This window comes from Zootoca vivipara, chromosome 3, assembly GCF_963506605.1.
Source record: "Zootoca vivipara chromosome 3, rZooViv1.1, whole genome shotgun sequence".
Taxonomy (NCBI): Eukaryota; Metazoa; Chordata; class Lepidosauria; order Squamata; family Lacertidae; genus Zootoca; species Zootoca vivipara.
This window is the reverse complement of record NC_083278.1, coordinates 120,348,368-120,482,817: the sequence shown is the minus strand read 5'-3', so window position 1 is coordinate 120,482,817 and position 134,450 is coordinate 120,348,368. Positions and strand designations below refer to the sequence as shown.

Here is a 134,450-nt window from a genome sequence, read left to right as displayed (position 1 = left end):
CTCCTCGCTCAAACCCAAGTAAAACGCAGCTTGCATGGGAGGCGAATCCAAAACCCACCCCAGTCTGTGCACCAGCATGGTGAATTTCGCCCAATATGCGCGAACTGTCATATTTCCTTGGCGTAAATTATGCAGTTCCTCCTTAGTCTGGTCCAAATGACTATCGGACGAATACATCGTCCTCAAACCTTCTAGAAATTGTTGGACATTTTTCATGCAAGGATTCTTGGTTGCGATTAATGGTCTTAGCCACTCCCTGGCTGCTCCGGTGAGATGTTCCACAATAAACGCTACTCTGTGCTCATCATCGGGGAACTCATTCTGGTGCAGCTCAAGAGCATACACGATCTCAGTCTCAAAGCCCTGAAACTCCTTCGGGTCTCCATTGAACTTGCTTACAAGGGTCCCTGCTCTCCTTCCTGGCAGCACTTGGACTTGGGGAGCCCCTCCCGCCTTGTTTTTCTCTGCATCCAGCTTGTTTTGGAGGTCTACCGCCACCGCCCTTAAATGCTGCTCTTTTTCCTGGAGCTCTCTCACCTGTTCCGCAAGTTGTAGCCGGTCGTCCTGGACCTTCTTAGTCTCCTCTTTAGCTGCCTTCAATTCTCCCTGCGCCTGCAGCGACAGCTGTTGCAGTTCTAGCTGGGCTTGCTCAGCGATCTGCCGCCACTTCTCCGCCTCGGACACGCTCATCCCGGCAACTCCGAAGTAGCCCAAAAAGGATTAGGAGGTTGCTGTCACAGTGGCCTGAGTGGACTACTTCAGAGTAACGACGCTACGCAGCTCTGCATTTTATTCTTTTATTGGTGCTGCGTATTTACAGTGCTCAAGTCATTGCTATTTACACGGAGCGATGTTGTCAGTCGGTTTCAGAACCTCCTAATGGCTTTTGGCGCGTCTTTCTCCAACACAAAAGCTTTGGCAGACCCATCCTCTTGCCCCTCCTCTTCCTGCGTAATTCTGGAGTTGGAGGGATGGGTCTTCCCCCCTTGCTTGCCCCTTCCTGTCCCACCTGGGACCCTGGCTCCTCTACCTTGCCTGAGCCTCGGACACGACTTCCTGCTTCCCCACTGGAATCGGAACTCTCCCTGCTTTCCCCTTTGCTCGGGGACGGGCTTGAACTCAGGAGGGGAGGGACTTCGCGATATCCCCTGTCCCTCACAGCCAGCATCTGGGCAGCTCAGGCTGTGGGAACATCTCCCGTTAGTCCTTGCTCCTGGAGTTTGGAGTCTGAATGTGTGTCCCCCCTCCAATCCCTGAAACTGACTTGCTCTGCTCTATTCTACTATGGGTTTAATTTCTGCATTTAAAAATTATGGGTCTTTGTTTTTAGTGATAATTTGACTGTTACCTTTTTTTTGTAAAGTGCTTTGAGCTTTGTCTTACAAACAAGCTGTATATAAATTTTACAAAATAAATAAATAAAGAAGAAGAAGAAGAAGAAGAAGAAGAAGAAGAAGAAGAAGAAGAAGAAGAAGAAGAAGGATTTATTATTTATTACCCGCCCATCTGGCTGGGTTTCCCCAGCTACTCTCAGCGGCTTCCAACAGAAAAATAAAATACAATAATATATTAAACATTTAAAGCCTCCCTAAACACGGCTGCCTTCAGATGTCTTCTAAAAGTCTGGTAGTTGTTTTTCTCTTTGACATCTGATGGGAGGGCGTTCCACAGGGCGGGTGCCACTACCGAGAAGGCCCTCTGCCTGGTTCCCTGTAACTTGGCTTCCCACGACGAGGGAACTGCCAGAAGGCCCTCGGCGCTGGATCTCAGTGTCCGGGCTGAACGATGGGGGTGGAGATGCTCCTTCAGGTATACAGGACCAAGGCCATTTAGGGCTTTAAAGGTCAGCACCAACACTTTGAACTGTGCTCAGAAACGTACTGGGAGCCAATGTAGATCTTTTAAGACCGGTGTTATGTGGTCTCGGGGGCCGCTCCCAGTCATAGAATCATAGAGTTGGAAGAGACCACAAGGGCCATCCAGTCCAACCCCCTGCCAAGCCGGAAACACCATCAAAGCATTCTTGACATATGCCTGTCAAGGCTCTGCTTAAAGAGACAGTCACCAGTCTAGCTGCCGCATTCTGGATTAGTTGTAGTTTCTGGGTCACCTTCAAAGGTAGCCCCACGTAGAGCGCACTGCAGTAGTCCAAGCGAGAGATAACTAAGAGCATGCACCACTCTGGCGAGACAGTCTGCAGGCAGGTAGGGTCTCAGCCTGCATACCAGATGGAGCTGATAGACAGCTGCCCTGGACACAAAAGTTGGGGACCCTGGGTGCTCCCTCCGGTGCTTTCCTCTCATGCAGACCTGCAGAGCAGAAGCTGCTTCACTGAACCCTCCGTCTCAACGGCCAAGAACAATGCAAGCACTATGCAAGCAATCCCACAAGGGACACCCCCTGGGATGCGGGGGAGAAGGAGGGCTGGCAGGATCCCCTTGAATTCCAGGGCGAAATGGTTCACCTCTGAGCAAGAGCTGCTGGCAGGATGGGGGGTAGTGCGGGGGGAGCTGCTCCTGGGGTTTTTCCAGGAGTAACTGGCTGGCAGATGTGGGAGACAGGAAGCAGGATGAGGTGGACTTCCCTTGGCCTGATGGAGCAGGTTTCTTATGACATTGTTACGCCCATGGCTTGAGAGGGAGTTGCAGGGTTGGAAGGATCCCCAGGGATTGCCTAGGAAAAGGATAAGGTCCCACCCCGCCCCACCCCGTCTGCTCACATGCTGGCAGTTGGTCATGTGCTTCTTCAGCCCTTCCACCGTCTTCCTCACGACAGCCCTGCAGGTGGGGCAAGTGACGCGGCCTCTGCTCAGGATCTCCAGCTGCCACTGCTCTTCCAGGCTGCCTGGCGGAGCAGAAGAAGGGTCTGACTCAGCATCTTCAGGTTCCTGGCTGGCCCTGAGTGGGGCAGCCCTCTCACCTGGCCTGTGGGCTTCCCACTGGGGCATCTTGGCCTGGCCCACCTGCTGCAGGGCTCGTCTTTCTATGCTTAGGGACACAGTCACGCTTACTGGCTTTCTGCACCCCACCCTCCCAATTATGCACCCCTACAACCCCTTCTGCCTGCTTCTTCAGCTATGCTCCACTCCTGGCTGCACACAGGGAGGGCAGATAAGAGGCCCCGCCCCTTTGCCAAAGGTCCTGGGGTCTAGAGGACGAAGGCTCTGGTTTCTTGGCTTCTGTCCTCACCAAGCAGCTGCGATGTCGGGGTCCTGTTTTACCTGCTGCATATACCGGTGCGTCTCTTTTCCTATGGTCACACTTGGGCTTGAGATGAGGCTGTCGCCCCATCTGCTGCCATTTCCCTGGGACAAGGAAAAACAGCAGTGAAGGTTTGCCTCTGCAGCCAGGACCATCAACCCTTCACCACAACCCTGAACCTTGGAGAGATGGAGGTCAAGGGAAGTGACCGCCCCAACATGGGCTCAACCTCCAACACAGGAAGAGGAATAGTTCATGAGGGGCTCCCATTACTTGGGAGCAGCGAAGCTCAAAGTGTAGAGCTCCAAGGGACAGGGATGGGCAGCCCCCTCACATCAGAAGGAACTGAGCTGAGTAGGTGGGCAGGGAGCCTCCAGCCCTGCTCCTTGCAGGAGAGCCAGGAGCATGCAGGGACCCAGAGAAAGGAACCCAAGTAGAATCCACTCACCAGATTTCTGCTTCTTTTGGGGGAGATCCTTGTCATCGCCTACATCTTTGTTTTCCTGCTTGTGCTTTGCCTTGGAAAGGGAATCCCCAGCTAAGAGGAGGAGAGAGACTGAGACAAGTGGTTTGGGGGGGGGCGTGTAAAGTATATTATAGTGGTACCTCGGTCTACGAACTTAATTCGTTCCGGAAGTCCATTCTTAAGCCGAAAGCGCTCTTAAACCAAGGTGCGCTTTCCCTACTGAGGCCTCCTGTCACCGGTGCCCTTCCACTATTTGGCTTCCGGGGCAAAGTTCGGTTTTACGGAGTTCGTTGCCCGAACAGTTTCTTAACAGGACTGTTTATAGACTGAGGTACCACTGTATTATTATTTCATTCTATAATGTATGGCAGGCACATACAACAGGTCAATCGCGATCTACTGGTCGATCGTATACTGTGAGCAGATTGCAGTCTCTTGCAAGTTGGATGTCCCTGTTATATATAACGTATAGACTTCAAGAAGACATCTGAAGGCAGACCTGTTAAGGGAAGTTTTTATGTTTGATACTTTATCGTGTTTTTAATATTCTGTTGGGAGCTGCCCAGAGTGGCTGGGGAAACCCAGCCAGATAGGTGAAGTACTGTATAAATGTTACTGTTATTGTGATTGTTATTGTTTGGGCTGGGTGTTCATCAGTATGCGGATGACACCCAACTCTATCTCTCTTTTAAATCAGAACCAGTGAAGGCAGTGAATGTCCTGTGTAAGTGCCTGGAGGCGGTTGGAGGATGGATGGCGGCTAACAGATTGAGGTTGAATCCTGACAAGCAAGACAGAAGTACTATTCTTGGGGGACAGGGGGCGGGTAGGTGTTGGGGACTTCCCGGTCCTGAATGGGGTAACTGTGCCCCTGAAAAACCAGGTGCACAGCCTGGGAGTCATTTTGGACTCACAGCTGTTCATGGAGGCACAGGTTAATTCTGTATCCAGGGCAGCTGTCTACCAGCTCCATCTGGTACACAGACTGGTACGCTCCCTGCCCGCAGACTGTCTCGCCAGAGTGGTACATGCTCTGGTTATCTCCTGCTTGGATTACTGCAATGCACTCTACGTGCATTTTCTTTTCCCCTCCTCTGAACGCAGTTCAGCAGCAGGATCGGCGGCAGCAGGATCCTGCATTCAGAGGAGGGGAAAAGAAAAAAGGAGTGTGCTTCTGAGCAGGCAGGGCACCTTAAAAGACCACCACATTAGTGCTGCTTGGCAGAGCGGGCGCTAAGAAGCTTGCCCTCTTGTGCGCTGTTCCCTGGGAGCAAGTCCCATTGAACTCAGCAGCTTCCTGCCCCGCGCGCTTCCTCCCTTCCCTCCCTGGTTATTTTTGGTGCAGAAGCAGGATCAGCAGCAGTGGGGGAGTCTCCAGAGGCAGGCGGAGGAGGAGAAGCACAGCCCAGCGGAGCGCGAATTCGGCGCTCCCGCCCGCCGCGCCCTCCAGCTTCCCGTCGCGCTCTCTGGTTCCCCGCCATGCTTGGCCTTGCCGGAGGGCGCGGCGGAGAGCTGGAGGGAGGGCGCAGCGCGGTGGGCCGGAACGCCGAACTCGCGCTCCGCCGGGCTGTGCTCCGCCTCTGTCCACCAGCCCCGTCAGCAGTGCCTCTCTCATGCACCGGCCCTGCTTCTAGGGGGCAGCTGCCCCCTCCTGCCCCGCGCTGGGTACGTCCATGCGCCCAGTCGTTTTATACGCCAGAAAATATGTATACCTCCCACCCAGCAAAGGCTCTGGGCTTTTCCGGAAGAGGAAGGTGCCAAGCTCAAGAGCCGGGCTGTGAGAGAGGAAGAATCGCAAGGCCCCACGCAGCCCCTCCTCACCTTCCCTCGCCTCCTCCTCCTCCCGGGCAGGGGTCTTGCCGGCGGTGAGCTTCGCCTCCTTCATCTCCAGCCAGTGAGCGGGGCTGGGAAGGGATCCGTCCTGGGTGGGCTCCGGCGGTGATGAGAAGGAAGACGAGCGGCTGCCCGACTCCTCCGATCTCGGCTCTGGAGGAGCGACTCGGCCCTACGGGGAGAGAGAGGCAGCGGCGGGGCAGGGCGGGCTCCTTCTTCGCCCGGGACGAGTCCGCGGCGCCTCCCGCCCCCCCCCCCCCGAGACCGACCTCTGCGAGGCTTCTGGCGCCGCCCGGCACAGGAAGGGTTAAGGACGCTTCAGTGGACTAGATGACCCCCGGGGCGCCCTCCCCTCCCCACCCGACGGCCTCCGTCATTCCGCCCCCTCCCCTCCGGGAGTTCCAGCGGGAGAGAAACTGCTGCTCCCGCCCCGCCCCCCGCCTCGCGTTGCCAAGGTGACGGAGGAGGAGGCGGGGACCGGGCGCCACGCCCTCGCCCTCCCCTCGTGACGTCATTACCGCCGGTCGGGAGGACGGCGCGAACTTCCGGCGAAGGCCAGACTCGCGCACGGGTTTTGCGCTCTATGACCGCGTAGCGGGGCGGCCGCTCTGCCTCTCTAGGGCACCTCTATGGTCGAAAAGAACGCAGAGAGACGAAAAGGGGAGGGGAGCAAGCGCAGCCCACTTGAAACTCGAGGTCCCTCTGTCCCGCCCTGAGGCCTAGAGCGGCCCTCTGGCACCGCCCCTGACAGGAAAAGCACGCCCTTGGCCGGAAGCGGAAGCGGGCTGGCGACCGCGAGGCGACATGGCGGCGGCGGCGGCGGCGGCGGCGAGCTCGACCGAGGGGCCCCTGCCGGTGTGCGTGCTAGTGCTGGGCATGGCCGGCTCGGGCAAGACGGCGCTAGTGCAGGTGAGCGGGGCTACGGGGAGCGAGGGAGGGAGGGCGGGCGGGGCCGGGCTCCCCTCGGGCTTGACGGCGCTTCTCTTCCCGCAGCGGCTGACGGCGCACCTGCACAGCCGGGGCTGCCCTCCCTACGTCATCAACCTGGACCCCGCCGTGCGCGAGCTGCCCTTCCCGGCCAACATCGGTGAGTGGCGGGGCTGGGGCTGGGGCGGAGCGGGCCTGGCCTCTGCCTGGTCGGGGGGCGTCATTTCTCTCCCTCTCCTTTTCCCCACAGACATCCGAGACACCGTGAAGTACAAGGAGGTCATGAAGCAGTATCCTTACCTGGGAACGGAGGGACAGGGCCTCAGGAGGCCATGGGGGCTTGGCAGGGTCTCCTGGCCCCTAGCTGGGGGTGGGCAGGGCCAGCTGTGTGGGGCAAGAGGCGTTGGGCACCAAAAGGCAGCCCTGGCAGCAGAGAGCATCTGAGGAGAGCCTGCTCAGGCCAGAGTCTGAAAACACGGTTGGGTCCAGGACTGGGCCAGCTGCTTCATGATGGACGTGCCTCCTGGTGCTGCTGCTCCACTTCCTAGCCAGGAGGACCCCTGGCCCTCCTGTCCCAAGGACCAGACTTTGCTTTCTTTGGATGGAGCAGGGGTCAGCAAACTTTTTCAGCAGGGGGCCGGTCCACTGACCCTCAGACCTTGTGGTGGGACGGACTATATTGGGGGGAAAATGATGCAAGAACACCACCAGCCCCAGTGGCTGTTTACCTGTGTCTTGCAATAGCAGGGGCTGGGGGCAGCGGCGGAGGGACGATGACTGGTATGTGAAAGGGCTCCAGAGAGGAGCTGCTTAAAATGGCGGTTGTTTGAGCGCTGCTGCTGCTACCACCAGTAAAGCCCAGCCCCCTTCCTCCTCTAGGCAGGGTGGGGAGAAGCCAGGAGAAGGGAGGGAGGAAGCGCTGCCACCGCCGTGTGAGGGAGAGGGAAGAACGCACGTGCTGGTGATCCACACGGCGATTCCTGGACCGTCCACGGACCGGATTCAGAAGGCAATTGGGCCTGATCCAGCCTGCGGGCCTTAGTTTGCCAACCCATGGGCTAGAGCAGCGGTCAGCAAACCTTTTTCAGCAGGGGGCCGGTCCACTGTCCCTCAGACCTTGTGGGGGGCCAGACTATATTTTGAAGGGGGGGGAAATGAATAAATTTTTATGCCCCACAAATAACCCAGAGATGCATTTTAAATGAAAGGACACATTCTACTCATGTAAAAACACATTAATTCCCGGACCGTCCGTGGGCCGGATTGAGAAGGTGATTGGGTCGCATCCAGGCCTTAGGTTGCCTACCCCTGGGCTAGAGGGTGATTGCACACTGCGATGGGTGGAGAAAACCAATATTGAAAGGATGTGGTAAGTCTGGGCATGGTGTTTGTGCAGCTGGTGAAATTGCCAGTGTGTCTTTGGAGCTGTCGCTGCTGACGCTGGCGATCTCTACAGATGTGGTTTTATGTGACACCTTTGCTTTAAATGGTCTGAGTGTCTGGGGTAGAGGAAGGGGAAGGGAATACGCTGATACAGGTGACTTTCAGATTTCTACCAACCTTTCCTGAATGCGCACCAGGTATGGGCTGGGCCCCAACGGCGGTATTGTGACTTCTCTGAACCTTTTTGCGACAAGATTTGACCAGGTACATAATTCTTGGTGAATTTCACTGAATGGTACTGCATTTAGCTTGAGTTTTTACTTGCCAAATATCCTCTTGGATAATTTTCCAGCAGTGATGAGCATTTAACATTCTGGGCTACATCAGAGCGCCACATATTATTATCAACACTAAAGCTCAGAGCAAATTTGTATCTGAACTAATTGTAAGATGTATTTTAATTAATTGATTGCCTGTTCTTATGTTCTTTGTATACTGTGTTAGTTTTATGATGTTAGCCGCCCTGAGCCCGGTTCCAGCCAGGGTGGGCGGGGTACAAATAAAAATTATTATTATTATTATTATTATTATTTATATCCCAGTTAACGATTTAGTCACATAATGGTAATTCTGTACTGTAATTCTGATGCTGATTATCTCATGGTTTTTTGTGTATCATGAACATAACTGCAAACTTTAATTCTCTGTTTCTACCTAAAATCATCTTTCTCTTTCTGACTAGGTGATGAAGTTCATTGAGAAACGACAGGCAGCATCTCAGTGAGTGAATGGGAAGCCTGGTGTCACGTGGGGTGGGGGGTGATGGAAGTTCCTCTTGACGGGAGTTGCGTATGCAGCCTCACCTTCAGCAGAACAAAGGGGTGAACTGCGTCACGTTATTGTGCATGTATTCAAGAGGGTCATTCCACTTTTCTGGCTTAGTGTGAGGCATTCAAGGCAAACCATAATTAATCTTGGAAGTGAAAATAATTACAAAACAATTAAAGAATAAAATCTGGAGTTTAAAAGAGAAGAGACTTGCAGAAGATTTTGTGAGAGTTCTCCTCCTCCATTCCTATTAAGACCCCAATTTTGTGCTGATCTCACTCTGATCTTTAATCTCCACTCAGGAGCTGATGAGTGGAGATTAAATTCTGCTGCCTGGGCTGTGGAATTCTGTTCCCTGATGAGAGCAGGATTGTGCAACCAGTGCACGATTAAACCCTGTCTTCCAGGTGTTAGCTGATTAGTGGGTGAGCTTGTTTAGGAGAAAGTGATTTGGTTTTTATAAATCATTTTTATTAAATTTTTTACTTTAACAATCCAATCATATCACATTAATTATTCCAGATTACACAAATACATATCGAGTAATCTAAATATTTTGCCAAATTTATAAAAAAATGCTTCTCATGCTTCAGACTCTGAAGGTTCTAGTCCAGCGATGGGCAACCTTTGGAGCTTGGTGTGTCAAAATTCGCCAAAAAACCGAGCATAACTTGGGTGGTGTGTCACTTCGAGAAAAACCCCATAATTTCACGATATTTATAGTTTAAATAACAAAAATGTATAATCGTAATATATAACTGTTTTTAATAAACCAAAAACTAATTATTTAACCAAACCAAAAAACCCTTATTTATCACAAAGTGCCCAGGGTTGTTGAGCTTTTTGGGGGGAGCTGCTGACCAAAGTTTTGGAGGTTTTTTGGGGGGTGCCCCAAAGCTGCTGCGCTATTTGGGGGGGGGGAAGAGAACAGAAATAAATGACAATACCTTTGCTGGAACTAACACGCAGCACTGGCATAATCTGCCAAAGCGCCAGAAAAAACAGCACAGAAAGGGTTAAAAACCAATCTCTGGCTACCAGCAGCAGCAACAACAACAAAAAGGATCTGGAGAACAAATGGGGGGGAAACAATGGGCCGATGGGGCGCGTGCCAGCAATGAGGGCTCTGCGTGTCACAGGTTCGCCACCACTGTTCTAGTCACTCATAAATTACTGCCTTTCTAATCATTATAATCGAAATCATTTCTAATCATTATAGTCCAATATAGTCCAAATATTTTCCAATAATTCTATTATTATCCTTCAATCTTCTCACAGCTTCTGAGATATTCCCACAAGCGAGATTAACCAAACAATACCTATTTCTGTGTGGATTTTATATCTATGCTTCCCCCTCAGTTCCATTGCAATCTCCTTCCGCGTTGGAATTTCTGCGGAGTCCAACCAAGAGTCTTATCATGCTGGCAGCCACCATCTTCAGACAATCCAGTAGTAGATCCTGTTCGAGCGTCTGCTCATTAATTTCTCCAAGCCGGTTGCAGATTACAGTCTTTTCAGGAGAGGGTCAGTCAAGTCCAAACTCAAAACACATATCTAATGACATATTTGTGGCTCCCTCGCCCTATGTCTGTTTGTCTGCAACCCAGTTTTAACTTCAAGATGGTGGAGTCCCAGTTATAACTGCGTCACAACCCCTAAATCTTCTTAAAACCATCCAGGAATTTTAACAAGCTCCAGCTACTGATGAGATCTGCATTGGGGAGCCTTTGATCTTCCAAGCTTATCAAAAAAGAGTAAATAAATCCTTAATTGTATATATTTCCTTTTCCACACAGTTTATATTTTAAATACCATATTATATATATCAACGAATTCCGCTTTCCGTTTCTCGCTTGTTCTAGATGTTATAAACGGTTCTTCCAAGGGAGTTTTGTTAAGTTAAATCTTAAGGCATAAATTTTTTTTAAAAAGTCTCGCTCCCCTTTTTGTTCCATCCAACATACCACTCTGTCTCTGATGTGATGTTTCCTCACATTGTCTTATCCTAAATGGCTGGGTTTTTTGGCAGAGTCTTCCCCCTCTTCGTCTGAACCATGCCCGTGATTTAAATCCAATTTTTCATCTCAAATCATGGAACTTGACGCCCTGGCGGGGACAGCGTCCGAGAGATCCAGGCCACCTCAGTGGCTTTCCATCCAGTGCCCCCCCTGCCCCTCCTTCCTTCCGATTTGGGACCGAGTTAAATAGGCATCTGCAGATGAGACTGCCTCTCCCCATCTCCGGGGAGATTTCAGGAGGCTGCTTACTCCCATACAGCCTCTAATTACCCCTTGATGTTGGAACGATGGTATCTTCCGTCGCGCCTCAAGCAGAAGTGTTTGGAGAAAGTGGCATGTGAGTGAGAGAGAAAAAATTCTTCCCTTGCAGGTACGTCCTGATTGACACTCCTGGGCAGATTGAGGTGTTCACCTGGTCTGCTTCCGGCACCATCATCACAGAAGCTCTGGTGAGGACCTTCTGCTCACCTGGCCTCCTTTGCAGGAGGTGCCTGGGGGACGGTTGCTCTGTTGGGCTAATTCTCCCCCCTTTGATGTACCCATTTAGGCTTCCTCCTTCCCATCCGTGGTGGTTTATGTGATGGACACGTCACGCAGCACCAGCCCTGTCACGTTCATGTCGAACATGCTTTACGCCTGCAGGTAAGAGGAGGATTCTCTCCGTAATGTTATTTATTTATTATGCACTTAATAATGGCTTGCCCATTATTGGAGGGCATCTCTCTTATTGTTCTTTGTTTGGGGGGGGGGGTTGCTCTCTCAGTAGCTGCTGAGAAGACTCAGAGACAACTCCCTCATTCCAGGGAGGTGGTCTTGTTAGCCCCTCTTCTGGTGGCTTCTTCACTTCTTCTTTTCCTTGAACCTTGAGCAAGAAGCCGCTTCTGCTGCTCTTAGGCGTTCTCTAGGAAAGCACACAGACTGCCTGCTCTTTCAGGCATGAGTTTCTAAGTGAAATGTCTTTGTGGCAACCCCAGATCTAAAGTGGCAATCTCTGCATCCCTGATCATGCTGTTGTTGTCTTCTCAGTATCCTGTACAAGACGAAGCTTCCTTTTATTGTGGCCATGAACAAGGTGAGTGGAATGCCCTGATCCAGTCTGACTTGAACCAAGAAGACCGTCTGGATGATGCTTTCCCGAAACAAGTTACATATGCTTCAGGGAAGCAGGAACTGGTAGTTTTGGGGAACTTCAGGGACACCCTGGGATCTTTTGGGAGACGTACTCCACTGAGCATGGATTCCCCCACCCAATTCCTGGCCTGCCTTGTGGACAACTTGTGTTTTCAAAAGGTGGAGGAAGAGAGGAGATTGACTGACCTTGGCATTAGCCCAGCCTCTAGGGAAAAATAGTTCAGTGGCTTTAAAGCAGTGGGAACTTGGGGCAGGAACGACGGCAGACAGTGGTCATGCATGGTGTGCTGGAATTCAGGCTGCTATGGAAAGCTTAAGCGGGGTGTAGCTAAATAGATTTCTTGCATTTAAGGAACTTGATTTTAATATGCTTGGAGAAATGCTAGTCAGGTGGATTCCATGGCCCAATATGCTGACAGGGAAAGGAGCTGAGTTGGGTGGAAGCCTTATGAAAGGCAGAGTCACAAACAATTCCAGTGCGAGAGAGAGAAGATCAGAGCATAGGTAGACAGTGGGATGTAGGAAGTGAACAGCTAGTCACGCAGGTGTTATTTGCATTGGTTTGGCTTCTTCAGCCGTGGCCTACATGACACAATGGTAGGAGATGGGCATTGTGTGCTGTTGTGGCCACTCCTGTCCTAAAGTGAGGGTTGGACAGAAAGAGGGAGGGCTTGGTGTTGTGTGCAGATCATGCAAAGAGCTGCACAGAAGTACTTGAGTCTGAGAGCAGAAACTGTTTTGAAAGTGTTTGGGTGAGGGCGGCAGAAGAAGAGGATGAAGAAAGGGATGTTCAGCCAGCAGGAAGATGGCTTCTTGGAGCAGAGCCTGCCACTTCCAGAGAGGAAGGAAGGCAGCCTGACCCCCATGAAGAATGGCAGATTGCCAGGATGGGGGGAGGCGAGCAGGCAGGCATGGAAGGCTCTCCAGGTGCCTTGAAGGGCTGATGAAACTTGGCTGTTCCATTGCGTCTTTCGAGGGTGGAGCTTGCACTCTGGGTGTGACCACAGCCTTCCCTTGTTTCGCTGGTCCTTGTCTCATAATGGGGGGAGGAGGAGAAGGAGCCGCTGCCTCTTGGCCTGGCCTGGCCTGCCATGTCTGAAGAGAAGCAGCCGTCATGGTGTGGAGCCTGTGGTCCCTGCCCCAGAGGGGGCATTGGGGAGCAGCTGACCACCGGTGCCCCCTGCCCCCCTCCCTCACTCTCTGCCTTCCTGACGCAGACGGACATCATTGACCACAGCTTTGCTGTGGAGTGGATGCAAGACTTTGAAGCCTTCCAGGAAGCCCTCAGCCAGGAGACCACCTATGTCAGCAACTTGACTCGCTCCCTCAGCCTGGTGCTGGATGAGTTCTACCACTCACTCAAGGTGGGCACGGCTCCCCCCCCCCCCGTGTGGATGATGAATGGGACCTCTTTGCAGGCACACTCCTGAAATTGCATGAAGTTGGCATTTGTGTCCCACCTTCACTCTGTCCAACTTTCAGGGAAGCGGCTCCAAGGAGGGAGGGAGGGGCACCTTCCTCTGCAACCCGCCCTCCCCAAACCCTGAGTAGCCCAGGTATCCTGTGCTGTTGCATCTGGACAGGCTATTGTTGATGCTTGCAGGACTTGGTCCAGGGAGGCCAGGTCCGATCCCCCCCCCCAGATGGCCTTGGATGTGTCCCTCCCCCTGTGCCACCTCCTCTTCTGGAAAAGGAGCTTGTGCCAGTCACTCCTGTCCCTGGTTAGGCAATGTGCTGGTGCTGATGCTCCACTGGAGCAGAGGAAGGTATTTGCAAGCCCCTCTCCTGTGCTCAGTTCCCACCCTCCACACAAACCCTGCTTGAAACGAAGGACTTTCCCTTGCAGGTGGTTGGTGTGTCTGCCGTCCAGGGGACAGGGCTGGATGAATTTTTTGAACTCCTCTCCAAAGCTGTTGATGAATATGAGAGGTGAGAGAGTCCGCTTGTGTAAGGGGTCACCTAGTCCAGTGTCCAGTTCTCACGGAGGCCAACCAGATGCCTGAAAGCAGAGCCAGAGGCCAACAGGAGCCCTCTGTACACCTGCTTTTCTCAGCAACTGGCATCTAGAGGCATCCTCCCTCTGCTTGCGGAAGGAGAAGATGGCCATCCTCCGTGCCTTGTCCTAATCCTCTTCTAAAGCCATTCAAATTGGGGGCCATCACTGCTCCAGAGTTGAACTGCATGCTGTGTCAGGAAGTCCTTCCTTTTGTATGTCCTGAGTCTTCCGACTTGCAGCTTCATTGGATGCCCCCAAGTTGTAGCATTGCAAGAGAGGGATGAAAGCCTTTCTCTCCCCCCCTTCTCTGTCAGGCCACCTCCCAGTGAGGCTTCTGCCATCCTGCTGGGCTGCATCCCTGAACAATGGGCCAGATGAGTTTGCATGAACTCCCAGGCTTCCTGCAATTCCACTTGGGGATCCCTCTAGATATAGCATAGGGTGACCAGAACAGGGGGCCTTGGAGGGGGCAAGCCCCCCCTCTGCTGCTCTATGGAAAGACATGAAGCCCAGCGGGAAGTCTCTTCCCCTGCCCATTCCAGCCCTGTCTTTGAGTCAGTGACTGGAGGTCTGGGCTGTGGTCCTTGCTGGAAGGGGCCCTCCTCCTAGTCTCCACAATGGTTGCCTGGGAGTGAGGATGGGGTGCCCAAGAATAAACAGCTGAAGCCCATTTCTCTTCTCCCTCCAGAGAATACCGCCCAGAGTATGAGCGCCTAAGGAAGAAAATGGTGAGTCTGTCTGCAGATGCACTTGGCGTGTTGCTCTGCCCTCTGTTGGTGCTTCCCCTGCCCCCAGTCAGTCACATGTGAAAAGGCTCCCCCCCACATCATCATTATCTTTTTATTATGTGTACCCCACCTATCTGACTGGGTTGCCCCAGGCTCTCTGGGCGGCTCCCATCAAAATATTAAAAACACAACAAAACCTCAAACGTTAAAATCTTCCCAATACAGGGCTGCCTTTAGACGTCTTCTAAAGTTGTGTAGTTCTTCATCTCCTGGACATCGGATGGGAGGGCATTCCACAGGGTGGGCGCCACTACTGAGAAGGACCTCAGTGTCCAGGCTGGACAATGTGGGTGGAGACGCTCCTTCCACTTGTGTAAGTCCTCCTTTGGCCTCAAGGCGGGCACTTCCATCTTACCAGCTGATGGAGGAGGTCAGGGAGTATCTCCTGCCAGCATGTTGGGGGCTCCCCATTGCCTTCCCTTCTGCTCCCCTTGCCAGAAGAACTCAAAGCAGGCGATGGGGCTCAGGGTTTAGTGTGCTGCAGTTGCATGACCCAGCCCGCTGCCTTCTGTCCATGTGTGCACATAGGTGTACATCTTTCTAGATACTGGAGTCCTGAGTGCTTTCTCCTTCCACTCTCTCTCGGCTCTGAAGGACACGCTCATGATCCCTGTGGCTGCTATTGTCTCTGTTTATAGGCAGCTTCCGACCTGAAGAACTCGGAGCTGCTGTTGGCCCTGCAGGGCTCTGGCTTCTCACCAGCTTTGCTGCTGGTGGCAGCAGCAGTTTCTTTAGGAGCTGCACAGGTGCGCTCTAGGCACCCCCAGGGCATGCTGGGAGGCGGCAGGCAGGGACCCACCTGTGCTGGAGGACCAGCAGGAATTGCTTCCTTCCCTTCCCTTCCCTTTCCTTGCTTGCAGGAGCAGGTGGAGAGCCAGCAGCAGCAGGAGCAGCTGCAGCGTCTGCAGAGAGACCTGGGCCCCCTTGCGATGGAGAGCAGTGCGGCAGCCTCAGGTGAGTCAAGGCCAAGGGGGTGGGGTTGCGGAGGCCTTGCGGGGAGGGCTGGCCTTGAAGGCTAGAGAGGCTGCTTGAGGGCCACAACTGGTGGACACACTGGCTCTTGCCTTCAAGCAGGGAGGAGGCTCCAGAAGCTGCTGGCAGTGCCAACCTTTCCCCCATCCCTTGAGCCATTGCTCTGGGGAGGCAGAGAGGGTGCTGTGTGAGGGTGCTGGGTACCCTGGCTGACTGCTTTCCTCAGCTGATCAGCTGGGGAGCCTCATGCTGTAGCTGTTGGACGAGGCGGCTGCTGTCTCCTCCTGCCTGGATTCCCAGCCAGCCTCTCCCTGTTTATGCCTGTGGCTTCTGCCTGCCATGGCTGCGCAGCCCCTCTTGAGCACAAAGGATGGGAGTCTTCCTGGCACAGCTTTGCCCATTGCCTTGTGGTGGGGGCAGGAGCAATAGAGGTGGGCCCCTGGCAGGCGGGCACAGTCTGGGGCCAGGACAGGCTTGGCAGCTACTTGGCTTTTGTCTCCAGGCTCCATAGCAGAATCCGCAGCGGGTCCCTCGGCACTGATTCTGACCCGAGGAACTTTGGAGGGGGAAGAGGAGTCGGAGGAAGGCCAAGAGAGTGACACTGATGACATTGACCATGAAGGTAAGGCGGCCTCTGGAGATTGGGAGGGGTCAGTGGTTTGGGGGGAGGGGAAGGCAAACCAAGAGACCAGTGGGAGAAGGGGCATCCTCCAGAATGCCTGCATCCCCTTTCGGGGTGGCTGGTTTGTTGGTGCAGCATGAGTCCTTACCTTGATCTCAGAGGGACTTTGTGTAGCAAGCTCTCTTTAAGTCCGCTGTGGTTGGCCAGGGCTGTTCCCTACAGGATGGTCTTCCCCCTTGGTGGTGTTTTGGGACCCACTTCACCCACTTTTTGTCTCCTGCCCTAGTGACGGAGGAGCGCTGCGAAGAACCCGCCTTCCGGAACTTCTTGCAGGAGGCGAAGCAGCGCTACTCGGCCAGAAGCAACCACTAGGAGAGGCGAGAGGAGAAACCAAGGAGGGCCTGGAGCTGGAGGAAGTTGGGCCCCTGTGCAAGAGACTGGCCATCCCCGGCTCCTTGGTGCCCACACAGGAGGATTCTTGGGCCGCCCTTCTGTGCTGCCTTCTGTGCTGGTGGAGCTGAGCAGGGCTGGCTGCAGACTTCTGCCCATTAACACAGAGTCCTTGGAATTGATGGACCCCATTTTGTTTGGGGGTGAGGCTCCAGCAGAGACCGCCTTGGCCAGGGGAGGCAGGTTCAACCCATTGTGGAAGAGCATGCGTTGAAGCGACCCCTGCGAATTTCACTGTAATATTGTATGTGTTCAGTTTGTAAGTTATCATGAGATAATGTATATTTTGTTATGAATTGCTGCTTCTGCCTCTTCCTGCGAGGAGTATGCCAATGGAGAGGCAGGCGGGGCCTTTCAGAATGGCATGGGAACCTTGGGTGGGGGCCCATTTCCCTGATCATCTTGAGAGGGTTGGAGAAGATGTGGCTGGAAGGCAAGAAGGGGAGGGGGCTCCCTGAGGATCTGCCTGGGTTGGGACTGGTCCTCCTTTCACCTGTTCTAATAAGGGAGCTGGAGTTGGGGGTGAAGCAGCAAGTGCTTCTGGCTGGCAGAAGCCCAATAAGAGGAAAAGCAAGGGCTCCCAAGGAACCTCCGAAGCGAGGATGGGCAAGAAAGTGGTGCCCATGGTTTAGCCTACAGTGATTGGGGGGGGGCAAATTTCCTACCTTTACATCTGTGCTGGTGGAGTCTGACTGGGAAAGAGGTAACAGATTCCCCCCTTATGTGGCAGCTGTGAGAAGGCCGATCCCCCCTCCCAGGGATGATGATGATAATAATAATAATAATAATAATAATAATAATAATAATAATAATAATAATAATAATTAATAAGACCCAGGTGGCACTGTGGTTAAACCACTGAGCCTAGGGCTTGCTGATCAGAAGGTTGGCGGTTTGAATCCCTGTGACGGGGTGAGCTCCCGTTGCTTGGTCCCAGCTCCTGCCAACCTAGCAGTTCAAAAGCACGTCAAAGTGCAAGTAGATAAATAGGAACCGCTACAGCGGGAAGGTAAACGGCGTTTCCATGTGCTACTCTGGTTTGCCAGAAGTGGCTTTGTCATGCTGGCCACATGACCTGGAAGCTATACGCCGGCTCCCTCGGCCAATAATGCGAGATGAGCGTGCAACCCCAGAGTCGGTCATGACTGGACCTAATGGTCAGGGGTCCCTTTACCTTTAATAATAATAATAATAATAATATAAATTAATTGTACCCCGCCCATCTGGCTGAGTCTCCCCAGCCACTCTGGGCAGCTCCCAATCGAGTATTAAAACAATAGAGGATTAAATATTAAAAACTTCCCTAAACATGGCTGCCTTCAGATTTCTTTTAAAAATAAGATAACTGCTTATTTCCTTGACATCTGATGGAAGGGCGTTCCATAGGGCGGGTGCCACTACTGAGAAGGCCCTCTGTCTGGTTCCCTGTAACCTCACTTTTCGCAGTGAGGGAACCGCTAGAAGGCCCTTGGCACTGGATCTCAGTGTTTAGGGCTTTAAAGGTAAACACCAACACTTTGAACTGTGCTCGGAAACTTACTGGGAGCCAATGTAGATCTCCCAGGACAGGTGTTATGTGGTTCCGGCAACCACTCCCAGTCACCAGTCTAGCTGCCGCATTCTGGATTAATTGCAGTTTCCGGGTCACCTTCAAAGCGGGAGATAACCAGAGCATGCACCACTCTGGCGAGACAGTCTGCGGGCAGGGAGGGTCTCAGCCTGTGTACGAGATGGAGCTGGTAGACAGCTGCCCTGGACACAGAATTAACCTGCGCCTCCATGAACAGCTGTGAGTCCAAAATGACTCCCAGGCTGCACACCTGGTCCTTCAGGGGCACAGTTACCCCATCCAGGACCAGGGAGTCCTCTGAGCATCTTCCAGACAGCTCCCTTGTCCTCAAGGGAAGAAACTTGTTCCCAGAGAGCAAGGAGGATGTTGCACTCAGCGCAGACCCAGCTTTGATCCTGGCTACGCCCCTGGAGTACGACATGCTGCTGCTGTCTGGTCCTGCTTGGGCGCTTCTTCCCTTTCGGAGCGCCTAGTCAGCCGCTGTGAGGAGACTGGAATAGTTGGGCCTGATCTAGACAATGCTTAAGCTGTAATGACACAGTGGGCAATGGTTACAGGTAGGTAGCCGTGTTGGTCTGGATCAAAGTAAAATAAAAAAATTCCTTCAGTAGCACCTTAAAGACCAACTAAGTTTTTATTTTGGTATGAGTGTGCATGCACACGAAAGCTCATACCAAAATAAAAACTTAGTTGGTCTTTAAGGTGCTACTGAAGGAATTTTTTTATTTTACAGTGGGCAATGGACGCTGTGATAAGAACAGGGTGCCCGTACATAAGTGCTCCCTGGGAATGCAGGGATCGAAGGGCAGGAGGGATCCCAGCTGTTGTTGTTTAGTCGTTTAGTCGTGTCCGACTCTTCGTGACCCCATGGACCATAGCACGCCAGGCACTCCTGTCTTGCACTGCCTCCCGTAGTTTGGTCAAACTCATGTTCGTAGCTTCGAGAACACTGTCCAACCATCTTGTCCTCTGTCGTCCCCTTCTCCTAGTGCCCTCAATCTTTCCCAACATCAGGGTCTTTTCCAAGGATTCTTCTCTTCTCATGAGGTGGCCAAAGTATTGGAGCCTCAGCTTCACGATCTGTCCTTCCAGGGAGCACTCAGGGCTGATTTCCTTAAGAATTGATAGGTTTGATCTTCTAGCAGTCCATGGGACTCTCAAGAGTCTCCTCCAGCACCATAATTCAAAAGCATCAATTCTTCGGCGATCAGCCTTCTTGATGGTCCAGCTCTCACTTCCATACATCACTACTGGGAAAACCATAGCTTTAACTATACGGACCTTTGTCGGCAAGGTGATGTCTCTGCTTTTTAAGATGCTGTCTAGGTTTGTCATTGCTTTTCTCCCAAGAAGCATGCGTCTTTTAATTTCGTGACTGCTGTCACCATCTGCAGTGATCAAGGAGCCCAAGAAAGTAAAATCTCTCACTGCCTCCATTTCTTCCCCTTCTATTTGCCAGGAGGTGATGGGACCAGTGGCCATGATCTTGGTTTTTTTGATGTTCAGCTTCAGACCATATTTTGCGCTCTCCTCTTTCACCCTCATTAAAAGGTTCTTTAATTCCTCCTCACTTTCTGCCATCAAGGTTGTGTCATCTGCATATCTGAGGTTGTTGATATTTCTTCCGGCAATCTTAATTCCGGCTTGGGATTCATCTAGTCCAGCCTTTCGCATGATGAATTCTGCATATAAGTTAAATAAGCAGGGAGACAATATACAACCTTGTCGTACTCCTTTCCCAATTTTGAACCAATCAGTTGCAAAACCGGCGCCCCGCCCGGCGGTTCTTCTCTCTGCGCTCCTCCCAGCGGTCATTCCTCCTCTGGTCGCTGCTATGGATGCACGACACGACTGTCTGCAGGCACTGAGGTTGCCTGCAAGCAAGGATTCCCACATGGCAGGGTTGATGTGGGCAGGCCTCACACGACACGCTCGCACGCAGACATCTTTGCAATGCAGAGCAGGTCTGCCGCCAAGCCTGGCGCTTGAAGGCAGCTCCCCATAGAGCCCGTTCCCGGCCGGGGATCCTGCCATCTTCCCTTCGGTGAACACTAGCAAGCCGGTGCAGGCGGCGCTGAGACAGGAGTGCGAGGGTGCTGGGAATGCGGCTTCTCTTTTCCCCTTTGGAAACCAGACAGTGAAGCCAAAGTCCGCCGCCTCAAGGGCAAGAGAGGCCGACCCGGCTTAGAAAGAAGGCATCGGCGGGCTCCCGGGGGGCGGCCGGGGGGGGGCAAGCACGTGGCCTCCGCTGGGGATGCATTGCCCCGCCCACCGCTGCAGCCGGTGCCCGGAGCCAGCGCAGCGATGCGGCGGCGGAGAAGGTGAGCGGCGGGGTTCCCTTCCCCTGGGGCAGCCCACGTACGCGCCCCGGGTGGGGGTGGGGAGGGAGGGGGAGGGAGGCGCCCACCGCCCACTGCCCAGCATCGCGGGCGGCGCAGCCTGATTGTTGTTCCTGCCGCGCGTCTCTAGCCGGGAGGTCCCTAAGCTGGAGACCGGCGGCACCAGGAGCGCAGCAGCGCGCAGAGAACAGGGCGACCCTGCCTGGCCTTCGGGGGCTTTTCCCTCCCGCCTGTTCGCTTTCCTCCGGAGCTTTGGGCAGAGGAAGGGGTTGCCGGGACTCAAAGCCGGCAGCGGGGCCGCGTGCGTGGGGCTGCCCACTTTCTTACCCTTCTCTCCCGAAGCGGCTGCTGCTGCTGCAGAATTTCCCTTTGCAGAAGCCGCGCCGAGTGACGGCCGAGGCCTTAGCGGGCTCGAGGCTTTGTCCTTTTTATAGATGGGAAATAGAAAGTTCAAACCTCGCCCCCGGAAAAGGACTTCAGAGATTAGGACACCCCCCCCTCCCCAATATTTGGAGTAGAAGCAAGCGAGGAAGGTCTGGTCGATGCCCCTCAGAAAGGAGCTGGAAAGCGATCCAGGACCTCCCCTGCGAGGACAGTCAGATTACAACGCTTAGGGCTCTTAGGGTTGGGGGGGGGGGGAATGGGATTTAAAATGCGGGGAGAAGTTCATGAAATGATGGAGGGTGTGGAGAGAGAGGGAGAGGGCAGGGCATCTCTTGGTCACCCAGAGAAATGTATTAGCCATACATTCAGGCCAAATAAAACCAAATGTTCCTTTGCACAGTGTGTACTTGTGGAACGCATTGCCACAAAATCATCGTAATGGCAATTCTGGTTACTTTTAAAAACAGTTTGACATGCCTGGAGGCTGAAGAGGGCAGTTACATTGGACCTGCATTCTAGAGGCAGAAAACTGTTTGCTGGGGGGAGGGGGGGGTGCCAGTCTGCCTTGAGCTGCTCCAACCAGGCTGCACTTCTGCCCTGACAAGCACTTTGCTACTGCAGCCACGTAGCTGACCCTGTGGCCAAAGGACTGAGCCATGGCACCCCCAGGTGTCTCACCTTGCTGTGCCCATCTCTCCACAGGCCCATGGACCCCTGGGGCTGCCTGCGCCCCCCCTGGCGATGGGGACAGGGCTGTGCCTGGCTGAGCTTTGCTCTGCTGTGCCTGGCCACGCTCTCCTTGCTCTGCCTGCAGTCTGGGCTCATGCTGCGCTTGGCCCACCATGGGGCAGGAGGACCCCCGACCTCTGCAGCTGCTGCTATCTCCCGGAGGCTCCAGCCACCCTCCGGAAGCAACCAGACTCTTCAGCGGCTCCTGGGTGCTGGGTCTGCCAACCTTGCCTCTGCCCAGCAGGCTCCATTGTGGCACTTCTTCCTCTCTGGCCTGTGGAGATTCTGGCATCGCCTTGCAGAGGGGCTGGGCAGGTCCTGGAGGGGCTCCCGGACGACTGTCCAGTTGCAGCCGCTGCCCTGGGCTGCCTGGCAGAAGAAGCTCTCTTCAGGGGTGCTGGGCCCCCGCCTTCAGCAAGTCTTCCAGAACTACCAAGCCATGAATAAGTACCGGGTGCCCCCAGGGGCCACGCAGCACCGAGGGAACCCCCATGCCGCTGGGACAGAGCTCTTGTGCCAGCTCCAGAGCCGTGTGACAGTGACCACGCTCCTGGGGGACGAGGGGCCCTTTGCAGACCCAGAGTGGAGGGGGCTGCTGCCCAGAAGGAGCCTGAGGCAGGAGCTGGGCCCTCTGGGGAAGTGTGCTGTGGTCAGCTCTGCTGGCTCCATGTTGGGCTCCGGACTGGGCAAGGAGATTGGTGAGTGCTGGTTGGAGGGAGGGAGCAGGCGGGTGGCTCTGGCACAGCCTCCAGGGGGGTGAGGGGATGCCATGCTCTTCAGGAGAGGGCGCCATGCATCCTGGGCCTGGCACTTGGGAGCATTAAGCAATCTGCCTCTCCCATTCATGGGAGTCACCAGCTATAGTTGGGTTTCAGAGCAAAATAAGAGCCTGCAGGATCAGGCCGGTGGCCCATTTAGGCCTGCATCCTGTTCACAGTGGCCAACCAGGTGCCTGTTATGGGAAGTTCACAAACGGGATCCTCAGTCTCTCCTCCTGAATCCTGCTGGGATTCAGAGCATGGCTGCCTCTGGCTGTGGAGGCAAAGCAGAGCCCTTGTGGCTACTAGCCGTTGATACAGGGTGTTCTCTTCCTATCCCATCTAGTATACCTGGCTCTCTCGTCTCAATTTCAAGTAGTTTAGCAGCAGAGTGACAGCAGCAGCAGGAGGTTCTCGGCTCCCCTTGGGCCTGTTCTCTCCAACACCCCTGTAGGAGAGCCCTGGTTGTGCCTTTTGTGTAAAATTCCATCTGAATTCTCACAGGAGCTCATTTCAACTCCTAACAATACTTTACAGTTACATAATGATATGTAATAATACTGAAATAATGGGTAATTATCTGGCCTTCATGGGAGTCTGCTTGAAGTGGGCCATCTTGTTCCCCTGATGATGCAGCTGCCCTGGGACACGGCTTGAGCAGCCCCCCCCCCGGCATGGCTGGCTGCCCCCCTCCCCAGGAAGGGAGCTGCAGGTCTAAGAAGGGGCCTGGTTGGGTAGGGGTTTGCCTGCTCTCCCTCCCTCTGGCCCTCATTTTCCCCCTCCTCTTCCTCCTCCTCTTAGACTCCCATGATGCTGTTCTTCGTTTCAACGGAGCCCTAACTACTGGCTATGAGCAGGACGTGGGCATCAAAACTACCATCCGCCTCGTGAATTCCCAGGTGGGCAATGAAAGGGGGTGGGCTGGGAGAGGACAGCAGGGTGTGGATATGGGTTTGGGCCCGATAAGGGGAAGAGCCAAGGGGGCAGCCTAGTGGGGCTGTAGTGTGTGGGGTTATAAGCTTTGGACTGCTCTGTAGCCACAATCCCCGCTCTCCAGCTCTAGGGTAGGCTGAAGCCCACTGGCGTAAAGAGGCTTGAGGCGCCTTCAAAACTAGCAAATGTTATTAATTATGAGGGGAACTTTTGTGAACTCAGGCCCATGTCTTCAGGTTAGGGTTGTGCCAGCTCCAGAGCCATGTGGCAGTGACCACGCTCCTGGGGGACGAGGGGCCCTTTGCAGACCCAGAGTGGAGGGGGCCCTAACCCTGCTAGGCTTCAGTGATCCCATGGCAGGCATTTGTGGGCTCTGGGCAAGAAACCCACATGTCTAACAAAGCTGCGCACAAGGGCCATCAACCCTGGAGACTCTCCCTCCCCTCCCCTCCCCTCCCCTCCTCTGCTTGCATCTGAGCAACATTCTGGGATCCTGGAGTCAGGCCAGTTCTGACCCCCTGCCACCCTCGCCACCCTCTACCCCATAGCTGATGGCTTCTCCTGAGCAGCACTTTCTGGATGACCCACTCTATGCACAGGGAGCCTTGGTTGCGTGGGATCCAGCCCCTTACCCAGGGGACCTGCAGGAGGTGAGACCCTCTCTCTGTCTTGTGCTTGGGGCAGGACAAGATCCGTGGGTGCCAGGGGAAGGCAGGGGTATCCTCTTTGAATTACACTCCCAAGACTTGATGGACTACAGCAAATGCCAGGATTAGAACTCGGGCAAGGGGCTTTGGCTGCTGGCTTTGGGCTCTCTGGCGCCTCCTGCTGGCTGTCAGGGAAACTCCCTGCAACTTCCCTCTGGCTTGAAGGATGAAGGCCACAGCTAGGAGGAAATCAAGAGCCACATTTGGCTCCTTGAGAAAGAGAGCCTTGCACCAAACGGGGTGGGGTGGGGTGGGGTGGGGTGGGGTGGGGTGAAGCTCTGCTCTGCTCTGCTCTGCACTCCCCTTTCTCCTCTCCCAGCAGTGGTTCGAGGCCCCCGACTATCCCATCTTCAGACCCTTCCGCGCAGTGCGCTCCCAGAGGCCCCAGCAGCTCCTCCACCTGCTGCACCCACGGGTGCAGTGGCAGCTCTGGGGGCTGGTGCAGGAAGGGGCACCTGAGGCAGTACAGCGGAACCCACCCTTCTCAGGGCTGCTTGGTAAGGAAGGCACTCCCCTCTCCCATGTCTCCCAAGGGTGCTCCCCTTTCAGTGGCTAAGAGGCACCCTTCCTCTTCCTCCCTTTTTACTCAGAGCTCCTCTGTGCCCTACTTTCCTTCCTCTCACTGGTTGGGGGTGGGGGCGGCTGATGTTACTCCAGAGCAGGCACCCCCAAACTGCAGCCCTCCAGACGTTTTGGCCTACAACTCCCATGATCCCTAGCTAACAGGACCAGTGGTTGGGGAAGATGGGAATTGTAGTCCAAAACATCTGAAGGGCCGAAGTTTGGGGATGCCTGCTCCAGAGCATGAAGAGTGAGGCACTTTGCACATGCTCAGGGGGACTCATCAAGCACCAACTTTCCAGCCCAGGTGAAAGAGGCTTCCTCCTGGCCCCTTCCTCTGCCGCCCTGCAGGTCCTTCTTTGCAGCGGCCCCACCTCCGTCTCTCCCTCTTCCAGGGACAGTGCTGATGCTATCGCTCTGTGACCTGGTCCATGTCTATGAGTTCCTGCCCTCACAGCGCCAGTCTCCACGGTGCCACTACTACCAGGACTTTGTGGATGAAGCCTGCACACTGGGCGCCTACCATCCACTGCTCTTTGAGAAGGACCTCGTTCGCCGCATGAACCAAGGCTCACCGGATGACTTGGCCCAGCTGGGGCGGGTGACGCTGCCTGGCTTCCGGGCCCTGAATTGCACCCTAGAGTAGCAGCAGCCTGGCCAGGGGAGGCGTGCAGTGAGGGGCCTGGAACACCCCTGCAGCCCCTGGGGGTGAGATGGAGACAGGAGGAGAGATGGGGTCTGAAGGGTGCAGCCAGACCAAGCCGTGGTCAGGTGGGAGTGGCAGGGCTCCCTTTGCGCTCCCCACGGGCATCTCATGGGCCACCAAAGTGGGTGGAGGGCAAAAGGTCCCCCTTGCAGGGCATAGACAGAGGCAGATCTTCCTTGAAAAACATGAAGCTGAAGCTGAATCCTAGAGGGTTTCACGTTGCTTTAAAAAATGGGGTCCAGTCAACCCCCTTTAAGTCACATGACTCAAACGGATTAATTCTGGGTGGTCTTTCTTTCAACTTTCTTTCAACAATCCCAAAGCTGAAGAGTCAGGGGCTGCCAAGGCTCTTGGCATTCTGCTGTAGAACACTTACTGTAAATTCTTTCTCCATCTTGTCTCCAGAACATGATATACCGGTAGCTAGGAAACATATATGAATATGTTGCTTGAAAAACCAGAAAAAAATAATCCTAATCTTAGAATTGGAAGGGACCATGAGGGTCATCTAGTCCAACCCCCTGCAAGACTGGAATAAAGAGTATTTTATAAAATGTGCTTCATGTAATATGTATTCTCATAGGTGTCTATGATGGAATATTATATTGACTGTGGTCTTTTCTTGGTTTTATTTCATCGTTCAATGATGCTTCACGCCCATAGACATAGAATCATAGACTCTTAGAACTGGAAGAGACCACAAGGGCCATCCAGTCCAACCCCCTGCCAAGCAGGAAACACCATCAAAACATTCTTGACATATGGCTGTCAAGCCTCTGTTTAAAGACCTCCAAAGTAGGAGACTCCACCACACTCCTTGGCAGCAAATTCCACTGTTGAACAGCTCTTACTGTCAGGAAGTTCTTCCTAATGTTTAGGTGGAATCTTCTTTCTTGTAGTTTGAATCCATTGCTCCGTGTCCGCTTCTCTGGAGCAGCAGAAAACAACCTTTCTCCCTCCTCTATATGACAACCTTTTATATATTTGAACATATCACCCCTTAACCTTCTCTTCTCCAGGCTAAACATACCCTGCTCCCTAAGCCATTCCTCATAAGGCATCGTTTCCAGGCTTTTGACCATTTTGGTTGCCCTCCTCTGGATAGAATAATAAATTCATAGAATTGGAAGGAACCTGAGGGTCATCTAGTTCAACCCCCTCCAAGGAAGGAATCTTTCGCCCAACGTGGGGCTCAATAATTATAAGACATCAGACATTTTTATTCACCCCAGTGACTTGGACAAGTGAGAAAATCCAGGGCAGCCATTTTAATTCACATCTGAGGGGTTTTTTGTTTTTGTTTTAAACCTTTAAAAAATTAACAACTGTGGTGATCTGTTATGGAATGACCCTCTTGAAGGTGGTCACAGGGGTGACCCAGAACTCATTGCTGAATGTGAAGCCCCGCCCCAATAACAGTTCAAGCTTCAGGGTCCCATAATTGTAGGACTGTCATTGTCCTGCAGAATGGTTGCAGGTATGCAACAGACAAGCTTGGTAGCAGCTTCTGGAAGCGAGATTTTTGCAAGGCATCCAGCCCCAAGCCTAAGACCAAAAAAACCAAACTGCCCCCCAGGAGGAAAAAGACACCAAATTCACATGGAGCACAAATGAGCAGGAAGCCACCTCACATTACCCCTCTGTCCATCCCCTTCTGACTGTTCCCCTAGAAGCTGAAATCCTTCTTCATATAGACTTCTGTGCCGTTTCGTGGCACTTTTTGGCTGTTCCATGACTACTAGCCACAATGCTGCATTCTGCTTCCATGGCTGCAGGTGGGATTCCTCTGAATACCAGAGCACTGAATACCTCACAAGCAGGACCTGATTGCAACAGCAACTCTCCACACTTGCAATCGGCAGCAACCTCTGAGACCGCAGTTATTGTGGAGCCATCGTGGCTAGTAGCCCCTGGTCGCCTCGTCCTTTGCAAAGCCACAAAAGTTGGTGGCCATCACAACATCTTATGCTGTGTGAAGAAATGCCTCCATTTGTCCACCCCAAATCTTCCAGCATTCAGCTTCACTCAATTACTATGCACTCTAGTATTGTGAACCAGGAAGGAAAACTTGTCTCTGTTGAAGTAGTTGGGTATGTTTAGCCTGGGAAAGAGGAGACTGAGAGGAGATAGGGTAAAAAAAAGGTAAAGATAAAGGACCCCTGGACACTCATGTCTGCTTTCAGGCCGAGGGAGCCAGCATTTGTCCACAGACAGCTTTCTGGGTCATGTGGCCAGCAGGACTAAACCGCTTATGGTCCAATGGGACACTGTGATAGAAGCCAGAGCACACGGAAATGCCATTTACCTTCCCGCCGCCGTGGTACCTATCTACTCAGGCTGGTATGCTTTCCAACTGCTAGGTTGGCAGGAGCTGGGACAGAGCAACGGGATCTCACCCCATGGTGCAGATTCTAACTGCTGACTTTACGATCGGCAAGCCCAAGAGGCTCAGTGGTTTAGACCACTGCACCACCTGCGTCCCGTGGATACCGGTAGCCATCTTCAAATATCTCAAGGTCTGTCACATGGAACATAGAGCAAGCTTGTTTTCTCCTGCTCTGGAGGACAGGACTCGAACCCCCTGCTTGGCAGGGGGTTGGACTGGATGGCCCTTGTGGTCTCTTCCAATTCTATGATTCTATGGCTTCAAGTTATAAGAAAGGAGATTTCAGGACTTCCGGTTGATTGCGGAGCCGCCATCAGTCGAAGGTCTGTTCGGTGGAGCGGACCTTGGTGCGTCAGGGACGGGGGAAACCGCTCCAGCACAGCGGACTCCCTCAAGAACCCCAAATTGAGCTTTTGGGGGGCATGGTCGTCTGGCGGGCACAAAAAGTGGGCTCCTCCCTCCCCAGCAAGGTTCTGTTTTGAGCCCCCCCAGAGCGAGGGAGTCGGAGCCCCAGCACATCGGATAAAGACGCTTACCCTGATAGCGCGAAGCTGCAAGACTGAGCAGAATCAGCGATCAATTCTTCCAAAGTAATCTATAAATTCGAGGACTACACTGTGAGTAATCTATATTGGCTTTAAAAAATGAATTAATTGGCTACGGGTGGAGATTTAAATACGGAAGTCGATCTCCCCCATTGAGAGAAGTGAGAAGCAGTTACCTTTCCCGAAGCCGGAAATATTCTTAGGAAGTTTTAAATTTCCAAAGATTGGACTTAAAATTCTCCCCTTGAGGCAGGGTAAAGGACCGAATTTAAGTAAAATCCCTGTAAAGACTTGTTTTGGACTGGGAAAAGTCCCCTTGTACGCTGGAGTCGGTACCCTGGAGGGAACAGCAAGCCACCATTATGCTGTCACAAAAGAAAGGAATGTGTTTACCTCTTTGAGGTTGTAAACTGTCAGCAGTGAAGAGAACACAAATTACAGGATAGTGAACAATAATTCTGCTAAATGTTTTCTCCACAAATGGATATAAGAGTATTAAGGTATGAAGAAGAATAGAGAATGTTAATTTGCAACCAGTTTGGATATAACTTTTGTTTTTGAAGTTTAAAGATTTGCACTGCACTATTTCCTGTCTTGTAACCTTGGCTGTGCTCATGAAATTTGAGACTTACAAGATGCCAGTAGACAAAATAACACCTGACTTTTCTGATTTCCAAGAGGAACTTTTAAAATTGTTATGGGAAATTAGAAGTGAGGTACAACAGAATACAATACAGATTGAAAGGATAAACCAGAAGTGTGTGGAATCAAAAAAAGAAAGGACATTTCAGAGAGTCCAGAGAAAGAAAAGAAAGTTGAACATTTACCCGTGATTGACTATGCTAATGATCTTAAAGAAGAAATGGAAGAGAAAGATCAAACTGTCGGGGGGGGGGGAATCATAGAGATTCAGCATGGAACATTGTTCTCTCAGTGAGGGGGGGGGACAAGACCCATGTCTGGGTCAAAAGGCTTTTGAAAAAGAAAGGGGAAAAGATCAAGTTGATGTAAAACAGCATCGAAAACCAGTATGGAACTTTGCTCTCCCAGTGAGAGAGGGAGAACAGGATCCATACTTGGGCCAGAATTTAAGGGGAATAAAAATTGTCAAAGGGTTGAAAAATGGTAATTTGTGTGCTTGGCATCGTGGAGTATTTAGAGAATTAGGCGGGCAGCAGGGGGAAAAGAAGGAAGTGTGGCTGTTAAGCTGTGATAAAGTGGGAGTGGGGTGAGAAGGAAAAATGGATATTATTTTTTGTTTGGTAAAGATGGACCGAAACTGGATTGCTCTATGGAACTTGCTGAACCACCTGGGAGACTCTGAGTCCAGGGGAGGGGGGTTAGAATTAGATGGCAAAGAGAAAAACAACTTCCAGACTTTTAGAAGACATCTGAAGGCAGCCCTGTTTAGGGAGGCTTTTAATGTTTAATAAATTATTGTATTTTAATATTTCTGTTGGAAGCCGCCCAGAGTGGCTGGGGAAACTCAGCCAGATGGGCGGGGTATAAATAAAATTATTATTATTATTATTATTATTATTATTATTATTATTATCAGGATAGAACATGTAATGTTTGAATTTATGGATATTTTGGGAATTAATTTTAGGCTAAGGGGTGAATTAGAAGATAGATGGTTGGGAAATTAATTATAGGTTAGGAATATTTGATGAAATGTTGAGGGATAATGAAGAGGAAAATGTTAATGAAACAGAGGAAGATGAAAACATATAAGTTTGGGGAAATGATTTAAGATACAATATGAAAATTGTTAAAGATGGATTAAAAATGGACCCAGTGAGGGGGGAACCGAGGAAGTCTATATAACAATGTTAAGTAAGTTAGATAATTGCTATTCTTTTTGCTTTTTGTCTTTTCTTTTTGCTTTTTTTGTATTTTGTATTTTTTCATTCTCATAAAATGAATAAATATTATTTGAAAAAGAAAGGAGATTTCAACTAAACCCCAGGAGGAAGACAGTGGGAGCCCTTTGGCAGCACTTCCTTGGAGTCTCTGCTTCCTTGGAGGCTTTTCAGTAGATGTTGGATGGCCATCTGTCAAGGATGCTCTAGTTGAGCTTCCTGCATTGTAGAGGATTGGACTAGATGACCCTTGGGGGGCCCTTCCAACTCTACAATTCTATAATTCTCTGACATTCTTGCCTGTGCTTCAGCTATTGATATTCCCCGCCCCTGAAGATTAGTGGCCACTGGCAGCATGTCAACTCCTTACAACCCTGGACATATATATTGGCTGCCTACCAAGGTTTCATCCCATCAGGACAGACAACCCAGGGTGTTTATGGGATGGGGCTAAACAGATATGCTTAAAGACAATAAAAAGGGGCATGTTCATGCTACTATTTAGTCAAGTTTCTAGGGTGTTTACCTGATAGCCTGTCTGCAAAGAGAGCCCACTTGACTATTTGGGCAGGAGGGAGGCATAGATCTGGCCCCAAGTCACTCCCTGACCAGTTTCTGGCAAGTAGATGTAAGCATTCCAGCCTGGGAGCATCATTTCAGCTGGCAAGAGAGTTGACTGTCCTCCCCACAGAGAAACCCTAAACCGCCATTCATATTCCCAGTTACTGGCTTTGGGACTTCTGTGAGGACACCCTTTCCTCTTTCACAGCAACTGTTGAATTTAATATTGAAACAATCCCTCAGCATTTAAAGGTAACATCCTGTCCCTGGTTCCTGCTCAAATTGTGTCAGCCATATGCGTTTTGAACGACAAGCCTCCTGTTGCCCCCACTGCTTGCATGTGGGAATCTGGCTTGACCCCAGAGCTGGTCTTATAGCTGCCACAGGCCCTCCAAGAGGCCACTCATGGCTCCCTTTGTGGTTCACACGAGTTCTTGAGTTCTCTGCGCTCTCTGCTCCCTTCCTGCCCACCTCCGGCACCCAGGCACAGCTAACGGAAAATGTTCTGAAAGCGCCACCTTGCTCCTTGCAAAGCACCGATATGACTTCCCAAGGATGTGGTTTCTGCCCAGCGGGGGGTGGGGGTGCTTCCTTCAACCTTGACATTTTGAGAAGCAGGAAGCCAGAGAAGATCTGCTGAAGATGCGCAAGCAGGTGGTGGCTCTTGCTCCCGTGAAGCCGCTTCTCCCCTCTGCAACTGGCTCCTCTAAGATGTGAAGTAAGTTTTGTGGGAAATGGGGTGGGGGGATGAAGAGCCCCTTCTCCTGTCTAGCAGGGAGGCTGCTGGTGTGAAGCCTCCTAGCCACCCCCTGTCCAGGCTCAGCAGGCAGAGGCAGGAGCCCGGCTGCCTCTCAGCTCCCTCGCCCTTCCTTCCCATGGGAGAAGAGGCAGGCGCTGGCCGACCGGCCAGCCCAAGGCAGGATCTGAGAGGATGGGGGTGATGGGGCAGCCACAGAAGCACAGTTCCCCCAGGCAGAAGAGAAGCTGGACAATGGCTGCTTCCACCAGACGGCCTCCAGGAAACCCGAGGCTGCCCTGTCCCTCTCCTCCAGACAAAGGTCAGTGGTTCTCGTGGCTGACCCTCCTTGTGTACATGCAGGGCCATCCATCCCGTCCTTTTACTAGAAACAATGCAGAATTTACAAATGGTTAGAAGGACGTCACTGACTTATTTTAATAAAATATGCACGCCAGTCGATTGTAGGGGGGGAACTCAAAGCGGTTTACAAAAAAGGTAAAACAATTAAAAATCACTAAAAAAAAACTACAAACATAATATATAAAGTTTATCATAGAATCATAAAGTTTAATCATAAAGTTTAAAAACACAATAAAATAAACTAAAACAAATTAAAACTCCTGCAAACTTTCTAAACATCTGGGTAGCCTTAGGGAGCTCCAAAGTGTCGGTGCTGCTACACTAAGCAGGTTCTTACCAACACAGTGCAGGTAATGTGGCACGTGAAAAAGTGCCATTTCCACCAACAGAATATGCATGAAAAGGCAATCTTGTAGGTAAACTGGTCCCCAGTTGTTTAAAGTCATTATCTACCAAGAGAGAGGCTGGGAAGAGGAGTGTTTCAGCCCGACAAAGAGACACAATTTCTAGGTACCCTCAGGGACTGTGTCCTAGAACAGCTGGAGCCAAGCCGAGGCGGTGGCACCCAGGAGCTGGTGTGAGATATTAAGTGTCGTTGATCCTGTTTGGGCTGGGTGTTCATCACTATGTGGATGAAACCCAGCTCTACCTCTCTTTTAAATCAGAACCAGTAAAGGCAGTGAATGTCCTGTGTGAGTGTCTGAAGTGAGGTTACAGGGAACCAGGCAGAGGGCCTTTGTTATAAGGGGCAGGGTAAGAGGAATTTGCCCCCATGCATTACGAGACTACCAATGTACAGAGAGGGGACAGTTTAGCCAGAGAGAAGCCATTTTCTTGACTTCATGGTTCAAAAGTCAAGAGAAGCCTATTCTGCCGTATCAAGGTAAATTAATCCCCTGCTGACCCAGACAGTTCCTCCAGACCTCTTGGAAAACACACGCACCCTTTTACATAACCCATTGCTAAATCCTGTCTCACACCCACATGGAAACTTGCATAATCGCACCTCCAGCCAGATAACCAAAAACGATAACGATCACCCATTCTCGGAACTTCCACCCTCCCAAATCCCCGCCTGAGGTGCCCTCCCTTGTACTTTTCATGACCCAGATTCAGCTGAACCATGGACCTTTTTAAGATATATATATTTATCCCTAATAAACTATTCCGTTGTTCCTTTAGTAATGTTATGGTGTCCTCTATCATGTTACCCGATGCATCTCCCTATTCTCTACTCTGTATGAAACTGTATCTATTTACGAAACCGCAATAATATAACCTTGCACTGATACCTTGAACCTTTCTATCAAATTGTACCTGTTTAAAAAATCCTGCCATCCTGAAGAATTAATTGTTTGACTCTACTATTTGCAAAGGTTTCCACTTATGCACCCTTCTAAGCTTTTAGTTCGTTGTCCTTGATAAAATGTTATAAGCTGTCAAACATCGCTCTGAACTGTGAACGTTTTACCGCTGTTAGAATTGTATCCTCTCTGTGTATTATTAGTTACTGTATAATATCTTCTTCTTCTTTAACTTTAAGTGTAGTCTTTTCTCTCTATTGCAAACGTTGAATATTTGTATAAACTTTGTTGCAAGTTAATAGGCACCTCTGTGGCACAACATATTTTACGGACTGTTTCCACTTCTTCTTGATACCACACTGCCACCTAGCCAGTCTAAAAGAGCACGACTCAAATACACACTTTCAGTGAGAACAACAATTTTATTTGATAAACAGGTGTTATCAACAATCTTCCCACATCCGCAGAGTCTTCCTGTCAAACAATAAGGAGACATGCATAATCATTACCTGGACTATCACCATGATATCTTACATCAAGAATTCCATCAACCCCTTTGTCCTCTCGCGATTACCCCCTCCCAGAACCCATTTCCCCACCTTTTATGCAATTCTGTACTATTGGAAATGAAACCTATAAATTTGTGAAGCTTCCTTTGTTCGGGGTCCCTTCACTTCAACTTGCTTGTGTGGACGGATCGCTATTGCAATAGCTTTATTATTTAATTAATAAAGTACCTTGCTTCGTACGTCCTGGTTTGGCCTCTGTTATTTGGTAGGCAGGAGACGCTCAAACTTCGTCTGCCTGCCAGGATACCTGGACTCTTCCTGGGTCAAGGATCCACTTAATTCTAGGACCGTGTAGCTCTGCAAATTTTTACAACAGTTTGGCGACCACTTCGGGGACCCAGTTTTGCCTTGAGCTCCGGGTTCACTGAGGAAGGGGAGCCCAGCGCGCCCTTGCCTCTTTTGCAGGGGGGTAAACCAACCTCAGGACCCGAGGCGCTTGGTAGTAATTGAGAGTCCAAGCGGGACCCCCAGGACGAAGCAACGTTTAAAGGGACAAGGCTGTTTTTTCTTCAGGAACCAGTGGGAAGCTGGAGACAACGGGATTCGACTGAAAGGATCGGTCGTGAGTATTAAAAGGGGACACGCGGTGGGCTGATTACTGCAGCAACTAAAATTCTAAAACTTCACTCTTCACTGTTCTCTCCTTTTCTGTTTCTTATCTTGGGCTCTAGTTGCAGCTAAGCTGTAAAGGCATAAGGGATAAAGAAGAATTAGAGCCTTTGGGATCCGTCCTTTCGTTAAACGAAATACCCAGAAGGACGGACCCAGCTCGCTCCTGCCAATCTGCGCAGGAGTTCTGAGCAATCTACCCAACCTTTTTTCCGTATTCCTCTGCTCTTAATCTTCGGGTGAAGCCGCCCCTAGACACCCCCGATCCCCACCGGGAAGTGACGGGGTTGTTCTAGATCGCAAGGTCACCCGTTCTTTTCAAAAAACCTTCCTTCCAAGGCTAACCACCCGGCATTGCGTGGGCAAGCGTCCAGGGCAGGTAGTCTTTCTATTAGATTGTAAGAGGCAGGAAAGTTGCTGCAGGACCCTAGGCAATTGATGACCAGAAGGGGGTCCTTAGGTATCTAGCTGCACCAGGCCGCCTAGTAGTTAGTGCACGCGAACGGCAGGCAGGAACACCACAAGGACGTGGGGGTGAGTCATAGACTCGGGAAGTTAAGAGTGTCCAGGAACAGGGTCGGGGACCCAGAACTGCAGTATAAAGAGCCAGAATAAACATGGGTGCGCATAATTCAAAGGAATTCCTGTCCCAGACTCCCAGCCGTGGCAAAGCTCAATGGAAGCTTCGCCAAAGTGGGGACTCTGAGGATGAAAGCCCATTACAATTCATATTCGAACATTGGCATGAATTACCTGGGGTGGAAAAACTTGACAAAAATCGGCTAAAAAGACTCTGTCAGAAAGACTGGATCCGCGTCACTGCGGACCATCCAGAGGGGGAAAAATGGATCCCGAGAGGTTCCCTTAATGCCCAGCGAATCTCTGCACTAAGAATAACACTGGAAGACCAATACCCCTTGCAAATTCGATATCTCAACTTATTTGAAAAGGCAAAAATCCTTCTTAAAGGGACTGAAGGTCCAACAGCCCCACAAATGCCAGTAATAACGGAAAGGAGTTCAAGACCCCCACCGTACCAGGAAACAATTATAGAAGAGCCGGTAGACCAGCTCTGCAGCCCTGCCGAAGCCCCGGCACCATCTCCTTCTAACGCAAACAGACAACGGGAGGCTGAGGTCCAAGACTCCCGGAGTGCAGTGGAGGGCGGATCTGTAACTCCTGCCATGCCTAGTCTAAGTCCAGCACCTCAGGGCAACCTCGAAGCCCGAATTCCTGCTGAAGTACCCCCCCAGCTAAGTCCTGTTGCTAGCAGAACTCGTAGTCGTGACCCAGAAACCAATTTAGTGGAGCAACTAGTGACAGTTTTATCGGAATTAAAGGGATCGTCCACAAAGGAAAGAGACCCCATAGAAAAGGAACCAGAGGCTACCGAGAAAACCCAGGGACAATATCCCTTAAGGTCAGTCCCAGTTTCAGATGGGACGAACTTCGTCTATTCCCATGTTCCCTTTTTAACCTCAGACCTACTGAATTGGGCTCAGCAGATGTCGACCTTAAAAGACAATCCTGACATGTGCTATCGTAAAATTGCCATTATTTTTTCTACTCATAATCCCTCCTGGGCAGACGTACACATGCTCCTGAATGGTCTTTTTAATGAGCCCGAACGGGAGGAGATTTTAGAGAAAGCAACAGAAGCCCTAAAATTACCTGATGTCCAACTCAATAAACCTGCAGGGATCGAGCCTCTAACTGCAGCCCAACTTAGAACCGAACCAGAATGGGACTATAACACCACGCCTGGGATTTGGTATCTGAAGGCGTTTCGAAAAGCCATCTTACATGGGATAAGGCTCGCGGGAAAAAAATCTACAAATTGGACTAAGATCAGGGAGGTAACCCAAGAACCTGATGAAACTCCCACCGCCTTCTATACCAGGCTAATAACCGCCTTTCGAACATGGGGGGGGATCGATCCTGATACCCCAGACAACCAAGTAGTGGTGAAAAGCTTCTTTAAAGACCAAGCTTGTCCAGACATCAGAAAATTCCTCTCCCTCCAAGTAGCCTATGAAGGGAAACCCATGAGTGAGATCCTCGGGCTTGCAAAAACCATTTATGATGGAAGGGATGAGAAAAAGAAAAAGGAGGCAAGGAAGGAAAAGGAGGACGATGCTAGAGTCCTCGCCTTGGCTTTGAGTGCAGCCAGTACCGCATATAACCCCCAACCTAGTTACCCCTTCAGAAATTCAAAGGCTCCCACACAACCTAGAGGGATGAACGCACATGCAAATCGACAAGCCTCTCCTTACCAAAGGGCTAACAATGTCCAGCATCGAGAGACCACCTCTCAATGCTTTTTCTGCAATCAAATAGGGCATTTCAAGCGAAATTGTCCATTATTCTTAAATACCGTGGCACCAAAACCAGCTCTAGGGATGGGATCCAATGCAGCACAAAACCCTAACCCGATAGCGCCAAACCCTTTCCAGAATCAGCGCCCATTCCAACTACCGCTGGAATTTAACCAGGAGCAAATGCAACCCACTCTTAATTCAGAGACTAACCAATGACAATTAAACGGGGATCCTTCAAACCTTGCCCTGGTATGCCCGACAATTGCCTTATCAGCCCATGACCCCATATGCACAATCACCATAGATGGCCATGAGTATCAGTGTTTACTAGATACAGGGGCAACTTTCTCAACTTTAAACGACAGTCATCTGAGGTCCAGTCAGCAAAAACAACGTATAATGGGCATTGATGGGATCCCCAGGACATGCGCTCTTTCAGAGCCAGCGAAAGTAACGATAGGGCCCCTGACTGCTGAGCACTCATTTCTACTGACCCCGAGCCCTGTCAACCTACTAGGGCGAGACCTACTATGTAAATTACAGGCAACTATAACTTGCAGCACTGAGGGTATCTACCTCCACATGCCAGAAGAGGCGGCAGTCTCCTTTCAAGGCATTTTAAAGGAAGAAAACCTGACTGATTTAGAAATACCAACCCCTCTGATTGACAAGGTACCAGTTCACCTATGGGGAAATACTAATACCTCTGTGGGACTCTTAAAATCGGCAGATCCCGTTGTTATTAAATACCGCACCGATGTCCCATACCCCTCCATCAAACAGTACCCCTTGCCGCAGGAGGCAATAGAAGGATTGAGACCAATGATACAGGATTTTATGGATCAAGGCATCCTTGTTCCCTGCGTCAGCCCATGCAATAGTCCACTCCTGCCGGTACGCAAGCCATCACCCCCGGGTGCCCCAGTTAAATACAGGCTTGTCCAAGACCTCAGAATTATCAACAACTTTGTGATACCCCGCCACGCCATCACCGCCAACCCTAATACAATTTTGACCGGAATCCCACCAGATAGTACATATTTCAGTGTCATTGATTTATGCTCCGCCTTCTTTTCCATAAGAGTGCATGAGAAAAGCCAATTTCTGTTCGCCTTTACGTGGGAAAAAGGACAGCTGACTTGGACTAGACTCCCACAGGGATATGTAGAGAGCCCAACAATTTTTGCTTGTGCATTGCATAGGGACCTACAAGACCTCTCCTTTCCTGCTGGCTCCTCCCTTTTAATATATGTAGATGACTTGATAATTTGCTCCACCTCCGCAACTAATTGCCACATGGACACCGTCCATCTACTAACCGCCCTTGCCGACAAGGGCCACAAGGTCTCACCAAAAAAACTACAATATTGCCAAACTGAAGTAAAATACTTGGGCCACATAATTGGCCACGGAACAAGAGCTTTGACAACTGAAAGAGTAGATGCTATAGCTAAGGTTCCCCTGCCAAAGACCAAGAAACAGCTCCGCGGGTTTCTAGGAATGAGCGGATTTTGCAGGTCATGGATCCCAGGGTATGGAGAATTAACCAAACCCCTTGTAAAGATGACTAATAAGGACGAACCAGAACCCCTTGAATGGTCCAAAGAAAGCCTACAAAATTTTGAAACTATCAAAAGGGAACTGAGGTCCGCTCCAGCCTTAGGATTGCCAGACTACCGTCTCCCCTTTTCGCTGTTCGTGCATGAACAGAAAGGGGTAGCCTCCGGAGTTCTGACACAAACCTTCAGAGGCCAGGAACGTCCTGTCGCCTACTACAGTATTCAATTAGACCCGGTAGCTAAGGGGACTGTAGGTTGCCTCAGGGCGATTGCTGCCGCTGCGGAATTAATGGACAGAGCCCTAGAAATCGTTCAAAATCAAGAACTAATCCTAAATGTACCACATGCTGTAGCCACCTTGTTAAACTTACGAAACTGTCAACATTTTAGTAACGAACGACTAAATCAGTACGAAGCTGCCCTGCTCACACCATCCAACGTGCGCATTAAAAGAGTCAATACCCTAAATCCAGCCACCCTACTGCCTCTGCCCGACGACGGGACCCCCCATCACGATTGCACCTTAGCAGTCCGCTTGGCCGAAAGGCCACGGGAAGATTTAGACCACCTTCCCTTGGAAAACCCAGATATCTCAATCTTTACAGATGGAAGTTCCAAGGTCGTGGCTGGAACAAGACAAACTGGGTACGCTGTGGTAACACACGACACCATCCTAGAAGCTGCACCTATAAACCCGCGCTACAGTGCGCAGGCAGCTGAGCTTATTGCCCTTATCAGAGCTTGCGAATTGAGTGAAGGCAAGCGCGTAAATATCTATACTGATTCCAAATATTGTTTCGGACTGGTACACGCTACGGGTACCCTCTGGAAACAGAGGGGATTCCTAACAGCTGCAGGAACACAAATCTCTCACGCACCGCTAGTGAAAAGACTAATGGACTCCATACATTTCCCGAAGGCCATCTCAGTAATACACTGCAAAGCACACACAAATGGCACGGACTTTGTCTCCTTAGGGAATAGTATTGCGGACGCCGCTGCCCAGAAGGCAGCGGCCATGAGAGGGGAAATGTATGAAAATGAATTTCAAGCCATCTTAGTTCCAGCCGATGTAGACTTCAATCGAATGTATCGCACCGCTAGTGTAGAAGAAATAAGCTCATGGCAACAACTGGGGGCACACCAAAGGGACAATGCGTGGGTTTTGCCGGACGGACGTCTAGCAATGCCTAAAGCCTGGGTACCCCGCCACCTCCGGGTTTTACACAATTTCACACACTGGGGAGCAAACCGCCTAGCAGACAGCATCCTTAGGCATTGGTATGCCCCAGGTGCACACCAATTTGCGAAGGCAGTATCCAAAAATTGCACCATCTGCGCCGGATTCAACCCAAAACAAGAACCACGCAAACCACCAGGGTCTAGACCTTGGGCATATATACCCTTTGAAAGCCTACAACTAGATTTTGCAGAACTCCCGAACTGTATGGGGTTTAAACAATTACTTGTCATAACAGACCGACTTTCAGGTTGGCCAGAAGCTTTTCCATGCAAACGAGCAAATGCTCAAACCGTTGCCAAAATCCTCATGCAGGAAATAATTCCCAGATACGGAGTTCCACGTCGATTAGACTCTGACCGTGGGACACATTTCGCTGCAGAGGTAGTTCAGTCTGTCACCAAGGCATTTGGAATTAAATGGGAACTCCACACCCCGTACCATCCGGCCTCTTCAGGTCAGACGGAGCGGATGAATGGACTTATAAAAACCCAATTGGGAAAAATCTGTAAGGCTACCGGGCTAAAATGGATAAATGCTCTTCCGTTAGTCCTACATAATATTCGTAGCCAGCCGAGAGGACTCTTGAAACTATCTCCCTATGAACTCCTGTTCGCCAGACCCTCCCCGACTCATACCACCCAACTCCCCGTCTCTGAGCTAGAGACTGGGGAAAACGAACTGACTGTATATGTTACACAATTACAACGACAACTAAAGAAACTACACCATTATGCAGCGACCTGTCAGAATGTTCCCCTTGATGTCGATGCTCACTCCTTCACGCCTGGACAGTGGATTTGGGTTAAAACTTACAGGCGAGCCACCTTACAACCCCAGTGGGAAGGACCCTACCAGATTCTCCTGACGACCCCAACTGCAATCAAGGTCTCTGAACGTTCTGCCTGGATTCATCACACCTTCTGTAAGTCCGCACCAAACCCCAACGACCTGGGTGACGTTGCAAGGACCTCCCCATCTTCCATCAACTCCACCGAAGACACCGTCCCACTCGACAATCCCGCGCCAGCCATCGAATCCCCCCAAGACCCTCCCGAGGAACCCACCTCGATCCCAATAACAGCCAAGGAAGGTGACCAAGGAGACCTGGAGAAGTGGATGTCAAAGATCCTTGTAGTACCTGAACCAGACGACCCAGATCATCCACCCATACGAATGCAGTTCCGGAAACAGAAATGCCACGACACCGGGAGCGGGACCTGAAACCCCAGTTTTTGTTTTACCTTCCCTTTCTCATACCACCTTCCCAAAACCCAACCCAGTTTTCCCACCCTCCTCCCTTATCTTTCTCAAACCCAAAAACCACCACCCCCTTCCTTCCCTAACTGTATCGTGTCTGTCGAGTTCTTTCTTTATTTTTATACAGATTTTCGCCTCTGCCAACCCGTGAGATGGACCGGACCCTGCTCCTGGGATACTGTCTCGCCTTCATCACCTACGTCGCAGCCCAGCAGCTCAATTGTGGAGAAAATCCTTCTGAGTTCTTCTTCCTGGATCATCGGACCGTCGACTCCTCTGACCCTACTTCCTTGAACAACCTTGGAGACTTCAAATTCTGCCTTCCCGGAACTAAGAGGTGGCTACCACATGCCTTTCGACCCCAACTGCGAGGCACCCAAACCTGGGAATTACTTATAAGGTCTGCCTCCTTCTCTATATTGGGACGTGCTTTCTTTACCCTTGACCATTCCTGGAACCGGTTAACTTGCCACAATGGAACTTCTCATCAGACCCAATGGGGCACCACTATTAAGACTTTTGACCCCGCAGAACAAGGACAAGGACTTTGGGGGGAATACACGGACTCTATGCATTATGACTTTTGGACTTATGGATTCATGTGTACCAATCCATCCACTGCTACGACCATTCAAGGTATCTGCGTTCGAAAATTTTGTTGTATATGGGACATAGGGACGGCATCAACCTGGGAAGGAAATAGGTATGTCGAGGGATGGTTACACTCAGTTGGAGGTGGGGCTAGTACGGAATGGGACCATGTAGGACCCCAGAGATGCGGGGGAGTCTCAACTGACCTACACTTACTCCACCGACAGGACCCTTTACAGCCCCTCGGCACTGCCCCTAGAAACGTCAACCTTACAGGACTTCCCTTGCCCCCGCGCATTTCCGATATCTCTGCATGGCAAAGTAATACGTACGTCCAGCTCCTTCAGCGGGCCGCCCATGCCACGAATTTAACTGACTGCTGGATCTGCACCCATATCCCATCCCACATAGAGCAGGGAGTGCCTTTCGTTGCAAACCCCCTCACCCTCCAACAGTATAAGAGTACCTACCTCCTGAACCGGAACCTTACTTTCTTAAAGCCCACTTCACAGTATATATACCTGAGTGGTGAGTCCCAAGGACCCATTTGTAGAGAATTTACAGGAACTGGAAGCCATGTGGGTTCTAGCAAATGCCCCGTTACGATCTTAATAAACCCCGGAGAGGACCTCACCTTAGTCAGGAATCACACGCATTCCCGTTCTTACCCTGATCTCAAGTCTGCCCTGACAGCCGTCTTGTTCCCGTTCATTCAAGAATCACCCATTGACGGTCTCATAGAAGCCTTTAGCACCGGACGAATTGGGAAACCCCTCAGCGGGCTATTCTGGCTCTGTTCCTCCCGAGGTTATACGTGGGTCAGTATTCACATGAGAGGATCCTGCTTCCTCGGCCACATACACCCAGGGTTCCGGGTAACCCAGGACTTACCTACCGGCCGCTTGAGAAACAGGAGGTCCCCGACTACCCCGTTAAAACCTAAGGCAAAGGCAGAGACCTGGCTCCGCGCAGTGTTCCCAGCCTATGGGGCTTTCTCGAACCATATGGACATCTTAAAACTAACGGATATTTTGTTGCGGTTCATCAATGAATCTGAGGCCGCCACGCTAGCAGTGTTAACAGAACTCACTCAGGTCCGATCCCTCTCTATTCAGAACCGCTTGGCTCTTGATCTCCTCCTGTCAGCGCAGGGCGGGACCTGTAAGCTCATCGGGGCGGAGTGCTGTATGTATGTATCCGATCAGACCCTGAATATAACAGCACACCTCCGAGCCATCGATTCCCTAACAAAAGATCTCCACGAGGTGCAGAATGAAGGGGTCTCAGACTGGGATATCTGGTCGTGGCTTCCCAATGCCTCCTGGCTCAGGGAAATCGTGAAAGGCACCCTTTTTCTAGCTCTATCTTTGATCCTCCTCCTTACCTCCCTTTGCTGTTGCCTCCAATGTTTCCCGGCTATGTTAACTCCCCGCAGACAAAAGCCCTCCCCAACCTCCTTTCAAGCTCCGTTATGTCCTTCCCCTGAGTTCCCCGAGATAGTACCGATGTTCCACCTTGGGAGTGGGGAGTACATTACCCCGGTGTGCGGAAATAATTTTTAATTACTTAAAAATTAATCCGCAGAGAGGGGAAATGTTATAAGGGGCAGGGTAAGAGGAATTTGCCCCCATGCATTACGAGACTACCAATGTACAGAGAGGGGACAGTTTAGCCAGAGAGAAGCCATTTTCTTGACTTCATGGTTCAAAAGTCAAGAGAAGCCTATTCTGCCGTATCAAGGTAAATTAATCCCCTGCTGACCCAGACAGTTCCTCCAGACCTCTTGGAAAACACACGCACCCTTTTACATAACCCATTGCTAAATCCTGTCTCACACCCACATGGAAACTTGCATAATCGCACCTCCAGCCAGATAACCAAAAACGATAACGATCACCCATTCTCGGAACTTCCACCCTCCCAAATCCCCGCCTGAGGTGCCCTCCCTTGTACTTTTCATGACCCAGATTCAGCTGAACCATGGACCTTTTTAAGATATATATATTTATCCCTAATAAACTATTCCGTTGTTCCTTTAGTAATGTTATGGTGTCCTCTATCATGTTACCCGATGCATCTCCCTATTCTCTACTCTGTATGAAACTGTATCTATTTACGAAACCGCAATAATATAACCTTGCACTGATACCTTGAACCTTTCTATCAAATTGTACCTGTTTAAAAAATCCTGCCATCCTGAAGAATTAATTGTTTGACTCTACTATTTGCAAAGGTTTCCACTTATGCACCCTTCTAAGCTTTTAGTTCGTTGTCCTTGATAAAATGTTATAAGCTGTCAAACATCGCTCTGAACTGTGAACGTTTTACCGCTGTTAGAATTGTATCCTCTCTGTGTATTATTAGTTACTGTATAATATCTTCTTCTTCTTTAACTTTAAGTGTAGTCTTTTCTCTCTATTGCAAACGTTGAATATTTGTATAAACTTTGTTGCAAGTTAATAGGCACCTCTGTGGCACAACATATTTTACGGACTGTTTCCACTTCTTCTTGATACCACACTGCCACCTAGCCAGTCTAAAAGAGCACGACTCAAATACACACTTTCAGTGAGAACAACAATTTTATTTGATAAACAGGTGTTATCAACAATCTTCCCACATCCGCAGAGTCTTCCTGTCAAACAATAAGGAGACATGCATAATCATTACCTGGACTATCACCATGATATCTTACATCAAGAATTCCATCAACCCCTTTGTCCTCTCGCGATTACCCCCTCCCAGAACCCATTTCCCCACCTTTTATGCAATTCTGTACTATTGGAAATGAAACCTATAAATTTGTGAAGCTTCCTTTGTTCGGGGTCCCTTCACTTCAACTTGCTTGTGTGGACGGATCGCTATTGCAATAGCTTTATTATTTAATTAATAAAGTACCTTGCTTCGTACGTCCTGGTTTGGCCTCTGTTATTTGGTAGGCAGGAGACGCTCAAACTTCGTCTGCCTGCCAGGATACCTGGACTCTTCCTGGGTCAAGGATCCACTTAATTCTAGGACCGTGTAGCTCTGCAAATTTTTACAACACCTTCTTGCCCTGTGGAACAGCCTCCCATCAGATGTCAAGGAAATAAACAACTATCTGACTTTTAGAAGACATCTGAAGGCAAAAAGGAAGCTGAGGAGAAAAATCCAGAGGGCCAAGGTCCTCAAAGTTCTCAGAAATAAAAAGAGGAGGAGGAGAAGCTTAGGAGTTGTAAAACTGCAGTGTTAGAAGTTCAGCAGATCAGGGAAGATATCATAAGGGCCAGAGGATGCCTTTGTGGTTAGCAAGCAGAATCAGATAAGCTGTGAGAGGCAAGACGACTTTCTTAAGAAAACCAAAATGCCACCCACATTAAGGGAACCAAAAGAAACATGAAACTTGGGACAAAGAAATGCAAATGGGCAAAAAGGGATCCTTAAAAATAAAAAAATAAAAAAAATCCTGAGGCTCACATCGCTAAAACCATAAAGGCCAACAGCAACAAATTCTTGAAATGTGTTAGTAGCAGGAGATGGTCCTGGGTGGACACGGCCCTGTTGCCTGAACTAACTTTCACAAAAGGGGTTTTTTGTTTTCATTTTCATCCTTCCCTCATGTCACCTCTTGGCCTCCTCTTCTCCGGGCTCAATATCCCCAACTTCCACAACTGTCTCTCATCAGGCTTGGTTTCCATACCCTTTGCCACCTTGGTTACCCTTTTCTGCACACCCTCCAGCTTGTCAATCTCCTCCTCCAACTGGGGTGCCCAGAACTGGAAACAGGACTCCAGGTGGGGCCTGACCAAGGCAGAATAGAGCAGGACTATTTCTTCCCTTTGTTTAGCCTGAAGAAGAGAAAGCTGAGGGATGATATGAGAGACATCTTCAAATACGGTATTTTAAGAGCTTTTACATGGAAGACAGAGCAAACTTGCTTTCTCCTGCTCCAGAGGAACTAATGGATTCAAATGACTAGCAAGGAGATTCTGGCTAAACATTAGGAATAACTCTGTCAGTAAGAGCCGTTCGACAGTGGAACAGACTCCCTTGGAAGATGAAGGACTCTCCTTCGTTGGAGGCTTAGGTAGAGGTTGGGTGGGCACCTGCCAGGGATTCTTCAGCTGAGATTCCTGTATTGCAGGGCCCCTTCCAACTCTGCAATTCTATGGTTCTAAATAAACAGCCAATAAAAAACCTAACCCCATAAATGGTGGCCTCAGTGGGTCACAACTTAGCAAAACACACAACTCTTTGTCTCCTTTCTCCAGGGAGAGTGTGCTGGAAGGCTGATGCTGGTCGCAGCTGTGGCCTGCAGGATTCCCTCAGCACTCGAGAGTGAGCCACAGCCCCACCAGAGACTGGCGGCAATGAGCCCAAATTGCACCAACTGCTCCCGTCCGGCCGACCAGGCCTTTGCTGGCATGTACGCGCTTATCTTTGTGGTCGGCCTCCCTTTGAACATTGCGGCGCTGTGCATCTTTGTCTTGGGCCGGGCCGGGCGCTCCAACACCATCACCTACATGAAGAACCTGGCAGCCTGCGACCTGCTGCTTCTGGCCTCTCTGCCGCTGAGGGTGTGCTTCTACGGCTGGCGGCCTCAGCTGCCTCCGCTGCTGTGCGAAGTCGTGGGCATGCTGCTCCTGGTCAACATGTACGGCAGCATCTTCCTGCTGACCTGCCTCAGCTGGGACCGCTGCCTGGCTGTCTGCTTCCCGCTCAGTCCAAGGGCCCAAGCCGTGCGCCGGCAGGCCAAGTACATCTGCGCAGGGGTGTGGGCCTTGAGCATCGCGGGGACCATCCCCACCTACATCACACAGAGGAAGAAGGGGCAGCGCATGCTCTGCTTTGATGAACGCCCCCTCTACATCACGGCCCGCGGGGTCCCCAGCACCATGGCGCTCGCCTTTGCCCTGCCGCTGACCATCATGGTGACCTGCTCCTGCCAGCTCCTGCGTGCTGTGCACCGGAGCGGGGCCGTTCAGATGGAGCTGGTCAATGGCACAAAGATCCGTCAGATGGTGGTGACCAACGTGGGCATCTTCCTGGGCTGCTTCTTGCCCTACCACGTGGCAGTTCTTCTGTACCAGGCACCACAGCTGCAGGGGGAGTGCTTGGACACAGCCTACCAGTGCGCCCTGCTCCTGGCCTGCGCAAACGCCGCCCTGGACCCCCTGGCCTATTACTTTGCCACAGAGACCTTCCAGCACCTGGTGCCTTTGGATTACCTGCTCAGAGGCCGGGGCTCCCACAGCAACAATGCCTGGGGCACGGGGAACTTTGCCCAGCCCTTGAGGTCCCAGGGTCTCTTTGGGCTGCCCTCGGGTGTGGAGACGCTGCCCTTGGAAGGGGCAGAGGCCACCAGGGCAGAGGGAAACTGCAGCACAAGCATTTGTGAGGTGGTGGCTTGACTGGCACAGTTGTGGGTGTCTGGTCCTGCCCTGCTGCTCAAGGAAGGTAGTGCCAGAAGCATTGAGGCGGCTCATGCCAGGAGGAAAGGCTCCCCCAGGGGGATTGGGAAGGGTACAGAATCCTTGAACTGTAGAGCTGGAAGGGCCCCAGGAGACATCTAGTCCAGCCCCCTGCAATGCAGGTAGCATTGCACATTACCAGTAGCGGAGCTGGCCCCTTGGGGCAAATGGGATGATGCCCTGATGCCATGGACTGGTCAGAGGCAAAGGAATAGTGGGAGGAACCAGCTGGTGAAGCCCCAGGGGAAGAAGCCTCAGAGCCTGGGGGCTGGGGGTGGGACAATGAGGGGTCAGAGGGAGAAGACTGGGAGGAGGAGGAGGAGGAGGAGGAGGAGGAGGAGGAGGAGGAGGAGGAGGAGGTGTCAGAGGCTGGAGAGGTAACAGGGCTTAGGGAGCAGAGGAAGTCTGTGTCAGAGAAGAGTCCAAAATCAGAGGCAGAAGCTGATGCAGGAGAGGAGGAAGCCAGGGCAGTCTCGAGCAGGTCTGCTGCCCTGGCACTGAGGGGCGGAGATCGCTCCGGTGCCCCTGCCCTCACAGGGTGCAGCATGGTTTCTGCGCGGCTTTGCTGCGTGGCGCCCGGCCTACTGGCCCGGCGCCCTGGCTCACTGTGCCACCGGGGGTCTACCTAGAGCCGGCCCTGGAGGAAGCCAAGAGGCAGAGATGAGTCCGGCTGGTGAAGAGGCCTCTCCTGCTGCAACAAGTGGGGATGGGCGATATCTGGTTTTCAACATCGCAATAAATCACCAGCTAAACATTTTGATGCATCAATGTATCACAATGCCTGAAATAAGGATGGAGCTATGTAGAGGCATTGGCTGGCTTCACGGGTTTCCCCACTTTGTGATTTATCCATAACGCGCGCGCGCGCACACACACACACACACACACCATGATTTGTGATATACTGTAATGCCAGGTCAAAAATCATGAAACTGATATCACAATATGGATTTCATCCAGGTTTTAGACGATATCTCAATCTATTGCCCAACCCTAGCAACAAGCTTCTTCCGCTGCCTGGTCTCCCAGAACCAGAAGAGGCATGAAAAGGGCAGAGGAGAAGTTAGCTTCATGTAGGAGCAGCCTCCGATTGCTTGGGGAAAACCCTGGAGAGGAGAGGACTTGGGCAGCTGTTGGAGGGTGGGGACACCTTCACTCTCCACAACTGCTTCACGGGGGCAAGACTTGCCAGAGAAGAGTTGCTGTGCTCCTTAGCCCTGACACACCTGTGCGGATCCTGATTTTTCAAATAAAGAGTTAACCACTTGCTCAGTGTGATTTGCCGCTGGTTCTCTCCTGTCACACACCAACCTCTGTCTGCCTTCCCAGCAACCAGGCCAGAGTGTGGTGCTGCCTCTCAGCTTCCTCCCCCTCTGTCTGTGCTGTAGATCTCAGCTGGGAGGCGGGGGGGGGGCAGGAGGAGTTGGCTCTGCCTGCCATTGGCTCTGGCTCCACTAGCGGAGGAAGGGGGTGCGGTGGGTGTGGACCGCCCCAAGTGTAATCCCTGACCGGGGGGGGGGGTGACATCGCCATGCTGACCGCCTGGGATGTCCCTGGGTGCACAGCTAGCTCCGCCTCTGTCTGGCGCCACCTCCTGTTGGCCTCCTCCAGAGGGGTGAGAGCAGTCTTGACCCCACACCCTGGAAATCCTGACACGCCTTGTCCCTCCCCAACACAAAGAGCAGCCCATCTCTGCCCTAAACTACTTTGGGATTAACACAGAAATAAACTCAGTTGCAGGCACAGCACATGGCCGTCTTTTTATTCTTCTGGTTCTTCAGAATTAGCATGGCAAACAGCTTGTGATTCACCTGCCTAAGGCATTGGCAGGCAGCGCTCCGCATTCACCCCTCAGAAAGGAGAAGGCAAGTGGGCAGCAACGGCCCCCTCCCTCGCAGGGATGCCACCACCCTCCTTGGCAAGCCCTCTCCCCAAAACAGAGGCTGCACACCCACCCATTGGTCGAGCGGCATTTCACTTCGTTTCCCCAAACACCCCACTTTGGGGCTGGGTCTCCCGGCAGAACTGACCGGCAGCATAGTCATGGTCACATAATGCTCTGGCTAATCTATGGAACTCCCTGCCACAAGATGGTGGTGCTGATGGCCCCTGGCTGGTCGGCTGTCAAAGGAGAGGCCCTCCTTCTGCATCCTCGGCCTCTCCTTGCCTGACTTCCCAGGCATCTGGGCCCAACAGCTGGTAGTTCCTTCCGCGGTACGTGCTCACATTCTGGGCCCGGCTGGTGCGTGTTGCTTCATAGATCTCTCGCACCACCGGGGGGAGTGGGGAAAACCCTGCGAGGCGGGCCAGCTCCTCCGCATAGCTCCACTGCTGGGCCCGGAGGCGCAGGAAGTGCCGCGCCAGACCCCCCTCGCGCAGGTGCCGCTCCAGCTGCGCTTGGGCATCGGCCTCCATCTCGGCGGCAGAGGGCAGAGGGCAGCCCCCCTCCAGCACCGCGAGGGCAAAGAGCGCCTGGCAGTGGAAATGCGGAAAGGGGCAGATCTGCTGGCAGACGCCAACCAGGAACAGCGACGGGTGCTGGGGGGCCACCAGGTGCCGGTACAGGGGCCCCACCCCATACTCCGTCTCCCGCAAGCCCAGCTGTGCCAAGTCCAGGAAAGGGAAGCGGTAGCGGTAGCCGGTGCAGAGGATCAAGGCGTCGGCTGGCAGCACAGAGCCGTCCCTCAGCACCACCGTCTCTGCCGACACCCGGGCCAGAGGAGGGACCTGCAGCACATCCCAGGGCAGCCCACAGACCAGAGGGCCCTGGTGGCTCAGCACCACCCGCGCAGCCAGAGGGGCCAGTTGCAGTGCCAGGTCGACTCCGGAGGGGCCGGCACCCACCAGCACCACCCTCTGCCCAGCAAAGGGCTCCGGGCGCCGGTAGGAGTGGCTGTGCAGGAGGCGGCCTGGAGAGGAGATCAAAAGGGAGGTTGTTGGAAGGGACATTGCTCCCCCTGCCCACAGGCAGCCTTCTCTTGCCCACGGGGCAGCCCACAGCTCCTCTCCTGGCCAGGGTCTCCCCACCTGCTCCCCCACCCCAAATTAGTATATTCCACCGTTTATGGACAGATCCCAGGGTAAAGGGACCCCTGACCATTAGGTCCAGTCGCGGATGACTCTGGGGCTGTGGCACTCATCTCGCGTTATTGGCGTTATACAGCTTCCAGGTCACGTGGCCAGCATGACAAAGCCGCTTCTGGTGAACCAGAGCAGCGCACGGAAATGCCTTGCACTTTGACATGCTTTCGAACTGTTAGGTTGGCAGGAGCAGGGACTGAACAACGGGAGCTTACCCCGTCGCAGGGATTCGAACTGCCGACCTTCTGATCGGCAAGCCCTAGGCTCTGGGGTGCAACATTAAGAATATATTTTACAAAGCATGATAAAAAGAAGAGAATAGAAAGGCTACTAATAGACAGCACAACAATCAGATAACAAGAAGAAGAAGAAGAAGAAGAAGAAGAAGAAGAAGAAGAAGAAGAAGAAGAAGAAGAAGAAGAAGAAGAAGAAGCCCTTTCTCTCTGTTCGTTCCTCTCCCCCCCACCGCCAACAGAAAGCACAGATCCCGGGGTTGCCGGCTCTGTTGGGCGGGGGGAGGGAGAAGCCGAAGACCGATCAGATCTTCTGCTTCTCCCTCCCCCCCACCCGACAGAGCCAGCAACCCTGCAGCAGGGGCTTTTCGCCGTTTGCCCAGGCCCGTCCTAGCCATAGAGGCTAGTGGCGCGGAGAACCACGGCGCCGGGCGCTGGAGGGCGCTGGAAGGGTGCCAAGTGAGCTCAGGGTTCCGGCGATCTGGCCAGGACTGCGCTCCTTCTCCGAGGACTGCCCTGCGTTTGCCTTCCCCCCAGGGGGAAGCAAACAGCGAAAACCCCCGCCACGCCATACTTCGGCTCCGGGACTGGCTTGGCGGTGGCTCGCCTGCTTGCCGTAGCCGAGGAAGTACTGTCCCATGCCGGCGGTGCGTGGCAAGGCGGCGGGGGGGAGGAACGCTTCTCTCCCCCGCCGCCTCGCAGCGCACCTCCAGCATGAGACAGGGCTTCGGAGCGGCGGTTGTCTCTGCCTCCAATCCCTGTGTCCCTGGGGCATATGTGCAGTAACCCAGGGACACACGGAATCTGGACGCAGAGACACAGGGACTTTATTATATAGGGTAATATGAAGAAGAAGAAGAAGAAGAAGAAGAAGAAGAAGAAGAAGAAGAAGAAGAAGAAGAAGAAGAAGAAGAAGAAGAAGAAGAAGAAGAAGAAGAAGAAGAAGTGTACCCATAGGAGGCACTGGGACCTGAGGGGAACACCAGCAGGAAGCCCTTTAGTTATGCTTTAGCATATGGGGAGTGTGGCCCCCAGAACTGGTTGGAGGGGCACATTTGTTTCTCTACTTATTCTGGGCTGCCCATCTGGCCAGACTGGGTGACCAGCAACTCTTGAGAGAGCACCAAATTGCATAAAAGCGGAGACAGAAGCAATGATGGAGGAGGCTCCTGAAGGTGGGGGGTGTCATCCCAACAAATGTGACCACCAGCAGGAGACTCTGGACAGACAAAAGGAACGGCTTATCCACACAAGGCAAACATACAGAACTGGCAGCAACAAGACCCGCCCTCGGCTTTCAAGAGGACCTGCCCACCACTGGCTCTTAGTCGCGTCAGCTGCACAGAACCTTCAGCTTCCGCAGCAGTCTACCTGTGAAGGTTAGCTACTGGGAGGAAAGGGGGGAGAGCTGGCCTTCAGGCCCTGCTTGGCCCTGGCTGGCCACTGTGGGAAACGGGATGGGGGGGTTACATCGGAAGAGCCCCCTTCCCTGGCTGCTGCCTTGGGGCTCCTCCTTTGTCCTTACCTTGAAAGCTGTCCAGGCCAGGAATGGGAGGGATGAATGGGTTGGCATAATGGCTGCAAAAACAGGATTGTCAAGACACATGACCAGCCAGGTCCCGCCCCCCTGCCCCCACCTCTGCCCTGATTGGTTCCCAGAGACTAAGAGAACATGATTGCCTCTCCCTGATGAAATTGGGAAGGGGGAGATCCTGAAAATGGTCCCTGGCCCTCTCCCCAGCCCAGCCAGTTCAAGTCACCTTGGGCACTTGACATCAGCCAATGAGATTCCTGCATTGCAGGGGGTTGGACTAGATGACCCTTGGGATCCCTTCCAACTTTACGATTCTCTGATTCTATGACTGCACCCCCCCCCCCCGCTCAGTGTTGAGAATCCAGAGCAAAGGAATCCCAAGATCTCCAGCGAGGGCCCCCCCATCTCAGTAACTGGTTGTCCTAGGACTCTTACCACCACACCCCTCTAGCCCTATTGTGTGATCATGTCCCCTCCTTGGTCTTTTCCTTTCCAGGCAAAGCACACCCAACCCCCTTTCACCTCCCCTCCTCGGACCCTCTTTCTTGCCCCCTTCTGACCCCACCCCAGCTTGTCTACACCCATAAAGGGCAGAGATTGTAGGAGGCCTGACTGATGCAGGACCCAGGGGAAGACCATTCCATGAAGCCTCCTGGTGCCGCTAACTCATACTTTGCTTGCAATGATTTCCACGGCTCCTGCTGCCAAGTCACGCTTCCCCCACCCCCCACCCTGGGCACTGGGCGAAAGTGATTTTGACTTTCCTTGCTCAACTCACCCAGTGCAGACCATGACGGCATCAAAGTGCTTTGTGACTTTCTGGGTTGTCTCTGGCCCCTGGTGTGTGGCTGTGACCTCCCAGCCCCCTGGCTGGCCCTCGCTGCTGGGCACAGGCCGGATGTGGCTCACCTCACTCTGGAACTGCAGGAGGGAGAAGAAGGCCCTCAGGGGAGATTTGGGACCTGGTCGGGCAGGGAGGGGGCCAGTGGAGACCCAGCAGTGGGCAGGGAAAGGCCTCTGCGGGGCAGAGGAGCCCCTTGCTGGGACCCAGAGAAGCCACAGCTCTGGAATGAGCTTAGAGAGGTCTGACACAAGATGGTGGGGCACAACCAGCCCGAGAGTCCCTGCCCCAGATCTATGGGGACTGCCTATTCCCAGCTCTTGTGCTTGGGTCCTGTTCTGGCGTGGTGAGAGCAGGATGCTGGAGGAGATGGGCCATTGGCCTGATCCTGCAGGCTCTTCTTAGGTTCTTAGTGGCCAGAGAAATGCCGAATGCTCAGGGGTACTCTTGATGTTGGACCAAAAAAGATCCTGAGTCCCTTGCTGCTGTGGCCTCCCCCTCCCTCTGACTTGCATCATCCAGACATCATAGGTCTGCCACAGAAAAGGTGGGGGGGGGTCTCAGGCAGAACCTGAGGTCCAGGCCTGCCGCTGTCACTCAAATAGTCTTCCACATGTACTTCATCACAGTACAAAGGAAAGCATCCCACTAGGGGACAGGTAGGCATTGGGACTCAGATGCTTCTCAGTCTGACACGCTTGGGCAGGGGTTCCCAAACTAAGGCCTGGGGGCCAGATGTGGCCCAATCACCTTCTCAATCCAGCCCGCGGACAGCCCAGGAATCAGCATGTTTTTACATGAGTAGAATGTGTCCTTTTATTTAAAATGCATCTCTGGGTTATTTGGGGGGCATAGGAATTGGTTCATTTTTCCCCCTTCAAAATATAGTCCGGGTCCCCACAAGGTCTGAGGGACAGTGGACCGGCCCCCTGCTGAAAAAGTTTGCTGACCCCTGCTCTTGGGGGTCATGACTCCTTGGGAAAGTCCTGCGGAGGGACTGTACATCCCAGGGATTATGGGGGGCTCTCTCACCCCTCCCCTTATACCTCACTTCCCTGGGTCCTATAGGCCACTGGAACTGAGAAGATGGATACAAGAAGTGATTCCTTATGAATTTCTAAAGTTTTCCCAGCAAGCCAGTCCAGAGATTCATTTTTCAGTGAATTGCAACATTTGGTTCTGACCCTTTCCCTGTTTTCCTTGGTTGGAGATCTGGGGCTCAGAGGAGAGTCACAGGCTCCTCCTGAGCTTACCTTGCAGATGCCTTTGCAGATACAGTGGTACCTCAGTTTTCAAATGTAATGCATTCCAAAAGACCATTCAAGTTCTGAAACGTTCGAAAACCGAAACCTCCAAACGGAAAACTCAAAATGGAAGGCGTATGGTGAGCTCAACTTCCAAGGCGTGGTCAAAAACCAAAGCATCTACTTCCAGGTTTACGGCATTAAAAACCACAATGTTTGTCAATGGAGATGTTTGAAAACCAAGGTACCACTGTATGTTGCTCTTCCTTTTCTAAGCATTAGGGGCTGCTGTCAGGGATCTGGAGTTTATGATTAGACAGGCTTTTTTGTGAATGGAGCTTTGAACCTAAATGATTGAGGTTTTGTTAATGTGCAGCCAAGACACCCTGTCCTTGCCTCCTGGTGAGGCAAGGTTCATGGTGGAGAGGTCTCTCACCCCCCACCCTCTACCTGAGTCTCACCTGGATGTGATCCTGGACCCCAAAGTGCTCCGCGTAGCTTTCCAGGTAGGCCAGCACATCCGAGTGGTGGAGGAAGGAAGGCAGCGCCGGGTCAAAGGGGAAGTCAGGAAAGGCCATCACCTCCTTGGGCAGGTTAGTCCTAGGAGGGGAAATAGGCCGCAGCCACTGCATGAACTCCCTTGTCCCCCAGGGACCCAAGACACACACACACAGGGGCAAAAGAGGGGGCCACATCCCCGGGTGGTTACCTGAGGTCCCGGTACATGCTGGAGTGAGTGGGCCGCCCCTCAGCCTCTTCCTCAGAGTAAACCCAGGTGCCTCCCAGGCAGCCAGAGGCTTCGAACACCACAGGAGGAGCAAACGTCTTGGGCGAGGCAAGGATGTGGCGGGCGACGCACAGACCAGCAGCCCCTGCCCCAACCACGGCCACCTGCAGCTTCTGCGACGCCATCTTGCTGGAGGAGGAGAGGGAGAGAAGGGGAGGCGAAGCAGCACTTGGTTTGGCCCCACAGCAAGAAGGGGAGGGGTGCCTCCTCTCCATTCACAAGCGTTCCCAGGGACAGATCCCCAAGAGAAGGCTGGGCGCACCTTCACGCCATCAGGCAAAACCAGATTCAACTGTAGCGTTTGAGGTTTGGTGGAGTATTTCGTAGAGACCAACCGCTATGAGAAAAGGGCGAGTGCTTTGCGTCCTGCACACTGCCATGTCCAGTGCAGGTCAACTTCTACCGGTATGAGGACTAGAAGCTTGGCTGCATTTGACTACACTTGTAGTTTAATGGTGAATTTTGGATATAATGGAGATGTAAAAGATTTGGATTATTATAAAAGATGTTAATCATCAGACCCAAAAAGGGGAGGAGGGAAGCCCAGGAGATTCTATGGAATCTTGTCTTTATGTTGTATGGTATGTTGGATATGTGATTGTAAAACTGTAATTTGAAAAACCAAATAATAATTTTATTCTTTATACCCCACCCATCTGGCTGGGTTTCCCCAGACACTCTGAGTGGCCTACAGTACATATAAAACATAGTAAACCTCAAACATTAAAAACATCCCGATAGAGGGCTGCCTTCAGATGTCATCTAATAGTCAGATAGCTGCTCATTTCCTTGTCTTTGGATGGGAGGCTGTGAGTTGAGATTACTTCGTTGCCTGGCTTGGACTAGATGACCCTTGGGATCTCTTCCAACTCAACTGTGGAGTTGGCAGGCAGCTGGAGAAGCGTGAGAGGAAAGCCAAGCAAGCGGGTCAGCACCTCTTTCGTCTCCACTGGCACAGAATACTTCGTCAGAAGGACGTGGTCAAAGCCAAACGGAGAAAAAGAAAGGGGAACGCAATGACCTCTGCCAAGGAAACGCTGCCACTGCCTGGACTGGGCTCTCTCCAAGCTGCTTGGGAATGATCAACAGAATGGATCGATTCCAGGGACCGGGCAGAGATCTGCTTGAAAAGCCCAAGGGTCAAAAGTCCCCAGAAGCCGGATCTGGATGGCTGGGGGCTGGCAGGGGCCAAACTCTGGCAGCTCCTTCCAGCCAATCCCTGCCTCTGCGCCCAGCAGCCTTGCCAAAGAGCAGGCAGGGAGGAGGGTGCCATGCTGGGCCTGCCAGGGCAAGAGCGGCCTGTGCTGGAGCTCCCGCCCTCCAACTGTGCCCCCTCGCATGGGGGTGACCAAAGGGTAAAAAGGGGGCTGTGTGCTGCCCCCCCTTCCTGACACCGTCTGAGCTGCGCTGTGATACCTGAAGCCAGAAAAACACCATTAGGTGCCTGGCGGAAATGCCAGACTCATGGAATGGTACTAGAGTTGGACGGGACCCCCCAGGGTAGCCCAGCCACACCTTGCCATGCAGGCCTGGGGCTGCTGAATAATCTCTGGTCTTTTAAATGTGTGTATGTGGGGGGGATTTATTATGTTTATTACTATATTACACTATGTTGTGTTTGTATAGAATCTTAGAGTTGGAAGGGACCCCCAAGGGTCATTTAAGCCAACCCCCTGCAAACTGACCTGTGATCTTCCGACATTGAATAAAGAATCGCAAGCAGCTGAAGGCGCTGCTCGGGGCTGCCCTGCTCAAGAGACCGCGCCCGACGCCGACGCCCAACTCGCCCGCCTCTGCCCGGAGCAGGTCTGCCTCGGTCCCCTACCTTCTCGGCGGGGCGGAGGGTGCCCGAAGCCCCTCGGAGGGCGGGAGGGCGGCCGGGCAGGCAGGCAGGCAGGCAGGCGGCGGTGCTGCTGGCGGGAGCGGCAAGGAGGCCGGCGGGGTCGGTCGGTCGCTCGCTCGCTCGCTCGCTCTCTGCCGTCGGAAGGGGGCGAAGGCGGCGCAGAGGCACCTTGGGTCAAGCCCAGGGAGGCAGAATTCTTTTTTCCAGGCCCCTGTTTCGTATTCCTTCTGCCCCCCCCCCGTCTTGCCTCTCCGTTCCTTGTTGTTGTTGTTGTTTAGTTGTTAGTCGTGTCCGACTCTTCGTGACCCCCTGGACCAGAGCACGCCAGGCACTCCTGTCTCCGTTCCTTGACTGTGTCCAAAGGGGCACCCCCGCCCGGCCCGGGAGCCCGCCCCGTCCCCGGCTTCCTTGCCCTTGCGCCCCCTCGGACCCTGCGCAGCTCCGCTCTAGCGAGGCCCCACCCGGAAGGAAGCGCCCTGCTCACTTGACAGCCAGCGGCTTTTTACTTCTAGTTTTAAGTATCCTCGACGTTCCAACAGACAGCGATTTCGGGAGAGACTCGCGGACTTCCGCCTGCGCTCACGCAGCTGGGCTGTGGGGGCGGGGCTTCTTGGGGGCCTTTGACGCCTCCCTCCCCACAGGCCACGCCCACGGGGACAGGGCTATAAATAAGAGGGCGGGGCTCCCTTTTCCTCCAGAGCGAAGTGCTCGGTCGCCGCAGGGCCGGTGCTAGGGCTTTTTGCGCCCTAGGCGAGATCACCTTCTGAAGTTGTGCCCCCCCCCCGGGCCATGAGGTGGGCAAAGTATTGGAGCCTCAGCTTTATCTACAGGGACCTGACACAAATAGAATTTATATAAAAGTAGTGGCTGGTGATTTGCACTTTTTGAAACAAGCAAAACTAACATAATCATCTGTACTGTACAATTTAGTCTGGTTGTGAGGGAAACCTCTGAAAACATGCAATTACTGGCTCTGTTTTGTGTGCATGCATCCCCCCCCCCCCCCCGCATTCTCCATTTTCTCTCTCAATGGAAGTCTAATCTCCATTTTCTCTCTTGGCTAAGCAGTGGTGGCCAAACCTTGCCTACAAAGGTCCGTATAGTTAAAGCTATGGTTTTCCCAGTAGTGATGTATGGAAGTGAGAGCTGGACCATAAAGAAGGCTGATCGCCGAAGAATTGATGCTTTTGAATTATGGTGCTGGAGGAGACTCTTGAGAGTCCCATGGACTGCTAGAAGATCAAACCTATCCATTCTTAAGGAAATCAGCCCTGAGTGCTCCCTGGAAGGACAGATCGTGAAGCTGAGGCTCCAATACTTTGGCCACCTCATGAGAAGAGAAGACTCCCTGGAAAAGACCTTGATGTTGGGAAAGATTGAGGGCACTAGGAGAAGGGGACGACAGAGGACAAGATGGTTGGACAGTGTTCTCGAAGCTACGAACATGAGTTTGACCAAACTACGGGAGGCAGTGGAAGACAGGAGTGCCTGGCGTGCTCTGGTCCATGGGGTCACGAAGAGTCGGACACAACTAAACGACTAAACAACAACAACAAGCAGTGGTGGCCAAACCTTGTCCTCCAGCTGTTTTGGGACTACAATTCCTATCATCCCTGACCACTGGTCCTGTTAGCTAGGGATGATGGGAGTTGTAGTCCCAAACCACTGGGCTAAGGGAATCAGATTGGTCTTCCATTTTCCAGGCCTTTTATAAATCTATTCAGTGCTTTGTAGTTTTATTTGTTGCAGGCTATTCATGTGAAAGAGCCTTTTCAAAACTAGGACATGTAAAAAAACAAACTAAGAAGTTCAATGTCCCAGCAGCCTCCCAACTCACTCTTGATTTTGTACATTGAACAAGAATTGGCTTCCTCAGTTAATTACAATGATGTGCTTGAGGAATTTAAGTCTATAACACCTGGTGAGTGAAGTCTCATATTTCAGAGCAGGAGGATTTAGAAACCATAATGAGTTTTGGTCAATTTGGGTTAGCTCATTATCTGGTTAAAAATAAAAATCATGAAAATTTAATGCATCTTTGCATACTCTTGGTTACCACTGCAGCAAAAAAGAAAAAGAAAAAGATAGTAATTTGTGTCTCACTTAAGATTGTATTTTTAAAGTAAAGTTTGGTTGTTAATTTAAAAGAAATAGTGAAGATTTTGTTTCATTAGTTTGATGAATAAAAATGATGTCCTTTTATGATTATGTACTCAATAAATGGGGTTTTTTTTGGGGGGGGGAATTCCCTGGCTGCGCACTTTAATGAAATGTGTGGTGTACACCTATGCAAAATTGTTTTGCTGGGATTCTCGACAGGAAGTGCTGTGTCATTAATCGAAATGATTTAGCCTGCCTAAAATGAAAATACGTGTTAATATCATGACAGACTTATGCTGAACAGTTTACTTTTCATCAATAAAAGTTTAAACTCACCTACACGGAGTTCAGAGCCCCACCGAGGGGGGAGGAGGAGGAGGAGGAGGAGGAGCGGACCCAGTGACACTCCCGCCCCGCGGCTGCCTGCTTGGAGCCCAGCCAGGTGCGCGGCGGCAGCCATGGCGGGAGAAGGGCCAGCGGCGGGAGCCGAGCACCTGCCTTGACGGCCCCTGGGCGCCCCGTGAGCTGCGGCAAGCTTTTGGGAGGCCAAGCCTGGCTCGCCTTCGCCCCCACCTGCTGACCCCCAGCTTCTCCCTCCCTCTGGGGCACGCGGGTGCTGCTGGGGCGGAGCGTGTCCCTGCGTTGGGAGGGCCGAGATGGGCGGGGGCATGTCCAAGAGGCTGAAGGTGCAGCTGGGTGGCGAGGCAGAGGCCTTCGTCCCTTCCTCCGGGCCCGTGGAGGGTGAGTGGTTGGGCAGAGGCGCCCCAGGCCTGGTGGCTCCCCCCCCCCCCATGCACGCACTCGCGCTCTCTCTCAGCAGCCCCCTTGGTCGCGAGGTTTCGCCTTCCTTCCAGGCTGCACATCCCTGAAGCCCCGCAGGAGGACTCGGCGCTTGCCAAGGGGAATTGGCCGCGGACTTCCGTCCTGGGGCGCTCCAAGGCTCCTGCTCACCTCACTCACAGAGGCGGGGGCGGCGGAATAGTGCCCCCTCCATTTCAGCGACCTAGGCGACGGCCTAGTCCGCTTATATTGACGCACCGGCCCTGGGTCGCCGGGCTGTTGTTTGGCCAGAGGTTGCTCTTAAAAAGGCGCGCGGTTGCATTTCTGTAACTGAGCTGTAATGTTGTTCGATCTTTTTTAAATTAATTGTTACATTATTTTTAGGCGAGAGCAACGAGGGAGAAGTTTCCTTACTTGCACAGCAGCCAGACTCTCCTCTTAGTCACTTGGAAACTCTTCTGAATTTGAAGGGGGGGTGAGAATCTCCTATACCATCATCCAAAGGCCCTGGGGAGATTTATCCACAGACATTAGCAAATTCAGCTGCTTGAAAGAAACTGGCTGATATAAAATAGGAGAATTCTGTTGTTTAGAAGAAAATAAAAGGGCATGCGGCACGGGCAGCAAGTTGTGGGAGTTGGTAGTGAACCCTTGCATGGGAATTGTTAGACAAATGAGGGGGAAACAGGCACGAGGGTGCAACTTTGTTTTATTAGAGCGGCGTCAACAGCGCATTGAGGGGCATCTCCTCTGGGCTCACGCTCCAAAGAGGCCACCCCAGACAATAGATAGTCTGCCGCTTTTATTCTCTTTTGCTTCATGTCGCTCCTTTCCCACGCTGCCCCCCCCCTTGCCCTGCATCGCCACTGAGCTGGCCTTCAAACCTGCTTCTGACCAGCCTCACAGATCACTGTTTCAGCATTCTTCCTTCTGACTAATACGTATTGGCCTCCGTGGCCCCCTCTACCCTCCAGTCCTACAATAAAGTCTAGTATAATTTTATTGATTACCGGTGCAAAGTTCTAGCCCTCGCACACAACATCCCGCCTACTACAGACCACGAATTACAATATTTGGAACATCAGTATACTCTGGGGTGGGCAGCTAAAACTTTAAAAATACATTCAGCTGCAATCACATTTTTCAGTAAATCTATATTCTCTTTGGACCCTTGTGTGGACTTCATCGTCCACAGGGCAATTGATGGTTGGGGCAGGCTCCAGCCCACAAAAGTCGAAGGGCGTAGGCCGATAACTTATGACATCCTCTGCTTAGTTCGCAAAAAATTGAGGTCTATTTGTTGGTCTAGATATGAAGCACGATTGCTCTCTGCAGCCTATGCCATCTCCTTCTTTGCTGCCCTCAGGGTCAGGGAGATAGTGGTGGAAAAACATTCAAACAATGGCTACCGTGGCCTTCTTTTAAACGACATTCAGCTATCCAGCGCCGAACTGTTAGTGCATATTCGGAGTTCAAAAAACGGATCAGTGTGGCAAGGGTGCCTGGTTAGAATTAGCAGCTTCCAAGCACCAAGGTCCCTGTCCTGTAAAGGACACTAGGCATTATTTGTGTCTGAGACCTGCTGGCTCTGGCCCACTATTCAGTCATGAGGACGGTTCTCGGCTGATGAGGCACCAATTCACGCGTGTCCTACATATGGCAATTGACACAATGGGGTTTCCAGCAAAAGAATATGTCGCCCATTCTTTCAGGATAGGGGCTGCAACCTCTGCAGTGCATTTAGGCCTCCCTACAGACAGGATCAAGGAATTGGGCCGTTGGAAGTTGAACGCCTATAAGGGGTACATACGTAAGGATCTATAGCTTGCAACCACTTACCTCTCTTTCTCCTCCCTTCGTTCCGCAGCTTCACCTTCAGTTCAAATCTGGATTTGTGGGCACAGCATCGTGCACTGGGCGTGAGTGCGGGCTTGCGATCGTAGCATTGGCAACAACCTAGGCTTGCCAGCTGATGTGTGTGTTGTTTCCTGGATTTCAAGGCGTGGTATGCGTTGGGAAGAGCTGATGCCTGCTGTGATGGCTCAAGCTGCTGCTTGCGGTCCCCCCCCCCCCCCCGATATCATCATTATCCAGCTGGGGGGAAATGATCTTGCGTACAGGAAGAGCGTGGACTTGTTGCTTAATATAAAGAAGGACTTTGATGGGCTTGCTGCCTTGTTCCCTGGTCCAACCTTGTTTTGGTCCACGCTGCTCAAGAGGAGAGTGTGGCGCGACAGCCATAACCCGCAGGCCTTGGAGAAATCCAGGAAACTATTGAATCGCGTGTTGGCACGCAAACTGCGTAACATGGGGAGCCATGTTGTGGAGCACCCTGAAATTCGGTTCAGTGAGGCGGCTCTCTTCAGTGAGGCCCGGTGTCTCCCATCCTGTGCCACAGGGTTCCACAAAGTTCTGTATTGGGCCCAGTCTTATGCAACATCTTTATCAATGACTTGGATGATGGGCTTGAGGGCATCCTGAGCAAGTTTGCAGATGACACCAAATTGGGAGGGGTGGCTAATACCCCAGAGGACAGGATCACACTTCAAAATGACCTGAACAGATCAGACAACTGGGCCAAAGCAAACAAGATGAATTTTAACAGGGAGAAATGTAAAGTACTACACTTGGGCAAAAAAAAATGAAAGGCACAAATACAGGATGGGTGACACCTGGCTTGAGAGCAGTACATGTGAAAAGGATCTAGGAGTCTTGGTAGACCGCAAACTTGACATGAGTCAACAGTGTGATGCAGCAGCTAAAAAAGCCAATGCAATTCTGGGCTGCATCAATAGGAGTATAGCATCTAGATCAAGGGAAGTAATAGTACCACTGTATTCCGCTCTGGTCAGACCTCACCTGGAGTACTGTGTCCAGTTCTGGGCACCACAGTTCAAGAAGGATACTGACAAGCTGGAACATGTCCAGAGGAGGGCAACCAAAATGGTCAAAGGCCTAGAAACAACAAAGGTTGTTTTCTACTGCTCCAGAGAAGCGGACACGGAGCAATGGATTCAAACTACAAGAAAGAAGATTTCACCTAAACATTAGGAAGAACTTCCTGACAGTAAGAGCTGTTCGGCAGTGCAATTTGCTGCCAAGGAGTGTGGTAGAGTCTCCTCCTTTGGAGGTCTTTAAGTGGAGGCTTGATGGCCATATGTCAGGAATGCTTTGATGGCGTTTCCTGCTTGGCAGGGGGTTGGACTGGACGGCCCTCGTGGTCTCTTCCAACTCTATGATTCTATGAGAACAGTCCTATAAGAAGACAAGCTGTGCTGCTTTGGCCTTGGGGAGCAATACCTTCTGGAAACAAATAGAAAGCAAACTTAATATGCTGTGCAAAAAATGTTATTTTTAAAAAAGTATATGTGTGTATATAATTTTGTTATTAATATCACGTTGTATGAGATCCTGAGCATTCTGGAATAGGAAAGATTGCAGATTTGACTTTGTAAATACAGTTAAATGTAGTGCAAGTTCTAAGCCTGCTCTGCATGCTGTGGTCGTCCCTGTGCCCCTTCTGTTCACCTCCCTGGCAAAAGTTGTTTTTGCAGAGCAGTACAGAAGGCTGGCTGTATGGATTCTGGTACCATGTCAGCTATAGTATTAGTAGCTGCTAGGACAATTTATTAAATAAAGAGAAGTTTTTTCACATTAAATTCTGATTTGTCCTGTAACAAGTTTCTGTTTCCTTCTATGCTGCATTCAAAGAAACCGTGCTTGTGTATTTCTTTGTGGTTTTAATTTAATGGATCCCCAAGAGCTTATTTATTGTCTCCACCTCCTTCCTGACACAGGTGAGAGATGGTAATGAGTCCCTCTGAGAAGTGGCTTTTTGTCTTAGCCACAAAATTATTGTTGTCCACTTCTTTTAAAAGTATAGAGAAACCCATGTTTGATTTAATGCTTCTCTTGGGGCTGAATCTCATGACACATTTTTTTAAAAACTGAGCTGAGAGTCATTTCACATCTGCCTGCACACACAGGGAGGGGAAAACATAATGTCTGAATGGATGAGATGGAGATCTTGTTTGTGCCCACACAAAGTCTGAAGTTCCAAATTGATTTCATGGACCACATAAATATATTACTGTACTCTTTATTTCTTGCGTCTTTTAAAAATCCATGTTTTTTTATGAGGGTAGTGGCAGAAGAAATCCAGACAGCTGGGAGGCCTGCAGCTCAAGCAAACAAAACTGTAGAATGGGGCCCCGTCCTGTCCCTCCTCTGGCTCCCCCTAGTGACAAGTCCAAAGGGAAATGCAGAACGATGCAGATTCAGGGTGCTGGGGGTTGTGATTGACCCCCAAAGGAACTGCACTTACCAGAGTGGGCTACCAGGATGCTTTGGGAAAGTCCTGGGAACTGTAGTTTGTTCAGGGCGCCAGGAGTTGTTTGGAGGCTGCTAGTTCCCTTTCCTGAATCATTTGGCAGAAATCATGGGTACTATAGTTTATTTAAGACACCAAGGGCTGTTTCCCCCACCGAGCTACAGTTCCCAGAGTTATATAGGAAGAGGAATGGGATTTTGGACCTGTTTTGGGAACCGTAGTTCTGCAAAGGGTATCACAACCCTCAACGCCCTGAGCAAGCAATAGTCCCCAGGGTGCTGGGAAGTGTAGCTTGCTCAGGGTGTACAGGAGACCCTCTCACAAGTACCACTCCTAGAGTCCCCTTGGGAAAGGCTGCAGGGAATAGTCTCGGCCCCTATAGAAAACTACAGTTCCCAGGGTGCCTTAAGTTCCCAGGGTGCCAAATTACAGCTCCCATAATCCTTTGGGGACGCCCAAACTACGGAAGTTGTAGTTTTTTGCGAGCTCGAAAGACCAGCTCACCGCCCTGGCTCTCTCCGAGCGGGCCCAGGAGTGGCTCCTGTGTTGGACCTGGCAAATATACCCCCCTCCAAACACACGTCTTGCCTCACGTAGCCACGTTTCTCTTATGCAAATCGCAAGGAGGGGTCTGATCCCGCTCTTATTGGGACTGAATGACATAATAGAATCACAAAAGGGCAGAGCGGGATGGGGCTCCAAGGGTCATCGAGTCCAACCCCCTGCAAACCTCCTTGCCCCACCGATGATCCCGGAGGGCTTTCCCCACGTGCAACTTCGGTTCTGCTTTGCGCGGAGGGCGGCCCTTCCTTACTCTGCGCCTCCCCCAAATAAACCCATAGGGTGCCAGGTCGGAACCCCGCCAAAGAGCCCCCCCACGACCCTGACCGGGGCGTGACGTCGGCGGGGGCTCCTTGTTGCCCGAATTCCCGGGCTCCGGCCAGTGGCCACTCAGGTCCGGAGCAGCTGGTGCCCTCGCGGGGAGGCGAGGCGGAGGCGGCGCCAACTGGGCGGCGCGACCGTCTCCACGACGGAGCGCGGCTGGTGCTGCAGGGACCGCGTTACCTCTCCAGCTGATGCTGCGGCCGCCGCCGCCGCCGCCCGAACACTCTCCGCAGCGGAACCGGGCCTCGGCCGCTGGGCAGGGCTCCTCCGCTGGGCTCTGCGGACGCCTCGGCCCGCCTGGATGGAGCCGCAAGGCGGCGGAAGAGCAGGAGGCTCCGCAGCCGGGAGCGCGGCACTGGCACTGACCCGTCCGGCGGGAGCCGCTGCGGCGGAGACTGCGGAGGGGCCCGCGCTGGCCGCCCCGTGAGCGCCCGGAGCCTCGCCGTCGCCTCGCCGGGCTCCATGAGCAAGGGCTGCGCCCGGCCGCGGCCATGGCTCCGCTCCCCGCGTACCTCGGCCCGGCGGCCATGCTGGTGCTGGTCAGCTGCGACCTGTGCCTCGTGCGCGCAAGTAAGTGCCGGGGCTCCGTGCGGGGCGGGAGGCGGGAGAGAAAAGGCCCCCGGGGGTCAGGATCGGCGCCTGAGACCAGCGCGCTCTCCACACGCGCGCATCCGCTTCGACCCCCAGCGCAGGCCCGGCAGGTCGTCTCTCGGGGCGCTGGCCTTGGTGCTGAACCCGGGCTGCCCCGCACCCCGACGAAGGCCGTCGGAGGGCGAGGGAGGGGGTGGGAAAGGCGGGGGTCTCTTTGGCCCCAGCTCTGCCCTGCCCTGCTCGGCTGCGTCAGTGGCCGCCCATATCCCGCGGAAGCAGCCGGATCGGGGCAGCAGCGCCGCGGCCAAGGCAGGCTCGGGCCCCTATCGAAGCACCTTGTTCCTGGCAGCCGCGAGAGGAACCCCGGCCAATTTCATTAGAGTAAAAGCCTGGCTCCAGGGAAGGCCGCGGCTGCCAGCTGGCCTCGCTTGGGTGAGAAGGAGCCTCTGCCCACCTCTCCGGCCTCCGCCTCCTCTCCGGCAGTGGCAAAGGTCTCCTGGCAGGGGGCACCTCCTGGCACCCTGCGGCCACTCCGCTGCCCTTGGCCCAGGAGGAGAAGGTGACTCTGGCCCATTCTGACGCCTGACGTCCCCAAACCACCCCACGCACGGTCACGATCCCCTCAATTTGGCCTGCTTTGCCCGGAATCCGGCCAAAAACCGGCGCGGCTGCTTTACTTCCAGCTGCCCAAGACAAGAGGCCCGACTCTCCCTCGCTTGGAAGAGGACACCTTTTGACCTCTTTCCACCCACCCGGGCCTTACACGCCGGCTTCCACCCCCCAGACTTCCCTACTTGGTGGGGTCCGTCTTTTTAATACATAATAGCTGACTTTGAGCCGAGGCCCCTAGGACTTTTAAGTGCAGCTTGCAAGGAAAGTAGGTGGTGTCAGCAGCTGCTATTCCCCGGGGAGTCTGAAACCAGGCAGGTACGCGAGGGGGGACCTATTGCCAGTCAAGCCCGCAGAGTTCCAAGAAATACATTTATTCGTTTAACGGTCAGATAGAGGGACATCCTGCTTCTTGCCTGGTGCCCTCAAAACAGCAGAAGTTTCTCAAATGAACGGCTTAAAATACAACTGCAGGAGCAGAAGGAGATCCTTGGAGGGTTCATTGCCTCCCCTCACTCTCCACCCCTGGGTCTCCTCTGGCGAGGTAGCTGGAGGTAGGGAGTGGCCCTGGGGCCGAGGTCAGGAAAGGGCTGCCCAGCCAGAGCAGGAGGCAACCTGCTGCCTCTCCCCCCCCCAAAGAAAGGGGGCCTCTGTGGCTGAAGGGGGGCACAGCCAGGGGACCAAGCGGAGTTCAGGGCGCGCCAATTTGCCAGGAATCTGAGGAAACGGAAGGGCGCAACTGTGACAGCCGAGCGCCACTAGCGGGGAGGTCAGCTGGAAGAGAAAGCGAACTGCGGAGTCCAAATGTGAAAAGCTCTCGGAGGAGGAGAAGCCTCGGAAGGAGCAGGTGTTTCTGCGGGATGGAGGGTCTTTCCTTGTGTCAAGGCTCCCTACAGCTCTCTCTCCCCCCCAGCCACTCTCCCTGTTTCCCCTTGGAGAGTACTATACTGTACAACCTTTCGCCCTTCCGAGTAAAAGATGAATAAGGAGGCACAGTGAACGTGGAGCTATAAATAAGAAAATAAAATATGCTGGAACAATATTTTTCAGACAATTCTTAATTGATCTTCGGAACTCACTGACCCGGTATTATAAACTCCTGAAAGGAATGTTCCTGTGTCCACCAGCAGGTCGTTCCACCACCATTGTCCAGTTTTTATTCTTCAGCTCGCAGTCAGAATCTCGGGCCTAGGGAGCCCCTTCCATCATGATGTTCAGTCCATTTTTCAACACAAATAAAGCGTCCTGGGCTCATAACCTTTAATCGGCTCTGCCTGGGTCTCGTTTCTATCTGTACTCACCACTTTTAGAGGGAAAATGGCTTTAGTTTTCAGATTAAGTTCTTTTTGTTTGTTTTGTTTTGTTTTAAACTAAAGCTCAAAGCAGCTTGCACGAAAGCACTGCATTGCAAGATGATAACTCTTAGCCCTAAAATTACACCTTCAGTATAACAGCATCAAGGACGCTGCCGCTGCCTTCCAGGCCCTGCTCCCCTCAGTCTCTAGGGGTGCTAAATCCCCTGGAAAGGCCGCTGCTCCCTGGACAGAGTCCTCCCCGCAGCAGCACCAACTTGTGCCAGCCACCAGGAGGGAGGAGAAACCCGGAGGCGGAGATGGAAGGGACCCCTGGGGTCATCCAGTCCAGCCCAGCCACCCGTGACCCTTCCATCCCTGCTTGCCTCACAGATCGACCACCGCCGCCCGTCAACGTCACCGTCACCCAGCTCAAGGCCAACTCCGCGATGGTCTCGTGGGATGTCCCGGAAGGGGACGTCGTCATCGGCTACGCCATCTTGCAACAGGTGAGGCTGGAGGAGGAGGAGGAGGCAGGTGAGGCGGGGGGCGCACCACTCCTCTGTCCCGCAGCCCCACTGCCCCCTTGCTTCTCATTTTCCCACTGGGGCGGGATCCCCCCTCTCCCCAACCCCTTTTTCAGCCAAGGGGGGCTATGTTCTCCTCCCTCCCTCTCTCTGCCCTCACCCGCTCTGACGGCCTCCCCCCCCCCCCCTTCCCGGCAGCGGCAGGACGGGCAGATGCAGCGCTTCATCCGGGAGGTGAACACGACGACGCGGGCGTGCGTGCTCTGGGACCTGGCCGAAGATGCCGACTATGTCATCCAGGTGCAAAGCATCGGCCTGCACGGCGAGAGCCAAGCCAGCAAGAGGGTCCACTTCCGCACCCTGAAGCAGAGTGACCGCCTGCCGTCCAACAGCTCCAGTCAGGGTAGGCGAGGCGCCCCGGGGGGCCTTTCCCCTCTCCCACCCCACCACCGCCCCTTGGAGCCTCTCTGACCGGCTGGGCGCCCCTGTCCCCCTCCAGCGCCGTCTGTCTCCCCCCAGTCAGTCCCGGGTCTCCTCCGGGGGCCAGGAAGCTCCGTCGTGCCTCCGTCCTTGGGCAGGTGGGGCCCCCTCAGTGACCTGTGGGCAGCCCAGACGCAGGGGCCGGCGGGACCCTGCCCAGCCGGCGGGACCCTGCCCAGCCGGCGGCTGCTCTCCCCTCCTTTCTCTTGCCTCGCCCGACGGGGCGTCCCTCCCTCCCGAAGCACAACCCTCTCTCTCTCTCTCTCTCGGCAGGAGACATCACCATGGAGGGGCTGGACAAGGAGCGGCAGCTGCAGACGGGCGAGATCGTCATCATCGTGGCTGTGCTGTTCATGTGGGCAGGTGAGGCGGGTGGGAAGCTCCCTTGGGCCTCGTCCAGCACGCTCTCATTATGTTCCTTCCGGGTGTGTGAGTATCCCACTAGCCCTGGCTCGGAGTTTGTCTCTTGGTGCACAGCCAAAGTTCCTTCTTCTTTCCTGCATGTTTTGGCTACCGTTTTTTGCACGGAAGGGCCACGCCTGACAGCCTTGCGCAGCCAAATGAAGCATCCCGTTGAACGCGGCTCCGTCAGAAGAGCCCAGCCCCAGCAGCTGGATCAGGCCCAAGCGAGCGGGAGCACCTCAAAGCGGCTACCCAGTTTGCAAGCAGGACCTGAGCAAAGCGCAGCCTTTCCTCCTCGCCGCTTGTATGTGCAGTGCAGAGGGGCCGGATGCTTATGGTGGGGGCGCACCCACAGTTCCCGATGGGCAGTTGCCACCTGGGTTAGGGTTTTGACGAGCATTGTGCAGAAGCAACAGCTCTGAGAGGATAAAATAGCTGTGAATCTGAAGAGTCCCCGGATCAAGGAGATGCGCGGGAGATTGGGTAGAAATGCTTATTTCGGGGCGCAGGGCCGAATGAACGCGTCGCGAGCTCCTTTTTCTGACTGAGCTGTGTTGAACTTTTGCGCAAATAAAAGATTGGGAACCAACCAGCCACTAACTCCAGCATGTCAAAATGGGGGGGGGGGGAGAGAGACCCTTGCACGATGGAGGCCCCCTCGTCAGCCTTCCTTCCTCCTTGCTTCCGCAGCGGTGATCGCCCTCTTCTGCAAGCAATACGACATCATCAAGGACAACGACTCCAACAACAACAAGGAGAAGAGCAAGCCTGCCTCGGAGCACAGCACGCCCGAGCGGCCCACCGGGGGTCTCCTCCGCAGCAAGGTGGGGGGGTTAGGGTTTCGGAAGGGGAGCAGCGGGAGCTTGGCTCAGCCCACCATTGCCGGGGAGGAGGGCTAGGGCGCGGAGCTCGACGGCGGGCAGCCCAGTCCGAGACAGCGGGACTGGGAGCTGCTGCCCAGTCCTCGGGGCTCTCGGCGGCTGGAGCGGGTATGTGCCGCCGCGCCGCCACCGCCTCCTTCTCCTCGGAATGCTGGTTGCGCGGCTGAAGCAAAAGCGCGGGGCAAGCGCCGGGGAAGCCGCCTTTGGCCGATCACGAAGAGCGCTCTTCGTCGGGGGGGGGGAAGGGCGCCGGAACCGGACCCACCCAGGGCGGGTTGCCATCTTGCAAGGGAAAATGGCATGTGGGGACTTTGGACACGCATTTTTCGAAGGAGCGAAGGTGCCGGGCGGCTCTCTAGGGCAATGGGGGCGACGTAGTTGAGGTGCGGGGGGGGCACAGCCTGGCCAAGAGGGAGTGGGAGGGGTCTGAGCCCCCAACAGCTCTGGGGGTCGTGCTCGCTCCCACGACCCTCTCTCTCCCTTTTCCAGAAGATGAAATCGCCCTCTGTCAACATCATCGAGGTGTAGCTGAAACTCTCGGGACCTCAGTGGCCTCGGCGCTGCCACCTCCGCCGCGGCCTCCTGCTTCCCTGCATGCAAAGAGTTCCTGCTTCTTCTCGCCCCAGGAGGAGAAGACCTGCATGGAGCCCGCCGGGGCCAAAGTGCATGCGGAACACCGGCCTCACCCTCTCGCCCAACCCTCCTCTCTGGGGCCACCGCCAACTGAGAGCGCAGCAGTAGCGGCACCCACCGGGCAGGCCAGCGCCACCCACCGCTACCATCAGAAGAGCCTCGTGGCGGAGCTGAAGGCGCGACCTCGCCCAGCCCCAGGCCCTCCCCGCAGCTTCACCATGGAAACTCTGGACTGGGCCCTGAGCGGGGCCACCACCCAGAAGACCATGCTGGGCAGACTTTGTCGCCCCCATGCCTTCCCACCTGCCCCCTCCCACCTAAGTTATAGGGTTCCTGCCAGCTGCCCTTGGCTTCCTCTTGGGGAGGTACCAGCTGTGTGCCAACTGCCTTTGCCCTCCACCTCCAGGCAAAGCCCACCTCCACCTTCTTCCTTCTCAGCAAAATCAGGAGGGTTCCCTTCCCACCCGGCAGCTGGAGAACTGCCACGCACCATCTCTCTCTGGCCACATCCAGGAGGAGCACCCAGCACCGCCTTCCAGGAATCCAGCTCTTCCGGCCTGAAGGCTCAGCTCAGAGCGTTGTGTTGGGAGAGGCGGGTGGCCTTTCAGTCCAGGCAAAGAGAGAAGAGCTTGCAGCCCCATCTGCCTATTTCCCTTCAGCTGTGGGGCTGAGAGCAACTCAGGGCCCTTTGCCTGGAGGTCAAGCCACCCCACCCCACCCTTCCCTCAGGACAGGCAGCTCTCCGCCTCCCCAGCTGGGCAGCAAAAGGCCCCCTTCTGCCTCCCTGCTGCTCCACTCCCCCCCCCACTAGAGAACCTACTTTAACAAGTGAAGACCCTCGCAGGCTCCCCCCCCCCTTGCACAGCAAAGAGCGATGGTGGGGGACTGTGGAATCCCCTGCTTGCCCAGCTTGCCGCCCCACAGAAGGGCATCTCCCCAGGCCCACTTGGCTTGCTTCTCCCCCCCCCCCCTTAAGAAGGGCCTGCCTGGTACAGCTCACCCAGAGAGCTCTGGAAGTGGCTTCAAGGTGGTGCCAGAATGGCAAGCCCCAGGCAGGTGAGCCAGGAATCCCAGTCCAGGAAGGAGACGGAAGGTGCTATGCCCCCCCCCACTGTGTGCCAGTTGGGCTCACCCAGAGCTAGCCAGCTGTGCCACTTGCTGCCCCCTTTCCCCCATGGGCTGAGGCCTCTGCCAGGAAAGACACCCAAGTACAACAACAGTAGAAATGGTTTATTTCCCTTTAGAAAAGGACATTAAAAACTAGTCTTTTTGCTACAAAGCTGTGATTTGGCAGTGATGAGCAGCTGGTGGGGAGGGGAGGGGAGGGGAGGGGAGGGGACTGCCTTCCCACCCAAGCTGGGCGGCAGGGCAGGGTGGGGGGCAGCAGAGGGAAGGATTTATCTACACTCGGGAATCTGAATGCTGCCCCACCCCCAATGTTCAGGCCTCAAGAGCACCATGAGGAGGCCTGGTGCACCCACCCGCAAGACTCAGGCTGCCCCACCCAGCAGAAGAGGGCCTGGGGCTGAGGATCCCCGCTGAGTGCCCCACAGGGTGCTGTTGGGGTTCCCCAGGCCAGCAGGGTGAGGGGTCCAAGGCAGGCTAGACCAGGTTCCCGGGGTGGGGGGCAGCTGGTCCTTGATGGGTGACAGACAAGGGGCAGCTGAGGCTGTGCTGGAGATGAGCAGCGAAGACACGGTGAGTGGCAGAGAAAGAAGCGGAGAAGAAGCAGCCTCAGAAAAATGTCCCCGGAGGAAGGCAGCTGCTGGGGGGGCTGCAGCCCCAGGCCGCCACTGACTGGAAGCGGGCAACTGGGGAGCCCCCAAATGCAAGCCCCCCCACACCTGAAACACACAAGGGCATCAAGAGGAAGGAAAGAGACAGCGAGAGAGAGAGAGAGAAACCTACAAATGGAAGAGTCCGTGTGAAAATGCAAGGGACCCCCTCCAGCTCCCCTGGAAGAAGGGAAATGAAAAGCCTTCAAAGGGATTCCCCCACCCCTTCATCCCAAGCAAAGGTCGAGGGCAGGGCCATGCTGGGGGGGGGGTCAGTGGTTACCTGTGGTGGGGCGGCCCCTCTCCTCTACGCGGCTTGGGGCAGAGAAAAGACAAAGATCAGAGCAGCAGCAGCAGCAGCCCTTCAATGTGTCCCCCCAGAAACAGAAAACCCACACCTCTGACTGCCTTGCCCCCCCAGCAAACAGGGGACCTTGACGCAGCCATCAGGCCCCTACCCAGAGAAGGCTTCGTTGAGATCTTCTTCTTCCTCCTCCTCCTCGTCCTCCTCCTCTTCCTCCTAGGGCCAGAGAAAGCCAGATGGCTGCCAGGCCCCTCGAGAGAGAGCAGGCAGCCCCACTGACGTACAAAGGTTGGGGTTGGTGAGGGCGGGAGTCTCTTGGCCATGAGAGCCAAGGGGGCCTGGCAGTGGGGCAGCAGGCCACTCTCAATACCCTACCTCAAAGTTGGTCTTGAAGGGGGGGCTGCCAAGGGGTGACCTGCCAGGCGGGCGGGTGCTTTCCACAGAGGGGCACAGCGGACTCAGAGAGGGCTTCTTCTCCCCCTGCCCTTCCCTGGAGCCTGGTGGAGAAAAAACGGGCAGAGGCTGAAACACCCAAGACCCCCTGCGCCCCCCTCCCTTTCCCACCTGCTGGAGCCTCAGAGGCAAGAGGCATTCACATCCTCGACATGAAGACCCCCTCCTGTGCCCCTCACCACCCCACAACCTCGGAAAAAGAAGGGTGCCCCCGGGGTGGGTGGCAACAGAGCCACCAAGGAAGCCAGGCGGGAGCAGGTGACGGGTCTGGCATAGGGATGGCAAGGGGCACGGCCACCATCCATACCTGCCTGCGCAGCCTCCCAGAGATCCAGGGCCACCTGGAAGGCCTGAGCCACCGTCAAAGTCACAGCCTGGGCCTGCATGGGAGACACGAGGCAAGAGAAGGCAACCAGGGCAGCTGGCGAGGCAGCGCCCGGCAAAGGGCCCTGGGAGGGAGGTGGGGGAGCAGAGGGGCCAAGGCACTGAGGTCAACCAGCGAGCAACCCCCACCCCAAAAGAGCAGCGCAGGACCCAGCCCTCCCCAGGGGGTGAACGCAGGCAGCGCTTACGATCTTCTTCTTGGGCGACAGAAAGGCATGGCACTCAAGGGCACCGCTCTGGGAGTTCTGCGCCACGTAGGCAAAGACTTTGTTCTGCAGCTTGTCTGTGGTGCAATAGGAAATCCTGAAAGAGGGTGGGAGAGGAGGCAGCGCTCGGCATCCCCACACATCAAGCGCCCCGGCAGGTCAAGAGCAGAAGGGTCTCGGGACGGGGCAGCAGCTGCGTTGGGACAGAGGGGGCTTTGCCCAGATGTACCAGGGGAGGTGCCCATGGGAGATGGGCATGTTACTGGGCATGCAGGACTAAGGCGGAGACGCAGCACAATGAGAGCATTTTGCCCCAGTAGTGGATTACAGAAACAGGGAGAGCAGAAAATGTCCCTGTCCTGCAGGCAGCAGAAGCTGGAACTGGGGAGCAGCCCCTCCACACACACACACACCGCCCCAGGGAGCAGGGAGGGAGCAGGATGGGGCTCCCCAGCAAACCACGTCCCCCAGTACAGCAGGAGACGCCTGTGGGCTGCCCCTCCCTTGGTTTCCCCCAGTGCCCAACTGGGTGCATGTCTGCTTGCTTTTTATGCAAGGGGAAATGGCTGCTCACAGCCCAGCCAGCCGGCCCAGTGGGCAAGTCCTCAGCCAGGCAGCTGTGCTGAAAGGGGCTCAGGCAGGCAGCTCCCTGGTCTCCAACAGCCCTACCTTGCAGGAGTGTCCTCACTCACCCACCTGTAGATGGAGATGGTCTCAATGGTCTCCTTGGTCTCAGCGTCTTGCAGAGAGAGGCCTCGTGGGGAGACAGTCAAGATCACCTTCCGAAATTTCTTGGGCCCCACCCGAGCCTGAGGAGTGAAGGGAGAGATTGGGAAAGAGGCCTCCTGGATAATCACAGAAGACCCCCTAGCCCAGCCCTCAGTTCCTAACAGGCTTCCAAGAAGCCCACCCCTCCTCTGCACCCATTTTTGGCACCCAGAGAATTCCCACTGGGAGGCATCTCCATCTTCTTCTCCACAGATTTGTCCAATCCCCTTTCCAAGACAGTTCTAGGCTGATGCTCATCATCACACCTGGAGGCAGCATGTCATGATAAAACCCTTTTCTCCATATCAGGAAGCCCCAGATGCAGTAAGGTTTCTTCCAATCCCTGCATCATTTGGGCTGCCCTTTATTCTGGCTCTACAGTAGCTTATTTTCTTAGGCTGGGAAATCTCCACCAAGATCCGCAGCCAGTGGCTCCTGAAACCAGCCACCGCGGCATCAGCAGTGAGTCTGTCTGAGGGGAAGAAGACCTTCAGTGAGACCCTCAGCAAGCAGCCAACTTTCACAGTTTTCTCAATGGCAACATCCTATCAGCCAATCACCCATTCCCACCACCCTTCTGAGTAATACCCCTCCCCAAGCTTTGACTAGACATAAGGGTCTGGTGACTTCTGTTTCAGTGGATCTGAAGAAGTGTGCATGCACACGAAAGCTCATACGAATGACAAACTTAGTTGATCTCTAAGGTGCTACTGGAAGGAATTTTTTATCCCCCCCCCCCCAGCTTTTTCTGAGCTACTTCCAAACATATTAGCTGCAATGTTCTGTATGTAGGTCTGCCCTTAAAAGGAGCTTGATGGGTTGACAGTTTTGTCTGGCACCAAACGATCCAAGCACGTGACTCCTCCAATCTTGTCCCAGATTCCCTGGTTACTGTTGATCATGTCCGAGGCTCAATTGAAAGCAGAAGTAGAAAACCCCAGAAAGCGGATGCCCCAAAGGGAAACCCAAGAGCAAGATTTCCAGCAACTGGACAGCCCTCTCCTCCCCTCAACCCAGAGTCTCCCAAACTTGGGTCTCCAGCTGTCTTTAGGCTACAGCTCCCATCCTCCCTAGCTAGCTGGGTCAGTGGTCTGGGATGGTGGGAGTTGTAGTCCAAAAGGGAAACCCCGGTTGGTGGCTATCCCCGCCTCCTGCGGAAGGGAGTCCCGCGGTTTGCGTCTCCCTTTCGCCTCCTACCGTGGCGAGGATCCGGTGGATGGCGGCGCTGGCCATGTCCTCCCCCTTGGGCTTCTCCACCAGCGTCATGCCCAGGTACTTGAGGCCGAAGCCCATCCCCTCCAGCAGCGGCTCTCGCATGTCGGACCACGACTCCGGCAGCTCTGCAGAGAGGGGGGGAGGGAGGGAGGCGCGGAAGCCCCGTCAGACCACCGGGGAGGAGGAGCAGGGCGGAGACAGCCCCGAGAGACCCCTCCGCGGCCGGCCGGGGGTTTCGGAGGTGCCGCGAGGCAGCCTCCTCCTCCGGAGCAGCGCCGGACCCCCCGACCCCTCCGAGTCCCACGTGGGGCTCCCGTGGCGGGGGGAGGGGCGCCGCCGTCTCCTGGCAACGGCCGCCCCGGGAGGGAGGGAGGGAGGGACTCACGGTGACGGCGGAGGCGGGCGACGCCCAGGCGGTGTCGGGCGAGGCTGGGGCTCCGCAGCACGGCACGGCCCGCCGCCCGCAGCGCCTCCATCGGGAAGGGACGGGACGGGACGGACGGACAGAGGGAGGGAGGGAGGGAGAGGCTCCGAGATGCCGCCGCCTGCCTCCTCTTCCTCCTCGGCTGGGCGAGGGCGCATGCGCGGCCAGCAGCCCTCTTTTCCCTCCCCCGCCTGGCCACCCACAGAGATAGGAACGTGCAGAGAGATCGAGGAAGTGAGAGTTGCCGGGAGGACTCGGAGGAGAACTCCGCCCGGCACAAACAGCTCCTCCTACACGAACCCGGAAATCCCTATCCAGATGGTGACGGGCGCCACTCTGCACTTTAGTTGATCTTTGTGCCTTGGCGCGCCCTTCCTCCTTTCTCGCCGCGCGGCGCTGGCGACGTCATCAGTGGCGGCCTCCTTCCCGGGGCGGTTGCTGGGGCAACGGGCGGAGACGCCGCGCGGCCTGCGGGGACGGGAGGGCGATGCAGCTGCGCCACGTCCGGACTCTGCTCACCCCGCAGGTGGGAGCCGCCCGCCCCGGTCCCACCAGCAGCGACCCTCGCGGGGACCCCTGGGCCTCAGCCTCCGGGGGCGACCTAGAGAGAAGGCCGGGCCAAGCGGGGAAGCGGGTCCCGTGGCGGGGGGGGGGGCGGGGGAGGATCGGGGGGGCGCAGAGTCCCGGATCCGCCGTGCGGGGCCCTTTTGGTGGCGGCGCCTGCCGTGGCTGGTCCGGCGTCGTTGAGCCTCGACATCTTTCTCCCCTTCCTCCTCCTCCCAGGATGGGGCCGCCAAGGTCACGTGCATGGCGTGGGCCCCCAACAACGCCAAGTTCGCCGTCTGCACCGTGGACCGCGTGGTCCTCCTCTACGACGAGCACGGCGAGCGACGGGACAAGTTCTCCACCAAGCCCACCGACCCCAAGGTAGCCCAGCCAGCGCCGCTCCCCGCGACTCAGGCTCCGGGGCCCTGCTCAGTCCCAAGGGGAGCTGCCATCGGAGCCTGGCCCCTGGGGGACATGGCTCTGACAGCTGAGCCTTTTTCTCAGCCCCGGTCGTTGTTGGGGGGGGTGACCCCCAGAGCCTCTGGAGAACAGGTTCCACCTCAAGCCCATTGAGGAAAGAGACACACAGAGCAGGTGACTTGTCCTAAGCCAAGGTGGCCCCCCCCCCAAATGTGGCTGAACTGCATCGTCCCCCACCACTGGTTGTGCCACCTGAGGCTGGTGGCAGTGTGGAGTCCAGCAACACTTGGAGGGCAAGGGCTGCTCCCCACCCCTGACCTCAAGAAGGGGCTGCTGCAGAGCCTGTGGGTTCAGTCTTGAGGCCCAGGGGGTGGAGGAAGAGACAAGCAGCCCTGGTTGCCAGCTCTGGGCTCCTTTGGGAGGTAGGACAGAAATGGCATTTTTTAGAAAATGCTTCTAGTGGAAGTAATTCAGCTGATAAGCAACACCAGGAGAAAAGTGTTTAATGGCACTGGAGCTATTGGGTCTTCCTGTATCTGGAGCCGGCCAAAAGACAAAACTCTCATTGGGCAACACAAAACTGGGGGACGAAGGTGTTGATGCCTCCCAGCCGTCAGGTCAAGAGCTGCTCCTGAACTCAGCTTGCCACACGTGGGTGCTCTCAGCTGCCCGGACCCTCTGCTGGAGGGGGCAGAATGAACCTCCCAAACCCTCCCAATCCCAGGGATACTTCAGTGACAGATGAGGGCAGTAGCAAGCAAACTTGCAAAGCAACTTAAACCAAATACGCACGACTACTCACTGTTGCAACGATGGCAAATGAGTCTGTGGAATCTCAGAATGGGTCCTCACTCCCGCCTTTATCCCTGTGTCCTCTGTCCCTGTGGTGTAGTGTGGTGTAGTGGTTGACTTGTAATCTGGTGAACCAGGTTCGCGTCTCTGCTCCTCCACATGCAGCTGCTGGGTGGCCTTGGGCTAGTCACACTTCTCTGAAGTCTCTCATCCCCACTCACCTCACAGAGTGTTTGTTGTGGGGGAGGAAGGGAAAGGAGAATGTTAGCCGCTTTGAGACTCCTTTGGGTAGTGATAAAGCGGGATATCAAATCCAAACTCTTCCTCTTCCCCTAGTATGGCAGGAAGAGCTATGTGGTGAAAGGCATGGCATTCTCCCCAGATTCCACAAAGATTGCAATTGGGCAGACGGACAACATAATTTTCGTCTACAAGATTGGGGAGGAATGGTAAGAGTCGTTGCATGGAGTGAGGAGACCCATCTGGGGTGGCCCCTTTCCCCACTGCTTTCCATTCCTTTTCCATCCCAAGAGGATGGAAGAATCCAGCATTCTGCTCTCACAGTGGCCTTTTATGTTGGGTCCTTCCTGCCACAAGGACAGCTGCCTGCACTCATAGCCCAGGTGGCTATTGGGGATGAAGGCTTGCTTTTCTCTCTGGAGCCTGACTTGCTATGGGGCAGAGTTGAGGGGCTCAGTGCTCTTTACTGCTAGATGCTCTGCATTATCTGATCCAGTGGGATGCCTTAGCAGCCCTGTGACATGTTTCCTGGAACCACAGTGTTCCTTGAGGATGACTCTCTCTCTCTGTTTGCTCTTCTTCAGGGGAGACAAGAAGGTGATCTGCAACAAATTCATTCAGACGGTAAGACCCAGCAGCCAGCCTCCATGTGCCTGCGGAGACCCTCAAGGCTGCTGTTGGGGCCCCCTCACCTCCAGGTTTATATTTCTGGGCAGTTGGGAGCTATCAAACTCCAGGAGATGTGCTCAGTGGCTGCAGGGTGGTTCCCGGTTACCGAAAACATGAGCCTTTCACCCAAGAACTCACCAACAGGGTTGCAGATAAAGCTCAGTCCAGACAGGCCAAGCACAGAGAACCAGTCTTGGTCCCAACATGATCCAGAGACAAAGGCTCGTCTCTCTTCTCTCCTGTCCTCCCTTTTTCTGCTGAGCAGGACCCCCACTCTCTTGTGGTGCTGGAGGGGAGGGGGCAGCATCAAAAGGGCTCTGTGAGAGAAGCCTCCTCTTCCAGACTCCTCCTCTTCGCGGCTCCTCCTCCTTGAGCAGCCCATCAGAGGTGGAGCTGGGCCTCCTCCCTGCCTGCTTTCCTCCTCCTGACCCCCTTCTTTGCCCTGTTCCCCACCAGAGCGCTGTGACATGCTTGCTGTGGCCGGAGGAAAACACCATTGTCTTTGGGCTTGTTGAAGGCAAGGTAGGAGTGACCTGGCCAGCGGTCTTCCACCTCTTAGCTCTTGGAGTCAGAAAGAGCCTGCCTGGAGCCTCCTGCAGAGGAGTCCCTCCATCTGGCCCTGACGCCTCCTGGGGCCCCGTCTTCTCCCTAGCTTGTTGCCCTGGAGGGAGTGTGGGGTTTCTGGAGGTGCCTCTCTTCTCCCTTTGCTCCCTTGCGCATCAAAGGCTGCCGGGCTGACCAGACTTGTCTCTCTGGAAGGTTCGCCTGGCCAACACCAAGACCAACAAATCATCCACCATCTATGGGACAGACTCCTACGTCGTCTCCTTGGCCTCCAAGTGAGTGTGGGAGGGTGAGGAAGCCCCAAGGGGGAGCCCTGAGCCCCCCCCCCCGCTGGAGCTCCCTGATGACCTCCTTTTGTCTTCCTTCTGCTACTGCCGCACAGCATCTCAGGGAAGGGAATCCTCTCTGGACATGCAGACGGAACCATCGTGCGCTACTTCTTTGACGATGAAGGTTCTGGGGAGTCACAGGTGCAGGCAGGCTTTCTTCTCCCCGGAGCCCCTTTCCTCAGCCAGACCAGGCCTGCACGGAGACCAGGGCAGGGGGGATCATAGAATTATAGAGAGAGAGGGACCCCAAGGGTCATCTAGGCCACCCTCCTGTAATGCACAATATGCACCCAATCTCTGCTTAAGAACCTCCAGTTAAGGAGACTGGTCACAGTGGCTGCCTCTGAGGCATGGAAGGGCCCCAGGGAGCACCTTCGGTTTGGGGAGGTGTTGGTGAGAGGGGAGAATTCTTCCCAAGCAGCCATTCTGCCAAGGTGGGTGGAGGGGCTGCTTTCGACAGGGAGCAGTGGCTCTCACACTCATTTCAAAGCCCTTGTGTGCTCTTTGCTTGCACCAAGCCCTCAGATAGCCCTTTAAATGAAGCGGGGGGAGATCAGTCCCAGCAAGGCTGCCCCCGCCACCCTCCAGCAATGCCTACTATAACATGGAAGTCTTTCCTGCCTTCCTGGTTTCCCACCTGCAGCTAGTGGTCCAGTGCAGGCCTCCCCTGGCATTCAGAGAAGCACAACGTCAGGTGTTGCACCCCCACCCCCTTGCTGTGCTATGTGGGGAGAGCAGAGAGTTTGCCGCTGCCCGGGGTTCTCACCAGGAGGAGCAGATCAGGGTGGGAAGGGGTTCCTGCTTTCTCTCTCTCCGGCTTTTCATTGCTCACTCTTTCTTGCTCCTGGTGCCTGGACAGGGCAAGCTGGTGATCCACCCCTGCCCCCCCTACGCCATGGCCTGGGCCTCCAACAGCATTGTGGCCGCTGGCTGCGACAAGAAGATGGTGGCTTACGGGAAGGAGGGCCACGTCATCCAGACCTTTGACTACAGCCGGGACTCTTCGGAGAAGGAGTTCACGGTGGCGGCCGCCAGCCCGGGGGGCCAGTCTGTGGTCATCGGCAGCTTTGACAGGTGCGGCTCAGCCAGAGCAGAGGGCCGGGGCGGGGAATGGGCACTGCGCTGTTCCCTCTCGGACCCTCACTGCCTGCCCCCTTGATTTCCCCAGGCTGAGGGTGCTGAACTGGAGCCCCCGCCGGAGTGCCTGGGAGGAAGCCAAGCCCAAGGAGATCCCTCACCTCTACACCATCACTGCCTTGGCCTGGAAGCGGGATGGCTCACGGCTCTGCGCGGTGGGTGGGTGGGTGGGGCAGGGCGCCTTCTCTGCCGTATCATGCCTGCAGGGCATCTTGGGTTGGCGGGCAGGGAGGGTCTGGGGTTGTGGGCTGAAAAGGCTTTTGTTTCTGCAGGGCACCCTCTGTGGCGGAGTGGAGCAGTTTGACTGCTGCCTGCGCAGGAGCATTTACAAAAACAAGTTTGAAATGACTTACGTGGGGCCTAGCCAGGTATGTGTTGCGGTCAGAGGGTAGGGACCTCTGGCTGCAGTGGTGGGCTCTGGCCATGGACTGTGGGGTGGAAGAAGAGGGAGGGGGCTGCTGGAGGGAGGGCAGGTTGCCCAGAGGAAGGCCTGTCCTGCTCTTTTTACTCCTTGCTGCTCTTACTCAGGATAGGTAAGAAATAGAAAGAAGATTCCACCTAAACATTAGGAAGAACTTCCTGACAGTAAGAGCTGTTCGGCAGTGGAATTTGCTGCCAAGGAGTGTGGTGGAGTTTCCTTCTTTGCAGGTCTTTAAGCAGAGGCTTGACAGGCATATGTCAAGAATGCTTTGATGGTGTTTCCTGCTTGGCAAGGGGGTTGGACTGGATGGCCCTTGTGGTCTCTTCCAACTCTATGATTCTAGGTGTAAGACAATGTTCTCTAAGCAAAGGTCAGTTTTGCTGCAGACCAAGATGCCCGCAGGGTCCTTGATTTGCCAAGGGGCTGAAAGAGGGATGAGCAAACTGCAGAGGCTACACTGTTTGGAAAGATTGTATCACTTAGTGAGGTCTGAGCCAATTTTCGGGAAAAGAAAAGCTGTATCCGTCCAAAACTGTTCGTGAGCCAAATATTCCGGCCAAGAAGGTTGACTCAAAGGAAATGAGTAAGAGCCATTTCACAAGCTGAGGGAGGAGCAAGATCAAAGCAAGAACTCCAAGAAAGGACCAGCTGGGCTCCAAATCTCTGAATGATGGCAACCCAGCTTTGTTCAAAAGCCACCACTTCCTGAGGAAGTCTCAGGTTGAAGCATTGAGTGCAGTTTTCCCCCTGATCCTCCTTTGTCATCCCAGATTTTCTGCATTCTTATTTATCTTTTTCTCTGACCAAATTTCAGTTGGTTCAGGCTTCACTATTTTCTTTCTAAAACATTTCTTTCTTTGCTTTTTGCCTCGACTAATATGGTGTTTGGATTTTTCTGGATCCTGTGGCACACATCTAAGACCCCAGGAGCCTTTTTTCTGGGATTTGACTCTAGATTGGTAGCTAGCTATGTTCTTCTCTTAAACGCAAAGGCAGCTAATTCAACTAATTAGGGCAGGTGGGATCATGGAGTCAGCTTATTAATGAGAGGGCTGGCAGAGTTTAGCTGGGCCGTTGTAGGATTCATTTTAATCTTGTATGGTGTGAACCTGGCATGTAATAGCTACTTAATCATTTCTTAGATTCTCCCCTCAAGATGCATTTATGTATTTATGGGCACTCAGTTTTCCTCTTTGATATATTGAGTCTGTCTTTCATAAACTATAATGCATTCACTAGTCTTCTGCTGATGTAGTTAAAGTCAATCTTTCTGAATGGATTGTAGCCCCTCAGGCTTCATTTGGCCATCCTCCCTCTCGCTCATTGGGACAAATGAAGCCTCACTTCCAGCCCCTGGCTGCTTTTCCAGGCTGGAGCCCACAAAAGCTCCTGCCACCGCCAGGGTCATCCTTTTTAAGGTGCTACAGGAATCTTCTTCTGCTTGGCATTTTCCCATATGACTCAAATGTGAAGCCCTAAACGGCCTCGGCTCAGTATACCTGAAGGAGCGTCTCCACCCCCATTGCTCAGCCCAGACACTGAGGTCCAGCTCCGAGGGTCTTCTACTGGTTTCCTCACTGTGAGAAGCGAAGTTACAAGGAACCAGGCAGAAGGCCTTCTTGGTAGTGGACGCCTCCCATCAGATACGGTAGTAAGGAAATAAACAACTATCTGATGTTTAGAAGACATCTGAAGGCAGCCCTGTTTAGGGAAGTTGTTAATGACTGATGTTTTAATGTATTTTTAATCTTAGGGAAGTTTTTAATGATTTTTTAAATAATGTTTTTAGATACCCAGCCAGATGGGTGGGGGTATAAATAATAAAATTATTATTATTATTATTATTATTATTATTATTATTATTATTATTAAATTGATGAAATCCCACCTTTTCTACTTATTTATCCTTGAAGGTCCTCAACCAAATATTTCAGAACATACATTTTCTTTAAGAAAACAACCACACGCACAAAAATGAAATGCAATTTCTTCCATCAGTATCCTTTAAAAATATGAAATAATAGAAACAGGGAACTTGTGGAAGCATCTGTCTCCCCGGAAGGAGGCTGTCTCCTCCTGGCCGCAGAGCTGCTCTGCCCCTCCTGTCAGCCAGCCTTGCTATCCTCTGGGCTGCAGAGCAGGAAAGGGACCGGCCATCTCCTCCTGCTGCAAGTTGCCCTTCTGTGTGCCACAGGAGAGGAAGGAGAGGACCTGAGTTGTGTCATCCGTCCCCCTCTCCTAGGTGATTGTGAAGAACCTCTCCACCGGGATGCGGGTCGTGTTGAAATCCCACTATGGCTATGAGATTGACGAGGTGAAGATCCTGGGGAAGGAGCGCTACCTTGTGGCCCACACCTCCGACACGCTGCTTCTGGGGGACCTCAGCTCCACCAAGCTCAGCGAGGTGAGCCTTCTGCGCCTGCGGGGAGGAATTGGGCAGGCTCCCAATGGGCTCCTGGGGTCTTCACACAAGAGAGCACTGGGGTGCTCCCAGAGTCCAGAGGCTTGCAAACAAGTGGGGCGGCCTGGCTGATGCACAGCCTTGGTGGGAGGACAGTGGGGGTCTCTGGGTCTGTTTGGCAGGGAGTGGGCTGGGGGATGGTGCAGCCTTGCTGAGGAGTGGTGTGGCTGGCCTGGAGCTCATGGACACCTGCCCTCTCCCCCTGTCGCTCTCAGGTCGCCTGGCAGGGATCTGGCGGGAATGAGAAGTTTTTCTTTGACAACGAGAATGTAAGTTGGCAGGGCCTGCAGTAGTACAAGGAGAAGCCTTTTCCTTCCTTCCAAGGACAAAGGTTCTGACCGCTCTGCAAGGAGAGCAACGGCATTGGGGAGGGTAGCCACTGTGGGTTGCTCTGGGGGTTTGTCCCTCTTTTGCGGGGCCGGGGTTGCTCCTCTCTTCCTTCTCCCAACCTCTCATTTTCCCTAGGTCTGCATGATATTCAACGCAGGGGAGCTGACCCTGGTGGAGTACGGGAGCAATGAGATCCTGGGTTCCGTGCGCACCGAGTTTATGAACCCCCATCTCATCAGGTGAGTGAGGAGGCCCTCTTTCTCCCATGGGAAAGATGAAGAGGGAGCAGTGTCCCTCCCCCCCCCATATGTATTATTTCCTTCTTCTCTCTCCCTGCCCCCAGTGTCCGCATTAATGAAAGGAGGCAGCAGGGAATGGAGGAAAACAAGCGTCTGGCTTACCTGGTGGACATCAAAACAATAGCGACAGGTGAGCGAGGACCCCCCTTTGCCCCCAAACTCCCCACCCCCCTGGCAATGCTTCAGGCTGGCCCCAGGCGCCTCTCCTGAGCCACCTGCCTTTTCTCTGCCTCCTTGCAGTGGACCTCGTGGGCAGCTACAATATCGGCACTGTCAGCCATGACAGCAAGATTGACTGGCTGGAGCTGAATGAGACCGGGCACAAGTTGCTCTTCCGGGACAAGAAGATGAAAGTAAGCGGGGGGTGGAGGGGGGCTGAAGGCACAGAAGGTTGGCAGACTTGACTCCCTCCCCACCTCCGCTGATCCTGTGCCTTTTCTCCCAGCTGCATCTCTACGACATTGAGAGCGCCACCAAGACCACCATCCTGAGCTACTGCTCCTACGTGCAGTGGGTCCCCGGGAGCGACGTGGTGGTGGCTCAGAACCGGAACAGCCTCTGCGTGTGGTACAACATTGACACCCCCGAGCGAGTGACCATGTTCCCCATGAAGGTGAGGCGGCTTCTGTCCCGAAGGGCTGAGAGGTCCCTGGGTGGGGCAGAAGGCAGGGCTTAAGGCCTGGGGCTTGGCTTCCGGCAGGGCGACATCGTGGACCTGGAGAGGAGCAATGGCAAGACGGAGGTGATCGTGACCGAGGGGGTCAACACCGTGTCCTACACCCTGGACGAGGGGCTGATTGAGTTTGGCACCGCCATTGACGATGGCGACTACCACAGGTGAGCGGCTGAGAGCGGAGTCCGGGATGGGGGAGACAGAGATGGAGCAATATGTGAAGATACAGAAGGGGTGCAGACCAAGGGGTAGATAGACTCCTGTAAGCCACCCAGAGTAGCTGGAGAAAAGGCAGATAGATGAACATGTTATATTTGGGTTTGAAGAGTGGAAAAATACTAGTTTGCAGAAAGTAGAATAGTTGGGTGTTATTGTGGAGGGAATGTTTTGAATAATTCTTTTTACTTAATTGATGGGAAATTGGAAGCCGTTTTTTCTTCTTTTCTTTTTCTGCCTTCCACTCCCAGGGCTGTTGCCTTCCTGGAGACGCTGGAAATGTCAGCCGAGACGGAAGCCATGTGGAAGACGCTGAGCCGCCTGGCTCTGGAGGCCAAGCAGCTGCACATTGCAGAGAGGTCTGTGGGGAGGGGGGAGGGGGAGCTGCACCTCTGCCCATGACACCCACTCAGTCATGTTTCTGATGGGCGAGCGGATCCTACCCCACCCCCTTCCCCGTTGCTGCTTCTGCATCAGATTCAGGCCGCACAAAGTGTCACATGACCCCCATGACAGCGTCTCTCTCCGTCTGCCCCCCAGGTGTTTTGCTGCTCTGGGCCACGTCTCCAAGGCCCGCTTCCTTCACGAGACCAACGAGATTGCTGACCAAGTGGCCAAGGAATATGTGAGTGGGTCACAGGGTGGGGGGGGTGCTACCCCTGTGTGCTCCTGACCTGCCACTCCCCAGCCTCGCCTCCACCCCGCAAGCCCCACAGCCCCTTTCCCTGCCAGGAAGCAAGAGCCCTTCTTGCCCATGGCAGAGCCCTCCCCCTGCCCCCTGCCCTGGCGCTCCACCTGACTGAGAGCTGCCCACTTTCTCCTAGGGAGGGGATGGCACAGACCATTACCAGGTGCGTGTCCGCCTGGCCATGCTGGAGAAGAACTACAAGCTGGCGGAGATGATCTTCCTGGAGCAGGTGAGGCCCAGAAGTGGGCAGGGGGGCATTTGTGGGCAGCTCCAGACTCCCCCCACCTTCACGCTGTGCCATCTCCTCTCCCCGCTCCAGAACGCTGTGGAGGAAGCCATGGAGATGTACCAGGAACTCCACATGTGGGACGAGTGCATCTCGGTGGCCGAGGCCAAGGTAAGGGGGGCAGGTGTTTGGGGAGGGGGCCGCTGGGGAGCGGTCGCAGCCATGCCCCATGTGTGCTGCCGCCCTCCTTCCCTCTGCCCACAGGGCCACCCTGCGCTGGAGAAGCTGCGCCAGGGCTACTACGAGTGGCTGCTGCAGACCCAGCAGGAGGAGCGGGCGGCGGAGGTGCAGGAGGGCCAGGGGGACCTGCAGGCGGCCATCGGCCTCTACCTGAAAGCAGGGCTGCCGGCCAAGGCGGCGCGTCTGGCCACAGGCCGGGAGGAGCTGCTGGGCAACACCGACCTGGTCAACCGCATCGCCACGGCCCTCATCCGAGGGGACCTCTTTGAGCAGGTGAGGCCCCCTCCCCGCTCCGTCCGGAGCAGAAGGGTGAAGTGAAGACACGAGTCAGGGGGTTGATGCAAGTGAGCTGTGCGAAGAGCAAGCTGAATGGCAAGCTCGGCAGAGCCCTTTCTATTAGCACAAATGCACACGTGTAGGGACAGCGTGACCTTGAGGTCTTTTACATCATGAGCTGACACATATGTTTCCTCTGGTATTTTGCGGAACTTGCTCCACCAAGTGGGAAGTGAGCCATGCCTTTCCAAAGGGAGGCAAAGGTCACAGACAGGACACGGTAGACTACCGAGAAAGCAAAAGGTGAGAGTGAGGGCACGGGACATGCAGACAGCCGCAGCCTCTTCATGGGCGGTGGTTTGCCTCGCACCTAGAGGTCAAGCCTTGGCCTGTCTGCTTGGCGCCGGGGGTCATCCCTTCAGGAGGGAGCCGTGGGCTGAGAGGAGCTGCCTGCAAGGGAGGCGCAGGTGCCGGCAGACTCACTCCCTGCTCTGCTCCGGAGCCCTCCTGGCAGGGGCAGAGGAAGGGGGAGTGGTGGGGGGGGGCGGGCTGCCCCGGGTGTCACCACTGATGGGGGTGACAAAATGCAGGGCAGCATTCACCACGGGGCCTGCAGTGCGCCCAAGCCACACATCTCTCCTGGGAGTGACGCAGTGGCTTGGGCGCCCACAGGCTTCATGCTGCCCCAAATGGCCTGCCCTCTGCCTCCCCCTCAGCTGCAAGGCGTCCTGCCCCAGCTGGCCCTGCCCTCACCCCTGGGCGCAGGGCACGCACCACCCCAGGTGCCCTATTGGCTTGCTCTGCCACTGCCTCCTGGGAGTCGTCTGCCTCTCGCTCATCAGCACCCGCACCACTCAAGCGGGTTGCCAGGCAGCCGGTTCAGGTGCAGAGCAGGAAACGCCAGGCAGGGTCAGATGATAAAGCCCTTTTCTCCTCGACATGCCTAGAACTGAAGCCGGAGAGGACCCCAGGGGCTATCTAGTCCAACCTCCTGCAGTGCAGGAAGAGCTCCGTTCCCCTGGCTCAGGGATGCGGCATCTGCTTTGCATGCAGCACCTCCCAGGTGCCTCTTGGTGACTTGTGGAAGTTCAGCACACCTCAGCCAGCACAATGCATCGGCAGAGGCCTCCGGCGTTTCCTGCTTCCAGCAGAACAGCTTCTTCCAGAGGCCCCTTGGAGTGGGTGGGCTCTCCTTCTCTGGAGGTCTTGACAGCCATCTGTCAGGAATGCTTTGATGGTGTTTCCTGCTTGGCAGGGGGTTGGACTGGATGGCCCTTGGGGTCTCTTCCAACTCTAGGATTCTATGATTCCTGCCTTGAAGGTTCCCTGGGATTCTTGAGCTGTGGGTCCTGCACTGCAGGGGGTGGACTGCATGACCCCTGGGGGTCCCTTTCCACTCTGCCATTCTGTGATTCTATGACTCCTTTTACCTCCTCCCATCCAGCTACGTTGGATGATGCTCCCACTGGGCTCCGGGATGATGAAATGGAGAAAAGGTCTCTCTAGCCAGCTTCTCCACACCAGGCAGAATCTGGCGCACCTCTGACCCCCCTGTTGTTCCCTCCCCCCTCTGTCTCAGGCTGGGGAGCTCTTTGAGAAGATCCGGAATCCCCAGAGGGCCCTGGAGTGCTTCCGCAAGGGCAGCTCCTTCCTGAAAGGTATGGCGGGGCCTCCCCTGGCCAGCTCCTGGGGGCGGGCAGGCCTTTCATGTATTTATTTAAAGAAGCCAGCAGAGTCCTTGGGCACACCTCCCCCTCCCTTGAGACCGAGGAGGAACATTGGGGAGTTTTCTCAGCAACGGAGGCTGCTGGGTCTGGCCTGTGATTTGCAGCTGTGGCCCCTCCTGTCCAGGCTGGCTGTCCCTGGCAGCTGCCCCGCTTTCCCCAGCCCTGGCTGCCTCTCTGCTCCCTGGAGTGCTTGTCCTGGGTCAGGCCCCATCCTGGCCCAAGGCTGCCTGCCCATCTCTCCCCCTCCCCCTGCCTGCAGCCGTGGAGCTGGCGCGCTCCGTCTTCCCCGCCGAGGTGGTGAAGCTGGAGGAGGCCTGGGGGGACCACCTGGTGCAGCAGAAGCAGCTGGATGCTGCCATCAACCACTACATTGAGGCCAGGTACAAAGGCAGCTGGGGTGAGGGTGGGGTCCCCCTGCCTGCCTGCCTGCCTGCCTGCCTGCCTGCCCTGCAGCGTCCCCCTTGCAGCTGGCAGGGCCTGGCCTGGGATCCTCTCTCCTGTCATGGGAACCTGGCCCTGGGGAGAAGCCTCCCTTCCAATTCCTCGGTTCCATGATTCAGGTGCGCTATCAAGGCCATTGAGGCAGCCATTGGCGCGCGGCAGTGGAAGAAAGCCATCTACATCCTGGAGACGCAGGACAAGAAGACGGCCAGCAAGTATTACCTCCGCGTAGCCCAGCACTATGCCGCTCTGCAGGAGTATGAGGTGAGAGCCCCCTCCCTGGCACCCCGGGCAGTGGCAGCAGCCATCTTGCGGGCAGGAGCCTGACAGGAACGTCCTTCCTCCTCCTCCAGATAGCAGAGGACCTGTACGTCAAGGGAGACCACAGCAAGGAGGCCATTGACATGTACACGCAGGCGGGGCGCTGGGAGCAGGCACACAAGGTGAGGGTTTGCGCTGGGGGGGCTCATCCCGCTCAGGGGCTCCAGCTGCAGATGGCCATCGAAACCCACAGATCCACAGCCAGGCCTCATGGCAGGCAGTGCAGGAACCACGGATGGTGTCCTTTGGCTGTTCCTTGAGCTGCAGCCATTGAGGCCCTCTGGAATCATAGACTGGTAGAGTTGGAAGGGACCCCCATGGTCATCTAGTCCAACCCCCTGCAGGGCAGAAATCACAACGAAAGCACTAAGAGACCTTGGAGGGTCTCCCTCTATTCTGGTCTCTGGAAAGCAGAAGGAGGAAGGGGTGGCTTTGGACTGGCTGGCCTTGTTTGCCCCAATGATGGGCTTTCTTGGGGAGATGCTCTTCTCTCCTGCGGGTGGGGGGGAGCCAGGGGTCCCTCCTTCCTTCTGGTGCCTGCTCCCAGCCCCAACTCTCCTTGCAGCTGGCGTCCAAGTGCATGCGGCCAGAGGACGTCTCTGTGCTGTACATCACGCAGGCCCAGGAGCTGGAGCGTCAGGGCAAGTACAAGGAGGCCGAGAGGTGGGTGCTGCGCAGGCTCCTTGCTGGGCTGGGCTGGGCTGGGGGGTCCACGCCCTTCTCCTCCTCCTGGGGGGCCTCACCCAGGGAGCCTGGTCCTCAGTACCCACCTCTGCCCTCCCCAGGCTCTTCATCACGGTGGATGAGCCAGACCTGGCTATCACCATGTACAAGAAGTGCAAGATGTACGACGAAATGATCCGCTTGCTGGGCAAGTACCACAAGGACCTGCTCAGCGACACCCACCTCCACCTGGGCAAGGTAGGTAGAAGACAGGGAGGGGGCCGTGGAGGAACCAGGCTCAAGGGGCATTACTGGCTTATTTGTTCCCCAGGAGCTGGAAGCTGAGGGGCGCCTGCAGGAGGCGGAATATCACTACCTGGAGGCCAAGGACTGGAAGGCGAGCGTCAACATGTACCGCGTCAACAGCATGTGGGATGAAGCCTACCGGGTAAGCAAGGGCAGCTCCCAGCATGCACTGCTCCACAGGGGGCAATGGGCTGAGCCATCGCTCTGACCCAGAGCAGTCCAAACAGAGTGCCGGCCGCAACACGTTAGCAGGTCTGCTGCACTCACGAGCATAGCTAACGGGGTGGGGGCACACTAGGCGGCACATGGGAGGGTGGCACTGAGCCGCAGGGAGGCAAGGTGGCGGCAACTCTTCCTCTCGGCCTGCGAAGGGATGCCCACTTGCCCTCTCCCTCTGCTTGTCTAGCAAACCAGGCCATGGTGACTTGGCTGCCAACCCCACAGAGAGAGGTGGGGAGGAGGCCTTCCGTCCTGCCTTGGGAATGAGACACTTCAATGGGCAGGGAGTTGGGGGGCAGGCAGCTTGCTCACCAGTGGCCTCCTTTCTGCCCTGGTCCGAGACAGGTGGCCAAGGCTCACGGCGGGGCAAACTCCCACAAGCACGTGGCCTTTTTGTGGGCAAAGAGCCTTGGCGGGGAGGCCGCCGTGAAGCTCCTCAACAAGTTTGGGCTCCTGGAAATGGCCATTGACCATGCGGCCGACAACAAGTGAGTCAACGTCCTCCCTCAGGCATCCCTTCCAGCTTCAGTGCTGTCTTCTGCCCACATGCCCCTCCTAGTTAGGTAGCGCAGGGTGGGATCCCAGCATGCTTTGCTGCAGCCCTTCCTCAGCAGTCCTCCGGGGGGGCTGGGGGGGCAGAGTCCTCCCAACACCCATCGGTGGCCCCCATGACCCTGTCCTCCTTGGGACCGTCTCCCAACAGGGGCCTGTGGGTGGTGGCTCCACTGCCCAACCCCTTCTCTTCTCCTTGCTCCTCCTCAGCATGTTTGACTTTGCTTTTGAGCTGGCCAGGCTCTCCCTGAAGCAGAAGCTGCCTGAGATCCACTTCAAATATGGCTCCTTCCTGGAGGATGAGGTAGGAAGAGGTGTTGCCTGCAAGGCGGGTGGGGAAGCGGGCAGAAGGAGAGGCTAATCCCCCCCCCCCGCTCTGCATGCAGGGCAAGTTTGAGGAGGCCGAAGTCCAGTTTGTGAAGGCTGGGAAGCCAAAGGAGGCCGTTCTGATGTGAGTTCCACCCCCATCCCCCAAGACGCCTGGCTTGGCTTGGCTGGGCCACCTGGGAGGATGCCCTCCGGGGCTCATTTCCCGCCCTGACCCTGTGCGCTCCCCCAGGTACGCCCATGCCCAGAACTGGGGGGCCGCTCAGCGCGTGGCCGAGGTGCACGACCCCGACAGCGTGGTCCTTGTGCTGGTGGGCCAAGCAGACGCCGCCTTCAAGCAGAAGGAGTTCCAGAAGGCCGAGGCATTGCTGCTGCGGGCTCAGCGCCTGGACCTGGCTGTGAAGCACTACAAGGTAGCAGACGGGGTGTGTGTGTGTGTGTGCTGGCTGCTCTGCCTGGGGAGGGTGGGAAGGGTTCATGCACCAGGCTCTGGGCCCTGGCAGACCTCCTTTCTTTCTCGCAGGGCACTGTTGCTCTGCGGTGCGTGGTGTCCTCCCTCCTCCCCAGACATTAAGGCCGGAGGGGATCCCATGACCCTGCTCTGGCTCTCTCCCCCAGGAGGCTGCCATGTGGAGTGACGCTCTCCGCGTCTGCAAGGAGTTCCTGCCGGGGGACCTGGAGGCGCTTCAGGAGGAGTATGAGCAGGAAGTGGCCAAGAAGGGGCCCAGGCAAGCAAAGCTGGGGGGGCAGGGGGAATGGGGGGTCACGTGGCTCGGCAGCCTGGCTGTTGGAAGGGACCCCCAGCCCCCGGCACTGCAGGAATCTCACCGTTTGCCGCTCTGGGATCCAGCGACTGCATGCCCGCTCCTCCACCACTGGGGCTGCCTGAGCCAGGATACCGCAGTGGCCCCCAACGCCTGTATGCCCACCTCCCCATGTGATGAGTGGCTGCCCAGGGAGGCTTTAGTTGCAGGCCCCGTGGTTCCGTGGGTTGGATTAGATGACCCTTGGGGGCCCCTTCCAACTTGACAGTTCTGGGAGTTCTTGTTTCCACCTAAGACATCTATGTGACTCAAGGCAGCTTACAAAAATGTCAAGCCTCCAACATGGCAAGAATCAAGAGCGATCCGAGGAGGGCATGGCAGAGACCCTGGCGTGAAACCCCTTGAATCTGTCCAGGGCGAAGGTTCCTGAAGTCAGTGAAGAGCTGCTGCCCTCCCTCCACAAGTCGTCTCTTTTGGGAGGCGGCAGGTTGCAGGGACCCCCTAGTGCTCCTCCTCCTCCTCCTTGGATGTTGATTTGGGTGTTGTTGGCCGGCAGGGGCGTGGAGGGGATCCTGGAGCAGGCGAGGGAGTGGGAGCAGGCGGGTGAGTTTGCCCGGGCCGTGGATTGCTACCTGAAAGTACGGGACCCCGGAAACAACCCCCTGATGGAGAAGTGCTGGATGAAGGTGTGTGTTGCTCCCCTTGGGGGAGGGGGCGGCTGAGGGCCAGGATCCGTTCCCTGCCAGGCCCCATTGGTGCCTCTGGAGCCAGAGTTCCAGCAGGGGGCCCAGAAGCAGGAGGGGCGGCAGGGTCCCCCCCCCACCAAAGGCAAAGGGCTGCTGTGCCCAACTCCCAGCCCCACAGGTTGTGCTTGTGCCTCCCCTCTCCCTGCAGGCAGCTGAGCTGTCCATCAAGTTCCTTGGCCAGCCGCGGAGCATCGAGGTCATGCGGCTGGTGGGGCCCCAGCTGGTCAGCATCGGGAAGTTCAACGTGGTAAGGGAAGGGCCAGGATCTGCAGGGGCTGGGGCTTTCTTGGGGGAGGGGGCTCCAGGTCCCTGGCCCAGGCTGAGCCCCCCACCTCTGCCCTCCGCTTTCCCAGGCAGCTGAGCTCTACCTCAACCTGGACCTCATCAAGGAAGCCATAGACGCCTTCATGGAGGGAGAGGAGTGGAACAAGGCCAAGAGGGTGGCCAAGGAGCTGGACCCCAGGTAGGGGGGGGGGAATCCCTCTAGGTCAGCCAGCGCCCCTGAGGTGGACCTCTGGGTCTTCCAGCTCAGGATGTCTGACCTCTTGCTGTTATTCTTTATGAAATATTGGCCTATCGCCTTATGAACTGGGGGGGGGGGGGTTATTGCATTGTTTACTACCGGTATGTTGTGTGTTTTTATATTGTAAACCACCCTGAGGGCAGTATAGGAGTTTAAATCACTACTACTACTAATCGGTTGCTTTTTCTTGCCAAAGGCAACTCAAAGTTACTTGCAAAGAACAAACAAAAACCCACATAAATACATTTAAATTAAAACAACACACCCACCCCTTGAAATAATACATAAAAAACACCCTGCGAGAGACCACAGGTAGCTTAAGGCCAAAGGGCTTGGAGAAGAGGATCGCTTTTGCTTGGCTCCTGAAGATCTGTAGTGAAGGTAACTGGAGAGGCTCCCTGGGGAGAGCATCCCACAAGTGGGGAGCCACCACAAAAAAGGCCCCTTCTCCCGTTGCCACCCTCTGGACCTCTCGTGAGGAAGAAGGGCTTGGATGACAGTCACAGGGTCTGGGTTCATATGGGGAGAGGTGGCCTCATGGCATTGTAGTCCTGAGCCGTTGAAGAGCTGCGCATGGGGTGGGGGTGCCCAGAAGACCCCCTTGCTGCCCCTCCTTGCTTTATTGCTAAGAGCTATGGGGCGTCTGGATGGGTTCCTGCGTGCTCCGGACGGCCCAGCCCTTCACTTAGGGGCCCAGAGGCTGGGTTGGGCCCCAGGTCGCTGCAGGGGCCCGTCTCTGCCCGGCTGTGAGTGACGGACCCTTCCCCTGCGGCAGGTACGAGGAATACGTGGATCAACACTACAAGGAGTATCTCAAGGACCAGGGCAAGGTGGATTCGGTGAGAACATCCGGGGGGGGGGTGATTTCAAATGCACAGCCAGCCCCTCTTGTTCCGGGGGGGGGGAGGGGCTCTGCGTCGCACACATTCAGGCTCCAAATGGCTGTGAGCTTTCTTGAAGGCCCTTCTAAGGAACTGACCCCCCCCAACCTGCCCCACATGAGACCTGCCATGGGAAGAGCTGGGTGGTTAACCAGCCAAGCCCAGGGTCAGGGCCTGAACTCAGGGTCAGGGCCTTCCGGGGGGTCTCCGTGCCAGAACAAACGGTGGCAGCCTCTGGGTTGGCTTTGGGGAGGCTGCCCCACCCACCAAGATGCAGGCTGGTTTGGCCCCCCTGCCCATCTGGTCAGCGCTTCCTTTCTCTCCCCCCCCCCCCGACAGTTGGTGGGCGTTGATGTCATGGCTGCCCTCGACATGTACGTGGAGAGAGAGCAGTGGGAGAAGTGCCTGGAGACAGCTGCCAAGCAGGTATGGGGCAGGGACACAGGGGTGGGGGGTGGCTTGCCTTCAGCAGCAAAACTGCCTCAGTTTCACCTGCAGCCAGGAGCTCCCACGCAGCAGTACTGGCTAGTGTCTCCACCCTGCTATTGTGGGGCAAAGGCTCCCTCCTCTGGGCTGCGGGAGGCACAACCTCTGGCCTCCGACTTCCCCCACAGCAACAGCTGGGAGCCTGGGTCACTTGGGGGGAGGGCTTGGCCAGTCTGCCCCTTCTCCCCGTGCTGAGCATGGGCCCCACCGGCCAAGAAGGGGCCTGGCCTCCACCCCTCTGAGCCCCTCCTGCTCTCCCTTGCAGAACTACAAGGTGCTGCACAAGTACGTGGCCCTCTATGCCACCCACCTCATCCACGAAGGCTGCTGGGACAAAGCTCTGAGCCTCTATGTCCAGCACGGTGCTCCCTCCAATGCCCAGGTAAGCGGAGACCCCCAGTGGGCTATAGGAAGCCTGGCCGGGCAGCCCTTGGCCTGTGCCCATGCCCATGCCAGGGTTGAATCGCAAGAGGCACTGGCAAAATGAAGCCTGCCCGACCCATGCAAGGGCAGGGCAGAGGGGGCTGGTGGCCGCCTGGCTTCTCTCGGTGGGGCAAAGGGGTGCTTGGCTGTGCCAGCCCAGGCTGCCATGCTCAACGAAAGAGATCAAAATGCCAGGTGGCTCCTGCAGCAGTGGGGTGGGCAAGGGAGCAGCCCCACCCAGGACAGGCAGTGCACCTGACTCCCAGACCAGAGACCCTCCACCAGGTCGGGGTCCCGTCTCAGTTGAGCTGCCCCCCCCGCCCCTCTCACCCCTTCCTTCCCCCCCAGAACTTCAACATTTATAAGCGGCTTTTTGTGGAGATGGTGAATGTACCTGGCATGAACTGCGCAGAGGCCTATCACAGTTGGGCCGATCTGCGCGATGTCCTCTTCAACCTGGTGAGTGTGGCAGCGCCGGCTGCAAAAGTGCCTCAGGACAGGGCTGGGATCTGGATGGGGCCGGGGGGGGGAGATCCTGGGTCGTCTCTTCCCCCCCACCCCAGTTTAAGGTTCCCCACTGCGTCTTCGCTTGGGGCAAACTGCCTTGCGGGCCAAATGGGGACCTCTCTAGGCCTGCCAGATGGAGGTTCCTCCCCTGCTGTGGGTGTGCTTCGCTCTGTAGGGGGGAGGCTGCCTCCCTCTGAAGCATCCAGGCGCCCCCCAAACATGTTCTGCTCTGAGGCAGAAAATCCTGCACCAGAATAAGAGAAATAAGGGGGACCCCGAGGGTCATCTAGCCCACCCCCCTGCGATGCCCCCACTTTGGTCCCTTCCAGTCCTACAATTCCATGATTCTGTGGATGCAGCAGTTGCAGTGGCTGCTTGCATTTCTTGGCACTCCCGTTGAAGGTAGCAAAGGGCTCCTGTCTCCCCCCAACCGCCCTGCTTTTTGTGCCAAGCCCAGTGGCCCCTTCTTCCCACAGTGCGAGAATATTGTGAAGTCCAGCGAAGCAAACTCTCCGGCGCATGAGGAGTTTGAGACCATGCTGGTGGTGTCGCACTACTATGCCACACGGTCGGCAGCCCAGAGCGTCAAGCAGCTGGTGAGAGAACAACTGGGGCGAGAAGGGGGAAAGGTCCCGCCCTCAACTCTGGTTTTCTCCCACCCCCACTTCCTCCTTCCCCAGAGGAGGAGAGGAAAGAGCCAGACTTTCAGCTGCTTCTCCTCCCATGAAAGGAGGTTTGCAGCTCACCACCAAACACAGCTCTCCCCTGGCCCAGAATCCTTTGCTCCCGAGGGCCAGAGGTAGACCTTCCTCCGAGGGGGGAGGCCAGTGGGGTGGGATCCAAGGGATGGAGAGGGAGGGTGACAACTGTCCCTTTGCCTCCAGGACACGGTGGCAGCCAAGCTCTCCATCGCCCTCTTGCGCCACACGGAGCTCATCCCCGCAGACAAGGCCTTCTATGAAGCCGGGTCGGCAGCCAAGGCAAGAGGCGGGGCAGGCAGGGGGGGGCTCCTTGGTCCAGCTGGGGGGAACAGGCTGGCTCCTGGGGAGGGGCTTTGGCCCGTCAGCCCCACCGGCCTTTCCAGGGCCCAGTGGGCGGGGGACAGAAAAGGACCCTGGAGCAGCTGCAGCCTTGGCCCGGAGGAGCCACAGTTCCATTCAACTCCTCGACCCTCACTGATTCCCCACCCCCAGCGGGTGGAGAGAATTTGTATGCTATGGCGGGATGAGGACCCCATTCTTACCCCCTGCTCCATCTCAGGGGTTTGGGCGGCTGCCAGAGTGCTTCTGCTCTGAGGGGGCTCCTTCCCTCGCCTTGGTCTGCCTGGCCCAGGAGCCTCGGATCCAGCTGACAGGCAAGAGATGGGGGTGGAGCGGCCAAGAGTGCTTTGGGCTGCCCCCAATATCCCCTACGCCCTCTCTGCCCCCCAGGCTGCCAGTGAGATGCCTCCTGGCCTCAGCTGGCTCACCAAGGGCGTGGGAGGAGGGGCAGCCAGAGCAGCCCCTCACACCACCTGTCTTCCTGCAGGGCGTTGGGTGGGAGAACATGGCCTTCATCTTCCTGAACCACTTTCTGGACCTGACGGACGTGAGTGTTTCCTTTGGAGGGGGCTGGGGAGGGGGCTGGAGGGGGGGGAGGGGACGGCCTTGGTCAGAAAACCCCCTTCCTGTGTCTGTTCTGCCCAGGCGATTGAGGAGGGCTCTTTGGACGCCCTGGACCACTCCGACTTCCAGAACACAGACATCCCCTTTGAGGTGCCACTGCCTGCCAAGCAGCACGTCTCGGTGGGTGCCGGGGGGAGGGAAGGGGCTCCCGGGGGGGGGGACACAGAGGGGAAGGCAGCCCTTCCCGGGCACCCAGTCCTGCCCCGCACCCCACCCTGCCCTTGCCCTGCGGCCTGCCTCCATCTGAGAAGCCTTGCACTCCCCCCCCCCAATGGCAGGAGGAGCAGCGTGAGGAGACCCGCGACTGGGTCCTGACCGTCTCCATGGACCAGCGGCTGGAGCAGGTCCTGCCCCGTGATGAGCGCGACACCTATGAGGCCTCTCTGGTGGCATCCAGCACCGGCGTGCGCTCCCTGCCCTGCCTGATCACAGGTGAGGGGGGGAACCCTGGTGGCCATCCAGCCCTGCCCCCTGCTCCATGCATCCCTGGTGGGTGGCTGGCTGGCTGGGGGTAGTCACTGCTGTGCCCCCATCCTGTAAGAACAGAAGAGGAGCCTGCTGGGTAGGCCAAAGAGCCACTTAGTGCAGCATCCTGTTCTCACAAGGGCCAAACAGATTCAAGCCCAGGAGCAACACTCCCCCCTCCCGCCGTTTCCAGAAGCATCCCTGTCTCCAGCTGTGGAGGCAGGGCAGAGCCATGGTGGCTGGGAGCCTGTGAGAGCCTTTTTCTCCTCCATGAATTTCCCCCGTCCTCTTTCAGAGCCATCCAGCTTAGTGGCTGCAGCTGCCTCCTGCAGGGGGGAGTTCCACAGTTGCTCTGCTTCTTGCTTCTCCCTGTCCTGTATCTTACAAGATTCAGCTTCACTGGACGTCCACAATCTCTGGTGTTGTGAGAGAGGGACGAAAACTTTCCTCTCTCCCCCATGCCATGCATCATTTTATACCCAAATCATCTCTGCCTGCCTTCCACGCTCTGAGAGATGAGCTGCTTGCAAGTGTGTGTTTCCTTGAGCCTCAGTCAGGGGTTGCTGGTCTTCTGCCAGTCTCTCGGGGAGGCCTCCCAGCCTGAGCCACAGAGGGGGCCCACACCATCTCCATGCGCAGAGCCGAGCCCAGGGGCAGCAGCTGTCCCTGCCCCAGCTGAGCTCCAAAGGGACGTGCCTTTGTTGGGGGAGAGCTGTGCCCTGTCCTGGCGCCCCCAGCCCAGCTTCTACTCCTGGTCTCATCTCTGTGCCCCTTGCCAGGCTACCCTGTGCTGCGGAACAAGGTGGAATTCAAGCGCCCTGGCAAAGAGGCCAACAAGGAGAGCTGGAACAAGTTCTTGATGGCGGTCAAGGTGAGAGGGCAAGCGGTGTTGGGGGGGGGACCCTCTAGAGTCTGGCCTGATCCCTGCCCTGCCCTGCCCTGACTCTCCCCCCCTCTCCTGCAGATGTCCCACAACCCCTCCTGCCAGGACGTGCTTAAGTTCATCAACCAGTGGTGTGGGGGGCTTCCCGGCACCAACTTCTCCTTCCAGTGACGCAGCCAGGACCCGACGCTCGAGCCTTCCTCCTTTTTTATTAAATGTTATCGTTTCTACATCTCTCTAACCGTCTTTCTAACCAGCCGAAGGGAAGAACTGGAAGCAGCCGAAGCAACTCTCGGAGGAAAAACACGGAGGGTTGGAGGGGGTCACGCTGTCAGTCCCCTGGAGAGAGTCCTGGGGCTGGGCTGGGCAGGGATGTCGAAACCCCTTTGTCCAACCCAGCCCCCCTCTCAGGATTGAAACCGCTCCCGCCCTCACCAAAGGGAGCGTGTTGCTATACAAGGAGGGTGACCCTGTCTCTGGGTGGCAGGTGAGGGTGTTCTTCTCAGATAAGAAGCGCTGTGCCCAGTTGCAATGGCCAAACTGATGCCGTGAGGGAATCCTGCAAGCCTTCTGCCCACTGGCACTTCCCAGCAACTGCTTTTCAGCTGATCTGGAGAATCATGCTTTCAGTGCCCCCATCCACAGCTGGCATGTGACACTTCCCCCCCACCTGGCAGGGTTGGAAGGGGGTGGCCATGTGAGCCGCCTCTGGTCTGGGGCTTGTGGCGCAAGCAGCACTCAGAGCAGAGCAGCCCTAAAAGGAAGGTGGCAACTCTCAGGCAAGTGCTCCAGGTAGAGAGAGGGGCCCTCTGGGGGCCTGAGAGGGTGAGCAGCTGAGGAGCAGATGGCCCTGCCAGAGCCAGAGCCCCAAGCGAGGGGGTTTGGGTCCCAGTGGGAGCAGCAGAGACCCGGGGGGGGGGGTCATGTGAAGGAAAGGAGTGTTCACTCTGAGTCTGTAGAGTTTAATTCTGCCACAGCACTTGGATTCTGAGTTCTCAAAGTCCAGTACAACTGGCTGGGTGGGGACCGGAGGGGCCCAGCTCTGGCCAAAAGGCCTCCTGGTGTGTGGGAAGCCATGTTCCTCTGGGCAATGGGGTTTGAGGCTGCCAGCCAGCCACAGAGCAAAGGGACAGGTGACTTTCCCTCAGGAGACAAACCAATTCTCTCGAGTCTAACCCCCGTCTCTGTGCTGCTCTCCTTGGAGTGATGGCTGCAACATGCCCCTTTTCCATCTGGGCATTGGGGGCAGTTTTGATGGCAAAGTAGGTGCAAGTGCTGCTCTTCACCACGCCAGGCTGGGTCACAGAGTCGCTATGCAGCTACTCCCAAGGAGCACACAGCTGCCCTGAGGAAGGACCAAATCTCTCCTCAGGAGCCCCAGCCACAGGAAGTATTACAATGTGGGGAGGGGGGAATTAGTATGGAAGAAGCATCTCTCCCCCCCCCGCCCCTTGCCAGTTGAGCCAGGAGAAGAAGATCTCCTCTGCACTGGTCAGACCCCACCTGGTGTCTTGTGTCCAGTTCTGGGCACCACAGTTGAAGGATATTGACAAGCTGGATTGTGTGCAGAAGAGGGAGACCAAGATGATCAAGGGTCTGGAAACCAAGCCTTTTGAGGCAGGGGGTTCCTTATTGAAGGGACTAAGGATGTTTAGCCTGATAAAGAGGAGACTGAGAGCCATCGGCAGATATCTGAACAGCTGACATAGGGAGGATGGAGCAAGCAGGGTCCCTTCCAACTCTGTCATTCTGTGTCTGGCCATCCCAGCACAGCCCATTGCAATGGGCCTCTTGCAGCAAAAGTGGGGCAGGCTCTTTCTCCCCACCCCACCCCACTAAAGGCGGCACTCCTCCTCTTGCATGTCAACCAGGAGCTGGCGGTGAGGGTCTCTTCCGGAGTCTTCCTCTGCTGCCTCCTTTGCTGGGGCAGCCTCCTGAAGCTGGAAAAGGAGCCCAAAGAGAAGCTTTTCAACTGCCCACTGGCCTGGGGCAAAGCAGGGAGCAAGAGGGCCGCACTGGGTGGCCTCCAGGGGTTGCTCTGCAAGTGGGGGAGGATATGGGGAGGGGGAGAAAGGTGCCCTCTTACCAGTGCCACTTTGTAGGAGGAGGTGGAGGGGCCATGGCCCGAGAGAGAGAAAGACGCCACGCAGCACCAGGCAGACAAGCCAGCTTCCACCGCTGCCATCACCAAGGAAGGGAGCCAGAGGGCCAGGGCTGTGTCCTAGGGATGGAAGAGGGCGGCAGAGCAGGGTCAGCTGGGGAGCGGTCAAGAAGTTAGCTTTTAATAGAATCATATGGAAGAGATCACAAGGGCCATCCAGTCCAACCCCCTGCCAAGCAGGAAACACCATCAAAGCATTCCTGACAGATGGCTGTCAAGCCTTCGCTTAAAGACCTCCAAAGAAGGAGACTCCACCACACTCCTTGGCAGCAAGTTCCACTGTTGAACAGCTCTTACTGTCAGGAAGTTATTCCTAATGTTTAAGTGGAATCTTATTTCTTGTAGCTTGAATCCATTGCTCCATGTCCACTTCTCTGGAGCAGCAGAAAGCAAACTTTAACCCTCTTCTATATGACCTCTCTATATATAAAAATGTAAAAATCGTGAAAGTGTGGGCTCCACTTTTCTCCGTAACCGCTTGACCTGAAATTTTGACACAATGATCCAGGCCACTCCCTGAGTGTGTGCAGAACCTCGAATGCCTCACATCTCACACCTGCGCAGGTAAAAACCTGCTTTTCCACAAACTAAAACAGTGCCCTCAAGTGGAATTCCTCCCACAGTACACCCCTCCCTTCCTCTGGAATCTACACCACACCCACATACCCTGCCTCCACCATGAGATCCACCACTCACATATATCCATCCAGCAGAGGTGTCGAAGACCTCAATGGAGACAAACGACACCAGCATCTTTACCTCCTATCAGCCTCCAAAAATCTTCTATAACTATACCTTTCCCTCTCAAACTCCCTCAACCATCCTAATGTGTCCAATTCCACAGCAACAAACTGAAAACAGGCCTTTTGCAACAACAAGGCCCAACTAGCCCACAGCAGACTAGGCATCTTTCCAGACTACGCCAAGTGGAGGTAGGGTCCTGCCTGGGGGGGTTGCAGGCCCTTTGCAGCAACAAGGCCCAACATTTCCCAGCAGAATGAATAGGCCACAGCAGACCAGGCAGCTTCCCAGACTACGCCAAGTGGAGGTAGGGTCCTGCCTCAGGGTGGGAATGGGGGGGGGCAAATAGGGGGCAGGGATAAGTAATGGGTCAGTCGTTCATCATTTCCCCTAACACGCCTTCTGCTGCTACGGGGCTGTGGGGCTTCGCTATTTCTCCCCCCCCCCCCGCCCCGGACGGGTTTTTTAAAGTAGTTCTCTGGGTCCCGGGATGCATCATCACCCCCAATCCTTCTCTTTGCCCAAACGGGCCTCTCCCCAACCTTCCTCACCACCAAATACTCCTCAATTATATCCACAATAAAAACCATAAAAAGAAAAAAAGTTACAAACAACACAAGGGGACTTGATACCTCATGGGTCGGGACAGGATGGGGGCAGTCACAGTGACGAGCCGGGGGTGGGGGGAGGAGGCGGCAGCATAAGTCATGTGTCCGGACAGAGTGGGGGGAATCACAGGAAAGAACCAGAGCAATGCGTGGCCAGGTCAGCTGCCCCCCCCCGGCCTAGTGGGGGCCTGACGGCCTGGCAGGGGCCTACATAAAGGCCGTGCTGCGGCCTGCGACCCGGGCGCTTGCCCTTTCCCCCGCTGGGCCTAGTGGGCGCCTGGCAGGGGGTACATAAAACAAAGGCCGTGTTGTGGCCTGCGATCAGGGCACTCCCCCTCTCCCCACTGGGCCTAGTGGGGGCCTGGCGGCCTATATAAAAAAAAGGCTGTGCTGCGACCTGCTATCCGGACGCTCGCCCTCCCCCCCCCCGGGCCTAGTGGGGGCCTAGCAGCCTAGCAGGGCCTAGAGGTCTGGTAATGGCCGCCTTGGTGGTTTCAGTTGCTTGGTTGATGATGTCACTATTTGGTTTGTGGGTGTGGTGTATATTTCACAGGAAGGGAGGGGTGTACTGTGGGAGGAATTCCACTTGAGGGTGCTGTTTTACTTGGTGGAAAAGCAGGTTTCTACCTGCACAGGTGTGAGATTTTAGGGATTTCTTTCCTGCAAACACTCAGGGAGTGGCATGGATCGTTGTGTCCAAATTTCAGGACGATTGGTCAAGCAGTTACGGAGAAAAGTAGAGCCCACACTTTCACTATTTTTACATTTCTTTATATATAGACTACTGTCTAATGCAACTTTTTGTAAAGATACAGTAGCGCGTCCTTGAAACATTTGTTCTTACTCCCTAAGTTTTGGGAGAAAGTGCTGGACTGTATCAATATGAAGTTTTCATAGTTATATGAAAAATGAAGTTTTCATAGTTATATACAGTATTCTTTTGAATTATATACCTGCTGTATGGAAGTTGTCAAAAAGACAATTAAAACCCTATGGCCAAAAGACTGGTATGGATGAACAGGAAGAATAAAGATCTGGCCCTCTTTAATCCAAGGAATGAAGACATGGCAGTCCTTGCAAAAGATGAACAGATTGCTGAGAGATGCAGACTTTGGATAAATATATTGACATTTGGAATGAATTTATACAGAATTTAGTAGGTTGTCAACAATCGTGTATGTATCAGGGCAATAACAGTACACTATATAGATAATAGGGACCCAGGTGGCGCTGTGGTTAAACCACTGAGCCTAGGGCTTGCTGATCAGAAGGTCGGCGGTTCGAATCCCTGTGACGGGGTGAGCTCCTGTTGCTTGGTCCCAGCTCCTGCCAACCTAGCAGTTCGAAAGCACGTCAAAATGCAAGTAGATAAATAGGAACCGCTACAGCGGGAAGGTAAACGCTCTCTGGTTTGCCAGAAGCAGCTTTGTCATGCTGGCCACATGACCTGGAAGCTGTACGCCGGCTCCCTCGGCCAATAATGCGAGATGAGTGCGCAACCCCAGAGTCGGTCACGACTGGACCTAATGGTCAGGGGTCCCTTTACCTTTTTTATATAGATAATAATGCATTGAAGTGTAACACAGGCACATATATTCCTTTTATATTTTTCTTTGCACTTTTTATTCTTTTTCACTTTATTTTGCACAACTGAAATTTTCTTAATGTTTTTACAAGTTTTGATATCTCTATTATATTAATGCTAATTAATGTTAATTGCATTATTGCTCCCCCTCCCCGTGTTTTTAGCTATAAGCCACCTTGAATCTCTGTTGGGGAAACTACGGGATGCAAATCAATCTCAAGATAGTACCAGCAACTCACAAAAATGCGGGTGGTGTCGAAGGGACACTCGTCGGTCCTCACGGTGCGGGCGTCGGTCGTCAGAGCCGAGCGGTTGCAGCCGGCGAGCAGGAAGCGGCCTCTGTTGGCCACGGTGAGCGAAACGGCGAGCAGGAGCCCCGCGCAGCAGGCGCCCGACACCAGCGCGTTGACCAGGGCCGCGGCCAGCAGCGCCCAGCGCTGAGGAGGGAGGCGGAGGGAGGCAACGGGTGAGCGAGCCCCAGGGCACCCTTCCCCCGCCCGCCTTCCCCATGCAAGGCGCCGCCGGTGCACCGGGAAAGGAGCGGCGCGGCGCCCTTGGGTGCTCCTCCACCTCGCGCAGGTGCGGAGAGCCGCACTCACCAGCCAAGGCGGCGAGCGGCTCCGCGACACCAGGATGGCCACGACGCCGGCGGCGATGCTCTGCGGGAGACACGGGCAACACAACACGCGGTGACTCTCGCTGCTCCCGCCCCAAAGGGGCCAGCGCCCGAAACCCGCCCCGCCCCCCCTCTCACTCACCAGCAGCCCCGAGACCACGGCGATCACGTTGGCCACCGCGTACTCGGAGGTGATGGTGCGCGCGGGGCGCGACACGTGGCGCAGGACGGAGCCGTGCACGATGGCGCCCAGCACCAGGTTCAAGTGGCCCAGCACCACCAGCGATATGCCGCTGCGCACCAGGCGCCGCGCGCGGGGTCCCGCATCTGCGGGCGGGATGGGGGGGGGGGAGAGAGAGAGAGACGTGAGGAGGAGCGCAGCGGGGGGCGCAGCAGGATTAGTGCCCCCCTGGGCTGCCCCCGCGCCCGAACCAGCAAGAAGCCCCTGCGGCGGATATGGGGTGATGCTGCAGATCGCAGCCACCTCGGAGCTGAATCTACTCTTTTCGGGGGTGGGACTTGGAGTGTTCACGCCAAGCGATTGAGATTCGCTTTTGCTTGCGGGCGGGGAGAAAAGAGGGGCGGGTGGGGGGAAGAGACCAAGCGCTCACCCATCCCGCTTCTCGCTCAGCCCCGGAGAGTCCCGGCTGGCCCCGCAGCGCTGCGCTTCCGGCTCCTCCCGCAGGTGTGCGGGACCTTTGGCCCGCCAGGTGCGGCTCAGCTCCGGCTCCTGCCATCCCGGCCACGGAGCGCTCTTGCTGGGCCTGATGGGAGTTGTGGTTCAGCGACACCTGGAGGGCAAAAGGTCCCGCACACCTGTCCTGCCAGGGAAGCGGCAGGTGGCACAGAATAAGCCTTCTTACCCCCTGAGAGCACTTCAAATCGATTGTGTAGTTCTATACACTCAGAGGGATCCCTGGACCTTCTGCTTCGATGAGTCACGTTCCTCCATACATCTGGCTCCTGTGTTGGGGAACTGACCTCCTCCTCAGGGATGTCCCCTGTCTCCTACTTGGTGCAGACAGTGTGCTCTGCTACATCCAAGAAAAGTGTAGTGGAGTGTAGATACATGGGCCTGAAGTTGCTGGACCTTGTCTTCTAGTAGGGCAATCAACTTGCAATTGCTGCAGGTGTAGCTGCCTACATCCTTTGGCAAGAATACAAACATTGCGCAGGAATTGCAGGTGACCGCACCTGTTCCCTTACCCTCCATCTTGAAAAGCTTGAAGTCAGGGAAGAAGAAGAAGAAGAAGAAGAAGAAGAAGAAGAAGAAGAAGAAGAAGAAGAAGAAGAAGAAGAAGAAGAAGAAGAAGAAGAAGAAGACAACGCCTAGGTCTCCCTCAATAAACATTTTATGTGTACTGTAGGCCACTCAGAGCGTCTAGGGAAACCAGCCAGATGGGTGGGGTATAAATAATAAAATTATTATTTGGTTTTTCAAATTCCAGTTTTACAATCACATATACAACATACAACATAAAGACAATATTCTATAGAATCTCCTGGGCTTCCCTCCCCTTTTTGGGTCCAATTGTTAATCATTTCCTCCTGCATCTTAGAATCATAGAATCATAGAGTTGGAAGAGACCACGAGGGCCATCCAGTCCAACCCCCTGCCAAGCAGGAAACACCATCAAAGCATTCTTGACATATGCCTGTCAAGCCTCTGCTTAAAGACCTCCAAAGAAGGAGACTCCACCACACTCCTTGGCAGCAAAATCCACTGCCGAACAGCTCTTACTGTCAGGACGTTCTTCCTAATGTTTAGGTGGAATCTTCTTTCCAGTTTGAATTATTGCTTCGTGTCCGCTGCCCTGGAGCAGCAGAAAACAACCTTTCTTCTTTATATATTTGAACATGGCTATCATATCACCCCTTAATCTTCTCTTCTCCAGGCTAAACATACCCAGCTCCCTAAGCCGTTCCTCATAAGGCATCGTTTCCAGGCCTTTGACCATTTTGGTTGCCCTCTTCTGGACACGTTCCAGCTTGTCAGTATCCTTCTTGAACTGTGGTGTCCAGAACTGGACATAGTACTCCAGGTGAGGTCTGACCAGAGCAGAATACATGGTACAGTACTATTACTTCCCTTGATCTAGATGCTATACTCCTATTGATGCAGCCCAGAATTGCATTGGCTTTTTTAGCTGCTGCATCACACTGTTGACTGATGTCAAGTTTGTGGTCTACCAAGACTCCTAGATCCTTTTCACATGTACTGCTCTCAAGGCCAGGTGCCACCCAGCCTGTATTTGTGCCTTTCATTTTTTTTGCCCAAGTGTAGTACCTTACATTTCTCCTTGTTAAAATTCATCTTGTTTGCTTTGGCCCAGTTGTCTAATCTACTAAGGTCATTTTGAAGTGTGATCCTGTCCTCTGGGGTATTAGCCACCGCTCCCAATTTGGTGTCGTCTGCAAACTTGCTCAGGATGCCCTCAAGCCCATCATCCAAGTCATTGATAAAGAAGTGTGCATGCACACGAAAGCTCATACCAAAATAAAAACTTAGTTGGTCTTTAAGGTGCTACTGAAGGAATTTTTTTATTTTACTTCGATCCAGACCAACACGGCTACCTACCTGTATTGATAAAGATGTTGAATAAGACTGGGCCCAAGACAGAACCCTGTGGCACCCCACTAGTTACTTCTCTCCAGGAGTGTCCTATAAGATGTTATTGAGGCTCCGTCACGAGCACGCCGCCATACTTGCTCTAGCCGTCTGAGATCCCACTTCATTTTCCGAAGCTCCTTGGTAAACCAGGGCCCCCGGTTTCGGCGGGGTCACAGAGGGCGCTTAGGTGTGATCTCATCGATGGCCACCAAGAGCCGGTTATTCCAGTTCTCGATCAGCTCATCTAGTGAGCCGCCAGGAGGAGCATAAATACATTTAAATTAAAACAACACACCCACCCCTTGAAATAATACATAAAAAAACTCCTTGCAAGAGACCACAGATAGCTTAAGGCCAAAGGGCTTGGAGATGAGGATCGCTTTTGCTTGGCTCCTGAAGATCTGTAGTGAAGGTAACTGGAGAGGCTCCCTGGGGAGAGCATCCCACAAGTGGGGAGCCACCACAAAAAAGGCCCCTTCTCCCGTTGCCACCCTCTGGACCTCTCGTGAGGAAGAAGGGCTTGGATGACAGTCGCAGGGTCTGGGTTCATATGGGGAGAGGTGGCCTCATGGCATTGCAGTCCTGAGCCATTGGAAGAGCTGTGCATGGGGTGGGGGTGCCCAGAAGACCCCCTTGCTGCCCCTCCTTGCTTTACTGCTAAGAGCTATGGGGCGTCTGGATGGGTTCCTGCCTGCTCCGGACGGCCCAGCCCTTCACTTAGGGCCCAGAGGCTGGGTTGGGGCCCAAGTCGCTGCAGGGGCCCGTCTCTGCCCGGCTGTGAGTGACAGACCCTTCCCCTGCGGCAGGTACGAGGAATACGTGGATCAACAGTACAAGGAGTATCTCAAGGACCAGGGCAAGGTGGACTCGGTGAGAACATCCAGGGGTGTGTGTGATTTCAAATGCACAGCCAGCCCCTCTTGGGTAGGGGGAGTCCGGGCTCTGCGTCCCACACATTCAGGCTCCAAATGGCTGTGAGTTTTCTTGAAGGCCCTTCTAAGGAACTGACCCCCCCAACCTGCCCCACATGAAACCTGCCATGGGAAGAGCTGCGTGGTTAACCAGCCAAGCCCAGGGTCAGGGCCTGAACTCAGGGTCAGGGCCTTCTGGGGGGGGGTCTCTGTGCCAGAACAAAAGGTGGCAGCCTCTGGGTTGGCTTTGGAGAGGCTGCCCCACCCACCAAGACGCAGGCTGGTTTGGCCCCCCCTGCCCATCTGGTCAGTGCTTCCTCCCCCCCTCCACCAGGTCGGGGTCCCGTCTCAGTTGAGCTGCCCCCCCCGCCCCTCTCACTCCGCGCGATGTCCTCTTCAACCTGGTGAGTCTCCCCCCCACCCCAGTTTAATGTTCCCCACTGCGTCTTCACTTGGGGCAAACTGCCTTCCGGACCTAATGGGGACCTCTCCAGGCCCCCTATGACAAACTTAGTTGGTCTCTAAGGTGCTACTGGAAGGATTTTTTATTTTATTTTCATAGAATCATAAAATCCTAGAGTTGGAAGAGACCACAAGGGCCATCCAGTCCAACCCCCTGCCAAGCAGGAAACACCATCAAAGCATTCTTGACATATGCCTGTCAAGCCTCTGCTTGTTGTTTAGTCGTTTAGTCGTGTCCGACTCTTCGTGACCCCATGGACCATAGCACGCCAGGCACTCCTGTCTTGCACTGCCTCCCACAGTTTGGTCAAACTCATGTTCGTAGCTTCGAGAACACTGTCCAACCATCTTGTCCTCTGTCGTCCCCTTCTCCTTGTGCCCTCCATCTTTCCCAGCATCAAGGTCTTTTCCATGACCTTTTCCAAGACCTTTTCCAAGGTCTTTTCCTTTAAGCCTCTGCTTAAAGACCTCCAAAGAAGGAGATTTTGTTTCCCCTCAGAAGCATCCAGGCGTTAACATTCGTCCACAGGTTTACTACAACTATCAGTCAATCCCCCATTCCCACCACCCTTCAGAGTAATACCCTCATTATATATAAGCGTCTGGTGACTTCTGTTTCAGTGGATCTGAAGAAGTGTGCATGCACACGAAAGCTCATACGAATGACAAACTTAGTTGGTCTCTAAGGTGCTACTGGAAGGAATTTTTTTATTTTGTTTAAATTAAATAACAAGTGAATTCCCCTCCCTTCTGTCTGATTAAGGAAGAAATGTACAGCACCAGCAGTTCTGCCGAGGATGACAGGGGCCAGCTAGCTTCCCGCTTAACACGGAGCCCCCCAAGCCTGTTTCCTGGGGGTCAAGCAGACCCCCCGACCCCTCCCACCGTGCGATGGACAGGTGAGAGGCCTCATCCCGCCCCGCCCTCCCGTGGGACCAAGGGGCCGGACGCTCTCCCTGTGGGAGTCCGCACTGCGCACGCGCTCCGCCGCCCGGCAGGCGAACTCCCTACCCCGCCTCTCCCGCGGGCGCACGCGCACTTCGCTCCGCAGCTCGCCGAGGGCCCGCCCTCCTCGTCAGCTGCTACGTCCCGGCAGACGGACAGGTCGCAGCCCGAGAGGCGAAGCCAGTCACGCGGCCGCGGCCAATCCGAAGGCGCTCCGGGGCTCGGCCCGCCCGTTCATTGGTCGACGTCGGGTCCCGGCCCGCCTCCGCTGGCGTCGCTCGTGAGGCGGCGCGCAGCTCCGTCTGCTGCCCATTGACCCTCGCGAGCGCCGCGCCTGCTTTGCTAGAGACCGGCCCGCGCCCGGTGAGTCCCGCGGCGGCGGCTGTGAGGGGTCGGGGGTCGCCGCCCGTCAGGCCCAGGGAGGGGGCCCTCCGTCCTCCCGCCCGCCCCGCCCCTCCCCTCCCCCGGTTGCCAAGGGGGTCGCCGAGGCCCCGCCCCCGCCCGGCTGCTGCGCGTGGAGCTCCGCAGGCCTCGGCCCGCCCCGCCCCTCCCGCTCATTGCCCTCCCGCCCCCTCCGGTGCAGGTCCCCCCTCTCGGTTCCCGGCGATGTCCGAAGGCGAAGCCAAGCAGGCCGGACACAACAGCGGAGGAGGAGGCGGCTCCGACCCGAAGGCCGAGGTGGCGGCGGCGGCGGCGGCGGCTGCTGCGTCTGGAGCGGCGGCGTCTGCGACGGGGCCCGGGATGACCTCGCTGTCCCCTCCGCTGGCGGCCTCGGCGGCGGCGGCGACGCAGGAGGAGGAAGAGGAGGAGGAGAGCGAGGACGAGTCGGAGATCCTGGAGGAGTCGCCGTGCGGGAGGTGGCAGAAGCGCCGCGAGGAGGTGAGGGCGCGGCGGCAGCGACGCGGAGCTGCTCCCCGGGAGCGTCGCCCAGCGCGGCTCCGGAAACGGCCGAGGCCCTCCGGACGCCCCGGGAGAGGGGAGGACCCTGGAAAGGCCCGGGAGGAAGAAGCGGCCCCTAGGCACCCCACGGAGGCTGTGGCGGTTGCCCTGTCGGCTTCAGGGAGCCGCATGAACGGGAGCCAGGGAGTCGCCGCATAAAGGAGCCTCCGCCTCTGCGTCTAGGGAACCGGGCTTGGGCCGTCGGGCCTGCCGGGGCTGCCTTCCACCGTTGGGTCCCCAGAGCTTCAAGGACAGGAATCTTTCCCACCCCTCCATGGAGATGTTGGGAGCTGAGCTGGAGATCCTGTTTTGCTGTTCAGCTGCGGCTTTTCCCTGGGCACTGCCATTTAACGGTGCAGTGGGCTCTCCTTCCTTGGAGGTTTTTAAGCAGAGCTTGGATGGCCATCTGTCAGAGATGTTTGAGTCGAGATTCCTGCATTGTAGGGGGTTGGACTGGATGACCCCCAGGGCCCCCCTTCCAACTGCATGATTCTAGTGTTCTTTGCCCCTGGGCCTCTTTGCTTCCCATGTTTTCAGTAGTTGTGGACTTGCAGGGGTGCAGAGCAGTTTCCTGCAAGGTGGGAGTCTTCTCTTTGATCGTCTAAGTCAGGCATCTGTGTTTGTACCAGGATGGTGGGGGCAGCTTGGTGTTATTATGGATTTATATACCATTTAATGCCTGGATGGCTTCTGAGTGATTCACGAAATTTACTGCTGAGCATAGAGAGGATCTAGGCGTCGTAACTGATCATCATAAAAGGAACTGGAACCAACCAACGGCTCATCCAGACCAGCGTCCTGTCCCCACAAGGGCCAACCAGATGCCCCAGTGGGAAGCCCACAAGCAGGACCTGAAGGGTGGACGTAGAACAGGCATCCCCAAACTGCGGCCCTCCAGATGTTTTGGCTTACAACTCCCATGATCCCTAGCTAACAGGGCCAGTGGTCGGGGTAGAACATAGTTGGTGACTAGCGGAAAGAGCTGCATATGCTTAGTATGGGAAAAAAGGGAACGCAGGGAGAAAGAGATGGTGATAGTCTTCTGTTAGGCAGAAGCTGGAGCAGATGCCTGTTCTGTTGCTCTGGAGGGCAGGACAAGAAGCGATGCATGGGAATTGCAGTAGGGAAATAGACTTTAGTTCAACATTAGTCGAAAAGTTCCCAAGTGGAGGAGCTGCTTGACAGTGGAACAGAGGTGCCGTGAGGGTGGGGGGGGGGCTGGAGGCATCTGAGCAAAAGCTGGACCACCAACCGTCAGGGATGCAGTGAGCAGGGGGTTGCACAAGATGCCCTTCAGGGTCCCTTCCAACTCTGATTATACTGGTGATTTGTAAGAATATTTATAAACCACCAACTCATAATAATATCATAGCAGTGTATGATGAAATAATGAAAACAGCATAAAAATTATAACTACTAAAGCAACATTTTCAGCAAGTGAGAAAATATTGGAATCTTTATAAGAGTATTTTGTCAAAGGTTGCTTGTCTGCTTCACGCTTGTGTTGCTTCTTGGGGAGGGTGTGTCAGGCTGTTTGCAGATGAAGGGTCTCTAGAGATGAGTCTGTCTTCTAGTTCAATCTCTGTTCTCTTCTGTATTGATGCACCATCCTCTATTATTTTATACCCAGTTAGCGTTCTCCTGCTTTCTTTCAAGGTGGCTGTGGGCTTTCCCCCCAGGTAGGATATAACTACAGTAGAGAAGGACAAGTGACGCTACAAGTAAATCTTACGTAAGAGGCCATGAATATATGCACATGGAAGCATTTAGTAATTGGTATTAGAAACTGAATGCCAATCTCAGCATTATGTGCAGATCTAGATCAGAGCTGCTTACGAATAAAAGAGGTCAATAAAAATTAGCAGCTGCAGATCTGGCCAGCTGAAACTCAAGCCAGAGCTTAAAATAAACAGAATTTCAAGGTCTGGGCCAATCCAAGTTTTCACTTGGCCCCAAAGCGAGAATAAAGACTGCCGCAGGACATCCTTTCTGGGAGAAGGAATTCCGAAAGAAGTGGTGGCTCTGAGGCTCAACTTACTGGTCAGGCAAGTTTATGTAGGAAAAATTAGGGGCGACAACTCCCCTTAGCGCCAGCCAGCCAGGTTAAGGGGGCGGGGAGTTGCTCCCAGGTGCTGTGGAACTCTCACCTCCTACCATCCGTCCCACAACACCTGGAAGGCCATGGGTTCCCCAGCCCTGCTGTAGGTGTCATGGTTCAAAACTGTTTAGAACAGGGGTCCCCCAAACTAAGGCACGGGGGCCGGATGCGGCCCGCGCGAGCCAATTGTGCGGCCCCCGCTGGCGCCCGCTCTTACCGGTGCGATTGCCCATCTCCGGCTCTGCACGGCTCCAGAAATAGCTTATGTGCACACGCGGGCCGGAGGGCGGGGGGGACGCGCTCCCATATGCACACGCACAAGCTATTTCTGGTGCCGTGCCGACCCGGAAGTGCACCGGAAATGACATCTGCGCAGAAGCCATTTCCGGCACCACAGCATACCAGAAAAAGCGAGTGCGCGCGTGCCTGGGAGCGCGTTCCCCCGCCCTCCGACCCGCCACGTGATCGGCGCCGGAGGAACCAGCCTGAAGCCAGGTAAGTTTGGGGACCCCTGGTTTAGAACATTTATAAGCTAAAAGCAACACCTTCAAATGTGCTCAGATTAGAACCAGAATTTGTATGCGAGTAGCTCCTGGTGATATTCTCTATCCATCATCCCATTTAAAAATTCTGATGCTATATTCTGCAGTCCCTCAACTTCCTGAACAACGTTCAAAGACAGCCTTGTACAGAGCTGTGGTCTAAACCACTGAGCCTCTTGGGCCTGCTGATCCGAAGGTTGGCAGTTGGAATCCGTGTGACGGGGTGAGCCTCTGTCTCTTTGTCCCAGCTCCTGCCAACCTAGCAGTTCAAAGGCACACCAGTGCAAGTAGATAAATAGGTATGGCTGTGGTGGGAAGGTAAACGGCGTTTCTGTGTGCTCTGGTTTCCATCACGGTGTCCCATTGCGCCAGAAGCGGTTTGGTCCTGCTGGCCACATGACCCAGAAAACTGTCTGTGGACAAAGGCCAGCTCCCTCGGCCTGAAAGCAGAGATGACTGCTTGCACTCCATAGTCACCTTTGTCTGGACTTAACCGTCCAGGGGTCCTTTACCTTTACCTTATACGGAGCTCTTTTCTCTCCCCCCCCCCATTTGAAGCTGGGTAGGGCCAGGTGGTGCTAACTATGTGTGCATTGAATTTCACCCACCCACCCAGTACTTCTCTCTTCAAGGAAAATGGTACTGTTGTCTTGAGGGACTTTATCCCATTTCCATAGGTTGCCTCTGTGGGCTGCCCTTTCCCTAACTAGAGCAATGCTGGAACATATGGGAAACTCCTTTTGGGGCGATGGCTTTAGTAGGCATTTGTAGAAATGGCAGCTGCTGCATCGGGAAACTTTGGGAGCCCTGACTTGTGGGTGCAAAGGTGCTTTGCAATTTCAGGATGTGGTTCCACACTCGGCTTCCATGCCCTTTCCAGAATTGAAAGGCTTGAAACCTACGGCTGCCTCCTGCTTCCTTGGCTCATGCCTGCCCAGAGAGCTTGGCATGTTCCAGGAGAGGGTCCTCTCCCCAGGCACCTGGGGGCCAGAAGATGTTCCTTGCTTGGATGGGACTTGTTGCTCACCCAGAGGCTGAATTGTCCTTTGGAAGATTGGGGGGGGGGCTTGGGAGGAGGCTGAGAGTGGCAGGATGGTGACTGCTGGTCTTGGGGGGCAGCTGACATGCCCGCTTTGCACAGAGCAGTCCTGGGGCTATCCTGGCTGTTGTGTGGTCTGGAGCCTTTGGTGGAAAAAAGCCTCCCCTCCCAGGGAGCAGTTGAAAATGGCCATGCCTTTTACACTAAATGTGATGGGGAATCTCCAGAAAGACTGGTCATTGCTAGCCTGGCCAGACTCCTCTTTGGCCTCTGTCAGAGTTGGTCCCAAAGCTGGAAGAAGAGCAGGGCGAGCCGTTTGAGAGCCTGACACCCAACACAGGAGGCTTTTTTTTGGCTTTCAAGGGGTTGTGCCTCTGGGTGGGGGTGTGACTGTGAGATTGGCCTTGGGTGGGGGAAGTGTGTGGGTCAGGAGAAGAGGCGCCTTGGAGGGAGGACAAGGTGGGGAGGACTTCTGGGCAGACTCTCCTGGAAGCCTTGTCTGAGGAGCCTTTTTGGGCTGCAAAGCAGCCTGGGAGCTTCCTTGCCGGCCATGGGGTTGGGTTTCCCCAAATAGATCTGCCGCCAGCAGCCCTGAGTCTGGGGGCCTTTTTTGCTCGGCTGCAGTTTGCCCCCCCCCTCTTCTTGCAGCTGTTCTCATTCATTGTTCCTTTGCCCCCCCCCCTCTTGGGCTGGGCTGGTGGGGGGGGCGTGTTGCTAGACATCTCTGGGCAGATGGTGAGGAGCCTGCCTGCCGGCCCTTTAGTTTTCTGTGTCAACTCACTTTGGCTGACTCACTGTGGCTTGACCTGGTGAGGACTAGAGGAAGTGGCTGTGCCCCAAGAAGAGGGTTGGGCCCCGGCTGGGGAGGAATGTGGCCCTGATGCAAGGCCGGCTGCTGCGTCATTTCTGTCGCAAGCTGGGGCAGGGAGGAAGCCAGGCTGGCTGGCTGGGCAGGCGGGCAGGCAGGCAGGGGCGAGGGAAGCAGGCCTGAAAAGGCAGCATGGGCCCCAGAGGCAGGAGGTGTTCTGACCTCCTGAATGGATGGCCAGGGAAAGGACCAGAGGGAAGATTCCTGCCCTCTTCTGCAGCATCAGGAAGGAGCATCCCTCTGGTGATGGGGAAGCGGTCTCTGTGCAATGCTCCAGGCTCTGGAGGCAGCAGGAGGGGCAGGTGCCTTTCTGCACACTGGCTATAGAAGGATGAGTATTAGGCAAACCATCAGTCAGACCAAGCATGTTCTAGGTGTGGGTCCAGCCAAGCCTTGGGGTGCCCCCACCCCCTGGCAGCCAGAGGCAGCTCTGCCTTTTGCAGAGGCACAGGGAGGGTGGCAAGAGGAGGAGGAGGAATCCTGGCCCATTCTTGCTCCCTTGCCTCTCCTGCATGGTGGCCCGAGGCCTCTTGCGCTTGGCATTGTTGGTTTTGCTGGTTTCTCCCACGCCACGGGGACATGGGAGAAGGCAGGCAGGCAGGCAGGCTCATCGGAAGGGGCAGGTGGCAGGCCCACCAGAGATCACCCCACCTTTCAAGGGATCCATGGACATTGTAGACCTTCCAGCCGAATGTCTGTCCTAGCATAGCTGGGGGAAATCCTTGCAGTGTGAATTGTTATGCCTAGACGAACAAGCCTTGTTGAGGAGGAATGACTTCCGCAAAGTCTTGCCTTCCAGTCTTCTTGATTTGTTTCTCTTCAAATGTGTAGATCTACCTCTGGCGTCATGCCATCACATCCAGGGACCCATGGGAGGGGGCTGTTATCAGAGTTTAAAATTATTCTGAATTTTCCAGGTTATTGCCATTATTTTTATCATCAGCATCAATTCAGCTTACATCCCCCCTCTTTCTCTCAAAGGTGCCCAGGGTGGCAAACACATCAATAGCAATATCATTACAGTAAAAGCATTTAAAACGACCATAACATCCTTCTGCACCATCTAGAAGCGCTGGGAGCTGGGGGCACTGTTATACAGTGGTTCTGCTCCTTTCTCCTGGGGCGTGTTCAGAAAGTGGTGTTGGGGGGGGATGACTGTTCAGACTCTTCACTTGTGGGGTGCCTCAGGGGCTTTGGGCTGGGTGTTCATCAGTATGCAGATGACACCCAGCTCTACCTCTCTTTTAAATCAGAACCAATAATAAGATATAATAATAATAATAATAATAATAATAATAATAATAATAATAATTTATTTATACCCTGCCCATCTGGCTGGGTTTCCCCAGCCACTCTGGGCGGCTTCCAACAGAAAAATAAAATACAATAATCTATTAAACATTAAAAGCCTCCCTAAATAGGGCTGCCTTCATGAAGGCAGTGAAAGGTCCCATGAGTGCCTGGAGGTGGTTGGAGGATTGATGGCGGTTAATGGATTGAGGTTGAATCCTGACAAGACAGAAGTACTGGTGTGGAGGACTCCCTGGTCCTGAATGGGGTAACTGTGCCCCTGAAGGACCAGGTGCGCAGCCTGGGAGTCATTTTGAACTCACAGCTGTCCATGGAGGCACAGGTCAATTCTGTGTCCAGGGCAGCTGTCTATCAGCTCCATCTGGTACGCAGGATGAGACCCTACCTGCCTGCAGACTGTCTCGCCAGAGTGGTGCATGCTCTGGTTATCTCCTGCTTGGACTACTGCAATGCGCTCTACGTGGGGCTACCTTTGAAGGTGACCCGGAAACTACAACTAATTCAGAATGCGGCAGCTAGACTGGTGACTGGGAGCGGCCGCTGAGACAACATAACACCGGTCTTGAAAGACCTACATTGGCTCCCAGTACATTTCTGAGCACAATTCAAAGTGTTGATGTTGACCTTTAAAGCCCTAAACAGCCTCGGTCCAGTATACCTGAAAGGAGCGTCTCCACCCGCATCGTCCAGGCCAGACACTGAGGTCCAGTGCCAAGGGCCTTCTGTCGGTTCCCTCACTGCGAGAAGCCAAGTTACAGGGAACCAGGCAGAGGGCCTTCTTGGTAGTGGTGCACGCCCTGTGGAACGCCCTCCCACCAGATGTCAAAGAGAAAAACAACTACCAGACTTTTATAATAATAATAATAATAATAATAATAATAATAATAATAATAATTTATTATTTATACCCCGCCCATCTGGCTGGGTTTCCCCAGCCACTCTGGGCGGCTTCCAACCAAATATTAAAAACAGTACAGCATCAAACATTAAAAACTTCCCTAAACAAGGCCGCCTTCAGTTGTCTTCTGAAAGTAGAATAGTTACTTATTGCCTTGACATCTGCTGGGAGGGCGTTCCACAGGGCGGGTGCCACTACCGAGAAGGTAGTGTCTTTTAGACGTCTTTTAGAAGACATCTGAAGGCAGCCCTGTTTAGGGAAGCTTTTAATGTTTAATAGACTATTGTATTTTAATAGTCTGTTGGAGGTTGCCCAGAGTGGCTGGGGTATAAATAATAATAATAATAATAATAATAATAATAATAATAATAATAATAATAAACATTCCCCCGAACAGGGATTTCAGGAACAGCATTTCAGCCACCAAATGCTTGGGGAAGCAGGAATGTTTTTAATTTCCTCCAGAGAGTCAGTGATGAGGGAGGCAATCTCCATAAATGACCCATAATTGCTCATAGTGGTGAAATTCCAAGCATATTGTAAAGAATACCAAAAGTCTTTTCCTGTACCCTAGTGTTGGAACATAAAAAGCAGAAGCACATGTCATATGACAGGCATATGTCAGGAATGCTTTGATGGTGTTTCCTGCTTGGCAGGGGGTTGGACTGGATGGCCCTTGTGGTCTCTTCCAACTCTAGGATTCTATGAAATCTTTGAAATGGAATAGGATGTCAGGGAAGCTTTTTTTTAGGTTTCCCCCTTTAAAACTGTCTTGTGCTGACTTGGCAACCTTCTAGTCATGTCTTGAAATTGATAAATGTCAATGAGATTGAGATCTTGCCCCAGATCCTGGGCATCGCTCAGGATAAAGCCCAGGCTTCCACCCCCCTCCAGTTGGTTCCAGGACTGACTTTCTCAGCCACTGCCATTTAGGGCACGAGAGCTTTTTCACTCTTTGTGCCATGAATCTCTGCTGTGATTTTCAGAGCAGCAAGACTGACTGGCCAGGAAGAGATCTCTGGAGCCAATCTTTCTGGGCTGCTCCTGACTCAGGCATGGGGGTCTCTGCAGGCACCAGCCCCTCTTCTCCACAGCTCCCTGAATGGCTGCCCCTCTTATTTTTGCCCCTCTCCTCCATGCAGGTGAATCAGCGCAATGTTCCTGGGATTGACAGTGCTTACCTGGCAATGGACACAGAAGAAGGGGTGGAAGTGGTTTGGAATGAGGTCCAGTTCTCGGAGCGCAAGAATTTCAAGCTTCAGGAGGTTGGTGAGCCTGGGATGGGAGGGATGGGGAGTAGGTGGGCATCGTGCTCCGGACGCCTGGGAGGTAGTGGCATAAATCCCAGCAGTGCAGAGCCTTGTGGGAAGACGGGCTAGCCTGCCTGTGTGGGGGGGGGGGCTGCCTGCTGCCTGCTGCTTCCTGGCCAGCCCTTGGGGGTTCTCTCCCAGCCCTGCATCCACCCGTCCACGGCTGTGAGGCTGGGGTAAGCCAAGGGATCTCCTCTTCCTGGGGTCTGGCATCCATTCCTCTGCTTTGTCCCTCCAGGAGAAGGTCAGAGCTGTCTTTGACAACCTGATTCAGCTGGAGCACCTGAACATTGTGAAGTTCCACAAGTACTGGGCAGATGTGAAGGAGAACAAGGCCAGGGTAAGTGGGGTGACCCCCCCCCCAACGTCTTCCTGATGGGCTTGTGGAGAAGCAGCCGCAGTTGGTGACTTCCTTCTCCTCCTTCCCAGGTGATCTTCATCACAGAGTACATGTCCTCTGGCAGCCTGAAGCAGTTTCTGAAGAAGACAAAGAAGAACCACAAGACCATGAATGAAAAGGTGAGCCGCACTTCTTTCTCCTCCTTCCCTTTTTTTAAAAAAAAAACCTTTATTGTCATTGTCCCCTTGCGGGAACAACGAAATTGCTCGGTTGCTACATCCACTCCGATAAAGCATTCCGCATAATCCAAAATTACAAAAACCTAATTAAAAACAGTAGATATAATACAAAATAACAAGTAAAATAAGATGACTTCAAAGTCCAGGCTTTCCATTTAAGGCCAAAATTGCTCTAGAGAAGAAACTGTTCCTGAGACGGCTCGTTCTTGCCTGCATTGTTCTATATCTCCGTCCCGATGGCAGGAGCTGAAAGAAATGGTGACCAGGGTGTGTTGGATCTCTTGATATATCTAGTGCTTTTCTATGGCACCTGGTGGTATAGATTTGTTCTAAGGTGGTGAGTGAGCAGCCAATAATGCTCTCTGCTGTTTTAATAATTCTACACAGCCCTGCTCTGTCCTGGGAAGTACAGCTTCCGTACCACACACATAAACCGTACGTGAGCACGCTCTGTATGGCACAGTGATAGAAAGCAAGCAGCAGCTTTTGTGGAATATGGTTTTTCCTTAAGATTCTCAAAAAATACAGTCTCTGCTGCGCCTTCTTCACAAGCCCCCTTGTATTAACACTCCAGGACAGATCCTCCTGTAACTCAATGCCTAGAAATCTAAACGTTGTTACCCTCTCCACACAAATTCCATCAATCAAAAGTGGCTGGACCTCGTTCTTCTGTCTCCTAAAGTCCACCACAAGCTCCTTAGTTTTCTTTGTGTTTATGAGCAAGTTGTTGACTCTGCACCACTCTGTCAGCCGCTCCACCTCATCTCTATACTCAGTTTCACCCTCCTTATCAGAGATGAGCCCGATCACGGTTGTGCCATCTGCAAATTTGACAACCCTATTTCTAGGGTGGGCAGCAACACAATCATACGTATAAAGAGTATAAAGGAGCGGACTCTCTTCCTGGGTCCCAGGCCTCCTGCTGGCGCCATCCTGCCTTTGAGCACAGAAAAGCAGCTTCCTTTGGCCAACCCAGAGCCCCAGAAGGACAGGAGGCTGGGGAGGAACCAGGAAGTGACTGTCCTGTTCCTTCTGAGTGGATGTAGCCTATCTTGATTTCAGCAAGGCCTTTGACAAGGTGCCCCATGATATTCTAGTGAAGAAGCTGGTAAAATGTGGGCTACACAATGCTACCATTCAGTGGATTTGTAACTGGCTGACTGACCGAACCCAAAGGGTGCTCATCAATGGCTCCTCTTCATCCTGGAGAGAGGTGACTAGTGGGGTGCCACAGGGTTCTGTCTTGGGCCCAGTCTTATTCAACATCTTTATCAGTGACTTGGATGATGGACTTGAGGGCACCCTGAGCAAGTTTGCAGATGACACCAAATTGGTAGGTGTGGCTAATACCCCAGAGGACAGGATCACACTTCAAAATGACCTTAACAGATTAGACAACTGGGCCAAAGCAAACAAGATGAATTTTAACAAGGAGAAATGTAAAGTACTACACTTGGGCAAAAAAAATGAAAGGCACAAATACAGGATGGGAGACACCTGGCTTGAGAGCAGTACATGTGAAAAGGATCTAGGAGTCTTGGTAGACCACAAACTTGACATGAGTCAGCAGTGTGATGCAGCAGCTAAAAAAGCTAATGCAATTCTGGGCTGCATCAATAGGAGTATAGCATCTAGATCAAGGGAAGTAATAGTACCACTGTATTCTGCTCTGGTCAGACCTCACCTGGAGTACTGTGTCCAGTTCTGGGCACCACAGTTCAAGAAGGATACTGACAAGCTGGAAAGTGTCCAGAAGAGGGCAACCAAAATGGTCAAAGGCCTGGAAACGTTGCCTTATGAGGAACGGCTTAGGGAGCTGGGTATGTTTAGCCTGGAGAAGAGAAGGTTAAGGGGTGATATGATAGCCATGTTCAAGTATATGAAAGGATGTCATATGGAGGAGGGAGAAAGGTTGTTTTCTGCTGCTCCAGAGAAGCGGACACGGAGCAATGGATTCAAACTACAAGAAAGAAGATTCCACCTAAACATTAGGAAGAACTTCCTGACAGTAAGAGCTGTTTGGCAGTGGAATTTGCTGCCAAGGAGTGTGGTGGAGTCTCCTTCTTGGGAGGTCTTTAAGCGGAGGCTTGACGGCCATCTGTCAGGAATGCTTTGATGGTGTTTCCTGCTTGGCAGGGGGTTGGACTGGATGGCCCTTGTGGTCTCTTCCAACTCTATGATTCTATGAGTGACATGGAAGGAAGCAAGGAAATAAGGACGGAAAGTGTTTGCCTGCTGCAGTCAAGCTACCTGTCGTGGGTGTTGCTTAGAGCCTCTTCCCTTTATCTCTCTTTAGGCCTGGAAGCGCTGGTGCACCCAGATCCTGTCTGCTCTCAGGTACATGCTTTGCATCCCTCCAAGGCTGGGGTGGCCTTGATTTGGGAGCCTGGCCGCTCATGCCCCCTTTGGTTCTTCCGAGGTCAGGGTGGAGAGCGGTTGCTTCTGGCTCCCTCTAGCAGTTGGGGCAGGACTTGGCTTGTCGCTTTGCCTGCCTGCCTGCCTGCCTGCCTCCCCTCCTTCTCAAGCTGACTGAGGGTAGGAGAGTGATGGCTGTTTCTCTCTTGGGGAGTCCCTGGCTGCCTCAGGCACAAGGCCTTGGTTTTGCCCCCGTGAAAGTGGCCTTTTGTTGGGGATGGGGAGTGCTGGCGCCAGCCTCTTGGAGCAATCATTCCTTCTGTTGCCCTTTCAGTTACCTTCACTCCTGCGATCCTCCCATCATTCACGGAAACTTGACTTGTGACACCATCTTCATCCAGCACAATGGGCTGATCAAGATTGGGTCAGGTAAGCCTCTCCTCCGGAGCCACAAGCCAGTGATCTAAAGAGGAGCTCCCCAGAAGGCCCAGGGGCTCACCTGGGATTCTGAGCCTCAGCTGGTGCCTCTCTCTGGAGCCTTCATTGCTGACTTCTGGAAACCTCCTGGAGAACTCTGCCACCTGGACACCTGTGGCCCTGAGTAGCTACTGCCGCTGCCGCTGCCGCTGCTGCCACCACCTTCTCAGGCTTCCCAGCCCCCAGCTTCTTTCCACCCCACACACTGTGCCTGGATAGGCTGCCCAGACCATGGGTGCCTGCGTCCCTCCAGGGCATGGGGCAGGAAACTGCTTCCAGGTGGCCGGACCCAAGGAAGAAACCCCCCTTCCTCTTCTTGCTGCTTCCCTGCCAGCTGGGCGCTTGGACAGGCAGCCAGCCAGCCAGGGCTTTGAGGAAAGGGAAGGGCAGCTGGAGTGCTTTGCCGAGCTGCCTTTTGGGCATCTCCAGCCCCCGAGAGCTCTGAGGAGGACATGGGAGAGTTCCCCTTGGGCTTTTTCTGTGGCTCTCCCACTTGAGATTGTTCTGGGAAATCTCTGGTTTCTCTTGAGAGCTCCTCCTGGGACAGACTAGCCAGACCTCTCTTGTTGCCAAGGGCAGTTAGGTTGACTTTCCCGGCAGAAGACAGGGGCTGGGAGTTGGCTGGAAACTGCAGTTTCCTGGGCACTAGGGGAGACCTGTGGCAGTTAAATCGGTAGGAAACCCATCACAGTGTAGAGCTGCCAAGGTATGCAAGTGGTTTTTTTTTTGGTGTGTGTGTGTGTGGTGCATGGCAATGGACTGCTGGCCTCTGTGGTTTCAAGTTCTAAAACTGCTTTCAGAACACAGCCTTTCAATGGTTGCAGAATTCCAAGTCCTGCCTTCACTTGGCAGCAAAGGTGCCTGCAGTTCTGGGGCAGCCAAAATGTCACCCGGCTGAGTGCCGAGGTCTTATCTGGTAAACTGCCTCTGAGGGTGGAGATTCTATCCTTGACTTGGAAGGGCCTGTCCCACCACCACCACCCTGTGACTTTGCCTTTTCCTGCCCCCCCCCCAAAAGGAGTTCAGGGTGGTTGGTTTGGGTTTTTTTCCAATGGAGTTTTGCATCACCCTTTTCTGTAATTTCTGGGAATTTTTGCTGAAGGGCAGCATAGACTTTTCTAAAATAAAGGTGGCCTCCATGGTTTTCCCTTTGATCCTCACAACAGCCCTGTGAGGGGCCCTCCTAGACTCATGTCCCTCCCCTTGTCACAGGGAGGCAGGGAAGGGCCCAGAGACCTGCCTCCCAGTGATGCTTTGCCAAGGCTGAGGAAGACCAGCCCTCTTGGTGGAACAAAGACTCTTCGGACGCAAACTGCAAGATTGACTGGCCTGCTTGCTCTGCGCTTGGGATGCCTTTGGCTGAGTGTGGTGGGCAGAGAGTATTGTGGGGGTGCCAAGGTGCCAAGGGATGCCCAGTCTTCCCTGCTGCTGGATCCTTTGCTGCTGCTGCTGCGCCTGCAGGGCCATCGCTTGTAGCTCCTTGCCTCAGGATTCTGCCCCAGCGTAGAACAGACTTCAGAACCTTCTGGAGTCTCGGCCAAGTTTTGAGGAGAGTCCCCCCCCCCTCAAGAAAATAAATATGTGTTTCAAGTTTTCAAGAATTGCAAAGATCACCACAGAGCAAAGAGCTCACAATGGTACAATCCTCTTTTTTGCTTTGTACAAGTTTGGGTCTACGATATTTCAGCCAGACAAGACCAGCCATAAGGAGCTCTGGGCCAGTGACATCTTCTGGCTGTCTCTAGCGGAAGAAACCCTCACTGCCTTTCCTGACATGCTTTGTGGGTGAAAGAGAGCATGGATGAGGCCCCTGAGGTGCTTGGACAGGGAACTCACTCAGGCTAGAAGAGCTACCCTTGGGATTGGGGAACTCCAGGGGGGTGGCGGCTGGCAGCCTTGCACAATGCTCAGAATCCCCTGGGCACAAGAGGGGGGGGCTCTGCAGTTGGGCCAACATGCAGGAGGACCAGACTGCCACCTTCCCTGCGGCTCCAGATCCTGGCAAAGCTTCCAGCCTGCCTCCACACGGGGACAAACGCCGCTTCTGCTTGACATCATCTCTGGCGGAGCTCTTCTCGCAGGTGTTCCTGAAGCAGCAGAGTTGAGGGGGTGAAGCACCTGCTCTTTCAAACTCCTGCTCCCCAGGACATGGCAAGGGACAGCAGGGGCTGTGATTTAGGAAAGCTCCGTTTGCGCCTGCCAGCAGTGCCGTTGGGTGGATGGATGCAGGGGCCAGACCCCTGCTCTGCCGTTGTCTGTTGGGATCTGGTGTGGGAGGCTAGCAAATGCCCTTGGCTCTCCCCTCTGAGGCTCATTTGAGAAGAGGGAAGAGAAGGAAGCGCGGCTGTGGTGTGACTGGCATCTGTTGTGTGGATCTGGCCCAGAAGCAAACTCCGGGGGCTCCGCCTGTCCCATCCTCAACTGGGGCAGGTCTTGCTTCAGTCCCCTTTGGGTTCTACCTGCACCTGGGCATTGGCACGCTGGGCTGGGCAGAGCCGCCTCTTCCTGCCACTCGCCGCCTTGGGCTTCCTGGGCACCACTTTCCCACAACCTCTTGATGAGCCATTTTTGTCCTTAGTGGGGAATTGAATGGGTGGTTGCCTTATGAGTTTGGTCAGCTGAAGCTGGGGAGGAAATCAGGAGGTGGGCCGGGACTTCCCGCCCACCTTTTCCCCCTCCCTTGGGCTGGAAAGAGCTCCAGGGCCTGCAATGCTGCTTGGGAGGCTCTGCCTGGCTTTGCCACTGCCTCCCCTAAGTCTGGGAGCAAGTGGATGTAGGCTTGGTTGTGGTGGTTGTCCCAGCACCTGAACCCTGATCTTAGGATCCCCCCTCTGTCCTCCCCATGCACCTTATTCAGAGACTTTTCTCTCTCTTCTCTCCCTTCATGCCTCCCCCCAAAATCTGTTAAGATTCCCACCCCACCTCCCCAAAGCCAAAGGTTTTTGGAAAAACACAGGGCCCTTTTCTGCCTCTTTCCCTGTCTCTGTTTTCTCTTCCCTCCATCTCCACTCCCAGCCCCATTGATGATTCAGGGAGGGTGGGGAGCTTCTTGCAGCCACAGTGGCTGGCAGTTTTGTCCAGGATGTTCCCACTGCTCAGCCCCACCTGAGGCTGCCTGTGAGGTGTGCAGAGGAGGCCCTGAAGCAGTGGGGGGGGGAGGCCAGGGGGTCTAGTGAAGAGAGGGGAGGCTGCTGGGCTCCTTGGACTGGAGGGGCCTCTGGGCTTGGCTTGGCTGGGGGTAGCCAGGTACTCATGGCCTCCCTTCTGGCTGCCTTGGGGGGAGGAGGTCTGGCCTCTGTGTTCCCCCATGTCCCACTGGAAATCCGAGTGGGGGGCTTAGAGCTGACCTGGGGGCAAGGGAGATGGGAAGGCAGCGAGGATCCTGGGGAGGGACTTCAAGAGAAGCCTCCCCTGCCCCAGCAGCGCCTGGGCCCCTTCCCCCCCCCCTTCCCTTGGCGAAGAGTCTCTGGTCTGATCCTGGGCCCAAGTGGCGGCTGAGCCAGAAGCAGCTCCTGGCCATGCTGCCCAGGTCAGCCCCTTGTCCTGATGCCCTGCTGGGGGTGGCCAGTGGGCAGCTTCTTGGGAGTTGAGCTCTGTCCTGGCAGGAGCAGAGAAGGGCCTTGTCCCAGGAGCCCCCCCCCCCCTCCATCGCCTTCTGCTGTGGCTGGGTAGGCAAGGACCGCCTCTCCCTGCCCGGTTGTGGTGGCCATGGGCGCTGGGGCTGCTGATCCCTCGGTGCCCGCCATGTCTGCTTTTACTTCCTGCTTTTATGGGCTGCCTCTTTCTCTCTCTCGCCAACAGTCTTTCATAGGATTTTTGCTAATGGTGAGCAAATCTCTCTGCTCTGTGATGTGACTGTGACCTTTGGAGCATCTATCTATAGAGATATAGATACGAGAGCATCACTTTGTATATTGGCATATCTGACGCTCGTTTTCCTCCCCGGTGAAGGCTGGCACCTGGCCTCTATTGTAGCTCTAGCTCCACCCCAGTCCTGCCACCTATTGGGCTCCATCCTGCTGCATGGTTGCCTCCTGCATGTGTCCTGGGCTGCTTGTGCCTGTGGAGGACCTGCTGCCGCCCTTGCAGCCTCCTCCTCCTCCTCCCCTCGTGGCCCTGTGTGGGGTCCTGCTTGCCGTTTGCTTGTGGCTTCGCTGCCTCCTCCACCAGCTCCCTGCGGCCAGCTGCTTGGCAATGGGTCCGACGTGTGTGGCGGAGCCTGGCTCTTGGGCATCTACGTGCCTGGTGTCGCCTGCGCAGGGGCCTAGAGGTGCTTGGGAGACCCTGGTGAAGCCTTGGAAGTGCTCAGGCCCTGCAGCTGTTCTGCTGCCGCCCCCTCTTTTGCGGGGGGAGCTGCCTTTGGGGAGCTGCCTGCATCTCCGGCCTTAGTGGTAGGGAGGCCTGCCTTGGGAAGGGCCTTCCCTTACTTCCACTGCCAGCAAGGAGAAGACAGGGCTGGCGGAGAAGGCCAATGGCTGGCGCAAGATGAGCTGTGCCCTGCAGGCGGAAGGTTCTGGCGGTGAGACGGGGGCCCTGGGGTGTCCTCCCCCCCCCCCGGCATGGCCAAGGACTGAAAGAGCCCTTCGCTTTGGGCAGGCAAGAAATCCTTGGGCACCTTGGTCCAGGCGAGCTCCGTGGAGTGGAGCAGGTGGAAGCTGGACGGGAGCAGGGCCGAGAGGAGAGGTGGCGCTCGTGGCGCAGAGGCGGCAGGTAACGTGAGGAGGAGGAGGAGGAGGGCGGCCAGGGTGCTGGCGCTGCTTGGGCTGCATGCAGGCGGCATGTCTTCTGTGGAAGGGAGCCTGGGCCCGGGAGCAGAGCTCAGCTTTTCTCTTTGCTCAGTGAGTCTCGGGTGTGGCTGTGTCTCTCGGCGAGGTTTTCATGGGCTGGGGATGAAATTCCAGGGTCTGGACAGTGCATTTGATTTGGACACTTGAAGCAGGAGGGACCTCTTTGGGGCTGGGGGTGCCTGCTAGGCATTGCCCCCTCCCCGTTCCTTGTGGGCCAGCCTTCCCCAGAAGACACCTGCCAGAGGAGCCACGGTGTTGGTAGGAGGCTGGATCTTCATCTGCCACGTTCAGGGAAGGGAAGCCCACGCTTATTGGAATGCTTTCAGAAAGTGAAAGACTTTGAGCTGGATCCCCAAGACTCTGGGCAGCAGGAAGATAGCTGCCAGCTGTGTTGGCAAAGGCTTGCCTGGGCAAAAGTGAGCCCAGTGCTCCATAAAGCTGAAGGCCCTGCCATTCTCCGCAAGAGGAAGGACAGAAGCTGCCCTCTTCCGAGTCGAGAGCCACATGCCGGCAGTTCCGCCTTGCTTCATTTGCCTGCCTGAGAGCCTCAACCGCAGGTGCTGCAACTTGAATCCCAGACTTTGTTCCTGAAAAGCCTGTCGTCGTTCCCCCGCCACCCCCTGCCACCCCCCGCAGCAGAAGGAAGCCTTTGAGCAAGTTTCCCATTTTTGGCATGACACCTTTCTGTGACTAGAAGACGCATGCTGTGTACACAAACTCTGCAGACAGGTGGGCTGAGCACATACAATTAGATTTGGTGGCATATTTCTGAAATTAAAAGTATAGGTGCCTTACATTCTGATCAGGACAAGTGAGCCTGAGGTTTTGCTGTTTGAGAAACTGGTGCGTCCAAACCCTTGTGTACATGTCTGGCCCACTGTGTAGAAAAGGGAATTGACCAGAGGATGAAATTCAAACTAACCAGGAAGTCAGGACCCCACGGAACTGGGTGGCTCCTTTGGGACCCACCTGCACCTGGCCATTGGCACCACAATTCTAACACCTCCGTGGAAAGCCAAGGAGGAGAGGCCAGGAGATTGTTCCATGGGTCAGAAGTAGAGTGGGGGATTTCGCTTTGGGGGTCCCTGGGGGGGGGGGAAGGGGAAGCAGCAATGCTGGGGAGTGGTTTTCTTGGCAGTAATCCAAGAAAGGGCGCCAGTCAGGAAGTGTTTGGCTTCAGCGTCTGGGAAATGACATTTACAACCACATCTGAATTGGGGGGAGGTTGTAAATTTGGGGCCCTTCTAGCAGGCGCCTCTGGCCATTGAAACCACTAGGTTGGCAATTTGTGGGAGGATTGTGTTGAGGTGGTCCTGGGATGGTCTACTGCTTCCAGAAGGGAGTCTGGGGCACTTTGGGAGGACAGGAGAGCTTTGCAGCAGAGGAGGTGGCGGTGGCGGCGGCAGCTAATGGAGCTCCAGTTTGCCTGAACTGAGCTCTCTCTGCATTCCTGCCATGGAGTCTCTGCCTTTCCAGGCCAAAATGGAGCTTCCTTCTCAGGTACAGGGTACCAGGTCACAAGCTGGATTTTAGGGGTGCTTTGCCACAGGCTGTAGCTGGTTTAATCATCCCTTCTAAGGCAGCAGCAGCAGCAGCAGTTGTGTTAGTATACCTGAATCGATAGGCCTAGACGCTGAGATCCAGCTCTGAGGGTCTTCTGGCGATTCCCTCCCTGTGAGAAGTGAAGTTACAGGGCCTTCTCGGTAGTGGCACCTGCCCTGTGGAACGCCCACCCACCCTCCCATTAGATGTCAAAGAGATAAACAACTCTCTGATATTTAGAAGACATCTGAAGGCAGTCCTGTTTAGGGAAGTTGTGAATGACTGATGTTTTAATGTATTTTTAATCTTAGTTGGAAGCCGCCCAGAGTGGCTGGGGAAATGTAGCCCAATGGGTAGGGTATGAATTTATTTATTTATTTATTATGTTAGAAAGCGACAGGTACTGCGTTTGGCTTTGGGTGCCAGGGAGGAGGAGGCTTGGTGTGGCTTCTGCCCCGGCGTCCATCTCCTCCTGCTCATCGCTGCTACCCTCAGGGTGCCCACCAAGTCCTGCCCTCTGTGTGGATCTGCTTTGGGGCCTGGGACTACAGCCCCCTTGGCTCCATGGCTACTGCCCCCTCCCCTTGGTACTTCTAAGGCGACTAGGCCCTTGGGATCTTTGATCTTGCGTGAATGGATGCTCCAGCAGTGGGGGGGGAGGGGAGGCAGAGACTGGTGCAAGCTGGATCAAGTGGGAATCCCCCTCTCCGTTGCCGGGCTGTCAGGGAAAGGTCTGAAGCAGATCTGTGTGTGTGTGTGTGTGTGTGTGTGTGTGTGTGTGTGTGTGTGAGAGAGAGAGAGAGAGAGAGAGAGAGAGAGAGAGAGAGAGAGAGAGAGAGAGATGAGGACTGTCCTGTCTGTATCCTCCCCCCTCATTCAGGTTCCTGTGGGTGGGCCAGGGTGGGCATCTGTGGAACACCAGCTGCTGCTGCTGCTGCTGCTGCTGCTGCTGCAGATCCCCCCCCCTTTATTCTGCAGCCCCTTTTACTGGTCCACTTGATGCTCCCCTGCAGTGGAGACCCAGGAGCAGCAGAAAGGGCTTCCTCTGCCCTCTTCCTCCTCTTTGGCTCCCATTGGGCTCTTTTGCTTTCTTTGGTGGGGTTGCTTTGGCTGCCTGGGCTTGGAGCTCGCCCAGGAGGAATGGAAGATCTGGAGGAGCATGTGGGCCTCCCTCCCTCCCTCCCTCCCCCCTTTGCTTCTGAGCTGCGCCTGCCCTCGCCTTGCACTGGGATTGCACTGGGGTGGCGGCAACTGGGCCTGAATGCCCTCTGCCCGCCCCGTGAGAGCAATTGGGGAGGAAGGAGGAGGCTCAGCCCCCGTTTCCTTGCTGTGTTTCCCCCCCCCTCTTCCAGTGGCCCCAGACACCATCAACAACCATGTGAAGACGTGTCGTGAGGAGCAGAAGAACCTGCACTTTTTCGCCCCAGAGTATGGCGGTAAGAAAGGCGGGATAGCGGCAGTTCATTGTGGGGGGGGGGCTGAAGTGGCTCATCAGTGTTCGCGTAACTTGGAAAAATTAGTGAAATTGCACTGTGTCCAATCCATGTCTTGAGCCCCCCCCCCCACTCTCTGTTCAGAGTCCGCACACCAGCTACACTGGGTGGCTTAGATACAGAGTGTGGTGGAGTCTCCTTCTTTGGAGGTCTTTAAGCAGAGGCTTGACAGGCATATGTCAAGAATGCTTTGATGGTGTTTCCTGCTTGGCAGGGGGTTGGACTGGATGGCCCTTGTGGTCTCTTCCAACTTTATGATTCTATTCTTCAGTCCAAGGCTAAATGCCCAGAGCATGACTCATCCACCCTTCCTTTCTCTAAGGCAGCGCTTCTCAACCCTGTTGTTGGACTACAACTCCCATCATCCCTGACCACTGGTCCTGCTAGCTAGGGACGATGGGAGTTATAGTCCAACAGCAGCTGGAGACCCACGGTTGAGAAACACTGCTCTGAGGAATGCGTATGGACAGAGGCAGCTGTGAGGCCGAGGCTGCATTCAGGAGTGTTGCCAGGAGTGTGAGCTCTTCCCCAAGGAGAGCTTTCGTTCAGTGCAAGGTATCAGTAGAGAAGCTGGAGGTTACATGCTGTGTGGTTCTGCACAGCAAGGGGAGCTAGCAGGGTCAAGCGCTAGTAGATTTCTCTGTAGACTTGTATCTTCACAAGATCTACTTCCAAGACCAGAAGAACGGTATTCTAGTAGGTTAGCTCAAGATGTACCAGCCTCTCTTAAAGGTTCATGTAGCTGGTGTGTTTATGCTTGTCTTGTACCATAAGACAATAAGCACTTTAAACTGACCTGAGTGTGAAAGGACTGGGAACTCTGGGAAAGGCCGGCTACTGGAAAACAGGAAAACTCTGATATTCTGATAGAAGACTCTGCTGGATTCTCGAACTATGCATACTCTGCTGTTTGCCCTGGTCAAAGTGGGGTGTAGTATCAGCTACAAATGGTGGCTCCAAGTCTAACAGGTTATGGGCCAATAACAACTGGTACCCCCCCAACTCCCCGAGCCCGATGACTGAGTGTCTCTGAATGGCCACTGCCAGCCAGCCAGGGGGGGTCCTGATTCCTGGTTTTGTGTTCCAGAAGTTGCCCATGTGACGACTGCGGTGGACATCTACTCCTTTGGGATGTGTGCGCTGGAGGTAAGGCAAGGAGAGCTGTGAAGAGGAAGGGTCGGGGGCATAGCTGCTTCTCCCCCTCGCCAACCTCCAGTCCTTATGGGAAGGGGTGGCTTGTTTGGCACCCTGGTCTTATCTCGGCAGGGTTAGGGGTGCACAGGGCATCTCCTTGTGTTGTGGAGTGGGTCTCATTTGGCCTCTGGGATTTCTGAAAACTCCGGGAACAGAGGAGTGAGAGACCCATTTGGAAAGGAGAGAGCCTTTCTCTCCCCGTTGTGCGTGATGGCGGCTGGTGGAGGCCTTTGGTTCCTCCGGGGTTGCAGCATGCCACCTGGGGGGCTCAGCCCCCCACTGAGCTGTGCTTCTGCTGTCCCTGCAGATGGCGGTGCTGGAGATCCAGGGCAATGGCGAATCCTCTTATGTGCCCCAGGAAGCAATCAACAATGCCATCCAGTTGCTGGAGGATCCCTTGCAGCGGGTGAGGCGCCTCCTCCCTCCCTCCCTCCCTCCCTCCCTCCTGGGATGGGCCCAAGTCTAGGCCTTCATCGCCTTCTCCTTCCTTTCCAGGAGTTCATCCAAAAGTGCCTGGAGCTGCAGCCCAGCAAGCGACCCACGGCCCGCGAGCTCCTCTTCCACCAAGCCCTCTTTGAAGTGCCCTCTCTGAAGCTCCTGGCAGCCCACTGCATTGTGGGCCATCAGCGTGAGCAGAGGCTGGGGTTGGGGGGGGGGCGAGGTTCTCTGTCCTGGTCTGCAAATGCAGCTCCTCAGGGAAGTGGCTGGGGAGGCCTCATCCCTTCCTCCGGAGGCAGAGAGCGGAAGCAGCCGAGGGCACTGAGCAGAGCAGCCCTTGCTGGATCTGGCCTAGAACCTTTGGCCCTCTGTGCCTTCCCAGCTCCTGGCTAGAGTCCTAGGGTGGAAGGCTGCTGGGGTCTGGGGCCTTCTCAGCCCCGAGGGCCCTTTGAGCTGCTCTGACAGGTGGGTCCCCTCCTTCCATGCATCAGCCTGGCCCTCAGTTGGGGCTGTGATTTACATCTGGTGGTGGCACCCACCTACCCACCCCCTCCCTGAAGGCAGGAAGTCCCTGGACCACTTTCTGGCAGAACCTGCAGTTTCAGAAAGGGGCTTGGGTTGCCACAGGTGTCCCTGCAGCCAGACAACTGCACAGAGGCCCCTCCAAGAGTCTTTGAACTTCCCCTCGGCTCCATTTGTCCCTCGCCCCATTCTGGTTGCTTCTCTTCCTAGAGCTCCTCCTCCTCATTTTCCCTAAACTGAAAAGGCCCAATTAGTTTCACATTCCATTTTTAGAGAAGGTTCCCAGTATCTGGATGGGCCTTTTCCAGCTCTGCAAGGCCCTCTCGGAGATGCTCTGTGCTCCACGCCCCTCTCCTGCTTTTATGGACAGGTGCGAGGATGTTGGCAATACGAAAATGTCTCGAAATTCAGTTGCTCTCATAACGCGCTAGGCGTTTTTCTTCCTGCCATCACTCACTGAGCCAGTGTTTTCCGCTGCAGCCCAGAGGCCTCTCCCATTGGCCTCTCTCACTGGCCAGACCCCGTCTGTTCAGATCCCATGGGGCATCTGGGAAGTGTGGCTGTTTCTGCCCCAGACAGAGGCCACTTGCTTCATTTTGACTTCCACTGCACTTCTTTCAGCCAGTTTGGAGAGATCCTATGGGAGCTCTTTGCAAACCACTTGGGCTTCCTTTGTCCTGAATTATTTGCAAGTTTGGCCGCTTTTAATGGCTCAGATCATTTCTACTCCAAGTCATAGAATTGGACCCCGTACAGACCCTTGGGCAGCCCCTCTCCTGCCTTCCATCAACTGCAAGAACGGTCTGTGCTTCCTGTCCTCTGTTAACCCACCACCCACCCTTCATAGGAGGCAAGAAGTGTCCTTTGCCTGCCTTGCAGAGGGCGAGAGGATGTTTGAATTGTAGATGGGGAAGGGACCCTGCGGGTCATCTAGCCCAACCCCCTGCAATGTTCCTGAAAGACTCCTTTGCCTCCTGACAGACATGATCCCAGAGAACGCCCTTGAAGAAATGACCAAGAACTTGGACATGAGTGCAGTGTTGGCCGAGATCAACCACGCCGACCGCGAGGGCGTCCGCATGATGTGAGGCTTCTCTGAGGGGCTGGGAATGTGGGGAGGAGGAGGAGGGCAGGCAGTGGGTGTCCCTCTGGCCTATCCCCAAGGAGGAGGCCAGGGAGGGGAGCAGGCAGCAGAGATTGTGCATTCAGCATTGAGTCCCCCTTTATCTAACTCTGTGCTTTCTCCATCTCACAGCTTCTCCCAGTCCCCAGCCCTGGAGCTCGACAAGTTTCTGGAGGATGTGAGGTGAGAATTTCCTTCCTCTCCTGGAAGGGCCAGCCTGGACCCTTGCCTCCTTCCCTTCTCTTCCACCAAGTGGAAGGTCTGCAACTTTGCTGCCCACTTGGGGAACAGAGCCTGACCCCTCTCTCCCTCTAGGAACGGCATCTACCCCCTCACGGCCTTCGGCTTGCCCCGCCCTCACCAGCCGCAGCAGGAGGTGGTGACATCTCCCATTGCACCCCCATCTGTCAAGACGCCCACGCCAGAGCCTGCCGAAGTGGAAACCCGCAAGGTGAGCTGCACTCCTGCTCTGCTCAGGTCTTGGGGCCTGGCCAGCGGGCACAGCCAGGGCCTCGCACCCCACTCACTGCCTCCCCTTGCCTCCCGCAGGTGGTCCTGATGCAATGCAACATTGAGTCAGTCGAGGAAGGGGTGAAGCACCATGTATGTACTAACCGGGGCTTGGGAGGGGGGTTCCCTTCCGCCACGCTGCCCTACTTGAAGGGGCCAGAGCCCAGGGGCCAGGGACTGACTTTGGCTTCTCTCTGCCCAGTTGACGCTGCTGCTGAGGCTGGAAGACAAGCTGAACCGACACCTGAGCTGTGACCTGCTGCCCAGTAAGTCCTGCCCTCCCTCCCTCCCTCCCTCCCAGCTGGGCATTGCTGGGCAAGACTCGGAGCCCTTCTCCTCCTGACTCTCTTTGTCTCCCCCTCTCCCAGGTGACAATATCCAAGAGCTGGCGGCCGAACTGGTCCAGCTGGGATTCATCAGTGAGGTAGGATCCTGCCCACTGGCAGGCTGGGTGGGCTCAGCCCATGGGTGGGGCTCTCACTGACCTCTCTTTCCCTCTCCCCCCTTGCAGGCTGATCAGAGCCGGCTGAGCTGTTTACTTGAAGAGGCCTTCAGCAAGTTCTTCTACTCGCGGAACGGGGCGCTGGCGGCCGTTACCGTCTCCTCCTAAGGGCTGCCCCCGTGCCAGCAGTGCCTGGGCGCTGCCTCCGCAAAGGGCCCCTTTCCCCCCCGCCAGCAGGCTGCTGCTGCCGCCTGCACAGGACCAGCTTGCATGTGCCGCAGCCGCCAGGAGCCCTGCAGACAATCGCTGCCACCATGGGGAGAGGGGCAGGAGGGAGGGAGCAAGGCGGGGAAGGGGGGCTGTGTGCCTTGTCAGTATTATTTCCCCCCCAGGGCCAGTGGCCCTCCCCCCCCCCCCCGGCGCACGCATGGAGTTTTGTTTTGCTTGAATTGTACAGAGGTGGTTTTTTTTGCACAGCACAGAGATGTCTGTCTTGTTATTTAAGGGGGTGGGTGGGTGGGGGAAAGAAGAGTAAGGTTGGCTCCTCCCCCTGCCCCTCCCCCTCCCTCACACGGTTTCCAGCCCCACAGTCACCCCCTTCCCTGGCAGCCTCAGCCTCCTCTGGGCGGCTCCTTTTCTCCCCCTTGCTTGGCTGCCCCTCTTGCCCTGGGTTGTGCAGCAGAGGCACCCCCTCCTGAGCCCTGGAGAAAGTGGGTGGGCAGGTGGGCACAGTGCCATGAATGTCGCAGGTGCAAGAGGTAGCCAGCAGCTGGCCAGACCCCCCCCCCAGCTGGGTTCCCCTCCCTCTCCCCCTCCCCAAAAGGGCTGGGGCTGGTTGCTCAGCAACAGGCACCCATTCCCATCTCCAGAGCTGAGGCTGCTCCAAGTGTTTGTTTCTGTTCCTATTTTTAATAAACTGTTTTGTAAATAAGCCACAGTGTCCTCCTTGTCTCTGGTCTTTGAGGAGGGGGCCAGCCTCCCAAGGGGAGTCAGCTCCTGCCTGCAGAGTCCCAAGGGGAGTCAGCTTCTGCCTGCGTTCTTCTTTCAAGGGTCCCTTTGAACACAGAGAGCTGCAGGGAGAAGCTTGCGCCTCCTGCCTCTTCAAAGAAGTACTTGGGCTGGGCAAGGCTGGAGGAGGAGGAGGAGGAGGAGGAGAGGGGGGATCCCCCCAGCAGGCAGCGGAGGAGCCCTCCCTGGTGGACTCTTCTTCCCTTGTGGTTTTTAAATGGAGGTCAGGTGGTCATCGGTCATAGAATCCTAGAGTTGGAAGAGACCACAAGGGCCATCCAGTCCAACCCCCTGCCGAGCAGGAAACACCATCAAAGCACTCCTGACATATGCCTGTCAAGCCTCTGCTTAAAGACCTCCAAAGGAGACTCCACCACATTCCTTGGCAGCAAATTCCACTGCTGAACAGCTCTTACTGTCAGGAAGTTCTTCCTAATGTTTAGGTGGAATCTTTCTTGTAGTTTGAATCCATGCTCCGTGTCCGCTTCTTTGGAGTGGCAGAAAAAAAACCTTTCTCCCTCCTCTATATGACCTCCTTTTATATATTTGAACATAGCTATCATATCAGGGATTCTTCAGCTGTGATTCCTGCATTGCCTCAGGATCTTCCATCTCTAGGCACCCTCTCTTCCCCTTGTAGCCCTGGCGGCAAGT

At 54.7% G+C, this 134,450-nt stretch overlaps 10 protein-coding genes across 15 annotated transcripts in view; 6 read left to right on the top strand and 4 right to left on the bottom strand.

Moving 5' to 3' along the window:
* The window catches only part of ZNF512 (zinc finger protein 512), a 15,527-nt gene extending 9,669 nt beyond the window's left edge, over positions 1–5,858 (bottom strand). The window contains exons 1-5 of one of the 2 annotated variants that reach the window (XM_035110805.2): positions 5,769–5,858; positions 5,488–5,671; positions 3,649–3,738; positions 3,221–3,304; positions 2,720–2,844 (exon numbers count right to left, since the gene is read on the bottom strand). In XM_035110805.2, coding sequence (XP_034966696.1) covers positions 2,720–2,844; positions 3,221–3,304; positions 3,649–3,738; positions 5,488–5,551 — 363 coding nt within the window. In that variant the 5' untranslated portion in view covers positions 5,552–5,671; positions 5,769–5,858. The other variant, XM_035110806.2, reaches the window with a different exon arrangement.
* Positions 5,859–5,892: 34 nt separating this feature from the next.
* On the top strand, positions 5,893–16,910 carry GPN1 (GPN-loop GTPase 1). Its single transcript, XM_035110808.2, has 14 exons — positions 5,893–6,408; positions 6,493–6,586; positions 6,677–6,716; positions 8,007–8,073; positions 8,552–8,589; positions 11,026–11,104; positions 11,203–11,297; positions 11,682–11,727; positions 13,004–13,150; positions 13,633–13,715; positions 14,471–14,510; positions 15,431–15,524; positions 16,045–16,164; positions 16,451–16,910. Exons 1-14 carry the CDS (start codon positions 6,304–6,306, stop codon positions 16,534–16,536), a joined length of 1,134 nt encoding a protein of 377 aa, XP_034966699.2. The 5' UTR covers positions 5,893–6,303; the 3' UTR covers positions 16,537–16,910.
* Positions 16,911–18,731: 1,821 nt separating this feature from the next.
* Positions 18,732–23,657, top strand: LOC118082642 (uncharacterized). The gene is made up of 5 exons (XM_060273288.1): positions 18,732–18,741; positions 20,319–20,505; positions 21,610–22,334; positions 23,196–23,293; positions 23,550–23,657. Exons 1-5 carry the CDS (start codon positions 18,732–18,734, stop codon positions 23,655–23,657), a joined length of 1,128 nt encoding a protein of 375 aa, XP_060129271.1.
* Positions 23,658–45,500: 21,843 nt separating this feature from the next.
* On the top strand, positions 45,501–46,594 carry LOC118082640 (lysophosphatidic acid receptor 6-like). The gene has a single exon (XM_035110418.2). The coding sequence runs from the start codon at positions 45,554–45,556 to the stop codon at positions 46,592–46,594; it is 1,041 nt and encodes a 346-aa protein (XP_034966309.2). The 5' UTR covers positions 45,501–45,553.
* A 675-nt stretch (positions 46,595–47,269) lies between these two features.
* LOC118082937 (uncharacterized) lies at positions 47,270–56,845 on the bottom strand. Of its 4 annotated transcripts, none has more exons than XM_035110801.2 (6): positions 56,200–56,845; positions 54,297–54,503; positions 54,049–54,187; positions 52,281–52,423; positions 51,494–51,546; positions 47,270–49,563 (listed from the first exon to the last, which is right to left on the bottom strand). In XM_035110801.2, the coding sequence occupies exons 2-6, from the start codon at positions 54,497–54,499 to the stop codon at positions 48,779–48,781; spliced, it is 1,323 nt and encodes a 440-aa protein (XP_034966692.1). In that variant the 5' UTR covers positions 54,500–54,503; positions 56,200–56,845; the 3' UTR covers positions 47,270–48,778. The 4 variants fall into 4 exon arrangements, with proteins under 4 accessions (XP_034966692.1, XP_034966693.1, XP_034966691.1 ...); XM_035110802.2 differs by having other exon boundaries at positions 56,724–56,830; XM_035110800.2 differs by having other exon boundaries at positions 56,702–56,829.
* Positions 56,846–66,971: 10,126 nt separating this feature from the next.
* FNDC4 (fibronectin type III domain containing 4) lies at positions 66,972–69,722 on the top strand. The gene is made up of 5 exons (XM_035110650.2): positions 66,972–67,313; positions 67,530–67,734; positions 68,085–68,174; positions 68,904–69,037; positions 69,584–69,722. Exons 1-5 carry the CDS (start codon positions 67,125–67,127, stop codon positions 69,620–69,622), a joined length of 657 nt encoding a protein of 218 aa, XP_034966541.2. The 5' UTR covers positions 66,972–67,124; the 3' UTR covers positions 69,623–69,722.
* Positions 69,723–70,607: 885 nt separating this feature from the next.
* LOC118083092 (low density lipoprotein receptor adapter protein 1) lies at positions 70,608–75,378 on the bottom strand. Its single transcript, XM_060273262.1, has 9 exons — positions 75,218–75,378; positions 74,815–74,957; positions 73,546–73,658; positions 72,832–72,946; positions 72,567–72,639; positions 72,182–72,303; positions 71,961–72,022; positions 71,786–71,817; positions 70,608–71,571 (listed from the first exon to the last, which is right to left on the bottom strand). The coding sequence occupies exons 1-9, from the start codon at positions 75,306–75,308 to the stop codon at positions 71,462–71,464; spliced, it is 861 nt and encodes a 286-aa protein (XP_060129245.1). The 5' UTR covers positions 75,309–75,378; the 3' UTR covers positions 70,608–71,461.
* A 299-nt stretch (positions 75,379–75,677) lies between these two features.
* On the top strand, positions 75,678–97,911 carry IFT172 (intraflagellar transport 172). The gene is made up of 48 exons (XM_035110796.2): positions 75,678–75,782; positions 76,040–76,183; positions 77,351–77,463; positions 77,839–77,878; positions 78,380–78,445; positions 78,683–78,762; positions 78,870–78,957; positions 79,676–79,890; positions 79,985–80,108; positions 80,226–80,321; positions 82,617–82,778; positions 83,051–83,104; positions 83,301–83,404; positions 83,509–83,594; positions 83,705–83,817; positions 83,910–84,077; positions 84,165–84,301; positions 84,605–84,712; positions 84,894–84,978; positions 85,178–85,270; positions 85,361–85,438; positions 85,532–85,780; positions 87,363–87,441; positions 87,770–87,890; positions 88,071–88,215; positions 88,305–88,394; positions 88,838–88,935; positions 89,058–89,193; positions 89,267–89,383; positions 89,806–89,948; positions 90,223–90,316; positions 90,399–90,463; positions 90,572–90,752; positions 90,958–91,067; positions 91,660–91,789; positions 91,998–92,096; positions 92,203–92,312; positions 93,148–93,211; positions 93,593–93,679; positions 94,005–94,121; positions 94,511–94,621; positions 95,146–95,265; positions 95,554–95,649; positions 96,197–96,256; positions 96,355–96,453; positions 96,612–96,765; positions 97,578–97,669; positions 97,763–97,911. Exons 1-48 carry the CDS (start codon positions 75,744–75,746, stop codon positions 97,850–97,852), a joined length of 5,250 nt encoding a protein of 1,749 aa, XP_034966687.1. The 5' UTR covers positions 75,678–75,743; the 3' UTR covers positions 97,853–97,911.
* On the bottom strand, positions 97,874–104,067 carry KRTCAP3 (keratinocyte associated protein 3). The gene is made up of 6 exons (XM_035110797.2): positions 104,004–104,067; positions 103,535–103,719; positions 103,376–103,435; positions 103,016–103,213; positions 99,768–99,902; positions 97,874–99,621 (listed from the first exon to the last, which is right to left on the bottom strand). The coding sequence occupies exons 1-6, from the start codon at positions 104,005–104,007 to the stop codon at positions 99,517–99,519; spliced, it is 687 nt and encodes a 228-aa protein (XP_034966688.2). The 5' UTR covers positions 104,008–104,067; the 3' UTR covers positions 97,874–99,516.
* A 4,515-nt stretch (positions 104,068–108,582) lies between these two features.
* NRBP1 (nuclear receptor binding protein 1) lies at positions 108,583–133,729 on the top strand. Of its 2 annotated transcripts, XM_035110792.2 has the most exons (19): positions 108,583–108,684; positions 108,905–109,200; positions 117,159–117,281; positions 117,565–117,666; positions 117,756–117,845; positions 120,202–120,242; positions 120,595–120,689; positions 125,334–125,447; positions 128,419–128,502; positions 129,647–129,705; positions 130,061–130,159; positions 130,249–130,381; positions 131,695–131,797; positions 131,969–132,019; positions 132,152–132,287; positions 132,386–132,439; positions 132,549–132,612; positions 132,715–132,770; positions 132,858–133,729. In XM_035110792.2, exons 2-19 carry the CDS (start codon positions 108,928–108,930, stop codon positions 132,954–132,956), a joined length of 1,776 nt encoding a protein of 591 aa, XP_034966683.1. In that variant the 5' UTR covers positions 108,583–108,684; positions 108,905–108,927; the 3' UTR covers positions 132,957–133,729. The 2 variants fall into 2 exon arrangements, with proteins under 2 accessions (XP_034966683.1, XP_034966684.1); XM_035110793.2 differs by lacking the exon at positions 125,334–125,447 and having other exon boundaries at positions 132,858–133,727.
* Positions 133,730–134,450: the final 721 nt, after the last annotated feature.

Bases quoted from the DNA above. Each gene is read 5' to 3' on its own strand.
- GPN1 (XM_035110808.2), top strand. From the start codon at position 6,304: ATGGCGGCGGCGGCGGCGGCGGCGGCGAGCTCGACCGAGGGGCCCCTG. The intron at 6,409-6,492 runs GTGAGCGGGGCT...CTCTTCCCGCAG, and splicing joins GCAAGACGGCGCTAGTGCAG to CGGCTGACGGCGCACCTGCA. The intron at 11,728-13,003 runs GTGAGTGGAATG...TTCCTGACGCAG, and splicing joins TTATTGTGGCCATGAACAAG to ACGGACATCATTGACCACAG.
- LOC118082642 (XM_060273288.1), top strand. The intron at 22,335-23,195 runs GTGAGTGCTGGT...TCCTCCTCTTAG, and splicing joins CGGACTGGGCAAGGAGATTG to ACTCCCATGATGCTGTTCTT. The intron at 23,294-23,549 runs GTGGGCAATGAA...TTGTGAACTCAG, and splicing joins TCCGCCTCGTGAATTCCCAG to GCCCATGTCTTCAGGTTAGG.
- LOC118082640 (XM_035110418.2), top strand. From the start codon at position 45,554: ATGAGCCCAAATTGCACCAACTGCTCCCGTCCGGCCGACCAGGCCTTT.
- LOC118082937 (XM_035110798.2), bottom strand. From the start codon at position 54,589: ATGGAGAGGAGGCACCCCTCCCCTTCTTGCTGTGGGGCCAAACCAAGT. The intron at 52,424-54,048 runs GTGAGACTCAGG...TCCCTCCTGCAG, and splicing joins GGGTCCAGGATCACATCCAG to TTCCAGAGTGAGGTGAGCCA. The intron at 51,547-52,280 runs GTGAGTTGAGCA...CTGTTTTTGCAG, and splicing joins GCCGTCATGGTCTGCACTGG to CCATTATGCCAACCCATTCA.
- FNDC4 (XM_035110650.2), top strand. From the start codon at position 67,125: ATGGAAGGGACCCCTGGGGTCATCCAGTCCAGCCCAGCCACCCGTGAC. The intron at 68,175-68,903 runs GTGAGGCGGGTG...TTGCTTCCGCAG, and splicing joins TGTGCTGTTCATGTGGGCAG to CGGTGATCGCCCTCTTCTGC. The intron at 69,038-69,583 runs GTGGGGGGGTTA...TCCCTTTTCCAG, and splicing joins GGGGTCTCCTCCGCAGCAAG to AAGATGAAATCGCCCTCTGT.
- LOC118083092 (XM_060273262.1), bottom strand. From the start codon at position 75,308: ATGGAGGCGCTGCGGGCGGCGGGCCGTGCCGTGCTGCGGAGCCCCAGC. The intron at 73,659-74,814 runs GTAGGAGGCGAA...TTCACTCCTCAG, and splicing joins TCCACCGGATCCTCGCCACG to GCTCGGGTGGGGCCCAAGAA. The intron at 71,572-71,785 runs GTAACCACTGAC...TGTGTGTTTCAG, and splicing joins GAGGGGCCGCCCCACCACAG to GTGTGGGGGGGCTTGCATTT.
- IFT172 (XM_035110796.2), top strand. From the start codon at position 75,744: ATGCAGCTGCGCCACGTCCGGACTCTGCTCACCCCGCAG. The intron at 82,779-83,050 runs GTGAGCCTTCTG...TGTCGCTCTCAG, and splicing joins GCTCCACCAAGCTCAGCGAG to GTCGCCTGGCAGGGATCTGG. The intron at 88,936-89,057 runs GTGGGTGCTGCG...TGCCCTCCCCAG, and splicing joins AAGTACAAGGAGGCCGAGAG to GCTCTTCATCACGGTGGATG.
- KRTCAP3 (XM_035110797.2), bottom strand. The intron at 103,436-103,534 runs GTGAGTGAGAGG...TGTCTCCCGCAG, and splicing joins CCGTGGTCTCGGGGCTGCTG to AGCATCGCCGCCGGCGTCGT. The intron at 103,214-103,375 runs GTGAGTGCGGCT...CTCCCTCCTCAG, and splicing joins GCCGCTCGCCGCCTTGGCTG to CGCTGGGCGCTGCTGGCCGC.
- NRBP1 (XM_035110792.2), top strand. From the start codon at position 108,928: ATGTCCGAAGGCGAAGCCAAGCAGGCCGGACACAACAGCGGAGGAGGA. The intron at 120,690-125,333 runs GTAAGCCTCTCC...CGCTTTGGGCAG, and splicing joins GCTGATCAAGATTGGGTCAG to GCAAGAAATCCTTGGGCACC. The intron at 130,382-131,694 runs GTGAGCAGAGGC...GCCTCCTGACAG, and splicing joins CTGCATTGTGGGCCATCAGC to ACATGATCCCAGAGAACGCC.